Below are 144,179 nucleotides of genomic sequence, written 5' to 3'. Positions count from 1 at the left end.
GATTTTTAAAGAACTTTCCGTTGCCAATCACTTATTGATTCGAGAAAGAAAATTACAGGCGCGTCTTCGTAAACGCGGGAAAATTCTGGACCGGATGTTGTTTGGGAGAGAAAATAATGATTTTGACTGTCATCAGATGATGCTCCTTCAAATATTGATAAAATATAATCAATTAAAACTTACACTATTTCCTGCTCTTTGTTAAACGCAAAAATTTTATCTATCTCCCATAAACCGCTTGTCAAATTATTAATTGTACCATTCTCTTTGGTCTGAATAGAAAAGACAAAACTAATATGAAGAAAATGCATCAAAACAAACGAACAAGTAAACGAACGATCAAGTAAACAAACGATCAAGTAAACAAGCAATTAAGTAAACAAGCGATCAAATAAACAAACAGTCGAGTAAACAAACGATCAAGTAAACAAGCGATCAAGTAAACAAGCGATCAAATAAACAAACAGTCGAGTAGACAAACAGTCGAGTAGACAAACAGTCAAGTAAACAAGCAATCAAGTAAACAAGCGATCAAGTAAACAAACAGTCAAGTAAACAAACGATCAAGTAAACAAACAATCAAGTAAACAAACAATCAAGTAAACAAGCGATCAAGTAAACAAACAGTCAAGTAGACAAACAGTCAAGTAAACAAACGATCAAGTAAACAAACAGTCAAGTAAACAAACAATCAAGTAAACAACAATCAAGTAAGCAAACGAACAAATAAAAAAACGAAGAAGTAAACAAGTAAACGAAACGACCCCACCAACCAATCAACCGATTCACTCACTGCTTTATTCACGTAAAATACAATTCACAAGACGTAACGAACACTTACATTGACTTTTGCTAGGTGAATATATTTGCCATGATTTCCTTGCTCGAAGGGGTGTGGTGTAAGATAGTACGACCCGACTTTAGAGAACCAAGGACTGGGTTGCTGTCAATAAAAAAGAAAGGCATTCCATTGATTTAATCAAGCTGGAAAATTACGTGATAATCTTATGCATAAGCCTATACATCAGCCATTCCTAGGTCGAGTTGGGGCAGTGCATTTTTGGGGCTGTTTTAAGGACATATTTACAAGATGGCGTCTATTTCGTACTCAAAAGCAGCCCCAAAATGCACTGCAATACAAACTTGAACCAGTTGTTTCCTCGTACTAACCAAGTATGTGGAGGTATCCACCCAACCATTCTTCACCTCTTGCCTCCGATTCTGTATAACAAATCGAAAAAATAAAAACTAAATATTAATTTACTCTTTAGAAAGACCTCCCATGATGCATGTCTCCTCTCTTCTCCCCTTTGCAATTGCTAAATCTCTTGCCTTAATTTATGGTTTGTTCTGTTCTCTTGTCTTCTCTTCAATCCCTTCTCTCTTCCCCTCTCCTCTCCGATCTCCTCTCCGACCTTCTCTCCGATCTCCTCTCCGATCTCCTCTCCGATCTGCTCTCCGATCTGCTCTCCGATCTCCTCTCCGATCTCCTCTCCGATCTCCTCTCCGATCTCCTCTCCTCTCCGATCTCCTCTCCTCTCCGATCTCCTCTCCTCTCCGCAGTGTTCATGACAGACACATGAATATAAATACAACTCAAACAAAACAAAACAAATTCTCAAGAGACTAACACGTGGTCTGAAATGGAAAAACATTACATCCAAGAAGAAAAGGTCTATATAAACCCCTAGCGTCCCGAGAGGAAATGTTCTGGAGGGCAAATGGATGTTTTTGCATGAGAAAAGACGTCTTATTGTTTTGTCCCCCAGAACAATTTCTCTAGGAAATCAATGCAAGGGGTCTCTAAACTCCTAAACATACTATGCTATACACCTAATTGAAAAAACGTTGTCGGGTTCGAGAAGGTCATATCATCGAAGCTAAGACCGAAAAGGATTTTGGGTACTCCGAAATGTGTATTATATTTGCATATAGACATGTAAAAATGCACAGTAGAGCAAAGTCGGTCGACCTAGATTAACAACTGCCAAAGCCATGATGCATAAAATGTACACAGGAAGGGAAAACTGCAATACACACAAAATTAGCATAATCGTTTATCTTCCCATACTCCCCTTCGGTCTTAGCTTTGATGATATACCTTTTTTTTTTTTTTTAATTTTTAATTAGGTGTATACACACCTGATAGCCTGTCCCTGTATCCACATCATGTATAGTCATAACCGATACATTCTGAACTCTGTTGCTCCATCCAACAAGCACTTTGTCGTTGTTCAACCAAGCCATATTGGTAAAGTAGTGATCCCTAAAGATAAATAACTTTGATAAGCGCTTTTCAGTAATTCTTAATCTCGAGGTAAAAACGAAAGGAAGGAAGAAAGGAAATAAAGAGCGTAGAACTATCTTGCTACACAATAACACGAATTACCAAATATACAAATACTATTCTTCATTCTGAATAAATGTGTTTTCTAGCTATGTGTCATCGTACCGTAACAATAGGAGGCCATTTCAATGTCGTACCATGTACGCGCTGTAAAGACAGGATACCTTATGTTCCCCACTCTCAAGAAAACCATTCTTATGTAAAGCCATTTCAATGTTATGGCATGTCGTACCGTGTACGCGCTGTAAAGACATGCAGGATACCTTATGTTCCCCACTCTCAAGAAAACCATTCTTATGGGAAGCCATTTCAATGTTATGGCATGTCGTATCGTGTACGCGCTGTAAAGACAGGATACCTTATGTTCCCCACTCTCAAGAAAACCATTCTTATGTAAAGCCATTTCAATGTTATGGCATGTCGTACCGTGTACGCGCTGTAAAGACATGCAGGATACCTTATGTTCCCCACTCTCAAGAAAACCATTCTTATGGGAAGCCATTTCAATGTTATGGCATGCCGTACCGTGTACTCGCTGTAAGTCAGTACCGTATGTTCCCCACTCACGATCATACGAAAACCATTCTTTTGGGAAGCCATGTTTCCCACTCTAACGAAAACCGCTCAATAAACACGTTAACTAAACTTACACGTTGGCTAAATCGCTTGGCGGTGATAACGGTGTTGTTTTCGGTGTTACTGATGTATTTTGTGGTAATTTGTTTAAGTCAACCACCTTGACCTTGACCTTTGGGTTAGCATGTCCTGGTTTGGGGTATGCAATCTTCAGGACTTTAGTGTAGCCATCAGTGAACGGTCCATATTCTATGTATGAAAACCACTTCACATCAGTGTCGTCGAATTCCACATATCCCAGATACGAGTCGTCGGGCGAGAACCACATGGCATGCTTTGAGTAGTACACATCCTCTAGTCAAAGGACAAAGAAACTCAAATTAATGCTTGAATACTATTGCGATTAAGATCTGATAAACTCAGCTGTTACAGCGCTACGCGTGCTAATAGAGCTTTGAGCTTTGGCGTAATGTTTTCCCATTATATTCAAGGGCAGATTCAGGGTTTTTTTGAAGGGGGGGTCTCAGGGGTAAATTTTGTGGGCAAAGGAAACCCAGTCGCATTTTTACCACAGGAAGCCCATTTGACCTCAGGAATGACAGGGGGTTCGCGACCCCCCCGACCCTCCCCCTGGATCCGCCCTTGATATTTCAAACCACGTAGACGAACGTTAAGTAGAGGACGATATCTGAATGACTACCGATCTCTGATCTTACAGGCTGTTTGTACTTAGTAATAGAGACTTGTGTATTAAAAGATACGATAACGACTCGTTTACGACTTGAAAACTTTCCTTGAATTAAACCAATGACAGTTCTTGATGAGAGAGTAGCAACCACTAGCTAGTAAGGAGGGGGGAGGGGGGGGGGGGAGAGGATCTTTAAAAAGATATTGTCTCTCTTGGGTGGAGGGATCTTTAATCTGTCTGTTTAAAAAGATGCAACAAAAAGCGAAAAATAATGAGCGTTCCCCAGTATTAAAACATGAATACACACCTTCGTAAACCCAGTCCGATATACCATTAAAGATCTTATGTTTCTCGCCAGTATCAGTGATGGTACGAGTCTGGTTCTTGACTTCGGGTTTGTAATATATGTTGTTATTTTGCACAAATGCCTAAAACAAGTACACAACATTAGTAAACCTAAATATCATTTTCTTTTAAATTCGTAAAAAGCAAGTCAGGGGGATGGTACAAATGGGAGCAATCTGATTGGTTCCCTTAGACAGGGCTGAAAATCGAGTCAGCGGTTTTTGGTAAAATCGCGGGCTTATCTGCTTAGTATACAAAAATCCCAAAATCAGCTACAAAAGCGCAGAGGATAATTTCATTTCTCGGGTCTTTCTTGGTGTAGCAAGCTTCATTGTATTCTGGTTCAGGGTTTTTGCATTGCAGGGTGTTGTTTAGCTCCATTGTACTCGGCTATTGTAATTTGATTACCTTTGTTGCTCAGGTACCCTGCATATATGAACACCAAGAAAAAAACCATCTCTTAAAGGTTAATAAACCAATTCCTAAGGTTTGTAGAACTTTTAAAATCTTTGTGCTAAAAATACGCTTTTCCTTGAAAATCTCATCCAATTTTTGTGTGAGATCCGAAAGTTTCCAGCGGCCATGTTTGTTTTCTTGGGCAATTCGGCGCATGCGCGTACGCTTTACAACCCACTCGTTCCTTAACGGAGACGCAATCGTTGCCAAAAGTTGAAACGAATTCTACTTTTCGCAAAGATTGCTGCAACTTGTCTCACAACATTTTTTCAAATTGCACTGATACTAATAAAGAACATTAAAGATTTTACCAATGAATTGCCTTTGTTTCCCCATTTTGCCAGTTGAATCTGCTGCGTCTCGTCAGGTGGATCGATTTCCACTTGTTGTCTACGAAACGAAGAAACAAAACTTATGATTAGGAATCAATAGGGCCCAGGGGTATTGATCTGGCCTCAGCCTCGATTCATGGACTCGGCATCGCATGTGAGTAGAACAGCAAGAACTTAGAATCACCGTAAAAGCTTTGTGAAACGTTTTCCACTTACTCCAACGAAGGACTAACGTCCGAAACGTCAGTTTCACAAACCTTTTTACGGTGATTCAATTTATCTACAAGTTCCTGCTGTTTTATTCAGAAACACCGACGCAGTCCACGCTATCAACACATGTGAGTAGAATTTATTAGGGCACTTCCTTTGATTTGAGGATTTTTCTGGATCTCCGGTTTTTCTCCCTCCACAACATGACCCAACATGCTAAATTCGAATTAGATCTGTGAGTTAGCCGTGCCCTTGATCAGTCCTGGGGTTGTTTCAGGGTTTGATCCGTGAGTTAGCGATGCCCTGACTTAAGAAGAGATAACTAGCTAAAAACTAGTGTGAGCTTCTTCGGTGTTTCTAATGAAACAGTAATGATAAAAAGGTAAATTATACACCGTGAAAAGATGAAAAAACTTACTGACGTTTCGGACCGCTAGTCCTTATTGGGAGTAAAAAAACGCCCACGAAGGACTAGCGTCCGAAACATTAGTAAGTTTTTTCTTCTTTTCACGGTGTGTAATTTACCCTTTTATCATTACCGTACTCTGACTTAGATCAGCTCAGAGGTTGTTTCGGAGTTCGATAAAACGGATGACTTTGGTTTTAAAAACGGACAAATCAAGACTAGATGACAGGGCAGAAAAACGCGTTCTACTTTCGACGTTTATCCGTTAATAAGCTTTATATTTCATAAACAGGCTCTTTTGGGGCTGATTAACAAAATACCAAAATTTGGGGAAATTTAAGAAATGCGTATTTGAGATATAACGCCCTGAACGTTGGGAGAGATGATATTTTAATCAGCACAAAAACGAAGATTTTCGCTAATACCTCGAAGTAGGATTGCTCGAGGTTAGCAGAATTTTGTGAAACGCTTAAAGCACAAGAGACACGAATGAAACACCAAACGTTTTTTAGCATGAATGAGAGATAAAGAAAAAAATTGAGAAAGGTAGCAGCCTTGTCGTTTTTCTGCTCTGTCAGACTAGATAGGTCGGCTGAAGGTAAAGAACCTCCCCCTCCCCCTCCCTAGCTGCAGTTCAGAGAGACTTACTTCGTATCGATGTTGTATGCAACGTAGTCTGCGGTAAATGATTTCCTGTACAGCTAGAAATTAACCAATCATTGAATTGCAATTCAATATGTGATTAGGCTTCACGAGACAATCCCCAACACACCCATACATGTTAATATCATTATCATTAAAATTACAGCCAATGAGAATGAAGGAAAGCCGTTGATTATTCGGCGGTATTTACACTGTCCCATCCCATCAACCTTTGCGGTGTTTTAGATTTCTAACGAGCCTTCAAACAAGTACTAGTGAGGTTACTAAAAAAATACGAGTGGGATATTCCATAGTTTGAATATTTTATATTTTATTCTAAACCATTGTAACTACATTTGGGCTTGCAATGCCTGATGGGAAGGAACAGTGGAATAATGCCAAATATACAACAGATTTGCTGTATTCTGATTGGCTGTGTAGGATAAATGCTGGTAATATCGTCCCCTATCTACATAAGCTTCAGTTATTTTACCACAATTGTGACTTTTCTTGCTTTCTGATTGGTCTAGAGCCGGTGGAAATAGGAGGGCAAACCGATAAATTACATCAGCAAATCACGCGCGCGCTTGAAACCATTTTCAATTTCTTTTTACGTGGTATGTTCTCTTATTTACCTCTTGTTTCGTTACCTGGCTGTCACAATATGTTGTGGATTCCCTCGGTTACGCCTCATGAATTCATAACATTTTGACGGCTAGATGACAAAAATCAGCCTGGTAAATAAGAAAACATACCAAGAAAAGCTGTAGGACATTGGTTAAATGTACCTTCTTGTAGTTACATGCCAGCAACACCCATTGCTCGTCAGGTGACAACCAGTACGGTGAAGCACTCAGGTTTTGCTGAAAAGAAAAGTACGGAAGAATTCGTAACCTTGGGCGTAATGTTTTCACATTTCATACCACTTTTGGGCGCATCAATTTTCCATTTATACCATGTTTCACTCCTTTGATTATTAATTCTTGACTTTGGACGTAATGTTTTCCCATTTCAGACCACATGTCATTCCCTTGAGTTTTATTCCTTTTACTCTGTGCATGTCTTTCCCATTTCAGACCACGTGTCATTCCCTTGAGTATTATTCCTTTTACTTTGTGCATGTCTTTCCCATTTCAGACCACGTGTCATTCCCTTGAGAATTATTACTCTAGTACCGTAATGGTTTCTTATTACAGACCACGAGTCATTCACTTGAATATTATTCCTTACCTCAGAATGAAGAAGGAAGAAAAAAGGAAGGAAAGATAAAGCAAAAATGCCATTCTCTGATCGATTGCTTACCATGACGGTTGATGGAACAACCAATCTGGTTGTGTTGGTCGAGAGGTCGGTAACTGAAACATTATTCGCTTGGGAAAAAATGAATTTGGAATCTGAAAAAAAAAAAAGATTATTAGATTTTGATGGTATCAAAATGGCTGCCATTATGGAGATCTGAAATGGGCGATCTGAGACTAAACGGATTTTTTGTGCCTCATGTTTTCTGGCTAAAATACGAAAAATCACATTCCTAACTCAAAGATCACACTTCATATTCATATCCAAAAGCAAACTACGTTGTTTGGCTGTGGGCATATTCATTCAGGCCCCGTCCACACTATGTCGGATAAATTTGAATCCGAATTTTTATTTATTCGGTTAGGCCTATCGTCCACACTAGTCCGGGCGAATCCGGAACAATTCTTCACCGAAAACGAACTTTTTCGAATACGGTCTCCAGAGTGGAACAATTTGAAAACACCGGCTAGTAGTATTAGTGTGGACGGAGAACATTTCGTATCCGAATTTTTTCGAATACGATGACGTCATGATTGCCATGGGAACATGGCGGGAAGGCTAAAAATTTACCGCGGGCTCAATTTCAGCTTCGATGCGTATGCTCAGATGTACAATGAAGCGTTTTTGCCGCCTCTGATCGGACTAGTGTGGACGCAAAACATTTTATCCGTTTTCATGTGTGGACGGAAAACTTTTTTTTCGGTTTCGGTGTTAAAGTTGCGGATTCAAATTTATCCGGCATAGTGTGGACGGGGCCCTCAGTCTCAGATTTCAGTCTTCGGATCCCCGACAGACGACGTTTTTTGAAACAGGTTATATATGTGCCGTCATCGCCCACGTGTTGGTATAACGTTAACAAAACAATTCTATCGTTAGCTTTTCTTCAGACGACACGTGATTGCCGCTATGTTGCATTGGGATGTCATCATATCGGGCGCATACATCAACTTAGTTTCGGCTGTGAGCAGTAAGGAAAGTAGCCGGAGGAAGAGATAAAATGTTTGGAGGTTAGTCGGGATTCTCTTACGCCCTCCCCATGGGCAATCTTCGATACGTCAGTACCTAATATGAAAGTTCATTTTTAAGCATTCGCCTTGATTTTGTGCGGAATTATATCAAATCGATGTATTCCAGTTAATGTCTGCGGAATTTCAAAGTGTTTGTATTGTTAAAGTAGTTCATTCTTTTTACCGTTGGTATTTATGAATATTTTGATGCTGAAATGATGCTAACCCCGTGTAAGTGAGACTGTAAAAAAAGGTGATCGCCTCGATTTTTATGAATTCGATAAAGGTGGTCTAGGGTAGGTACTGACCTGATATCCATCTTACACTCGCATATCTGGGAGAGTATTTGTAGTCAAAAAGGTTATCAAACTGGAATCGTTGACGTTTTGAAGACGATGTGGGCGATGGTGATGGTTGTGGTTCTGTATAGAGAAAGTCAATATTCAAATATTATTAAAGTCGTAAGATGTAAGATAAATCCAGAGCTATACTTAGGGGCGAGGTAAAACAATGGTCCAAAATAGGGACCCGATTTTAAGAATTAAGGTGGTGGCTACTGGTACATACCCCCTCCCCCGTCAGAGACCTGTTCAAATGATCGATACTGGGGGTCTGTAGTGGCAATTTCTATACACAAATGTGTTTTTTAGCATACATGCAGACAGACAGTCCATTCATTTCTATGATTTGGCTTTTAGTTTTCGAGATATTTGGAGACAAAATCTAAGATTTCACTTCCAGAGGTGGTGGGTACCGGGTAACACCACCCCTCCCCCCTAAATCGGGTACCGTGAGCTAACAATTGTTTTGCCCTCATCCCTTATGTCATAAGTTATGAGTTATATAGAAATAAGAATCCGTGGCCACATGCATTTTGCATATTAATATCATTAGACACACTATGATTTTAAATCAAATTGCATTTGCTACGCTGTAAAAGGCGTCGACACGGCGGCTATCTTGGATCGCAAGACATTTTGGGGCGTCCAGGGGGCAAATAAAACTTTATTACAGTAATGACGTCGATTGATATTAACAGCTCACCACGAGAGAATACAACAAAAGATGAATAAGGATGGCACATCGATCACCTTTATCCATCAAAGAAATACGAACACACGAAACTCTAAATATTTTCCATCATCTTTTGTTTCGTTTTGCCCCCTGGCAAGATGGCGGCCGTATTGTCGTAGTTGTCCATTATGTGTTCAGTTCCATATCATTTAATTTCTGAGCATTTTACATTAATCTTTAATTTATTCCATAAACTACATTTATTAACTTTTTGTGTATAATTATGTTCAGTGAAACAGTGGCCTATGATTATTTAGCTATCATTAATAGATTTTGTAATCTGTCATGGAAATTTTATGTCGATCAATTAATGGAATAATTGATTCAAATATCCACGGGAATATTGTTGCGTGTGGTGACATTTTTATGGCTTTCCAGTGGAATGTGCACTTAACAATAAACGAGGTAAAAACAGACCAGCCCTCTCCTCTAAAATGTACAGACAGATCATAGCTATAATTTTGATAAAATATTTAAACGAGCGGCCGTTATACCATCGAATATATCTGGAATAAACTGTTACGAGACTGTTTTGTATTTTTCGAGGTAAAATATTAACCACAGCAGATCAATAATTTATACGCCACCTTGACCCCAGAAAGAAAATACTTTTAGTATTTGCAATTTTAATCAATAGAAATCCTAAATCTGTTCATGTTTAGTTCACTTCGATATTCAAATAAGCCATTGATTTAGCTTACTTATTGTCTTGAAAATAAATGATTGAGTAGGCATTAATGAAGCCTACAAATAAGTGTAATAATAACTTGTACACAAACTAAACGATGTAATTGCAATCCAACGCTTCATGCCACGCTAGTCTGTTGTCATCAGTCGTTCTAAAAGCTGTATCTGTTCGTGTTTTTTGCAAACACTTCTGTTATAGCGTGCAACTGAAGCAATTTCGCAGCATTATACGACCAAAAACGAAAGCAAATAGCTTGTTATTCTACAGTTCTTAACCATAGACCTCAATATTACACGGTTCATTACCTTTGGTTGATCGTCTCCAAGTGAGTACAACCGTTAAAAGCACAACACACACGGTCAAAACAACAAGCAGAAAGATGATTGCGAGAATAGTTCGTCTCACGTTAGTCACAGCCATTTTGAGGGAGTACGCTCAGGCGAAGAATAATCTTTTTAGATGCTAAGAGTAGATGAAATTCTGCTAGAAGAGGTGATAATTCATTCGTCCCTGCCACAGTCGAACATGTGCATCGGGTATCTAGGTCACGAGTAACAGGAGATGTTAACTGACCTATACTGACAACTCAGCTCAAGCTTATAATGCAAAAATGACCTTTTGAAATTACTCTATCCACAGATTATGTATCGCTAGTTACGCCCTGATTATCCTACATAATTCATAGTTTTAATGACAAATAGATTGAATAATTTCTTTTTGTTTTGCTAATGGTTTTACTAATGGCCATTCAGCGACCCTTCAAACACAGCATATATTTTTAAACTGTCGCATTCAGTTTAACCCCTTTACATTTTATCGATCACGAAATTTGATTGCATTTTTGGGTGAAAGTGGTAATGCGTGTTCCTTTAAAAATAAGCGGCTCGAAAAATTTGTTGAGCCAAAATAAAAACTATTTTTTTCTTCAATGTGTGATCCTGATCGTATGAGATCTAGTGTCAAAAAGTAAAGTAAAGTACCTATATTTAACGTCGGTAGTTCCTTTAAGTTGAAATTTAACTGCTATCAATGGAAGCCGACGGTGCGCACTTTAACCCCCTCTCTCCATCAGTTCTATGTTTCAAGAGTATTCAAAGCTGAAGCTACACGGCAGCTCACACTTGTTTTTAGCTAGTCATCTCTTCTTATGACAATATACTGAGATATTTGATCAAAAGGGGATGTGTGTGGGGGGGGGGGGGGACTAGTTACCCTTTTTACCACCCCTTGATACGCCCCTGGACAAGAGAGGATTAATGAATAAAGCTATCTAGCTATCTAGGAAAACAGCTAAAATTTAAAATTACCTGGGAGTTATTTCAAATCAGACAGTTTCTTCTCTGACATGCTGTGCAAACTGTTGAAAGGCGTCTCTAAGTCGTTAACGGTAACCAAACAACGCGCTGTTCAAACCAAGTCTTGTAACTCAGTACAACATTTCTATAAACTTGTCTTGTCCTTCAAAGCGCATACACATAACTAACTTTGTTTTACGAGCTATCTAACTTTTGCTGCTATAACTCAATTGAGACTTCAACAGTCTTCTTGCGACGTACGCATTCCATTCCACTCTACGCTTCCGCTAGGCTTCAAAAATCATCCTCGTTGCCATAGAGACACAGCATGTACTCCTTAATTACTCTAAGTATATCTTATAGTTTTTATACAAGTTCTTTAATATCTTTTTTTGTAACCTTAGATGATTTTGTAGGTCGCAAACTCTTCGCTGCCTGCCTCATAATATAGCAAACATGGCGGTATAACTTGAAACTTTGAAAACATTCCTAATAAGCCCGTCAGTTTCACAATTGCAGAAACGAGGATGAAGAAATAATCTATATTTAATACATCCATAAATAAAGAATAGTAATATTAAAGAAAGAACATCCGATCTTCTAAACTTTTTAGATTTAGATTCAGTGAGCAGTTTTCTTAATATAATTACAATTATATCAGAAGTTCTAAATATTATTGAAAGATTATTGAATGTTTAAACAAAACTCGGCGTACGCTTTCCCCATTGGTTCCTTATCATCTCGACTCAAACTTTTCCTGCAAGTCTAGTAAATCTAAAGATATTTCCTTGTCTCGTGGAGTGCCTTTGCTGGAAAGTTTATCGACAAAAGGCAAAACGTAAATACGAGGCAAAACGTAATACGAGGCAAAACGTAATACGAGGCAAAACGTAAATAAGAGCCAAGACTAATAGAGTATCATAGCTCTCAAATGAATTAGTACGTTTGATATCGAGAATATGAATGACGGCCTTTTTAACAGATCACAGACGAGAGCACGCGTGCTCTATGTATACAAAAACGTACTGTACCTTGGCTTGACTTGTCCGAATGTTTTTGTGTTACGAGTACGACTAGAATTACCACCACAGACGCCAGCACAAGCAAAGGCACAAATATAGTAAGAAGTTTCTTTCTTTGGGTCATCGCCATCTCGACAAGTTAATGGATGCTAGGCTAAGCCTGAGGGAAGAAAACTTTCAACGCTTGCTAGGTACGCCGTTGCGTTACAGTTCATTTATATAAGAATTTTTAAGGGCTAAACATTAAACAGATGTCAAAAGCTTGAGCGGAGTGAAAACAGAGACAAGAGAAATGTCATAGGTCTACGGATCGACAGATTTTGCAAATAATATTTAGCTTATTAGATTACAGATTCAGATTAACGAAATGGTAATGGTTTGGCGGATCCTGCAAATGCAGCGGATTACGGATTCAACCATTTTTCAGGAACGGATTTCTGTCTGTTATTGCACGTTATAGTTTGTTTTGAGGAAACTGTCAAGTGATTTGCAGATCCGAATTTGAGCAACTGTTTTTGTCGACTGAGAGATTCGTGTATTAATTTTTGCGGCCGCGATCAACAGATTTGCAAACCCTATACACCCCCATGCGGTTCATCACAAGAGCTCCTTTGCAGCCGTTCTTAGGGTCGTCACGCAACGTTGCGTGACGACCCTAAGAACGGCTGCAAAGGAGGCTAGACGGAACATTTATTACCTTTCAGTACCCATTAGCAAGATGGCTGCCGTATAGTCGAAGAAGTCCATTGTTTTAGGGTATTGTAAGGCTCTTTATAGATTTACGCCGTGTAATGAGTCTAGCACATCGATGACGCTCTACTGTTGACATTACATTCAGTGAAAATCAGTTTTATTCAGTGTTCTGATGCTACGTTCAGTGACTTGTAGTGCAATTTATGAGAATTAATTATCTTAGTTCAATGCGCATAGCACAGTAGTTATCTATCACACACTGATATAGTTATTCTAACACTACAGTAGATCAGTCGTAGTCGTAGTACGCGAGGCAGTAGCGTTCTCAACCTTCATATCGGCTGTAAAGAAAAATAAGAAGTATATTTTAGTTAATATAGATAGTAATCATGGCTTATAAATATAAACCTTACAATAACTATTTCAAGGGGGTGTTGTTGGAGCCAAAGGCGATGCGTAAGTCGACAAGCGATAGGCGATAAGCTATTCTTCGTTTGCAATAGACGTCATAGCCGCCATGTTGGAAGAATTTGACAAAAGATTTTTCAATTAATTCTTTTATTATAGGCAGGCAGGCAGGCAGGCAGGCAGGCAGGCAGGCAGGCAGGCAGGCAGGCAGGCAGGCAGGCAGGCAGGCAGGCAGGCAGGCAGGCAGGCAGGCAGGCAGGCAGGCAGGCAGGCAGGCAGGCAGGCAGGCAGGCAGGCAAATCAGTATGTACCCGGGCTTTTAGCTCCGACACCCTTCTTTGAAGTTGATGTATATATTTGAAGAGTGAAATTGGCCTTACACGTCCTTTATCAATGATTGTGACTTACCAACCAGTACTCCATCGTGTATGACACATGCAACACTTCTGCCCACCAGAACACTTTTTATCAAACATACTGATATGACGTTCTCCATGCTTGCAGGAAGATCTGCACTTTCGGGAGTAACTGCCTTCATGTTCACGACCAGAACCGCAGTCGGCTGGAAAAAAAGATGATGGCATTGATGTCAATCATATAAGTAAGTATTCCACTATGTTAATCTAGTTTCCTAAACCGTAATTTGTTTAGGAATTGAATTTCAAAGAAGCTAGTAACAAAACGCAACGGGTTGATCATTTTACGATGTTTCTGACTTATTGAATTGTGCACCGTACTTGAAACAAATAATCATCAAACAAAATAATTTCATCTCTCGCCTTGATCTAAAAAAAAATTATTGTGCCTAAACCCTACTCAGTTTTTTAAAAATAAAACCGGTTTCGTGCCTGAATAAAAATGCTACTATATGTGGAGAGGCAATCCATAAAGGAAAGCAAAGTTACAATAGAAGCAAAGATAAAAGAAAGAAAACGTTTTATGGAGAATTACGACTAAGTGCAAAATACAGAGGTACAGATTTTCAAGGAGTTTTACTCTTACTTGCTCGTTTGTCAAGCGAACCCTCGATGTGCAGAACCAAAGCCACGTGGAGGACGACAAGCGCCAAAATAATCTTGTGGATGCCGGCCATGTTAACTGAAAAGAAGGACAGACAAAGACATCTGTGTGTATAGGACAATCTAAGAAAGCAAGCAAGCAAGCAAGCAAGCAAGCAAACCTAAAGATAATAGGAAAGGGAGTGTCTAGCTCTAGATATGTAATAAATGTCTAATATATATGATAATATCCGGTACAATATCAAAGGTCAAAGTGATAGACATGATAGAAAGGGAGTTTCTGGCTAGATATGTAATAGATGTCTAATATATATGATAATATCGGATAATATCAAAGGGTAAAGCGGCAGAGATGTGAAAAAGGCCCTATTCTGAGAAGATATATTTATATCCTTTCGTTCGTCCGTTCCATTCTTCCTTCCCTTCCTCCTAGCTTCGATTGCATGGAGTATGGAGAATAGGAGTTGAATCTTCCAAGAAAAAGTCGCGAATTTTGCGTTTTAAATTGAATTAATTAGAAATAACGAGAAGGAGGGCGTAATTCATGTAAGTTTAAAAAAATCAAACTTGGACAAGAGAAGACTACTTCAAAGTCGCAGAATCAAATCTAACAATAATTGCACCAGTTCGTTTGCAAGTGAACAAAAACAGTTGTAAATCTTTCTGAACAAAAAGTAATTTTTCAAACATGATGTGCCCGTACCGCTCGGAACGAGCTACATAACAATAGATTGGTCATCCAAACAATAGCACTAAACCTAACCTTACAAAAGCGGTATTATACTTAGGGAGCAATGAAAATCCAGCTTTCGAGCGGTACTGGATTACTCGATGTGATGATCAAAAATTACTGAAGCACTCTTTTGGGTTAGATGCATATGAATGTTAGAACATCAGCTTTGGGAGATGATGGAGTACAATTTTAGAATCGTTGCATAGGTGAGCAGTCTGCAGAATGATTTCACCTGCGGATCGTAGTGCTTCTCTAAAAATTTCTCTCGGGTTTTCACAACCAGCCGTATGCAAACTTAACATTCTACCTAAACAATTTCAGAATTGTTGCATGGCTAAGCAGTCTGCAGAATGATTTCGCCTGCGAATCGTAGTGCTTCTCCGACTGAGAACTCCTCTCGGGTTTTCACAACCAGCCGTATGCAAACTTAACATTAACCTAAACGTATTGAAACCTAATTCATTTTCTTACCTTGCTGTTGATCGAAAAAGTGCTTGCCAAAGAATGACTATAAGGACTTTGCTGACGACCTAGATATATTACAAGGAATCTAAAAACGTATAATGTTTTCCATTTAATTTGTTGGCAGTCAATGATTGGTGGAAATAATCACGCGAAAAGTAAATAAGAACCTCATTGGCTACGAGATTCTGAGTAACATCTAAAATAAGCTGAAATATTATTTAAAATTAGCTGAAATAGCGAGACCCCTGGGCGCATGCGCGCATATATTTCAACTTGTTGAGTGCAATAGATTTTTTATGAGAATTAAAAGAAATGCTTGGCTTTTCCAGATTACAGAAAAATGTTCATAACTATGCTTTTGGTAGTCCAAGATATTGCTTTAAGAATAATAAACATATGATATTATTATTATTATTTTTAAGCTAGCAGCAGTAAGGGGGACTCGCGATCGATGCCGTATATTTGCGGGTTTAACCCGCGGAATTCCGAACGCGGGTACAGCAGATTTACGGGATTTCCCGCGGTGTGTCCTTACTGCTGCTGTGTTGGGTACCGCAAACGGAGGTTAAAATATTTGTCGGATATACGATGCATGAATGTAAAAAGTTCACCAATGATTTCTGTGCGATTTGCCTAAGATTCAAAGTTAATATACTCAAGCCCAAGGGTTTCTGGTGTTGTGGTAAAAAAAATGCAAATAGAAGACGACACGTCAGCACAGTGTTACGAGTGTGGTAAGAATATTCGTAATGCCGTACCAAATGCTACCAAAGAGCAATATTACGCCAATGGAGGTCGTACGAAGACCCCATACAAAAGAATAAAATACTTCCGAGACTGGATGAGTCATATCCAAGGTTATCGACCGGTATATTTAGACACCGAAGTAAAGAAGAAAATCGTAGACCACTTAGAAGAGCCAACCCCACAAAGTCTACGGAAGACATTGAAAAAATTAAAACTAGGGAAATATTACAAAGCTATTCCCTATCTTTTGTCTGAAATTACCGGTAAGTCTATTCCCGAGGTTTCTGATATGACAAAAGCCGAGTGGATGTTTTGTCGGCTGGATAAGGATATTCCTTATTACCCCGACGTAATTTACGAAATATTTTACAAAATTGACCCCAACCACCCCCTCTTGGGATGGATTCCAAGAAGATAGTGAATCTTATGGCATAAGATTACGCGTAATTTCCAGACTGTCGTTCGATATGTAAACAAAATCCTGTCACGCTCTTTTCAAAGCAGATGTTTACTGAGCAAGCTTTCTTTGAAGCTCTTCTTTCGCTTCTTGGTAGATCTTTTTGCGAGATTCCTCGGAAAGATCTTTTACGACTGTTTTTTTATTTCTTATGTCCGTCTTTAATTTCTCGTACTTTTCCTCTTCGGCCAGAATAAGCGAGAATTCTACGTTGTCTATCTTTCTGTCACGCAAAGCCTTTGAGACAAGGTCAGTGATCGTATTTACTTTAGCCCTTGACAGAGCTATTGTCGTGTCATGCTTGGATATTTTACCGGACAGTTGCTTCATAATGCCCGTAGCAACAGCCGAAATAATACCACAGGCTGCCCCAACGCCGGCCAAAGGAACTCCAACAATTATTCCCGGCCCAGTGAGTGAGGTAGCAACGCCAGTGCCCGTTAACACAACAGAAATGGATCCTGAAGTTATCGCAATCTTATGTAGCGTACTCCGGGCTCTGACGTACTTTTTTCGGACTTTTTCATAGTGTTTTGTTTGCCCTTCCAAGTAAGCCAGGATTAAATTTGCTTTATTCAAGCGGAAGTTCTCGGCGTTTAATTCGTTAGGTTCCTCCCTAGGTAAATCAGGATAAAGTGGAGGTGCTGATGGTATAACATCCATTATATATACTAATGTACGACGCCTTTGGGAATAACATAGAGGAGCAGCCACATAACAGCCACTGGAATTGGGAAGCATTTAAGAAATTGTATCCCAAAGCAGTAACCTCGAAGTTTGAAAGCAGATCTGACGGGATTTACTTCAAAGAGTATAATGACTTAGTTTACAGCAATAAGGATTTGGAGGAGGGATTGGAAAAGTTACACCCAAAAACACCCGTTCATAAGCCCGTTTATAAAGCACCTAATTTTCCAAGGAATCTATTAATGACCAAGGAAGATTACCCGTTTTACGATGCCGAAGGTGGTGTAAACAACTTTGAAAAATTGGTAACGCATTTAGAGATTTTAGTGGGTAAGCAATCATTTAACGTAATACTAAGAAATATCTATAAGAATACGATGTTGAAGCATACGTCAGGTAAAGAGTCCAGGGAATGGTTAGCAGGGCCCAACATGCGGTATTGGCCGCAGCAGTTAGACTTTGCTATTTGGGCTGCCACTAAAGGTTGTGGTGTTGCCGCGGACATGTTTCATATTTCATTTATGCGGTTTCACGTTGCCTTTACGGTAAGGAGGTTGTTGAAGGAGATTAACGTACCTTTACCGGGAGATGGGGCATTTGATCCAATGAATAACCGCTACGACTCCGCTGCCCTGGAAAGGTTAATTAATGAGTTCAAACCACAGCAAAAAGATTTTCGTTATAAGGAGGGTAAGACGCATGGGTTGGGTATAATTTACGTTTGGGGTGCCAATGGTGAGAAGCCAGCCGACTACGGGCATCAGGAATACCCAAGTGATGAGTTAGAGTTCGGTGATATGGGTGGTGATAAGGGCAATAATTCATTAATTACTAGGATTCAAACGAACTACCCCGGCACTTGGGATCCGTTCGTGTTAATGAAAGGAAAAGGTTTAAGGAATTTCGCTAGGATTAACCGCAGCATAGAGGCATTCGTGTACTGCATCCTGGGAGCGCAGGTAAATACCCGCAGCCCCATTGTTGGATCCCAAGGCGCTTCACAGGAAACGCAACAAGAATTCCTAACCCTGTTTGAGTCCGCAATAATAGAAAATGACATATCTAAATCGGTGCAGAGATATCAATTAGCAGTGCAGCAGTCTAAAGTGCGACTGGATTACGCTTTGTCGCCTGGTTGTTGGTTAATGCCAAGTAACTTGGTTATTAACACCAATTCCGTTGTGGGTTATAACAACAAGCTGCAGCGAGCTACTAAGGATATGAAGTTTGGGGTGAATGACGTGAACTCTGACATGACCAAGGGCATTACTCACTTCGTAGAGAAACCAAAAAAAGAGGTAGAAAAACCATTAAAAAAGGTGTACGTGCCGCCAAAGAAACCAGTAAAGAAGGTTACCGAGGAATATGACCATAACTTACTAAAAGCCGGGCTAGCAGCTGCAAGCATTGGTCTGAGCTATTATATATGGCGATGAACAACCCCTACGTAGCTGGAGTAGATTGTGTTTATACGACTTACACAGGCGAGAAAAAATATACCCTACCATCTTGGGTTGATGTCGCGGGTATGTCCGTGAATTTGAACTACTCGGGAAAGAAGTTAATCCTTTGTAGTATTTGCATTGGCACGAGCAGCCACGCCAACGTCGGCTTTAGGTTCCTGGATGACAATGGCGTACTGCAGCCTATGCGCGCGAAGACAAACAACAGGGAGCCTGTACATTTTTCCGTAGAACCAAATGCTAGTAGCGCCGAAAATCTATCAGTTTGGACTTTTTACATGGTGACCGATTGTCATGGGAAGGTAAAGCTGCAGATACGCGTAGATGATACGGGGAGTGTTTGCGTAAATAGTATAGAAAATCAGAGAGATGAAAGATATAACCACGCAACTATTAGCACTCTTACGGTAATGAGTCTATAGAAGGAAATTTATTTGCTGAAATATATGAATCCACACGCGAAGGAGGATTGGTTTCTTCATTATTTGAAGGAAAAGGTGTACTTACACAATGACGATTGGGTTGACACTGGATTGTGGGTGGAGGCTGGAGGTTTAGCATTGATTATATGTAATATTCACGTTAGCGTGAAGGAGGAATACGCCATTGGATTTAGAATCGTAGATGATAATAATTATCCATTACCACCTTACAGGAAAAAAAAGAATAAAAGAGATCCAGTTCATTTTTCATACGAACCAGGAGATACTCTAGATGACATAGCGTTAATAACTTTTCATATGATAGTTAATTGTCGATACGCAAAGCTTCAGATTAATACTTACGGAGAAAGCGGTTTTAATATTTACGTTTTGATAAATGCTGTTGCATCACAATCCGCTATACCGGGTGATTCTGCTTATAATCACAAGACCATTTCTACCATGACCGCCATACCTTTAGTTCCGCATTATCAAGGCGGCGCGAATACTATCTTTACTTATCCCCAGTCGAGGACGCCCAGGAGGACTGACGACGATAAGCCACCAGTAAAATACAAGGATAAGATTAGCCCTTCATCTTCTTCAGGAGTACCACCCCAATAGCTACTACGAGGATCCAAATGTTATTCCCCACGAACTTCAACAGTTCGCCGCCGGTCCTAAGTACCAAGGAAACAACCGAACCAAGCAGCCCAGGAAGACCGGCTGCCATCTTTTTTCCCAAGTCCGTCAGTCCACTACCTAATTTCTTTACGCCCGCGCCCGTAGCCTTAAGCGTGGATAGGATAACTCCTACTACGGTGCTAATAGCAACCGCAAATACCAGCGGCACGCCATACTTCACCAGAGCTCTTTTTATCTTTTCCTTGGCGGTAAGCCCTAATTCTCTTTCCAGGTTTTCCCTTTGCGCTTGTAATTCCGCAAGGCGTACCTCAAGGGCTTCTACTTCCTTCCTAGCAGCCTCCCTTTCCTCTTCGGAGCGAGTTTGGTCCGCAGCTACTTCCTGCTGCCGCTCTATTCGACCCTGCAGGTCTTCGATGGTCTCCTGAAGTCGTCTTATTTCCAGATCCTTTTCAGCCATTTGTGCTATGATACGCCTTTCCCTGGCGTGACTCTCCACTAATTCATTTCCTATGCGTACTAGCTGCTCATCCTTACCAGTCAAGCGGCTAAAGGCATTCTGAAAGTCCTTCACGGCAGTGGTCTTTTCATCTAACAACTTAGATATCCGCTGCCGAAAGTCGGCAACTTCGGCGGCATGACTTTCAACAGTAGCTTGGTTTCCCCTCATGAATTCGTCTTCCATTTCCTTAAATCTTTCTTCGAGGACGTCGTTTTCCAGCTCTAGATTCTGGAAAGACACCTTAAGAGCCGCCAAATCCTCACTTGCCCTTAAGAGGTCCTCGCGCTCCCTGGTGATTCGTTCTAAGTCGTTATTAACTGCCTCCGTTCGGTTAGTAATCTCGGCCAATTCTCGTTGCGCTTCCGCTAAATCATATGCAGAAGAGGCTTGCTCGGCAAGGCGTGCTGGTAAGGTCCGTATTTTATTTATCTTGGCCTCCAATTCCTGTTTTTGAGAGTTCAGCGTAGCAACTTCCTCTGTCTTGGTTTGGAGTGACTCACTTAGCGTTCCTACTTGCGCCCTTAATTCTTCGTATGTTCCATGGCCGCCTGCAAAGACCGGTAATTTAGCTTCCGCCTCAAAGATCTTACCGAAATCCAGTCGCATTTTCTCCCTAGTCAAGCCTCGCTGCGTGGTTAAGTTGGGTTCCCCTATGGCTTTTCTCAAGGTGGGGGGGGGGGGGGGGGGGGGGGATCTTAGGGTCACTAAAGTATATACCTCTTTCATCTCTAATTACGTAAACTTTAGAGCCGCTCCTAGAAAGTCTGCCTATGATAATTTCCTTACCCCATTCGTTGCTGTCGTCGAATTCCAGCTGGGCTTTGTTGTGATCCCAGTCCGGCAGCAGCTCCACCAGTCGGTCAAAGTCAGGAGCTTCGTCTTCCGACAAGGATTCATCTAAGCGCGCGGTAACCGATTCCGCCCAAGTTTGTGTAGGTGGCTCTGGTACTGGACCTAAGTCTTCCATTCGCAAGTATTCTGGAATGGGTTTGTGTGGATTTTTGCGCGTAAACATACTATTTAAGGCGGCCTTGAACCTCCTCCACCTTCTACCATACTTGTTTTCTAGGGCTGCGTCGTAAACCAGGGGGTCGGTATCCGCGCCTTTAGTCCATGCGTCGAATTCATCGTCGTTAATGTCTACTTGGCCTTCTTTGGTAAGGGGGTCAAAATCCGTTCCTTCTACTTCCATTATATATGATAAGCTCAAAGTTAAATCCCAACGTATTACCTAAGCAGGTTGGCGGGCTGAAAGCAGAACGCACCTTTCACCGGGTCACATTCACGCCATCCAGCGCAAAGCCAGGGGAGACGCTGTATGTAGGCGTTCCCCGTCTAACGGATAATTTGGTGTTGGTTCCCGGCACCTTGGCGTTAAGGTTTGACCTAGCAATACAGCCCAGCACCAAAGACAAGCGCTATACCGTCAATAACGTGGGCAGGAACCTCGTTTCTAAGATGAGAATCAAGTTCGCAGGGGAATCCCTTTTAGACTTAAATAGGTACGATTTGTACACCACGTATAAGGATCTGTGGCTAACAGCCTTCGACCGTGCACAAAAGATAGAGCAGGGAATTGGAAGCGTTATTCTTCGTAAGCTTCGCAGCGACACCAACCCGGCGCCTACGGACTCCAGTGGAGCAACCGCAGTAGCAGACGCAACAAGGGTAGTAACTGCGTACGGTACCAAATACGTTATCCCTTTGGACTTTGAAGTAATTACGAACCATGGTGTGTATTACCCCAGACAGTTATCCGAGTTACAGTTTGAAGTAACCTTGGCGGACACTACGAACGTCATTGGAGGCATGGACAGCGCAATTAGCGGGGCCGTGGATCCCTATTCTATCACTAATCTAGAATTACAGTACGAAACGGTATACAGCGAAGATTTAGCACGTAGCGCTGGCATGGAATACAGCTCCGGCAAGGCATTCCTTTACGACCACGTAGTGATGTATAAGACGTTTAGCTTCTTGGATAAGACGGACGAGGTTATCAACCAAAGCATTAACCTTCCCGAAGAAGTCTCACGGGGTTAATGTTGGTGTTTGCCAAACCCTACGAGGCCGGCAAGCGCGACTCCGAAGCCTTTCACGACCCCAACATTACTAACGTCGGCGTGAATATCAACGGGGTTCCAAACAAGGTTTACTCGCAGGGAATAAAGCCCGAAGACGTATACAGGGAGGCAAAGCGTAAGTTTGGCGACCAAATTAACCCCGAGGAATTCTTTAAGGATAAGTACGCGTTGTGGATCGATATGCGCACCATTAACGACGAAGACCTACATGGTCAGGGTTTACGTCTAGTAAATACGCAGGATGGCATAACATTGGAGATCAAACGCACCAAGAATGCTTCCGCGGGCAATGATGATAAGATAAACTGCTACGTCTTCGTCGTCTCAGACGCGCAGCTAAGCGTGGAAATGAATCAGCTAAAGAGTGTTGCATATTAAGGTTAAAATATTTCTTAGATATACAATGCTTCGCGTATTCGAAAACAACGACACCAAACTGCAATGCATAGTGCAAGGCGAAACTTTGTACTTCAAAGCAAAGGAGGTGGCTTTGGCGTTGGGCTATGAGCGCCCTAGAGATGCAATTAGAGCACACGTATCTGAGAAATACCAGAAAAGATGGGTTGATCTACAAGGGGCTACGAATCACCGCTCCTTTACTACGCAACCAAATGCCGTGTTTATATCCGAACCTGGTTTGTACGAACTGATATTTAGCTCCAAACTACCCAAAGCTGTGGAGTTTCGTGATTGGGTCTTTGAGGAAGTCCTACCCGCGCTGCGTAAGACGGGTAAATATGAAAGGCGCTTTGACGGCCCAAACAAGTTGGTATTCAAAATAGAAAATGAATTTGACCTGCATAAAAAGGTAGTGGACTACATCCGCAAGTTTTACCCCCAAATGCTCATAGCCCCTGGTCTAGGTGAACTGCAGGATTCGGACGGCAAGCGCATAAAGTGCTGGCAGAAAGGATATCAACGCGGTCAACCCGACTTAATGATCTTGAATGCGCATACACATTACTGTGGATTCTGCATAGAGCTAAAGACCCCAAAAGGCAACGGCAGGTTATCTGAAGATCAGCAACTGCTCTTACAGAGGTATGAAGAAAACGGCTATAAGGTGCTCGTAAGCAGCGACTACGACGAAATCTGCAGGGAGATCACTGCGTATGCTGAACACCTACGAATTCCCTGCAGGTGGTGTTGTAAGGTCTTTAAAACCAGTGAGACTTTGGCAACACACTTAAAGATATTTCATAGAATATATGGACAAGGATAAATTTAACGAGTTAAAGTTCATACAAACGCACTGGCGCGATTTGGTGGTGGGGGAGATTTACGAGATAAAGAATTATGTGGTCTTTGAAGACTTGGACCGCCTGCGTTTGGTCTTAAAGAATAAAAAAAGAACATACACCCTTTGGGCGCCCGATAGGATAAGGTACGCTATCGAAGGGCAGGACGTTACCCATGTTATGAGTCATGGTAAAAAGGATGGCAGGTGGGCATTTGACGTAGTCAAGTATGAGCCTGAGAGTCCTCTGCATTCGTAAGGACGTCTAATAGGGTCCGCTGCGCTTTAGGATCCGCCGAGCACCAATGACCAACGAAGGATCCTTCGAAAAATGCACTGCCGCAATGAAGGCAGGTGTAATTTTTACGCGGTTTGGGCGTCGCAATGCAATCGGCTGGTAGTTCACACGTAATACAGTCCATATATTGAAAGGGTGATTAGGAATCCTCCTAAGAAGGCGGCTGCGTAGGCTAGCATATACCTTTAAAAGGGGTTCCTATTATTCTTGTTGTTTTGTTAAATGTTGATGATACTTAACAAACAACAAGAAAAATAAGAATGGGATTCGAGACTCTTTGCACAAGTCGTACTTTACTACGACATCTCTTGACGAAAAAAGGTAGTGACGATCCGCTCTTCTTTTAAAAGGATGCCTTATTCATTATCCTGCAACCTCCTTTAAAAGGGGTTCCTATTATTCTTGTTGTTTTGTTAAATGTTGATGATACTTAACAAACAACAAGAAAAATAGGAATGGGATTTGAGACTCTTTGCACAAACCCTATCTTACTATTTTAGGTCCCTTTCTAACTTCTACGGGCTTTCCTTGCCATCTCGTTACTGGCATGCCAAGCATCAAAGCGATCTAAGTACTCTTTGAAGCCGCCTTGACCCTCATACAAACACTGCCAAATATGTTGACCGCTCCTTTGACAGCCGCAGCGCTCACAGTTGGCCTCCCAATATTCCCTATCTTCCCACCTTACGCCTTCTACGCGGTCAAACTCCGCAAACGTTTCGTCTATTTCTTTCTTCCTTTGCGTTAACTCTTTCGTGGTGTCTACCGGACAACATCGGGCGGCAACGTCACCGTGCTCCTCACATGCTACGCCCAGCAGATCGTAATTGCCGAGGCATCTGTGTCGGTGCCAGGCGTCGGTAACGTCCTCGTCGCAGCGCACGCATACATTCTTTAAACAAACCCTTTTATTACGATGGTACTCAAGCGCCTGCGCGCTGCTAAACTGCTTATCACAGTCTTCGCAAACGGTAACGTTGTTTACTTCCTTACTGCATACCCGTCTTTCGACGTGATATTACAATCTTTGCTTGCTGCTGAACTCCCTTTCACATTGCTCGCACTTCATTATAACTAAGTGTTATTTAAGCCTCATATGGGATACCGCATGAAGTCCTTAACGGACTCTTTTGCCCAACCGGCCATCGTCAAAAGCGCACCAAACCTTTCTGCGCGCTTCAGACCGCACATTTCATCGTACAATTCCTGCACGCGCTCCCGCAGCCGATCGATCTCCTCCCTTTGCATTTCTATGGTGTCTCTTTTATCTTTTGCGTCGCCGGCAATCCTTCTTACTGCGTCCACTGGGTCCATCGTATATATAATGGATCCGAATCATATTCCCTGCAATGCTCTCATAGTAGGACCCACCGGCTGCGGCAAAACGCAGTTCGTCGTGGAGCAGCTATTAGGACCCTTTAGATACCGTTTCGACTACATAGTGCTATTATGCCCCACCTATGTGAATAACCGCACCTGGGAAGGCATAGGAGTGAAAGATGACGACTTCTTCGTAGATATCTTAGACCCTAACGAGTTATCCAGCCATTTGAAGTTTTGGCACAAACAATTCCCCAAGGACACGCAAACACTCCTCATACTGGATGACATCGCCTGTGGGGACGACGTAAAAAGACGCACCTCCGAATTAGTGAAGCTCGCTTTCAGCGGCAGACATGACAATATCAGCGTTTGGTTGCTTTCCCAGCAGCTTACCAGCGTCTCTAAGCCCTTCAGGGAAAACATAGGCTCCCTGGTCGTATTTTATACTCCGAGCAAGTCTGACCTGGAAACCATCTTAAGCGACTACGGCGGTGAGATATCCAAGGAACAGTTACACGAATACATGCGGCATTTAAAAACGCACCAACATTCCAAGATGATCTTCTCTTTGAGGTTTCCCTACACGGTTGGAATCTATGATTCCTAATGTATATGGATATTGAGCAGCTCTTAGATGAAGTCCCCACACAGCTAGATGAAAGTAACCTCAAGGAACAACTTAACATCCTGGTGTCTTCGGGAAAGTGTAAAGAAATGATAGGCAAGGAACTTACCCATGAGCAAGTTAATAAGTTGTCGGAAGAGGAGGTTAAGAAGTTCCATAAGAGGTACGAGGCTGCCCTTGCAAGTAAGACCACGGACGCCGTAGCAGACTCCGCTATCCGACTTGCGACTAAATTGCTTGGACTTGCGCTGCCCATAGACGACGTGGAGCAACTGCGGAAGGACATAAGCGAGGACTATGTCATCGCCCAAGAACTTAAGATAACCTGCGGCTGGTTGTCTTTGAAGTGTGGTAAGTTAATGGCAGTCGCCTCTGTGGCTTTGCACGTAGCTCAGCACGTCGACTTGAAGGAGGTACTAGGTTCCTTCGGAACATCTTGGAAGGACTTCAAGAAGGACAGAGAAGTCGAAAAGGTCTTCCAGGCAGCACTTACTGAGGTACCTGATCAAGTCGCCTCAAGTACTTAGTCAAGTCGTTGTCAAGTACTTAGTCAAGTCATTCTCAAGTACTTACTTAAGTCATTCTCAAGTACTTAGTCAAGTCGTTGTCAAGTCACCTCAAGTACTTAGTCAGGTCATTCTCAAGTCATTCTCAAGTCACCTCAAGTACTTAGTCAAGTCGCCGTTAAGTCATTGCTAAGTCGTCATCAAGTTACTTGTCAAGTCCTTCAAGTCCCTTAATATAAGATGAGTGGCACCGAAGAACAACCACCCGTAGAAGATACCAAGATTACTAAGGCTAAATCTCCAGGCAGAGTTGCCGCGGGAAAGAAGCTCACAGAGATAAATAAAAAGAACAAAGCCAAAAAGGAAGAAAAGGTGGAGGAAGAGGAATCCTTTATTAATCCTGGGTACGTCATTGGCGCGATAGGAGTCGCTATAGCAGCAGGCAGCCTCTACTTACAATGGCGGGCAGCAAAAAAGGTAAAACCACCAACATATCACGCGCCCGTGCACGCACCTGTGGAACAGGCTGTTAGAAAAAGTAAGATCCCTGAAATGGAATAACCTTCTCGCTTTGTAATATAATGTCGACCGCGTTGTTGAAAACTGTTGAAGAAGCAGCTATCATTACTTCCATCGTTGCGGGTATTGGTTGGGTAGGTAAGAAAGTGCTCAAAGAAGGCTTTACTGAAGACCCAAGCAAGAGCTTCGCTAATTTTGCTAAGATGACCGCTGCCGTAGGCGGGGCTATCATGCTAAAGGATTACCTACGGAAGGAAAAGTACCTGCCGACGACGTAAGCTTTGCTTGCGTCTAATATAAATGGCTAGCGTGGTCGTAGGTGGAATTGTTGCAGCTTTAGCATTCACTGGAGCTAATTATGGTGGTCAGTATTTGGATAGATTAGTTAGAGGTGACAAAAGCGGAGAATTAACCGCTGAGAGGAAAAGGCATGATTTAGCGCTGGAGAAATATCAGCGAGACGTGGCAGCTTGGAATGAAAAAAGACAAGCTTACAGGGATTGGTTGGACAAGAACTACCAAGATAAAATGCAGGCAGACAAGAACTTCGAAAACACAGACTACGCCTTTAAGCTTTATGCGCAGGCGCACCCAGCGGCATCGATGGGATTGAGAAAGCCTCAGTTTAAGAATTACTATCAGCCTTCTAAGAAACAAAAAGACAATGAATTGGTCTTCGTAGGAGTCGCAGGGCTGGCGGGAGGCGTGGCCTTGGCGTATCTAATATAATGATCGTCTTTTTGGAAAGCGACAAGAATGACTTTACCACTTATTTGAATCCCCCCATCCGCGCGGAAAGGGTTCGGCTGGTTAGTTGCTCTTTGTACAATTCTTGGTATAATTTAATTAATGGCTTTGTCATCGGAACTTCCGGCACCAAACCAAAAATACCAGATTCCCATTACACCCCCATAACACTGGCTAAGGAGCTAGCAAAGCATGGATATACTCTTACCACAGGATTACTCCATGAAATGAAATTCAAGAAAAATAGTGGAAGCGCTAATTTGAAGGACAGTTCATTGGTAGAACTCCTAGGTCTTACTAGTACCACGATAAATAGCGGCAGTACATATGATGTGAAATGGAAAGTCGCATCCTCTTACGAAGTCTATTGCGATTTAGTCCATAGTTACAACAATGGAGAAAAGTCTTCTCTTATGTCCAAGTTTCTACCCAAAGGTAATCCATTTGACCCAGTAGAATACACTCCCATTTCTTTGAGCTATGACTTGTCTAATTTGGTAGAAAGCATAAACATCACCATTAAAGTGGACGGAGAGACGGTGGATTTCAATGGACGAAAGATCAATCTTGTTTTGGAATTCATATAATGGGCCGCGTAGAGGACAAACTTAAAAGGATTTACTATGGACCTGAAGGCTATTGGAGAGGAGCGTCGGCCATCAAGAAACTCGCGACCGCGGCCAGGGTATCAGAAGAAACGGCTAAGAACTGGCTAAGAAAACAAACCCTCTGGCAGGTTTATCTTCCCGTGCCCAAGTACATTCCCAGACCCAGCTTCACCGTAAATACCCCTAATGAAGTTCATCAGGCGGATTTGCTCTTCTTACCGCACGACAAGGTGAGAAGAAAGACCTATAGATACGCTTTGACCGTAGTTGATATCGCAAGCAGATACAAAGACGCCGAACCCATAACCAGCAAGGATTCTGGGGAAGTCGCAGAAGCCCTAGGTAGGATTTATAAGCGCGTTTTGAAATGGCCTAAGCTGCTGCAAGTGGATGCGGGGACAGAGTTCATGGGCGTGGTTACCAAAACCCTGAAAGACCACGACACCAAAATTAGGAGAGCCTGAAGCTGAGTACCACAGGGGTCAGAGCATCGTCGAGAGATTCAATAAGACCCTGGCTGAGCGTCTCTTTGGATACCAGTATTGGAAAGAGCTGGGAGATCCATCCAAACGCAACAGGGAATGGACTCAGCGGCTCCCCCAGGTCGTCGCGGCTTTGAACAACGAGGCGGCCAGGGCTACGGGAATAAAACCCAAGGATGCCATAAAAGAGAAACACGTGGAACACAAGTCCTACGTCAGAAGTTCGAGGGCGGTCGGACTGAAGGAAAAAAAGCTCCCCCGCGACATAGTGGTCAGATACCTCTATCAGCCGGGGGAACTCGAAGGTGGCAGTAAGAGAGCCACGGATCCTAACTGGTCTTTGGAAACGTATGAGATTTCAAAGTCTGTCACCAAGGAAGGGCAACCCGTGTTGTATTACCTAAATGGCCCAAGTCGCGGATTCGTCATGGAAGAGCTGCTCATAGTCCCCAAAGACTCAGAGTAGTGCTGCACCACGCGCCCGATTGCACTCTAGGCATGTCAACCTTACGTTACCTCTGCAATGGCCGCGTTTATTATTTATACGATCCACGGAGAACTGCTGATCGTCATTTGGGTCAAACCTCCATAGTAGAGGTATGTTACACTTTGCGCAGCGGGCGCCTTTCTTATAGACGTCGTCCACGCATAGGTCGAACGTCATATTTTTTTCTTCGTCGTGTCTTTTGTAACGAAGGAGTTTCTTGGCAATGTTCTCTTTGGCTACGTCCTCTGGCGTCTTATCGTAACGCAGTTGCGGCCCCCAGGCTCTTTTCAACTGCTTGGCATATTCTACGCGGCTTACGGCGGTGTAGATAAGGTTGCTCCAACACAGCCGCTGGTCTATGATCCATAAGGTTTCTTTTATAGTAAGCCCTTGCGCGCTGTGGACTGTCATGCAGTAACCCAAGCGCCAGTCCGGGTGGGAGGTTATTTTTTCCACCTTTTCCATGGGCACCCAGGCTTTGTCGTGCGTTACCGCATTTTGCAGTTGGATGTCGGTACCAGGTACCCAGACGTCTCTTTTTTGCATGCGGGTGTCGTGGGGTTTGTAGCAAACAGGTACGGGATGCGTAGGGAAGCGCTCTCGGTGTATATTTAGCAAATCCTTTTGTATGCGAGACTGTGCTGCGCGTTTGCTGCTTAGCACCAGATCCTTTGGATGCCATGAGTACAGGAAGTCTTCGTAAGACTTTGCTCGTACCCTCTTGCGCAGCGTCTTGCATTGCTCGGCGTCACTAAGGCCCCTTAATTCCGCCTTCAGGTTTCTTATTTGATCCTTACTGCGGTAGTCGGTGTTGATTTCCTCCGCATGGTCTACCATTTCTTTTAGCCATTCGTGGGGCATCTCTCCGGCTATTGGAGGAGGCTGGCATGGATCTCCGGCGAATATTACTTGGCACTTTCCGCGGAGGAAGTCTACGAACTCCTGCAGGATTTCTAAAGGAACGGTACAGATTTCGTCCCAAAGTATCACCGGAGGTATGTCGTGGATGGCTTCAGGTACCCACTTTTGGCCATTCCAGCGAAAGAAGCTGTGGTAGGTTTGTGCGTCGTGGCCCATACCGCAGAGTTCTCTTTCCAAACGGTGCGTTGGCGTTAGCACTTTTAAGGCCGGAAAGAGTTCTAACACACGCGTAGTCTTACCGCTGCCTCCCGTACCGTAAAGGTAAGAGAAGCGTTGGTAGGAAATGGGGTCCTTTACGGTTGGCATGGGCCTCATTGTGGGCATTACGACGCCCCAAGTATTTTCTCCGTGATATTCTACACGTTCTCTCCATGCTTTTATCTCCTCATCTTTAACGCGCCATTGACCACTTTCCGCCAACTCATCTTCGGTGTAGAATTCCTTCATCTTCTCTAACACTTCGGGCTTTACGTACAAGGAATCCGTAGCTACGCGCGGGATATCTTCTTTGTCAAACCGCAAGAGCATTGCAAGAAGGTTAATGTGCGCATAGGCTAATAATATTGCGGTCGATGGTCCTGGTAATAACACAGCGCATTCCATTTGTGTAGTTTATCATCTACGAGGTAATCCCATTTCTCCACGGATACCATCGTTCCTTGATCGTGGGCACGCTTGATGAGGAAGCTTAGCTCACCTTCGTCCGTTATTAGGCGTCGCTGCATGTGTTTTTCGCCTTCTTTTGCGCCCTGCGTGAATTTACCTATGACCACACGCGCCGTGGGGTTATGCTCCGGCAACCATTGCGTAAAGGCGCTGTGACAAAGTATGGCTTCATGTGCTGTGTATTTTAAAAGTTTGCGCTCTTCAAAGAACTTCAATAGGGGTATGGGTATCCATTCTTTCTCCTGCAGGTGCTTCCCGTACCACGCATAGATTATTGGATGTAAGTTTTTTGTAAATTTCCAGCTGGTTAACCGTACGAACCCCGTTGCTGGGGCGTCGTAGTGACCATCCAACGCAACACGAAAGAACTGTGAATCTGGATGTCCGTAACGGTCGTAATATTCCTTACAATCCCCTAGACCTTTAAAACTTGCGGGGTAACAATGTTTCATATCCAGCGACACGTATTCGTCTTCATCGTACTCCATGTTCCAAAGACCACCGTGACCATGCTCTACGCAAGCTTTAGCTATATCTTTGAACTCCTCCGGTGTGGATTTCCACCCGTTTCTTTTCTTTGCGGCTAAGAAGTCCAAACTGCGGGAGCTAAGCACTTCGTCGGAGAAGTCTTCCCCTAAGGTCTCACAGGCGCTTTGAATGCGCAGCTGTTCCACTTCAGAACGATACAAAGTGCCGTCTTGGGTGATGAATTGACTTCCCTCCGCGTCCATTAACCATATGGAATTCTCATGAACTAATTCTGTCAATGGTGACTTCTTATAGACCTTTGTTTTCTTCTTTTTAGGAAACCTTAACTCCCTCCACGCATGTGCGTTGTGCTGGTAAATTACGATAGGAGCACCCCGGCCCCCATACTTGTGCGTCCCAGAGTAGATAAAACCGTCGGTGATATCCTTGACGTGTATGCGCCTTTCTAACGCGGTTTCCAACTTCTTGATGTTTTCGATGGTTCCTCCGGTTTTACGAGTAGCATGCTCCCATTTCCTGATGGCTTCTCTTCTCTTTAAGGTTAATTTACCACCGCGGGAGGAATCTTCGAAGAACTCTCTAACCAGCTTCCCTACGCAGTTACCTGGATGGCGCATTGGTTTTAACTTTTTAACATCCGGCGTCTTTATCTTGTACGCACCGTAAATAACCACGGTAACCGGGTAAGCAACTTCGTAGAAGAGCATGTCTATTCCCTCAAGTGCTCCCGGTCGCGTGTCCTTGTTTAAAACAAACAGGTCCTTCCTGCCAGACGCCCGTATTGGATTCCTGCCCTTTTCTATTATCCACTCGCCGTCTAAATACTTTATAAACGTCAACTCCAAACGGTAGTCGCCTTCGGGCATCAAATTGATTATCCTTTCTGCTCTTTCCTCGTCCATCGTCTCGTCTGTATCTCCCTCCATAAATGTCGTGAAGGCAAAGTCGGCGTCTAAGCGGTCCAGCACCTGAGTTCTGAGCTTGCGCACAGTTTTATTTCTAATGCTTTTGATGGTATCCATCTATATATAAAGGATATTTTAACCTCCGTTTGCGGTACCCAACACAGCAGCAGTAAGGACACACCGCGGGAAATCCCGTAAATCTGCTGTACCCGCGTTCGGAATTCCGCGGGTTAAACCCGCAAATATACGGCATCGATCGCGAGTCCCCCTTACTGCTGCTAAGCTAGCAGTGAAATAATCTTACTTAACCCGTGAAGCAAAAATTATTCATATGCCTGACGGTCAAGATGGCGTGTTAAAACGCTCGCCTTAGTAGCCGTTGCGCGACGACACTAAGAACGGCTGCGGGCGATGTTTTCATCAAAGCTCCGGTTCCAACCAGAGGAGCCTGTAAGGTCGCCGTCTCCCATCGTTTTCTTAGAGAACGAATATGACTAAAACAACAAGCCAGAGTATTGGTCACCAAAGAAGAAACTTAGAGTATTGGTCACCAAGAAGCGATGTCGACAGTTAGGAATGTGCTGGATGTGCGTAAACATTCTATTACTTAAATCCATATTGAATCAGTATTATACAATTCAATCTATCACCGGTATGTAAATTGAATAAAAAAATTATCGTCATTTGCATTCAAACTTTAATATGAATTTTCTCGTTATTTATTTTTTGTTTCTACAACGTTATATATTTTATTGAATTCAAGCTTTGAAATTGAAATTGATATTTGACGATATTGGTGGCCGACCTGTATGGGTTTTTCAACGGCTCGCTTACAGATCGGCCTCTATTATTCGGTATATTGTTTTTAAAAATATTTATTTTTTAATACATTACAGGATAAGCATTACTGCTCGACAGAAGGGAACGAAAATTACATAATCAATCGAGAGATGCTCTCTCTAGTGTTACACACCAACCCCGCTCAGCTGGGAATCACACCCAATCCTCAAAACTACAACACTCTAAAATCTGTTTCTCTTGTTTTTACAACAAAACAAAGTAGTTCCCTTTATTTTTCTCTAGGTCACCACGGAAACGAAGACAGACGGTAATACGAGATTGGTTGTGTCTAGATGGGATACTCGCAGTCCTCCTTCACCAGTTACTCCTTGCACAAAAAAATGCGGCGAGATTACTACTAAGTGCTGATTATTCATATCCGTTTATCGAACTTTTCCAAAAAATCTTCACTGTTACCAATTGCAGACGTTATCAAAAACAAAAACTAGCGAAGCTAGCCTTTAAATGCCTAAATGGCCTTGCTCCAGACTCCCTCTCAAGTCTTCTAAAAACAACATAGCACTGTTACAATACCAGAGGCAAGGGCGGATCCAGGGGGAGGGTCGGGGGGGTCGCGACCCCCCTGTCATTCCTGAGGTAAAATGTTCTTCCTGTGGTAAAAATGCGACTGGGATTCCTTTGCCCACCAAAATTTACCCCCGAGACCCCCCCTTCAAAAAAACCCTGGATCCGCCCTTGAGAAGAGTATCTAATTTTAACTTAACTATCGCTAAGTCAAGGACTAATGCAGGCAAACGTAGATTCGCCCATTTAAGCTCACTGCTTTATTAGAACGATGTCACATAAGCGTTTTTAACATGCAAATATGTTTTGTCGAGTATTTAACATGCAAATTAGCTGTCAGCCTCGATAACTGAGGCAAGCGCACGCTAGCAGCTTTACGCCTCATTGACTGGGGTCCGATTCTCGATGAAAAAAGCACCCATGAGTTCAAATTTTTAATCTCAAATAAAAACGTTTGTGTACTTGAACGAGTTATATTGTTTTTATTCCGCTGAAGGTGTATATGTACTACAATTAGTAAACAGCTAAAGGTTCAAAGGTTTTTATTTATCATATTGATATTGATTTATATTCATATTAATTTATCATATCGACATGCACCGACACAAAATCAATTCTTGAGCAATATTTTACAGCTGGGATAGCTATAATCAGTGTTCTTTAATAACTACCATTAACAGTAGTAAACACATAAGCGAAAACCCCACTCACAATTAACTCTAAGGCTTAGCTGATTTTTCTATTTGACACTCGACTTTCGTGAATACGCTGCTCACTTTATCGAGGGATTCCATTGCTTTCTTGGACATAGTTGTGTGTGTGCTTCCTGGGCCTCTTTTGCCACTTCTGTAGCTTTCTTTGCCTTTTTTTGCTTTTCTCTTTCTTCTTCGTCTTCGGAAGAGGAGGGTATGAAGGTTGCCAGCTTCGACTTAAGTTTTCTTTGGGCCGGCGTGCGCTTAACTACATGACGCCCATCAGATAACGTGCCCGTAAATTCAACAGACTACTGGGAAACGGCGAATTAAAATAGAACAGGTTTTTAAAGAACTAAAAACATTTAAGGCCATAGGTGGCTTATGGAGGCATCCACGAGGGCTAATGCTTGTATATATTGAACTATGCGCTTTCTGGGCGGAAAGGCGTGTTAGACTTTGAAAGAATTTAACTAAAGCAATCATTGTAAATGATACCGGTTCTGTCAAAATCGTGTAGACTTTTCGAGAGAATTTAAAACAATCGTTGTAAATACCGACCGAACTCTTCAATCTAAATAACCCTTGAATTGTTAAACCATTAATTATTATACAAACGGATTAAACAGGGAGTTTTTCGAAGATGGCGTTTTTTCTTTTGAAAATTTGTTCTTTTCTAACAAAAATTTTTCATTTTCTATCATTTCTTTATTAATCTAAAAGTGAACTGTCACCATGCCAATGCCTTGGTTAGAAGGTGACAACTTAACCATCTGGACTGCGATTATCCCATCTAGACAACCTTTTCTCAATCACCTGGACTGCGAGTATCCCATCTAGACACCACCTTTTCTCAATCACCTGGACTGCGAGTATCCCATCTAGACACAACCTTTTCTCAATCACCTGGACTGCGAGTATCCCATCTAGACACAACCCTCTCTCAATCACCTGGACTGCGAGTATCCCATCTAGACACAACCCTCTCTCAATCACCTGGACTGCGAGTATCCCATCTAGACACAACCCTCTCTCAATCACCTGGACTGCGAGTATCCCATCTAGACACAACCTTTTCTCAATCACCTGGACTGCGAGTATCCCATCTAGACACAACCTTTTCTCAATAACCTGGACTGCGAGTATCCCATCTAGAGACAACCTTTTCTCAATCACCTGGACTGCGATTATCCCATTTAGACACAACCCTCTCTCAATCACCTGGACTGCGAGTATCCCATCTAGACACAACCTTTTCTCAATCACCTGGACTGCGATTATCCCATCTAGACAGAACCCTCTCTCAATCACCTGGACTGCGAGTATCCCATCTATACACAACCTTTTCTCAATCACCTGGACTGCGAGTATCCCATCTAGACACAACATACGAGATTCTTTGACAAGTTAATGACACGTGGTCGAAAATGAGGGAAAAGTACGCAACCTTCTCAATCACCTGGACTGCGAGTATCCCATCTAGACACAACCCTATATCAATCACCTGGACTGCGAGTATCCCATCTAGACACAACCTTTTCTGAATCACCTGGACTGCGAGTATCCCATCTAGACACAACCCTCTCTCAATCACCTGGACTGCGAGTATCCCAACTAGACACAACCCTCTCTCAATCACCTGGACTGCGAGTATCCCATCTAGACACAACCCTCTCTCAATCACCTGGACTGCGAGTATCCCATCTAGACACAACCTTTTCTCAATCACCTGGACTGCGAGTATCCCATCTAGACACAACCTTTTCTCAATCACCTGGACTGCGAGTATCCCATCTAGACACAACCTTTTCTCAATCACCTGGACTGCGAGTATCCCATCTAGACACAACCTTTTCTCAATCACCTGGACTGCGAGTATCCCATCTAGACACAACCTTTTCTCAATCACCTGGACTGCGAGTATCCCATCTAGACACAACCTTTTCTCAATCACCTGGACTGCGAGTATCCCATCTAGACACAACCCTCTCTCAATCACCTGGACTGCGAGTATCCCATCTAGACACAACCCTCTCTCAATCACCTGGACTGCGAGTATCCCATCTAGACACAACCTTTTCTCAATCACCTGGACTGTTAGTATCCCATCTAGACACAACCTTTTCTCAATCACCTGGACTGCGAGTATCCCATCTAGACACAACCCTCTCTCAATCACCTGCACTGCGAGTATCCCATCTAGACACAACCTTTTCTCAATCACCTGGACTGCGAGTATCCCATCTAGACACAACCTTTTCTCAATCACCTGGACTGCGAGTATCCCATCTAGACACAACCTTTTCTCAATCACCTGGACTGCGAGTATCCCATCTAGACACAGCCTTTTCTCAATCACCTGGACTGCGAGTATCCCATCTAGACACAACCCTCTCTCAATCACCTGGACTGCGAGTATCCCATCTAGACACAACCCTCTCTCAATCACCTGGACTGCGAGTATCCCATCGAGACACAACCCTCTCTCAATCACCTGGACTGCGAGTATCCCATCTAGACACAACCTTTTCTCAATCACCTGGACTGCGATTATCCCATTTAGACACAACCCTCTCTCAATCACCTGGACTGCGAGTATCCCATCTAGACACAACCTTTTCTCAATCACCTGGACTGCGATTATCCCATCTAGACACAACCCTCTCTCAATCACCTGGACTGCGAGTATCCCATCTAGACACAACCTTTTCTCAATCACCTGGACTGCGAGTATCCCATCTAGACACAACCCTCTCTCAATCACCTGGACTGCGAGTATCCCATCTAGACACAACCCTCTCTCAATCACCTGGACTGCGAGTATCCCATCTAGACACAACCCTCTCTCAATCACCTGGACTGTGAGTAACCCATCTAGACACAACTTTTTCTCAATCACCTGGACTGCGATTATCCCATTTAGACACAACCCTCTCTCAATCACCTGGACTGCGAGTATCCCATCTAGACACAACCCTCTCTCAATCACCTGGACTGCGAGTATCCCATCTAGACACAACCTTTTCTCAATCACCTGGACTGCGAGTATCCCATCTAGACACAACCTTTTCTCAATAACCTGGACTGCGAGTATCCCATCTAGACACAACCTTTTCTCAATCACCTGGACTGCGATTATCCCATTTAGACACAACCCTCTCTCAATCACCTGGACTGCGAGTATCCCATCTAGACACAACCTTTTCTCAATCACCTGGACTGCGATTATCCCATCTAGACAGAACCCTCTCTCAATCACCTGGACTGCGAGTATCCCATCTAGACACAACCTTTTCTCAATCACCTGGACTGCGAGTATCCCATCTAGACACAACATACGAGATTCTTTGACAAGTTAATGACACGTGGTCGAAAATGAGGGAAAAGTACGCAACCTTCTCAATCACCTGGACTGCGAGTATCCCATCTAGACACAACCCTCTTTCAATCACCTGGACTGCGAGTATCCTATCTAGACACAACCTTTTCTGAATCACCTGGACTGCGAGTATCCCATCTAGACACAACCCTCTCTCAATCACCTGGACTGCGAGTATCCCATCTAGACACAACCCTCTCTCAATCACCTGGACTGCGAGTATCCCATCTAGACACAACCCTCTCTCAATCACCTGGACTGCGAGTATCCCATCTAGACACAACCTTTTCTCAATCACCTGGACTGCGAGTATCCCATCTAGACACAACCTTTTCTCAATCACCTGGACTGCGAGTATCCCATCTAGACACAACCTTTTCTCAATCACCTGGACTGCGAGTATCCCATCTAGACACAACCTTTTCTCAATCACCTGGACTGCGAGTATCCCATCTAGACACAACCTTTTCTCAATCACCTGGACTGCGAGTATCCCATCTAGACACAACCTTTTCTCAATCACCTGGACTGCGAGTATCCCATCTAGACACAACCCTCTCTCAATCACCTGGACTGCGAGTATCCCATCTAGACACAACCCTCTCTCAATCACCTGGACTGCGAGTATCCCATCTAGACACAACCTTTTCTCAATCACCTGGACTGTTAGTATCCCATCTAGACACAACCTTTTCTCAATCACCTGGACTGCGAGTATCCCATCTAGACACAACCCTCTCTCAATCACCTGCACTGCGAGTATCCCATCTAGACACAACCTTTTCTCAATCACCTGGACTGCGAGTATCCCATCTAGACACAACCTTTTCTCAATCACCTGGACTGCGAGTATCCCATCTAGACACAACCTTTTCTCAATCACCTGGACTGCGAGTATCCCATCTAGACACAACCTTTTCTCAATCACCTGGACTGCGAGTATCCCATCTAGACACAACCCTCTCTCAATCACCTGGACTGCGAGTATCCCATCTAGACACAACCCTCTCTCAATCACCTGGACTGCGAGTATCCCATCGAGACACAACCCTCTCTCAATCACCTGGACTGCGAGTATCCCATCTAGACACAACCTTTTCTCAATCACCTGGACTGCGATTATCCCATTTAGACACAACCCTCTCTCAATCACCTGGACTGCGAGTATCCCATCTAGACACAACCTTTTCTCAATCACCTGGACTGCGATTATCCCATCTAGACACAACCCTCTCTCAATCACCTGGACTGCGAGTATCCCATCTAGACACAACCTTTTCTCAATCACCTGGACTGCGAGTATCCCATCTAGACACAACATACGAGATTCTTTGACAAGTTAATGACACGTGGTCGAAAATGAGGGAAAAGTATGCAACCTTCTCAATCACCTGGACTGCGAGTATCCCATCTAGACACAACCTTTTCTCAATCACCTGGACTGCGAGTATCCCATCTAGACACAACCTTTTCTCAATCACCTGGACTGCGAGTATCCCATCTAGACACCACCTTTTCTCAATCACCTGGACTGTTAGTATCCCATCTAGACACAACCTTTTCTGAATCACCTGGACTGCGAGTATCCCATCTAGACACAACCCTCTCTCAATCACCTGGACTGCGAGTATCCCATCTAGACACAACCTTTTCTCAATCACCTGGACTTCGAGTATCCCATCTAGACACAACCTTTTCTCAATCACCTGGACTGCGAGTATCCCATCTAGACACAACCTTTTCTCAATCACCTGGACTGTTAGTATCCCATCTAGACACAACCCTCTCTCAATCACCTGGACTGCGAGTATCCCATCTAGACACAACCCTCTTTCAATCACCTGGACTGCGAGTATCCCATCTAGACACAACCTTTTCTCAATCACCTGGACTGCGAGTATCCCATCTAGACACAACCCTCTCTCAATCACCTGGACTGCGAGTATCCCATCTAGACACAACCCTCTCTCAATCACCTGGACTGCGAGTATCCCATCTAGACACAACCTTTTCTCAATCACCTGGACTGCGAGTATCCCATCTAGACACAACCTTTTCTCAATCACCTGGACTGTTAGTATCCCATCTAGACACAACCCTCTCTCAATCACCTGGACTGCGAGTATCCCATCTAGACACAACCCTCTCTCAATCACCTGGACTGCGAGTATCCCATCTAGACACAACCTTTTCTCAATCACCTGGACTGCGAGTATCCCATCTAGACACAACCCTCTCTCAATCACCTGGACTGCGAGTATCCCATCCAGACACAACCCTCTCTCAATCACCTGGACTGCGAGTATCCCATCTAGACACAACCCTCTCTCAATCACCTGGACTGCGAGTATCCCATCTAGACACAACCTTTTCTCAATCACCTGGACTGCGAGTATCCCATCTAGACACAACCTTTTCTCAATCACCTGGACTGCGAGTATCCCATCTAGACACAACCTTTTCTCAATCACCTGGACTGCGAGTATCCCATCTAGACACAACCTTTTCTCAATCACCTGGACTGCGAGTATCCCATCTAGACACAACCCTCTCTCAATCACCTGGACTGCGAGTATCCCATCTAGACACAACCTTTTCTCAATCACCTGGACTGCGAGTATCCCATCTAGACACAACCTTTTCTCAATCACCTGGACTGCGAGTATCCCATCTAGACACAACCCTCTCTCAATCACCTGGACTGCGAGTATCCCATCTAGACACAACCCTCTCTCAATCACCTGGACTGCGAGTATCCCATCGAGACACAACCCTCTCTCAATCACCTGGACTGTGAGTATCCCATCTAGACACAACTTTTTCTCAATCACCTGGACTGCGATTATCCCATTTAGACACAACCCTCTCTCAATCACCTGGACTGCGAGTATCCCATCTAGACACAACCTTTTCTCAATCACCTGGACTGCGATTATCCCATCTAGACACAACCCTCTCTCAATCACCTGGACTGCGAGTATCCCATCTAGACACAACCTTTTCTCAATCACCTGGACTGCGAGTATCCCATCTAGACACAACATACGAGATTCTTTGACAAGTTAATGACACGTGGTCGAAAATGAGGGAAAAGTACGCAACCTTCTCAATCACCTGGACTGCGAGTATCCCATCTAGACACAACCTTTTCTCAATCACCTGGACTGCGAGTATCCCATCTAGACACAACCTTTTCTCAATCACCTGGACTGCGAATATCCCATCTAGACACAACCCTCTCTCAATCACCTGGACTGCGAGTATCCCATCTAGACACAACCTTTTCTGAATCACCTGGACTGCGAGTATCCCATCTAGACACAACCCTTTCTCAATCACCTGGACTGCGAGTATCCCATCTAGACACAACCCTCTCTCAATCACCTGGACTGCGAGTATCCCATCTAGACACAACCTTTTCTCAATCACCTGGACTGCGAGTATCCCATCTAGACACAACATACGAGATTCTTTGACAAGTTAATGACACGTGGTCGAAAGTGAGGGAAAAGTACGCCGTCATGTGACCATGTCACAACTTCATTTGTATTTGAAAAATATAGTCAAACCTCCGCAGTTACCCACAGAAAGAAGCCAAATGACCGCTCAACAGAGGGTGGGTGACTGCTTTAAAGAAGTTTGGACTTTACATATAATCAGCTTTGACATTAGCCATCAATATCTAAATGTCGGAATTATTATCCAAGTTTCTTACGACTTTGATTTAATGTTTAGGGACTGGTCTTAAAGTTTTTCTGGCCCAGTATAAAACGAGGTTGAAAAGATGAGCTTTGTGTTTGTTAGTCGGTCGTGTAACATTCGTAATCAGATGACGTATGACGAGCGACAAACGTTTAATTATCGGTCTGCTAACATCTTAGTGAGTGAGCGAGTGACACATTTGCATGTTCAGAATAACATATTCACAATAACTCGTTTCTACGCATCGTGTATACACAAGTTAAAAATGACCCACACCTGATGTATAGTTTTATAAACAGCTCACCCCTTTTAAGAAAATAAGCGTTTTACTTTGAACTATGGTTTGTTGAACAAGGTCATATAGTGAATATCCGGGAACTTCGATTTCTCTGAATTAGAATGCGGAAATTATTAACAGGAAATTGAATTCGTCTTCAGCTAAACCAGTTTTTATTACATAAGTTTCAAGATGTCTCATTCATGTCCAGGAGAACCTGGAGACTTAGTTGTTTTCCAAAGACAAGCAGGTTACAAACACTATGCTGTTAATGTCGGGAATGGAGAAATCGTCCACCTTTGTCCACGAGAGGGCTTTAATCAAAGCAGCGATGTCGTCGATGGCTTGTCAACGGCCTGTTTGTGCTGCCGGAGTTCTGAGATAGCAGGAGTCAGAAAAGAAAAGTTTGACGACTACGACAAAAAGAATTCAAGCACTAAAGTTTACGCTGAATCATCATGGCCAATCGCTAATCCGCTTCCAGCAGAAAAGATCGTTGAAAGAGCTCTGAAAGCATGGAAAGACAAAGAAAAAGGCTTTAATTTGCTATGGAATAACTGCGAAACGTTTGCTCGCTGGTGTCGATATGATATGAAGTGGAGCGATCAAAGTGCTGCCGGGGTAGGAGCTGGTGTCGGTGGTACGGTAGCAGGAACGATTGCAGTAATTGGAGAAGTGTCAGTACTGTCAGCCGTAGGGTTAATCGGTGGCATAGGGTTAGTGGCGGGAGCAGCTACAATAATAGGATTGCCAGCAGTAGCAGTAGCAGGAGGAGGTGGACTAGCAGCAGCAGCAGTAGGAGTACTGTTAAAAGGATTATTTAAAAAAAAAATCTAACTGAGATATAAATTTATTAGTGATAAAACATGTAAGAGATTTTGGAGTTATAATAAACTTTCACCAAATGAAACGTGAAAAACATAATTGAGATTTTTAGCGAAAAAATGTAATGGATACCGAGATACACATTTAACGTAAAACATGTAAGAGATTTTGGTGTAAAACATAAAATATATATGTTTACAAGATGGCGATGAAACTTGAACAGTGTCACTGTTATTTTTAGAATTCTGGAACTGTACTGGCCTCAACGGAAATTTGTTCAGGATTTTGTTGTCGTCACAGATGGTCTATGAGTTATTGAATTCGTTAGTTCTGAATATTGAATAAGGGAATTTCCCTACCATAACCACGGGCTGTGATTGGCTATTGTAGATAATTACTGACAATTCAGTTATTGAGGTAAATAATTGAAATCGATATCGATGTTCCATACAAATCACTGTACAGTTGTATTTTCGGCTTAGAGTGACCACAGTAAATCCGTGAAACTTTAGTAATACTAAATAGCACAATTTCATGCAAATTCCATTGTTTTCTATTGTTTAATTAGCACTATTTTGTACTATTTAGTAATTAGTGTTTCACGGATTAATTGTGGTCACTCTAATTTATAACTTTTTGAAAGTAAACCCAAACAGTGATTTGTATTGGGGAAATTATATATTCAAATGGCCATATCTCAGCTACTATGCAAGCGAAAATTAGTACTTATGTCGTCATCATTTGAGTACTCTATTTCTCACATTCGATAATTCTTTGTGCTATACAATTTTTAAGTTGTATTTAGTGCATTCTAAATGTGTTGGTTAAGGTATTTGCCCTGGGAAAATTTGTATCAAATTTAATTGAATTTTATTTGACATAATGTTAAATTAGTAGCCATATTATACATTTTTACAGATTTTTAAGGCGATTTTCCTTTGCCAAACTCTTTTTTTAAGCTGAAAGTTAGTAAATCTGACCGGAAGTGGAAATAACTTTGTAATATACGTTTGCCAAGGAAGGCAATTTTTCACTAAATTCGATAACTAACTGGTTAGGTTTCTTGACTCCTGCTATGCTTGCCTTTGTCGTGCTTCATTTCAATGAAGGACGCAATGGGGCAAAATTTCTAGAAATTTAATCTGATGAAAGAACCAATCAATGAACGTTTACTGGTTTCCATGGCAATTACTTCCCCACTACGCCACGTGGAGGCTACCGTTCATCGTAGCGGATTTTCCCACTCTGTATAAACCAACAGAGGGGTGTCCAATTGGGGTGTTGTGAAGCCGACAAATCACAAGCCTTAGTAGAATTTACATGCAAGCTAATAATAGCGTTACCAACTAACAGCGGCAAAGTAGTGCTTACTCCACAGCCAACCGACTCACACACTCGCAGCCGCACACACTGCTGTTAGTGTGCAAACGCAAAGCTTTATTTTATTTGCGCATTATTTTATTTTATTTATTTGTAATCGTGTAGAGCAGAGAACAACAGCAAGTCTCTTTACTGAAGGAACTCATCGGCTTCGCTACACGTGAAGTAACGACGTCATATCGAAATTTAGGAACGAAACAACTCGTCCTCAGCTAAACCAATTTGTCATTGTCTTTTGATTGTTTGTTTTTGTTTCCTTGCCTACCTTGCTCTCGTTGGTTTCTTTTGTCTTATTCTCATCATATAAACACTCCTTTCTACCACCTCTTTCTCTTTTCCTTTTTTCACGGTGTATAATTTACCCTTTTATCATTACTGTTTCATTAGAAACACCGACGCAGCTCACACTAGTTTTTAGCTAGTTATCTCTTCAATTTATCATTACACAAGTTTCAAGATGTCTCATTCATGTCCAGGATAACCTGGAGACTTGATTGTTTTCCAAAGACAAGCGGGTTACAAACACTATGCTGTTAATGTCGGCAATGGAGAAATGGTCCACCTTAGTCCACGAGAGGGCCATAATCAAACCAGTGATGTCGTCGATGGCATGTCAACGGCCTCTTTGTTGTGCCGGAGTTCTCAAGTAGCAGAAGGGAGAATAGATAAGTGTCACGACTACATCGATAATAACACCAGAGTTTACGCTGAATCATACTGGGCAATGGCTAATCCGCTTACGACTCAAGAAACCACTGAAAGAGCTCGAAGCAACGTTGGAGAAGTAGGCTATAATTTAATATGGAACAACTGCGAAACGTTTGCTCGCTGGTGTCGATATGATACGAATTGGAGCGATCAAAGTGCTGCCGGGGTAGCTGCTTTTTTCGGTGGCACGGTATTAGGAGCAGAACGAAGCCGGTTAACAACAAACGCTGGTGGTATAGCCTTTTTATGGGCTTTTTCAGTAATAGGAGTATTTCCAGCAATAGCAGTAGCAGTAGCAGGACTACTATTAGTATTAGGACTACAAATGGCAATAGGAGTGCTAGAAGTACCATGGGCCTATCTCAAACGACGCTTACGCTGAAAACCTTTCAAGGTCAGAGGAAAAGTCATTGAAATGTCTGGGTCCGGTTGTATACTGGATAAATTTGTTTTATAACAGCATCACTTGATAAGGATTTATCCATCGGATAGTGGTATCCACTCTTCGTGCAACCGGCTCCTGATGATTTTGTTAGTTCGTTTTTTTGTGTTTTTTTTTGTTGTCTTCTTCTGTTTTGTCATTTTAAAAGGCATATGGTAGACGAATAAGACATGGCCTTTATTATTTTTAATTTGAATTGAGTTATTGAATTTGTTAGTTCTGAATAGTGAATAAGGGAAATTCCCTACCATAACCACGGGCTGTGATATTCCATACAAATCACTGTATTTTCGGCTTAGTTTATAATTTTATGAACTAAACCCAAACAAACAGTAATTTAAGGGGAAATTATATATTCAAATGGCCATATCTCTGCTGCTATTTTGTAAACGTCTTTCTTGATTGCCTATCGAAATTGGGAACCAATTACAGTCAAACAAGCTCACGCGTTGACCCCTAGATTCGATTAATGAAATCATTAGTCAATTATTCCTTTTATACGTACGAACCGGAGTAATGCAATATTGCAATATTCAAATGAAAATTCAGTTCATTATTCGACTCGTGATGAAGAAGGTAAATCATCTAAATTACAGATACCTTCGAGCAGAAGTCTTTCTCTTATTTCATAAGCATACAAACTAGGTTTTGTAATTTCCATGGAGGATATCAGTAATTTTGTAGGGAACGCTCCCATCTTGAGCGAAATGGAGACACAGTTCCATGTCGTCGATAATGTTGAAGTATTTTCTGGACTCCCCAACTAGAAATTTTCAGTTGTCACGAAATTGCTTTATTGGACAAGCCGCTATTGCTGAGATGAACAATTTCCTGTCGAATAATATCAGGTAAAGGCTTTCCCGGCACATAAACACGGCCAAGACTATTTTTGGCCGCAATGTTTTCTTGGTCTTCCGGCTGTGTTAGCACTGATTAACCAATCAAAATGTCGTATATTGAATTTAAAGTTGATTGGAATTTTCATATCTTCGTTTTCGACGTTGTAGATTTCAACTGAATAATGAAATCAAAATTCGAAAATTCAAATCATTAATCGACTCTAGGGGTCAACGCGTGAGCTTGTTTGACTGTAACTGATGATACAGCGAAAATTAATTCTTATGACTTGATCACTTGAGTACTCTATTTCCCACATTTGATTACTCTTTGTGCTAAACAATTTTTAGGTTGTCTCAGTAGTGCATACTAAATGTGTTTGTTAAAGCACGGTTTAAAATAATATTAAGCATAAAGTATAGGTGCAACTTTTTAAAGTAAATTATTAAATTTCTGGTGATGCGTTCATCCACAGGTGCTAAATATATCATTTACTGAGGGGAAAAAAAAAAAAAAAAAAAGAATGGTCTAAAGACTAAGAATAGACCTCTCTACTTTTGTATTGGGCATAATTTTTCCACATCAGTTCAGACCATGTGTCATTCCCTAGATATCATTTATTTAGCGGTTGCACATGAGAAGATATGGATACGACTCAAACGACAAAGAATCTTATTCTCAAGGGAATGACACGTGGTCTGAAGTGGGGAAAAATTACGACCAAGGTAAAGAGGTCTATTAGTAGGTAAAATCTATGATACGCATATAAAAGAGATATCAGAGTTCTGAGTGGCATACGTACCTTCGTATATACTACTATTTTCTAGAACAGAGGCTTTGCACCATCACGTGATGGCAGCCATGACAGGAGGCACAACAATAGAATCTTTCAACCCTGGGAAACAGAATCTTTTCTCATCTAAATCAGATTAGATTAGATTCAACTGTTCCTGCCTCCTGTCATGGCTGCCATCACGTGATGGCGAAAAGCCTCAATACACACAAACCTTCACACGAACTTTGTCTTTATTAAAAAAATTACATTAAATGCAAACGAGTGGGACATTCCATGGTATGTCACGAGAAAGCATTGAATAACTATTGTATCCCACACTACTGAAAATATATCTAGGCCGCAATGCCTGATGGGAAGGAACAGTTGAGTACCACCGAAAATTAATGCGTCGGTCTTCCTGCATTCTCATTCCTGTATTTTCAATGGTGTGGGAAGAACGTTAATAGAACGGAATTCTCGACTTTCACGTCCCCATAATCCTTTGCGTCTTTGGGGGGTAACCATAGGGTAAAAACCCACTTATTTTGCTGAAGGCTGGTCAGACAATGTTGAAAATACTTTGTTTGGTATCCATAGATAAAATGAAGAAGTAAAAAAACAGAAAAAGATAGAAGCTTGAAGACGTTTAAGGTAAATTTTAAACAATTTTTCGTAAGTCCAAAACTCTTCATGATCTGTACACGCAAAAATAACTTGGAATAAACTGATAATCAGTATTGTACAGATAAAAGCAGGTATAGTATAAATTCAATTAAAAAATCTTTCAATTTGGGACAGTTTTTTTGATTGGTTACCCCCCAAAAACGCAAGGCATTATGGGGATGTGAAAGTCGAGAATAGTATTTTATTGTTCTAAGTTGAACGGTTATTCGTAATAATTGCTATGTATGTACCAGTAAAACTCGCCAACTTTTGCTCGCGAATAAATTTTGTTATCACTTGATATTAGTCTGATTTTCTACACTTGATGAAGAGTTTCAACAAAATTTCTAAAAAAAATAAACTGATGAAAGAACCAATCAATGAACGTTTACTGGTTTCCATGGCAATTACTTCCCCGCTACGCCACGTGGAGGCTACCGTTCATCGTAGCGGATTTTCCCACTCTGTATAAACCAACAGAGGGGTGTCCAATTGGGGTGTTGTGAAGCCGACAAATCACAAGCCTTAGTAGAATACAGGCAAGGTCATGTAGACTGCCTTAAGAACCAAACACTAAGTTTTCAGGGGATCATCGTCATTAGCTAATACTAGCGGTACCAACTAACAGCGGCAAGGTAGGGGTTACTCCACAACTAACCGACTCACACATTCAAAGGCGCACACTCACTCGTCGCACGCGCAATCGCAAAGCTTTATTTGTTTCTTTATTTTGTCATTTCTTTGTTTGCAACTGTCTGCCTGTCTAAGACCTTAACCCTAAAAAACCCAGTAGCCACCAAGCCAAGGGGAACTAGCAACTGCCTGATTATAACCATTCTAAACTGTCTAAAACCCAAAAAAACACATGCCTAGTGAAGCCGAAATGAAAACCAAAAAAGCCCTATTGAAGAAAAGGTAAGCATCCGAAGAACTTAAGTAAAAACCTAAAATCCTAGAATGGAAATATCCGGAAAAAAGCCTTAAAAAAAGCCGATAAAACAGTCGCATCATATCGAATCAAACCTAGTCCGAATGTAGCTGAATGTCATCGAAAGTCGAAGCCAAATTAATAAAAAATGCCTAAAATATTGAAAGAAAAGACCGAAAAAGCCGCAATACCATACTCTAGTAACCAAGGGTCTATTGCCAATATTAATAAATAACCACGGGGGCCTTACCTTGAATTTTTTGTCACGATCACCTCCCGAACTGTTAATTATGGCCAAAATCATTTGATAGTTTTAGATAACCGCTCAGATGGCAAGTCTCCTTATGCCCAGAAAAAAATAAAGTGATACAGACCGGTTTAACCACGTACATACTGTAGACTGGACGGTCATCGGTGGATGGGACAAGACATTGGACCAAGTACGTACAAAGATGAACAACCCCTTAGTGATGTTGGTATTCAATCTATAAGCCTATTGTCTCAGTTGCAATACATCTTGGATGCCTCAAGCTTTAAGGATAAGGACTTGAATGGTCGATCTTCTCTGTCTCTGCCGTGTTACTCTGAAATATATTTAAGGGAAGGAAATAAGAAAGGAGTGCAAAACAAAGAAAGGAATAAAAGGATAGAAAGAACGAAGTTTGAAAAGGAATGCCGATTCACATATTGTTCAAGATATAAAATGAAATTGCTTAAAAGAAGTGGAGAGAAAGAAAAAAAAAGAAAGAAAGAAAAGAAAAAGTAACGTTATAGCAAGAAAAAAATAAATGAGGAATAAGGAGTAGGAATAAACGGAAAGACAGAAAAATCGCCAGTTTGAAAAAAGGCTTCTCGATACAATATTCGCCCTTGGGTTAGTCGCCCTTCACAAAACGCAGTTTGGAAAAAATGAAGGTAATAGAGAAAAGGGAAGTAGTATAAAGATATGATAATGGAGAACGAAAGAACATAATTAATAGCGAACACACAACAAGAAGAAAAAAAAAGAGAAAAGGAAGGAAGGAATGAAAGTAGCCACATGAAGAAAATAACTCCTTCGCCAAATGTCATTTCTTACCTGGATTTTTTCGGTGGGGTCGTACCTCGTTGTAGACCATTGTTGATGTGAATTCTGATGCCAACTGTTATAGAGAAAATAACGCAATTTTATCAGCATAATTTACTAAGGATACACACAACGTTATTGACGTACCTTGTATTCATTGGAGCTACACATTCAGGCTTGATCGGTTTGAAGTGGAAGAATCTATGAGCGTGGCTGTGGGATTCAAAGAACGATGCTTTGATTATTTTAAGGGGCGTGTACTATAACCCCAAGATTTATTAAAAATTAAAATCCCGATTAACTTTTGGGGAATTGGGGGGGGGGGGGGGGGGGAATTACGCCGTACACAAAGCACATATTTTGAAATTCAGAGGTAAAAGAAAATGGAACAAAAGAAAAGTAAAATGGAGAAGAGTATTTGGATGAGTAGAACACGAAAAGAAAGGAAAAGAAAAAAAGGAACAAAGAAATAAAAGTATGACATAACAAAAGCGATAACTACCTGATCTTTTTGAAAGACGGTTGTATTCTTAGATAATTGGTCAACACCGGTCAACTGAAAATACAACTAACGAACTACATGCGAAGAGTAAAAGAAAAAGTATTCTAAAATTAAGTTTGGTGCAAATTCCGCACTCAAAATATATAGCAAGTTATAATATACATCAATAATAAAATAGAGCAAGCGTAAGATAGACTAAATATTTATATTATAATATATTCATAATATAGAATAATTTTAAAATATAAACAAATCAAAATATATAATAGTCATAATATATAAATCATAATATATAAATAATTCACAAGAAAATTATTGTACATAGCAAATTATAATATAACAATCATACTGATATATAGCAAAATCACAATATATAGCAAATGATCAATACAAAGCAAATAATTAATATAGAGCAACAACTAATCTAGAGCAAATCATGATATATAACAAATCATGACATATAACAAATCATGATATATAACAAATCATAATATATAAATTATAATATATAACAAATTATAAAATATAACAAAATATAATATATAGCAAATCATAATATATAACAAATTATGATATATAGCAAATCTTAATATATAGCAAAATATAATATATAACAAATCATAATATATAAATTAGAATATATAACAAATTAGAATATATAACAAAATATAATATAGCAAAATATAATATATAACAAATTATGATATATAGCAAATCATAATATATAACAAAATATAATATATAACAAATCATAATATATAAATTACAAATCCTACAAAGGAGCCATATTTCTTCAATTAAAACATAATGAATCTAAACTAAACTATCCAAGCCGTAATACTTTATTTTGGAGAAGCTGGAAAGATGATAAATAACCAAGATGACCTTATTTCTGCGAATGACAGCCAAACTGAGCGTAAGCGAGGAAGACCTAGAAAACCTGTCAATGAGAAGTCAACGATCACGCAAGTGGAACCGAGAAAACGAGGTCGACCTAAAGGATCCAAAAATAAAAACCCAAAGGAAAAGCAAGCTGCATCAAATAGACTAAATTCTTCAGCAGTTGATATCTCAATTTTACAAGAAAATTCTATAGAATACGAGAACGAAATTAAATATGTATCTAGTCAACCGAATCCATCAACGAATTTGAATATTACAAACATTAATCTTCTCCCAAGAGATAACGCTGAATGGATCGATAAGATCGATAAGAATACATGTACATCTATTTCAATTAGTGATTGTTCTTCTGAAAGCGTGAGTAAGCCTGGTAATCTTCCATTATATACAAACGTTAACAAACCAACTACAATCTGCTGGGGTAAAAATTTAGAAGGCGTGGAAATTAATATTCCTACCATGGCCATACTAGAAGCTTACAACGAAATAACAACTTGGAGGAGAAATGTCTTTTTAGTTCCTTATGGGAGAACTGGTAGAGATTTTATCGATCAAATAACTTTACACATAGATGATTGGAATGCGTGCTCTGACAAACGGCATATTGCCTTAAAAGCTGCCTTTGTTCTGTTGGCTGTGGGTCTCCAAAAGCCAAATAAAAAGTCTAAAGCTAAAGAAAACCAACGCATTCTGGCGAAACGTCTCGCACTCTGGAAGGTCGGTGAGCTCAATCAATTAATTCGCGAGGGGAGGATAATTCAAAGTCGCATGAAGAAACACAAGACCACATGTCCACCTGATCGATCAAAAGTCTTTGCAAAACTTGTGATGGAAGGACAAATTAACTCAGCATTGCGCTTCTTAAATGAATCAACAAACGGAGGCATATTACCACTTACAGATGACGTCATGACTCAACTCAAGGAGAAGCATCCTGAACCACAGCCAGCGAAATTGGGATCATTGCTATTCGGCCCAATTGATGATGAGATACCCGAGTCAATTTATAGTGAGATAGACGGTGATATGATCAGACAAGCAGCCCTGAGAACTAAAGGCTCGGGTGGCCCTTCAGGTATTGACGCTAATGGCTTCAGAAGAATTCTTGCCTGTAAGTCATTCAAGCAATCCTCCTCAAAGCTTTGTGAAGCACTAGCCACAATGACAAAGATCCTCTGTACAACATATGTAGATCCCACCACCATAGAGGCATTAGTTGCAAGTCGTTTGATACCGCTTGACAAAGGTGAAGGCAGCGTAAGACCCATTGGAGTTGGAGAGGTAATCAGAAGAATCATTGGAAAGTGCGTAATGAATGTGTCAAAGGATGACGTCATCGAGACCAGTGGCTCTCTCCAATTGTGTGCAGGCCAGAGATCAGGGAATGAAGCTGCAGTTCACGCAATGAATACTATCTTTGCTGCAGATAACACAGATGCCGTACTTCTTATTGATGCATCAAATGCTTTCAACTCACTAAACAGAGCTGCTGCTTTGCACAACATCAGAATCCTTTGCCCTATTATTGCAGTTTATGCCATCAACTCGTACAGACAGTCAGCAAGATTATTCATCACAGGCGGGAAAGAACTCGTGTCAGCTGAGGGAACAACACAAGGTGACCCACTGGCTATGGGTATGTACGCGTTGAGTATGCAGCCTCTTATTACAACATTGCAGGCTTTTTCTGACGCCAAGCAATGCTGGTTCGCTGATGACGCTAGTGGTGTAGGAAAAGCAGCGGATCTTAAAAAATGGTGGGACACTCTTAACCAGTACGGACCAGATCTTGGGTACTTCCCCAACGCAAAGAAGTGCTGGGTTATAGTAAAGCCACCAAAAGAAGAAATCGTCAGAGAAACTTTTAAGGATACACCCATTAATGTAACAGTGGAGGGGCACAAACATCTTGGTGCAGTTCTTGGTTCCAGATCGTTTCTAAACGAGTACGTCACGGAAAAGATTGACAACTGGGTGAACGAGATCACCAAATTAGCAGAATTTGCTCTATCACAGCCACAGGCCTGTTACGCTGCCTACACGTTTGGCTTAAAACATCGCTGGACGTACTTTCTTCGCACACTTCCAGATATCTCAGACCTACTGAAACCTTTAGAAGCTGCCATCTCCGACGTGTTTATACCCGCCATGACACAAAAAGATTGTGATGAAGATGATCGCAAGATTTTATCGCTACCGACACGATATGGAGGTATCGGTATTACTAACCCGTGTATTGACGCAAAGTATGAATTCTCATCGTCAGTCAAAGTAAGTGCCCCACTTGTGGAGAAGATTATCTCCCAGTCTCACGAGTTGCCAGATGAAATTGAAGTGAAAACAGCAAAGCAGAAATGTCACACTGAGAAAGAAAAAGCATCCAAAGATGCGTTTGAAAGCCTGAAGGAAAGTCTACCAAAGATTACAGCCAGATCCTTGGACTTAGCCGCAGAGAAAGGAGCATCAACCTGGTTAACTGTAATTCCTCTTAAGGAAATGGGATTCGACTTGAACAAGAGAGAATTTAGAGACGCTTTACGTCTCCGTTATAATTGGTCTTTCAGAGACATTCCATCAAAGTGTGTATGTGGTGAAGATTTCTCGGTCGATCACGCAATGATATGTATACGTGGTGGATTCGTAATTCAACGTCACAACGAATTACGCAATCTGGAGGCTGAGCTTCTTAGCACAGTATGCAACGACGTAGAGATTGAGCCCTTGTTACAATCAATCTCAGATGAGAAACTAAGCAAAGGAGCAAACAAAGCTGCAGACGCAAGACTTGACATCCATGCACGAGGTTTCTGGGAGAAGCAACGTTCTGCCTTTTTTGACGTAAGGGTTTGTCACCCAAATGCAGATACGTACAAAGATCTAGATCTACCCAAAATCTACAAGCTACATGAAAATGACAAGAAGCGGAAATACACCGAAAGAGTAAACGAAATCGAACATGGAACATTTACTCCCCTTGTCTTTTGTACAACAGGAGGTATGAGTAAAGAATGCAAAACATATCACAGCAGGCTTGCTGAACTGATAGCCCGAAAGAAAGGTGAAGAGTACCACAAAACAATGGCATGGATTAGGGCCAAGACTTGTTTCTCTCTGTTAAGATCTGCACTTGTATGTCTACGAGGCTCAAGGACTATAAAAAGAACTTATAATGATATAAACAACATAGACTTAGACATTCAGGTTGCTGAAAGCGCCATTTTATAAATTTAGATTTTTAGCTTATTAACGTAGATTTTTAGATAAAGATACATAGTTATATATTTAATATATATTTCAATTTTCCTTATTAGTCAGTTTTTCATCTTATAATTCCTTCTTCTTTGTAAGTATTATATATTAACATATTCATATTTAAATAATGGACAAATTCTATTCGTTTTTTACAATCTTGAAAAAATGTATAAATATTTAAAATTTATTAATTATTGATTAGAGATTATTGTTATTATTAATTATTGATTAAAGACTATATATCCTTATTTAAAAAAAAAAAAAAAACAAAAACAAATTATAATGATATAACAAAATATAATATATAGCAAAATATAATATAACAAATTATGATATATAGCAAATTATAATATATAGCAAAATATAATATATAACAAATCATAATATATAAATTAGAATATATAACAAATCATAATGTATAACAAAATATAATGTATAACAAAATATAATATATAAATCAAAATATATAGCAATGATATATAACAAATCAAAAGATATAGTAATAATAATAATAATAATAATAATAATAATTACAATTTATAAAGCGCTGCAGGGCTGCTCTAGGAGCTGTGATAGATGAAATACAAAATAATACAAAAATGATGATTACGATAATCAGAAAAATAATAAAGGTCACACATTAAAAGCTAATTTAAACAAATAAGTTTTCAAAGAAGTATTGAATGATGAAAAGCTTTCAGAGTTCGTAATTGAAGATGGAAAGGCATTCCAGAGTTCAGGTGCAGGATACGGAGAAAGAACGGTAACCATAAGATTTCAGTTGGTACTTTTTGTGTTCAAGAAGAAAAGCAGAAGAAGAACGTAGGCGTCTTGGTGGAGTATAACGAGAAATCATATCAGAAATGTAGGATGGAGCCAAGTCAGAAAGTGATTTGTACGTGATAAGCAGAATCTTGAATTTGATGCGCTCAGCTACAGGAAGCCAGTTAGGACAGGAGAAATGTGATCATATTTATGAGTGTACGTAATAAGGCGAGCAGCGGCATTCTGTACAGATTGGAGTTTAGAGATGAGATGAATGGGAAGACCAAAAAGAAGACAATTATGTTGGTCAATCTTGGATGTGACGAAAGTATGAATTAGGGTTTCAGCAGTTTTAGCAGACAGGAACTTTCTAATTTTAGCAATATTGCAAAGATGGTAGAACGCAGACTTACAAACAGAATTAACATGAGGAACCATAGACAACGTAGAGTCGAAGATGACACCAATGCTCCTAGCTGATTCAGAGGGTTTAATCCTGTCATCTCCAAAAAGCAAGGTTGGATGAGAATTTTTTTGGAATATGTTTGGGGTATATTAAAAGGAATTCAGTTTTATCTTTGTTTAGTTTAAGTTTATTTATCGTCATCCATTGATCAATGTCAGTTAAGCAGTTTTCGATTGTTCGGTTCATATCGCAGCATCATCATTGCACGTAAAAGGTATGTAGAGTTGAGCATCATCAGCATACAGATGGTAAGGCATGTTATGATTACATAGAATATCAGCCACAGGAGAGGTATAAAGAAGATACAGAATTGGACCAAGTACTGAACCTTGAGGAACACCACAATCCAAGTCAACGGAATCAGACGAGCCATTATCTAAGGAGACATACTGAGAACGGTCAGATAGATAAGACTCAAACCACTTGAGTACATTACCACACATACCAAGTTTAGAATTAAGTCGTTTTAACAAGATACCATGGTCAACAGTGTCAAAGACAGACCAAGTAGTAGAAGTACAACGCAATTTCGATTGTCAATGGCATGCAGAATATCATTTTGAACACGAACAAGAGCAGTTTCACAGCTATGGAGACATTTGTAGGCAGATTGGAAAGGTTCATGGAGATCCTTTATTGTCAAGTAGGTGTTAAGTTGTGTAGCAACAACCTTTTCAATCATCTTGGACACAGCTTTTAGATTTGAGATAGGACAATAATTTGCGAGAACTTCATGATTAAGGGATGATTTCTTGAGAAGTGGTTTTATAATAGCAACTTTTAATGAAGGAGGAACATAACCATTTTCAAGAGAGGAGTTAATAATCTTGCAGATGACAGGGAGCAGTAAGGTACCATAATGACCAATTAAAAGACTTGAAGGAAGAGGATCTAAACAGCAGGATTTCGATGACAGCTTCTTTGTGATTAGTAGTAATTCGTCACAGGTAGTTGGTTTGAAGGAATCTAAGCTACAGTTAAGTGTGGGATGATCAAGTTCAGAAAAACGATTTAGTTTTTTTAGAACCAAGAGAAGGCAGTTGATTGCGTATATTGAATATCTTCTTCTTGAAAAACTGTACAAAATATATATAACAAATAATATATATAACAAATCAAAACATATATAACAAATTATGATATATACCAAATCATAATGTATAACAAATCAAAATATATAACAAATTAAAATATAATACCAAATTGTAAAAAAGTAATCATAATATATAACTAATTATAATTTATAGCAATAATCATCAATACATAACAATCATAATATATAACAATTATAATATATAGCAAATCATAATAGCAATAACATAATATATAACCATCATAATATATATTAATCATAATATATAACAATTATAATATATAACAATAATAATATATAGCATCAAATCATGATATATAATAATCACCATAAAATAGTATAATATAATGTAATTAATAATAATCGTACAGTGCGCAAGTATTAATTATTGCTAATGGATTAATAATCTATTATGCATCGGAACTATATGATAATCTACTGTCAAATCGAATAGTCGTACAGTGCGCAAGTATTAATTATAGCTAATGGATTAATAATGCATCGGAACTCTATTATAATCTACTGTCAAATCGAATAGTCGTACAGTGCGTAAGTATTAATTAATGCTGATGGACTAATAATGTATCGGAACTATATGATAATCTACTGTCAAATCGAATAGTCGTACAGTATGCAAGTATTAATTAATGCTGATTGATCAATAATGTATCGGAACTATATGATAATCTACTGTCAAATCGAATAGTCGTACAGTGCGTAAGTATTAATTAATGCTGATGGACTAATAATGTATCGGAACTATATGATAATCTACTGTCAAATCGAATAGTCGTACAGTATGCAAGTATTAATTAATGCTGATTGATCAATAATGTATCGGAACTATATGATAATCTACTGTCAAATCGAATAGTCGTACAGTGCGCAAGTATTAATTAATGCTGATGGATTAATAATGTATCGGAACTATATGATAATCTACTGTCAAATCGAATAGTCGTACAGGGCGTAAGTATTAATTAATGCTGATGGATTAATAATGTATCGGAACCATATGATAATCTACTGTCAAATCGAATAGTCGTACAGTGCGCAAGTATTAATTAATGCTGATGGATTAATAATGTATCGGAACTATATGATAATCTACTGTCAAATCGAATAGTCGTACAGTGCGTAAGTATTAATTATTGCTGAATGGACTAATAATGTATCGGAACTATATGATAATCTACTGTCAAATCGAATAGTCGTACAGTATGCAAGTACTAATTAATGCTGATTGATCAATAATGTATCGGAACTATATGATAATCTACTGTCAAATCGAATAGTCGTACAGTGCGCAAGTATTAATTAATGCTGATGGATTAATAATGTATCGGAACTATATGATAATCTACTGTCAAATCGAATAGTCGTACAGGGCGTAAGTATTAATTAATGCTGATGGATTAATAATGTATCGGAACCATATGATAATCTACTGTCAAATCGAATAGTCGTACAGTGCGTAAGTATTAATTATTGTTAATGGATTAATAATCTATTATGTATCGGAACTATATGATAATCTACTGTCAAATCGAATAGTCGTACAGTGCGCAAGTATTAATTAATGCTGATGGATTAATAATGTATCGGAACCATATGATAATCTACTGTCAAATCGAATAGTCGTACAGTGCGTAAGTATTAATTAATGCTGATGGATTAACAATGTATCGGAACCATATGATAATCTACTGTCAAATCGAATAGTCGTACAGTGCGCAAGTATTAATTGTTGCTGATGGATTAATAATGTATCGGAACCATATGATAATCTACTGTCAAATCGAATAGTCGTACAGTGCGCAAGTATTAATTGTATGCTGATGGATTAATAATGTATCGGAACTATATGATAATCTACTGTCAAATCGAATAGTCGTACAGTGCGCAAGTATTAATTAATGCTGATGGATTAATAATGTATCGGAACTATATGATAATCTACTGTCAAATCGAATAGTCGTACAGTGCGCAAGTATTAATTGTTGCTGATGGATTAATAATGTATCGGAACTATATGATAATCTACTGTCAAATCGAATAGTCGTACAGTGCGCAAGTATTAATTATTGTTAATGGATTAATGATCTATTATGTATCGGAAATATATGATAATCTACTGTCAAATCGAATAGTCGTACAGTGCGCAAGTATTAATTAATGCTGATGGACTAATAATGTATCGGAACCATATGATAATCTACTGTCAAATCGAATAGTCGTACAGTGCGTAAGTATTAATTAATGCTGATGGATTAATAATGTATCGGAACCATATGATAATCTACTGTCAAATCGAATAATCGTACAGTGCGTAAGTATTAATTAATGCTGATGGACTAATAATGTATCGGAACCATATGATAATCTACTGTCAAATCGAATAGTCGTACAGTGCGTAAGTATTAATTATTGTTAATGGATTAATGATCTATTATGTATCGGAACTATATGATAATCTACTGTCAAATCGAATAGTCGTACAGTGCGCAAGTATTAATTAATGCTGATGGATTAATAATGTATCGGAACCATATGATAATCTACTGTCAAATCGAATAGTCGTACAGTGCGCAAGTATTAATTAATGCTGATGGATTAATAATGTATCGGAACCATATGATAATCTACTGTCAAATCGAATAGTCGTACAGTGCGTAAGTATTAATTATTGTTAATGGATTAATGATCTATTATGTATCGGAACTATATGATAATCTACTGTCAAATCGAATAGTCGTACAGTGCGCAAGTATTAATTAATGCTGATGGATTAATAATGTATCGGAACCATATGATAATCTACTGTCAAATCGAATAGTCGTACAGTGCGTAAGTATTAATTATTGTTAATGGATTAATGATCTATTATGTATCGGAACTATATGATAATCTACTGTCAAATCGAATAGTCGTACAGGGCGCAAGTATTAATTAATGCTGATGGATTAATATTTTATATTTCGGATAATCGATGTACTTACTATTTTTCTACATTGTTTACGATATAAGTAAAATCCTTATGAATTTATCTTACGAGATATATAGCTGTAACAAAAGAAAGAAAAACAAATATCTAGTAATTCTTCTAAATTATTTTCAATAGTTTTTAGTAGTTTCAAGGTTGAGGAAAAAACAGGATCGAGTTTGTATTACAGTGGATATGTGGGGCTGTTTTAGGAGATAAAATAGAAGCCATCTTCAAAATATGTTCGGCCTTAAAACAGCCCCAAAATAAACTGCAATGAAAACTCGCAAACATTTTTCCTCTCTACCTCGACGACTTTTGAGTTTTAATGTTCCATGTGAAAGTAATTTAAAATATGGCGTTAAACTTCTCCGAACTCAGTGCTTTGAAAATTCCTACTTCTCATACTACTTGTCCTTTCAAAACAAAATTGAGTGCATTGCAATACTTATTAGTGTTTATATCTAGTGTTTCTCTATACATTGTCAAAGAAGCAACCAAACTAAAACTCACAGAAGGGGATTATTCCTTCGCATTTTGAAGCGTGCACGATGTTTGCTCGTCGAGGGCTACGAATCGTTTGTGCAAATTTTCTCAGTTTTCCAAAACTTTTCAAAACGAATGTCCGAAGATAAGTTAAAAATATTATTGTTTTTACGAAGTGGTTTATTAATTGTAAGTTTTCTAGTCATTTTGAAGGTAAAATTATTATTTTTGCAAAAGAAAATAACCTTTCTTACTCACCTAACCGAAGTCCATGCAGCAAGTGTGCATCATTTGCATTTTGGCGCGCTTAAATATTTGAAAAGCCACGGTAAATGCCCACGAGATTTACTAGCCAATAGGAAAAGGTTTTACGGTGAAGGTGTAACAATCAGTCCAATGCGCGCACGTTTGCATCTTTCTTTCATAGCGTTTTTCCTTTGTAATAATTAGCCATTTGGATTAGTTCGATCAGACGTTATCAGTAATATATCGATCCGCGAAAACTAGACCTATGCTTTCCTATCTTTCCTGGCAAAGTTTACTGACAAGAACATTTACTGCACTTGGATCGTCATATGCCCACAAAGGACTAGTGGGTGGTGCCGTGAAGACTTCTGTGTACTATTGCACTATTTTGGTGATTCTGACAGAGAACATTGCGATATTTGATCTTGTTGCGTCACGCCGCAAGATCAAATTCACAAGTAGTGTGACATGCATAACGCAAAACTGTTTATTTAGTGGCCTAAAAAAGTACAGAACCTGCAAATATCGTCTTAAAAGTTAAACGAAATCATTTTTTCTGTGAACCATTCCACTTTCTTTTGACTAACATTACAACTAGGCCTCTGGCATGATACAAGCAACCCAGTGAACGCTTGTAGGGCGTCTTGTTCAAGCAAAGTTATTACACCTTTTGCTGTTCATTAACCGCAAAGGAATATTCATTCAAGCGAAAAAGCATTATCATTAGCGCGAAGAGGCACACAATAACGCGAACGGAGTTTCAAGAGCGCGATGGAACATTCATTAAGGAATTTAGCATAACATTGGACAATCATGAATATGTTTGTGCAGGTTCATTAGCGTTTTCGAAGTTTCATTAGCGCCTTTGTGCAATCAATAGACAAAACCACACATTCAATAACGGTTTTTGGACATTCATTAGCGCAATACATTATTACAGTACTTTACTTTTTACACGGGAATTGTAGGATTTTAGCTAGAAGGCAAGGCATTCCACTCGGAGAGCTAAGAAAAAGATTGCTTCTTAGAGCGACTACAAGAAACATAAATGTTATCACGCAACAAAAATGCATGCAGTGGTACAACCACATGCAAACCTATCTTCCCAGATGTATGAATAGAGAAGCAATTCAAGGATAAATACACTTCTTTCTTCAATACCTAACGCCATGTTTTCTTTGTAAAGAACGGTTATATTCATGGGTTGTAAAAAATGTAAAGAAAGCTAAAATCCTACAATTCCCGTGTAAAAAGTAAAGTAATAATGTATTGCGCTAATGAATGTCCAAAAACCGTTATTGAATGTGTGGTTTTGTCTATTGATTGCACAAAGGCGCTAATGAAACTTCGAAAACGCTAATGAACCTGCACAAACATATTCATGATTGTCCAATGTTATGCTAAATTCCTTAATGAATGTTCCATCGCGCTCTTGAAACTCCGTTCGCGTTATTGTGTGCCTCTTCGCGCTAATGATAATGCTTTTTCGCTTGAATGAATATTCCTTTGCGGTTAATGAACAGCAAAAGGTGTAGTCTATTAACTATGCTTCAAGTTAGTATTATGCAGCCTCGATTATGAAATAGTTTGTATTTATAAAAGCGATCTTTTTTACATATGGCCCCGTTTACTTTCAGCCAATCAGAGAAGACCTCTATATCCTGCAACAACTCATACCAGCTGCCTTCATCATCAAAAATAGAAATAATATTTGACCTTCAATAAAAGAAATAATATTTAAATAAAAGTTAAAGAAATAATATTTGACCTTCAATTAAAGAAATAATATTTAAATAAAAGTTAAAGAAATAATATTTGGCCTTCAATTAAACAAATATAAAAAATGCCATTACTCTGTAAAAGATATAGATTATTTGTAAATGAATTGAACAATAGCAAGCATCATTACTTATAAGAAAGCACGAATTATATGAATTCCTCCACGACGAAGGATGCTTTTAATGAATACAAAATTTGTTAAGTATTATGGATTTGATGAAAAATCTGTCATAAATATCCGTAACCTTTTCTTTTCGTAGACTATAGCTTGGCTGTAATTCGAGTAAGAAAGTTAGAGGTTAAGTACCAACGGTACATATGTTTTGTTATACGCTGAAAAACTTCAGCAGGAACCTTCAAGTTTAATTTTTACCAAGCGTCAGTCTGATTTTGAAAAGAAAATAACGTCAGAACAATCCTCGCTGAAGATGTCGCTGAATGAGTGCTTTTGACGCCGTTATTTGAAAAGATTTGGACAAGAACTTGAACAACACTTCGCGCGCGTTATTTCAGTGATTGTCCCCGGACAACAGGGTTCATAACTACAGATTTGAGTTCTTAAAAATACGTTTCTGTGGATGTAGAGTATCGAGAGGTCATCTAAAGGAAAAACTTTAGTTATTTGAAATCATTGAGGAAATCAGTTACGTTATACACACGGGATAGGATTTGTGGCGCAGTTAACTAATGTGAAGAGTCTAGTCCGCGTCCGATTCCATCTGATGGAGTTTGTAAAAATGAAACAATCTTTGGATGTCATTGAAGAGCAAAACATGGCAATGAAAGATAAGTCAGACGACGACAAAATGACTGCTAAAGAAGTTGGCCAAACTTGGAAGAAAAAATCTTACAAGTTAAGATTTAATACATCTACTTATGGATCTAATCCATTGGATAACAATCAATATAGCCAACATAAACGACAACTTCCGCTTCCAATCAACGAAAGAAGGCCTGGGATTCGTAAAACTAGTACTGAGAGTCATTGCTGGAAATTGGAATACAAACCGTATAATAAATACGAGGTGTTAGAAAAACTGAAGCAAGAGATATACGAAAAGAATGTTCAAAGAGAATTGGAACTTCAGATAAAAAGTAGGATCGGATTCAGGTCAGGGGATTCTAAAAGTGCGTCAATGATGCCCAGAATTGTTCCTGGCGTTACTTCAGTAAAATATTTTAAGAAAAGGGACGAAGTTCCGAAGGAATTGCATGCGGTGGATCATGAGCGGAAGGAAGATATCGAACAAGGTATTCTGGCTCCAGAAATAAAGGATATTAGAGTTACGTCAAGTACCAGAGTAAGAGCGAAAGCCATACCAAAAAAGAAGAATCGTGTCACGGTCGGAGGAATGTCAACAAATACTTATGAGTTGGCGCAAGGAGGGAATGAAGGAGTCACGACCGTTTTATCTCATCTTGAAAACCACGAGAACCAAGAGACTACAAAATCACAGCACAAACATACCGAGGAGACTTTAAAGGATATTGAAAAACGCATTGAGAAAAACCTTTGCATAGATGCGACCCATGCTTCGACAAGATCGGCCTGGGTCGACACCGTGGTCCGCCATCACCATCCTTCAGACACGAGAGTCCCAACCAATGAAATTTTGGAAAAATATTTTTCTTCCAACACATTCCCACCTTTGTCTGTAAGATCGAAACACGAAGACAAGGAACATGGGCAAGATTTTGACAACTCTACATCACCCTTGAAGTGTTGGACTAAACCCGAACAAACCACACCAACCGCGAAATCCGAAGACAATACCTTGACCAAGAAAAACCTAGCAGCCTGGAAAACAGAATGTAATGCCCTACGTACAAAAATCAAAGCATTTATTGAGAAACCAGTGCCTGAGATTTCCCCATCGAGTCTTTTGATTCACAGAAGATCGACAGTCGCAGATATATCGATGAGTGGGTTTTCCAAATCAGGTTCTACCAATGCGCATGCGCCGGCTCCTGATCGTAAAAAATCCATAGGCGTTGTCAACATACACACGTGTCCCAATGTAAACGTGTTTACAGACAGATCATGGATGTATCAGGATCGACGGGCTGAAAAGTGTCGTTATATACGCGCGCCACAGACTCCTATACCACCAATAACTGAGGTATTTCATCCCAACGAGAATTAATAGAATCCAAAAGCGCTCCAGCCGCGCACTTTTATATCTTATAATACACTCAACTAAATTACTCGATTCTAATTGGACAAGAGGAGTACAATTTAAAAAATCCTCAATTGTACTCAATTTTCCTCAATTTTGTTGAGTGTATTATTAACGAAAAAATCGCACAATTTTCTCGTACAAATTGGAATTTATAGATACTCGTGATGTTTTGAAAGTTCTCAAAAAACTTTCAAAACATCACTCGTACCTATAAATTCCGAATAAGCCTGAAGCGAGATGACGTTTTACCCCCGACTCTATACCATAATAGTTTTTAAAATTCTTTCACATTAAAATTTTTGATCCCTTAGAGAATACAGGAACAATAGTCATAATTAAAGGGGAAAAAAAAAACAATTTGAAAAGGAATATGGTCGGGTAAAACGTCATCTCGTTTCAGGCTTATTGTACTAGAGATTTCCTATACATACCAACCACAAAACTTCCCGCGCGAGGAGCGCGCGAAGGCACAATTTCAGGGGGTGGGTCTCTAAGTTAGTAGGTGCAAGGTAGCTATAAAGGAAAACTGAGAAGGCTTCAAGCACAACAAAGGAAAGGACATTAGTATAAGAGCTTGAGTAGAGATTTTATAGGGGCAGAATATTTAATGTCCAAATTAGTAGGAAAGTTACACTATTTTCAGTTAGTACGATCTATATTTTCCCAGCTCCTTCCATTGCTGAATAAAGTAATGACCTTTTAATATCGATAAGATTTAGTTGTCCATTTGGATTCCATTTTCGAAAATCTAAGCTTGTTTTTGAGCTCGAGACTGGTGTTTCTTCTCAACACCCTATGATAAACGTCCAATTTTAAAACAATCTATTCCTTTGTATTGTCATTTCTCCTTGAAAATATCCCTTTATTTTGAAATTTCATAAATCAATACTAACGTACTTGCAACAATACTTGCAATAGAACCAATTGTTTGTGCCTTAGACCAGTATTCCGCACGAGCTACAGATTCATAGTATTTTTCTTTCATAGAAACTTCTGTGATAGCATCTACATTTTTCTCCTCTAACGATATTTCATTACCAGACTGAGAGCCAATTTTTTTGTTAATAGTTTCAATTCCTAAATTAAGTTCTTCATAAATTTTCCTATTTTCTTCTTTAATTTCTTTAATTTCGCTCTGAAGATCGGTTGAGAAATCCGAGGTCGCAGAATCTGCTTTTCTCTCCACTCTTTCCCTTTCTGCCGCCAATTGAAGCTGAACAAGTTCTCTGAGTTGAGAAGTCAAGGTCTTAAGACTAATCCCTGATTCAATAGTACCAACATCTGAGCCAATTGACGCACTCAAAGCGTATGTATCAATTGCTTCTCTTACATCTTCTAATTTATCAGTGACCTCTTTGTTCTGTGCTGCAAACGCTTCTTTGAGTTCACTGCTGTTTGCTGCCAGTTTTGAGTCCTGGGATGTCAGGATATTGAGGAGTTCAGTAGTTTTTTCCATCAGTTCTTCTCCTGTTCCTTTCACAGAACTTTTGACTTCTTTTAGTCTCAGGTAATTGATTAGAGAAGAGCTGATAACACCTACAGATAGCAATAACAAATTCAGTCAAGAACTTCAAAAAGTATATTTAGGACTACATACAGTACAGCTTCCTTATGCAGATGTCCTTATCAAGGGCAGATCCGGGTGGGGGGGATCTGGATCTGCCATTGCTTTTGGGGGCTGGAAAGTGTTTTGTGCCTTCACATACAATCACAATTATGAATTTTTAAAAAAATTAACGCTATAATATGACAGCAAGTAAACCCAGACAGCCAAAGACCACGAACCAAAAGCCATATGCAAAATTTGAAGAAATTTCACCACAGAGTTTTTGATTTTATCAGTTTGAATATTAAAATTTTTTAGGACAAAATTTTCCTTTTGCAAATTCTATGTCATCCGACCTAGAGTGTGTGTGCGCTTGAAACTTTTAATTCCAAATCTCACCAATCCCAGGACATGTTAACACTGAGATACAGCCTGAGACAAGCTCTCTCAGGTGGGGGGGGGGGGGGGGGGGGTTAAACATACTAGTCCAAAATATAAACTTGTTTCATTATGCAATCACATCACCATGAATTACAAATATCTGAACACGTTTTCGATGACTTATTTGCATGGGCTCTAAGAGACACATGTATGGACCTTCAGTGTTCTGACCAGGAATTTCTTTCAGGGGGTCGAAGGACCCACCAATCCAAAATTTAGGGGCCATTCAGAAAACTGGATGGGCCATTTTTCAAAATCTTAAAACAAAGTTAAAGATAATAATGTTTTTTGCCAGTAACTCTGTTGCAAATCAACAACAATGTAAGACATACAGTTTTATTAGTAATGACAACTTAATAAACTTTCGCTGGGCAGCCATACTTGAGCCTTCAATAAACGAGGTCAGTTAATACAGACTAGTCCCAGACTTCTTGGCAAGTTGAATACAAGATGGCGGCTATGTTCGATTTGTGGCGTTTCATGTGGACTTTCACCTTGTTTATTGAAAATATAATGCGACTTTTATCATTTCGAAAGTAAATCTTTTAAAAGTATAAGGAAGCATTCTTTGGAAAATTCACGCGCCCTTGGGGGCGCATAGAGTTGACATTTGTGTGCCATTTCTGTTTTTTATGTGCGATTCCCGCAATGGCCTGGTAAGAACACTGGACCTTTCTCATGCAACAGTCAAGTCAACTGGAAAAAGAGGTTTTTCCTCATATAGGTTACATAGGGTTGAGGATATGTGGGGTAAAACAAAGGTATTTATTCTCATCAAAATAAACATGGTACTATGTGATATATTCAATTTGATGTCATCAAAGTCCATTATATTGATTTCCTTCCAGTCTTTACAGGACATTCGCACCAATTACGGTCAGACTGCATGTTCTATTGAGCTTTTGTTGAAAATTCCTATACCCCACCATAGACCTTTTCTGTCAATAAACAGTATACATTGTGGTCTAGATTCAGTACAAACAACACCATATAAGGCATGATGTTTGTACCTAAGCTAAACCACAATGCACCATGTTTTCTATCTCTAAAAAAGGTCTATGGAGAAACTTTGAAAAAAGTCCCATCCCCCTCGAATTTCCAATTTTCTTCAACAAACCTTGTAATTTTATTTTCCTCTGACCCCCCACCCCCTGGGAATTTCCAATTTACTCCATGCTGAGGTATGGATATTTTCTGGAATCACACATTAGATTATTTTTGCACAACTTACCAAGAGTAGCTCCAACCAGAGACCCAATAACAGACCAATGCTTTGTTCTTTCTGCTCTTTGTCTTTCTTTCTCATGCGACTCCCGAACTATCCCAGAAAGCAATGCGAAATGATCCCTCTCCTGACTCTCTAATTCAGCATGAGATGCCTTAAGTTTCTTCTCCTCTAAGAGTGTTTCATGCTCCTCTGTAGCCAGTGAAAGATAACGTTCATCGTCCCTTGACACACGATCAAGTCGTTTACGGACATCATTAAGATGAGCACGAACAAGTTCCAATTCTTTCTCAGCCTGTTGTACTTGTTTCCTCAAATCCATGAATCTATTTTCAGCTTCTCGAACTTTCGATTGTGCATTCCTTACCTCTGTTATCCCTAGCAAGTCATCAAAGGCACTAATAGAACCAGATATTTTATTTAGAGACGCTTTAGTTATCTTCTCACTTTTCTCCTGGATTGTAGAAGGAATTGCATTAAAAGTGTTCGACATCTTCTGGAGTAATTTTTTGGCTGTGTTGCCATTCTTTGGGCCTTCAGGATTAGATTTATCACTTGCATCTGCTATCAGCCTTTGGCCACTTCTTAAGGAATAGCGGTTTACAGAAAAGATAATATTTCTAGTCCTCACTCGTTGGAACATCAACATTTTAAATAAAAGACAAATTGGAACACTGTCACTTCTCATCCGCCATTTTGATTAGTCCTGAACGTGAGAGACTAGGACGCACACAGGAAACCCAATAAACAAAATAATGCTAGTTTGATTGACAGCAGGTGCTTTTTAGTTATTGGTTAGTTATTAAATATACATGTCATGAAATGACTTCTTGTGGGATGAAGTAAGACTTCTTGGCCAAGAGGAAAATTATTGGATGGAGGCAATGTCTATCAGTAACAGAGATAGGGGAGAATAATCACAGATACATGTAACTTCTTGATTTTTATTAGATTCACCTTCCTAGTTATTGCCTTATTCAGTTACTTTGCTCCATCTTTATATTCGTTTATGCAATTCTATTCTTAATTTTCACGTTTTATTATTCTATTTTTTCGTTTTTGCCATTTTACCATCTCCTCAAACCGAAACTCCATTCCTTAGACCTGCTACTCTTCAGTATTAGTTTCGTTAATCGCCCATGAGACCTTATGCATGAGGCAAATGTAACCCCTGCATGCCTGTCCCTGGAGTCTCGGGCTGGTGTTTCAATTGACTAGTGCATAACTGATTTATTATCAAGGTATACAAGGGAGTCAGACAGAATTTAGGCAACTTTCAACACCGGGGGGGTTACTACCACCCCAACTTGGGTAGGGGTGTACTGCCAGGACCTCAAAACCCTGACCCTATCCCAGACCTGAAATTTTGATTTTACATACCCTACCCCAGACTAAAACTAAGAATTGTACACCCTATCCCAGACTAAAAGACAGTTTTTCAATAGATTGCAATCAATATTTACTAATGTTTTTATTGTTTTTGTGCCGGCAGGAAGCGTAGCCTATTCGCCAGACAAAAATGACCAAATCGTTAACCCTATCCCAGACAAAATGTCAAAAAATGATACCCTACCCCAGACCCAAAAGCCCAAAAACCATACCCTATAGGGCGGCACATACCCGTATAGCACGGCACATACCCGTATAGCACGGCACATACCCGTATAGCAAATATAGGGGAGTACCCCCCCCCCCCCCCGGGCTTTCAACCCAGGCACTGTTCCAGATATAGGTGTCAGTTTATGTAGCCAAAAGATACCATGGATAAATGGCTCAATGGTAAAGCACTCTAGTCTTTGTTTTAGTGTTTTAAATCTGTGTACAAATAAAGTTTATTCATCTATCCATGCGACATAGTATGATTTCTTTGAAGATTGCCTCCAAATTGTATCTGACAGTATTGCTTAGCAAGACCTCTACAACCTTCACAAGGTAGAGCAGTTGACATTGATAGGATTTAAAATCTAGCATTTTTTTGCAAGTTAGTTAATTAAAAGACCTATTGTAAGGCAAGGGCAAAATGGATATGGTAATCAAGAGTAGGCCAGTTGTCTTAGATTACCAAAAATGGAGTTTGAAATAGCAGGGGTTCAAGATATTCTGGGCAGAAAGTTAGTGCCAAGTCCATAGTGAAATTCAACTTTCGATAAAATGTACAGGTAGTATAATTTCAGCCTGTATATAATTTCTCTCAAAATAATCGTCAGTGAACATAGGCTAGATAACAGTAAGCTTGAGATATACTGTGTTCAAGATAACAAAACTCGACTTTACTCCTTTCCAAGGGCGGATCCAGGGTGGGCAAAGGGGGTCTGAAGCCCCCCCCCCCCCCCCTTCAGCATGAAAAAATGATGCTTTTTTATATTGTTTTCCGTCGTGTTGACGGAATAAACTCAATTAGCCCCCCTCTAAACTCAATTATCCCCCCCTAAAATTTTGGCTGGATCCGCCCTTGCTTTCCTCCAATGACAAAAAGCCTTGATTCTATGTTTATCATCACCTTCAGTCACCTGTTGTCCAGGAATTTGATATAATGTATAGTAGCATTAGCATGCAATTAAAATGCACAATTTGTAATGTTTACTTAACAATTATTCGCTGAAGGCGAAGTGAATATTGGGGAATATTTACTGAGACATGAGTCTTCAAGCAGCGAGGTAAATATTCCCCGATATTCACTGAGGCTGAGGCAAATAATTGTTTTAATATAAATACACAGGAGATTCTTTCAAAAAGAGAAAAAAAAGAAAATATAAGACATTTTTTCCAGTAACAGCAACAAAGCGGCTGGCCACCATTTTGGATTATCGCTGGAGGTGATTACTGTGTGATAGCGTGAGTTTCTCAACCATTCAGTGTGCGAGATTTTCAATAATCTCCTGTGTATTTTTACTAAACTAACATAGTACCTGTATATATATATCGGCCAATATATCATACCACTAATACAAAGTAAAAATCTAATAATCTACTAAATGTTTAAAGGTAATCCCACTATATCTTTTGAATTAAAAACGTCATCCAAACCCCATTCTCATCTTACAGCATCAGCAACCCACTGCAAGTAATCTTGATTTCCATCCTGTATAGGTAAACTAATGACCTCGGGAACTTTATAAGGATGCATATTCTTGACAAATTGGACTACTTTTCCAACAAAGCTTATCTTTGTCTTTACTATCATTAATACTTCATTGTCTTCTTCAGTCTTTCCATCCCAAGAGTATATTGATATTACTTTAGGAATAATGTTCACACAAGCAGCGAGGTTTTTGCCCACAAGAGCATGAGACAGTTTTTTGGCTAATTCTTCTGTGGGACATGTAATTTGTAAGACCGTCAGTCCATCTTCTGAGGTAAATTTTGAACCACCTATGATAAGAGAGGGCAAAGAAATACTTCTGCTTCCAAAGAAAAAAAGCCAGTAAAAATACAAAGCAAGAACTTGTAGGACAAAGCATATAAAACATTTCTGTACGTTCTCCATTTACACTAATTGCTATTATAACCAGGCATTCCTCGGCATTCCTACTTTTAGCTTGGGTATAACTGTCGCAAAGTAATCGGCTTGATGTCGTTTGGTCATCAAAAACAAAATACCTATTGGCGGTCATTGGCGGTCAGAATTACAAGAAAACTGCTGAAAAATAATAATTAAAAAATATGCTTTTTATTTTTAACAATTTGCAAGAGAAAACATATAAAACATTTCAATGTTTTCCCTTTCTATCATTTACCAGGCCTTCGGTAGAACGTCGGATAGCAATCGGTTTGATGTCGTTTTGCCAATAAAAATCAAAATATCTAAGATGGCCGTCAGAGTTACAAGAAAATTGATGAAAACTCATTCATTTTATTTGCCTTCAGGCTCCAATATTTCAGTAAGAAATGATTTATATACTTTCCTAAGGCCTTTAGGGTCTTCTTGGTATCATATTAACGAAGTTCACGGGAGTTCAATAGCAAGATCAACGCGAAAAAATGGCAACGGCAAAAGCGAAGGAAATGGCAGCTTACATCAGTTTAGACGTGTTATGAAACAATTTGTGTCTGGCAGTAAAGACTTGGGATCAGATGTTAAGCGTTTAGTTGCGATTAGGAAAAAGCTCAGGGCTAGTGGAAAGGATTGGAATGCTCTTACTGTAGATGAAACTCTTCACCTACATCAGGTAAGATACGATTACTGATGCAACTTCTGTAAAGGGCTTGCCTAAACGGTAGTTAAACGTGAGATCATTTTCAGCTTATTACACAATCTTCCTTTTTTTGTACATCTTGTTTCATCTCATTACATTTTGAATTGAGAGATCTTATTTTTCAGGAAGGGAATTGACAGGCACGCAGATGCACGCGCGCAACAATTCAATAGTACATTAGATGCTTCTAATACAGCCACTATTTTATTATTGTCCATGCTATAATTCCCTAAATATATTTTTACTTTTTGCAATACTTCATGATTCATATTATATTGTGTCGCGCATTGGGATCATAATCACTTGATTTTGCACTTCATAAGTAATTATTTTATTTCTAATAATAATTGTTATTAGTAAAAATACGCAGGTGATTATAGAAAATCTTGCGCGCTGATTGGTCAAGAAACTCACACGATAATCACCTTGAGCGAAAATCCAAAATGGAGCCCAGCTGCTTTGTTGCTGTTACCGGAAAAAAATGCCTTTTATCTTCTTCTTTTTTGTTTTTTTGAAAGAATCACCTCTGTATTTTTACTAAAACAATTATTATTTGCCTCAGATTCAGTGATTATTGGGGAATATTTACCTCGCCGCTTGAAGACTCGTGTCTCGGTAAATATTCCCTGATAATCACTAATATTTAATAATTGTTAATTAGTTACTATTATTATTATTAAGTTATGATTACAATTTAAATTTAGATGAAAAGTGATTTGCTTAAGACACTGCCTGCAGTCTTCGTCTTCTGTATTCCTTTCATAGGATATGCTGCTCCACTTATTGCGTAAGTACCTGAGCAGCACTGGTGTTGCTCTAGTCAATGCAATGCCTTTCATTATATGCATTATGAAATCTCTTTTATAAATAATGCTATTATGTTGGTGCTGAATAAGGTTTATCTGAATTTTATAAAATATGTAAAAAACATGCTTACTGTGCTATACAGGTGCAGTTGTGAAGCATTTCAGAAGCATTCTGCTATACTTAGTGTTTCTCCTGAATTCATCTCTTGTGTTTTGCCAATACCTGAGTGTGTACTTTACCGCCATTTGCATTGCTATGTGGCCACCCCAGACAAAAATTGCAACATGCACTAAGCAATAGACTGCCGTCAATCAAACACATTGATGTCAACATCATTTACACGCGTGTGTGATTCAAAAGGCGCCAAAACTTGTCGATTGTTTACAAAGTATTATGAGCCACACTCACTGGGCCTATCTGGGCTGATCCAAACACATGTAAATGACATCAACCTGTTTGATTGATGGCAGTCTATTGCAAAGTGCATATCGCGATTTTTGTCTGGGGTGGCCACATAGCAATGCAAATGGTGGTAACTGCATTCAGCTCACCTGCATGTTTTCTTCAATTATATGCAAAATGCTTATTCATTCATCCATCCAACCTTATGTTCATCTGTCCATTCATTCGTTGGTTCATTCATTTATCTATCCAAACTGTTATTACGATATTATGTGTTTGTTACAGAAAGGAAAATGTTTTAAAATTTCAGCTTCATGTACCCCAAGCATTTATTGTCACACCACTACTGGCTCCCCAGTCAAGAAGAGAAGTTTATCAAACATGACGCAGCAAAAAGGAGAAGCCACTACTTACCATTAGTGAGAGAAGTGGGGAGGTACGCTCTACAAGAGAAGGGTAAAGAACCAGGCAAAGAATATGAAAAACTTTTTGATGTTTCTATAAAGGTGAGGACAAAAGGGCGCTATGGAGTATACATTTACTTTTAGCAAAAATGTAAAAAAAAAGAAAATCCATTTGCCAAAAATTACTTCACTCCCATGTCTGCAGTGATACTCTTGATCATGATAGCAACCACCATCACATCTCAAAATCTAGACTTGCTCCAAGCTGTCCTCTCTGAGACTCTCTGAGAGCAAAGCAAGTGAATTAAAAGCTAGCATCAAAGTCGTGAGAGGTTGACTTATTCCTCCCGATTACAGTTCATTCACCTGTGAGTTCATTCGCCCAGACTCAAGTCGCCTGGATTCATGGTTCGGTCGCCCGTAATGCATGGCTAAATCGCCCTGAGTTCATTACTTAAGGGAATTGTCACACCAGTAACTCAAACATAAAGTTATTTAGCCATTACGGTTTTGCACTAAAAATGGCATGCATTTAGACTGAAGTGTGTGCAAATTTAAATTTTGCACATTGATAAAGAGGGCAAGCATTGTTCAGACTTGTTTTTGGGTCACTAAAATTGTTGAGAAAGAAGTCAGCACATTTGATCCTCATGGTTGGGCTGCCTGGGCTATATTTATCGCGCAGTAAACTAATATGGAGATGAAGGACTTTAAGTAAGTCTGTAAACAGAATTAAACTATTGTTTTTGTCAATAATTTATTATAACTTTGCACTTTTAAAATGGCAGACTATAAACAAAGGCCATCCAACAAATGAGGAACTACTGAAATCATCTGATAAGTTTACTGAAGATAAACTTGGATTTAATGAGTTGCCCAAGTTCCACTTGGTAAGTTAATAAATCTTGGAGAAAAAAGCTTTGACTCCATGCCAGGCTCTTCTGTGGTGACCTAATCTTAAAAATGAAATCTGTTAAACTGTACTTACTAAGTTTATCAAGCACTAATGTACTAAATAGTACAAAACTAGTACAATATATCTTGTTTTTCTATTGTTTCATCAGTGCTATTTAGTACTAAATATTGCTAGTTATATGTTATTTGTTTATAGTGTTGCACTCTACAGAAATATTCTCCAATTCTGAAGCTATAAATAGTACTTATCAGTCCAGCTTATTCAATTTTTTGAACAGAAAAAATTAAGTCAAGCTTGGCTCATATTTCCATGGCTTCCAAGACGTCTGTTACGAGGAAACCTAAAAAGGCGCATAACAGCAATCCGCAAGGAAGATTTTGCCCTAAAACGAGAGGGTTTAGAAACTCTAGATGATCAAAAGATCCGCAGGGTGAGTGGTTTTGAGGATTAACTCGATTTTGAGTGACAAATAGTACTCTACATGAATTAGGGGTGAGGTCAAAACAACGGTCCAAAATAGGGACCCGATTTTATGAATTAAGGTGGTGAATACTGGTACATACCCCCTCCCGCCTCAGAGACCTGTTCAAATGCTCGATACTGGGGGTCTGTAGTGGCAATTTCTATGCACAAATAAGTTTTTGTTAGCATACATGCAGACAGACAGTCCATTCATTTCTGTGATTTGGCTTTTAGTTTTAGAGATATTTGGGGACTAAATTTAAGATTTCACTTAACACCATCCCTCCCCCCGAAACCAGGTCCTGTAAGATGACAATTCTTTTGTCCTTGTCCCTTAGTACAACTTCTATTGTAGACACTTTTTTTTGTCCCAGATATATGAATGCACTAGCCTTGAAAATACTCTTAAATGTATCCAGGCATCTAAAGCCTGGTTTTTACTAGCGACACAAGCATAAGACTCCATACAAACACAAGAAAAACGCTTGAGAAATGCAAGCACAAGCACAAAGATTAAAAAAGTTTGATGTCTTATGCTTGCACTTGTGCTTGAGCTGCTAGTGAAAACCAGGCTTAATGGTGACACCCTCTTTACAGAGGGTGGCAGACTTTGCAAAAGTCTATGTACCTGTTTATATTCCTGGTTTCCGGTATGTTTTACTGGTGCACAGTTGGTTATTGATGTAAACTGGACGTCTGCATAAAGTTTAATTTTCATGGAATACTTTTGATTTTGAAGTTGTGCCATCGTCGTGGTCTAGATGTTTCTAATTTGGACACAGAAGCATTAAAGAAATGGTTAATGGAATGGGTAGAGCTGTCGACCTCTGCCTCAGGTATAACATCATTTATTGTAATTAAAATTATCCACGGCTTGCCTTGAAGTTCTATGAGAGATCTTCTTGAACTTTTGTTGGAATAGTCTCCTGCACAGCAACTCACTTGACAACACTACTTATAGTCACTGTTCCAGAAGACTACTGTTGCATGCAATTGTGTTAAATTGAACCCCAGGAATGATCAGGAAAAAGGACATCAGGTTTCAGCTCGAAATATGTGACACGGGGGAAAGGCATGCGATTTAAGAGCCAATACTTTATATCCTGAAATAGCCTTTGGGCTTACTGTATACTAGAAACAACCTCTGGACTGATGTAAGTCAGGGCACAGCTTACTCACATATTGAACCCTGAAAAAACCTCTAGGCTGATGTAAGTCAAGGCAAGACTAACTCACATAACTTAGTGTGTTAGGTATTTGTGGAGGGAGGAAAACCGGAGAACCTGGGGAAAACCTAACAAACTTTACTCACATGTGAAGCTGAGCCTGCATGAGAATTGAGTCCGAGACCCCAGAGGTGAGAGGCAAGTGACACTTCTGCTATGCCACCTTTGATTCCCTTCATTGGGATTAGTATGGGGAAAGATGAGCTGGGTAGCAAGAGTTTGAGGTCCAATACCAAGAGGATATGCCAAACTTACAATTCCTCTTGGGTCAAGGAATTCATAATTTCTAGAACTTTTCAAGTAAAGATGTGTTCACAAAAATGTTCCATTTTTTTCAGGTCAAGGAGATTCGTTTTTAGCTCACATTGCAGTATACAAAACAATGAATTACCACAGGCATCCCGCAAGTCCAACCAGCCCTTCAAGCTGACAACTTCATTTTACTTACTTTATTACTGTACTAGTGGGGCTTCAACCCATCAACTGTGATTACCATTTCAATGTATTTTAATCAATATGTAAATATTCAGTGTTATAAAATGAATACAATTTATCATAAACTGTTATATATGTACAAACTGTCAAAGTACATTTTTCTTATACTCTGATTGGGCTAGAGGGTATCACGTGGACATGAACAAGTTTCAATGTTTCCCTGGCAATGGCTCTCAGCGGGCAACAATATGTTGTCAACTGGTAATAACAATGCTGAAACACGGCCACTCATACTGTATATATTACTTATAAAGTTCTAAACTAATGACAATTTTGTTTATAAATCAAAAACTTCTAAGAGTTTTGAACACAGACCATGCTTTTCCTAACTATAACTATTATTATCGGTATATAAAATATTAATATTGCATAATCTAATTCATTTGGGTACAATGAATTATTAATGAACATCGAGACTATGATTATTGACTACTCTAAAAATATATGTTTGTAAAATCTATAAAATGTAAATTTGAAACTAAAATTATGTGCTCAATCATGACTTGATCATGCTATGTTGCTAATAGTCCTTCTAACAGTCCAAACAGGTTTGGAATACAGTACAAGTTTTTCTATGAAAATAGTTTATATACAGTTTCCCTTGCAACCAGTGCATGTGATGCACCTTTGTTAAAAACCTGCACAGTTCTAGGGTGGCAAGTATAAAGATATATCTTCTTCTAAGACGACATCATACACACGATTTCCTCTTTGTTTTGATCCCATTTATGCTTTTGAACAACTTCGTAAACATCAATTAATAGTGATTTAAATTCCTTCTGGAAGATAAAGTCTTTCAAGAGATATTCCTTGAAGAGAGTTGTGCGTCCTGGTTCTGACACATGTTGATATGCGTTCCTCATGAAACGTAGTAGTTCTGCTACTGAAGTGGTGTTGTACTTGCGTCTCCCTGCCATCATCATCCTACTGTATATATATACCATAGTAGGACTTTGTTCTGACCATCGTACTGTTTGAAACTGGGCTTCCAACTGAGTCAATGCGAGATCTTTCTTGAAGTCACTTGTGCATTTTTGAAAGATTTCTGGTTGGTTTGCTGTGGCTTCCAGAAACTTCATTTTCTTTTGGTTAGACCAGAAGAAAGGATGGGCTAACACCTTCTCTGCATTAGGGCGCTGGTCTTTTTCGTCTTTCAACATTTGGTCAATGAGATGATCAACCTCCGGGGAAAGGGAGTTTTGAATATTCAAATTTTGGCTTAAAATGTTTTCAACAGTTTTATGCTCCACATAAAGACGATTTTCTTTAGTGCATTCCACATCTGTCGGTTCAAATGGATTCTTGGATGTCATCAGGTAGTGAAGTACGAGCCCTGCTGCAAATACATCAGACGCAGTGGAGAATTGGTCCAGACTTCTGTGTACTTCTGGAGCCATCCAGCATCTGGTACCACCATTGTACCCTATACTTGAGGAATCACTGTCTAGCATTTTACTTAAACCAAAGTCTGCAAGTTTTAGCATGAGTCTTGATGAAGAAACGAAGAGAATGTTTCTTGGTTTGATGTCTCTGTGGATAATGGTCTTATTCGACTGGTTGTGAAGGAAATGCAGGGTACTTATGATGTCGTAACAAACTTCAGTGAACTTGATGTTATGCATAAGGTTGGGTTGGTTTACTAATGTTTCCAGTGTTCCCTCCATCAGCTCCAACATGATGTAAACAACATTTTGTTTCACTACAACATCCAAATATTTAACTATATTGGGGCAACCACTAAGAACCAAAAGATATTTAACTTCTCGTTTATATTGACGGATTTGTCTTTGTGTGTGGCAATTTACTTTTTTAATGGCAACTTTTCTGCGATCTTTTGTGTTCTCCCCTGAATAAACACAAGTTCCAAAAGCACCAAAACCAATGGGTTTCTTACTATACTTATAAGACGACACCGTCGACATTTCCTCTTCTCCCTCATCCTCAGAACTCTGTGCCTTCAGTACTATTGGTCCACTTCTTTTTGTACTTGTCCCAATGTCTTCTTTGAGCTTTCTTTGCGCTGTTGGAGACAGCCTTGAAAGCTTTGATCTGCATGATGCTTTGGAATTCTCTTTTTCATCATCCTCTGAAGTACTCTTCTGAAATGTTGCATTCCTTTTTATCCCCATGTCTTCCATAACTGTACGAGGCCATGGCTTAAGAAATAGAAAATTTTTTTTATCGCCTTCTGAAGTAACGCGATATGGTGCAACGGACAAGCTACTTCGCACTTCGGACTTCTCTTCTACATCATCCTCCTTTGAAGTATCGGTTCTAAGGAATAAGCTTTTCTGTAATGTTTCATTTGTCTTTCTCATGTCTTTAGCAATTGCCCAACTGCATCGCCGCTTACGAAGTGGCATTTCGGACTTCTCTTCTTCATCCTCCTCCTCTGAAGTAAGGGCTCCATGGGATATGCTATTCAGTAATGGTCCATCTCGTTTTCTCATGTCTTTCGCATTTGCCGAACTGCGCCGCTTACGAAGTAGCATTTCGAACTTATCTTCTTCATCCTCCTCCTCTGAAGTAAGGGCTCCATGGGATATGCTATTCAGTAATGGTCCATCTCGTTTTCTCATGTCTTTCGCATTTGCCGAACTGCGCCACTTACGAAGTAGCATTTCGGACTTCTCTTCTTCATCCTCCTCCTCTGAAGTAAGGGCTCCATGGGATATGCAATTCAGTAATGGTCCATCTCGTTTTCTCATGTCTTTCGCATTTGCCGAACTGCGCCACTTACGAAGTAGCATTTCGGACTTCTCTTCTTCATCCTCCTCCTCTGAAGTAAGGGCTCCATGGGATATGCAATTCAGTAATGGTCCATCTCGTTTTCTCATGTCTTTCGCATTTGCCGAACTGCGCCACTTACGAAGTAGCATTTCGGACTTCTCTTCTTCATCCTCCTCCTCTGAAGTAAGGGCTCCATGGGATATGCTATTCAGTAATGGTCCATCTCGTTTTCTCATGTCTTTCGCATTTGCCGAACTGCGCCGCTTACGAAGTAGCATTTCGGACTTATCTTCTTCATCCTTCTCCTCTGAAGTAAGGGCTCCAAGGGATAAGCTTCTTCGTGACGTTTCAAAAAAAGTTTCCGCATTTCTTTTCATCTTTATCAATTTCCTCTTCTTCCTTAAGCTATTGAGCGTCGCTTACGAAGTGGGTTTTTCTCTGGAGTCACCTAAAGGAAAAACGTAAAACTGAGAACACCAAGGTCAAAAACGCACACTGGAACAACACCAACATGCTAATGAGTCAAACTCGTTTCCGTGGATACACGCTTCCGTCGGCCGTGGATAAGTTCAATTCAAAAGTTCAAATCGAAGTTAAAAGACAGTTTATTAGATTAGAATTAGAGAGTTAATTACATCCATTTTGAAATCACTGGTGAATTCTACCATCTGATTGGCTCCCAGCAGAGTGATTTAAAATTAAGTTTTAAGGTGGCTGCCTACCTTTGAACGTTCGAGTTTTAAAAAAAGTCTAATATTTTTAAAAAAAGTAGGCATTCACCTTAATGTCTTATTATTGCAGGAGATTTTAAAATGGATATAATTAAGTGGTAATTGAACTTCGTGTCGTGCAATCATTCTTTGGTCTGAAATCAAACTTGTGATTAACAAATTGCACTCCCGCCACGCGGTCTTGCAATTTTGTAATCATCACTCGTTGGATTTCAGACCAAATTGCACTCCACTCAGTTCAATTACCATTACGAAACGTTAGACAAGAAGAAAAAGAGCAACAGAGAAGTGGCTAGTTATGCTTAGGAAGCGCATATTGAAATGAAGAATTTGTTTTTCAATTGATCATCAGTTTTGTAATGTTTAGGTTATTTGAATAGACCTTTTATTTTAATGCTTTTGTCGAACATGTTGTCTTGTTCTGAATCAGTTTTGACCTTTGCATGTCAAAACCTGTGATCAAGAACTCTTAAGTAAAACAAAGAATTACATTTATTGATACATAAAGACATGGAAGTTCATTTCCCTCTAGTTTTTATCATTACCAGTAGAATAGATAACACAAGAGATAGAGACCACGATGCCGGTTGACTTAACAAATGTAAATAATGTAAGTAAATAAAATATTTTGCTGAATGAAAACATTAAGTCATAAGGGGGTTCAGTGAAACGTCTAACAGCCATACATTTTGCTTGGTAATATTCAACTTCTTTACAGTAAATTACGCCCTCTTGTTGCAAAAATTCCCAAAACTAAATGAAAGACAGATACATGCCAAATGTTTGATTGAAAGATTCAGTAATTTTCCACTGCCAGAAAATCAGGAAATCAGTATTTTTTCAAAGTCAGGAAGTCAGGAAATTCCGCGAGAAGTTCTGAAGAAATCCTTCTCAAAATTTCCTTAGACGTACGGCGAACATGAAATTACTGGTGTGAAGAACTCAATCTAACTTCTTTATTTCACTGATAATAAAACAACATGGCGTATCTCAACGCTGATCAAGACAACTCATTAATATGCCATGCGGTTGTGAAACCGCTGGCCACGCATACGTTCATGCTCAATCTATTACAACTGGGGGAGAAAAAAAATAACAAACAAACAAACAAAAAAAAAAAACATTTCTCCATCGAATCTGTGGCATCATTTCATTTCAATATGAGCTCCTTGCATTTAAGACGTTTGGGAAGGGTCCATTCGATAAACATGGCGGCTATAAAACGACATCAAGACAAGTAACATGACAAGAAATGTCATTGAGCACAGACAACCGGTTTATAAGTACATAACTCATAAGATTCACATAAGATTCATAGCTATTACGATTACTCGACCCGTACGTGTATAGGGGTAAAATTCCCTTGATGCAATCATAGCCGTTAGCCGTCGCTCCTTCGAGTAGCAACTTACGGTAATGCTTCTAAAAGTTTGGAAGGGGTTTACAAATAATAATATTTGTTATATATTTTGGCAATTCATTCGTTTTTTAGAACTAGAAAAAGTACTTAGAAATTTCGAGAAATGTGTCTAAGGTATTTATATTTTAATATTTTTCTCCGACAACGCTCTAGTAAGAAATAAAATTTTTGGTGCCTACTATTTCGACCACAATAGCGTGACTTACCTTTAGTTATCGGAGTCTTCAAAGAGCAGTTTCAGCGTTATTATGAAACCCTTTGGAAAGAAGAAAACACCTCTGGGATCAGGGAACTGTACGTGCTAAATGTATTAGAGAAATAGAAGTAAGTAACAATAAACTTTTCGAGGCTTCAATTGTGTTTCTTCGGTATTGGCAAAACCTTTTTCAAGAATTTCACCTTACCGAGTCTCCGAAAGAACGGAGGGGGGTTGGTAACGTTACCTTGCATATAGGGGCGCCTTGCATATAGGGGCGCCTTGCATATAGGGGCACTTTCCATAAAAGGCCATCGGTTGAATGATATATGATATGAATTGTATACTGCTGCAAACTAAAACATAGAACATATCGAATAAGGTTGTGTGAATGTAAAAGATTGAAAAAATCAAACTAAAACATGTACGATTTACAAGAGTCTATCCGTGTTTTGAGACCGGTTTTAGCGAGAGTGTTTAGCGATCACTGCCTGAATTAAAAGCACGTTAAATCTCGCAACAATCATGTATTCATGCAGGGGTTTATAAACATCTATTGACTACTAGTGCTGGTTGTATTACATGATTCATTTACAAGGATCTCTTTTATCAAATATAAGCCGAAAGCGCCATTACAGACATAAACTTCATAAACCAGTCACGTAAATATATCAGAGAAATGTTGAAAACCAAATTCGAAAAATTAACTTTACTGCCATGAAACAAACACCGTAGTGATCTACAGGATTAAGCGGTATCAATGTAAAAGTTTCAAGAGAAATTGATTCATTGTTGTAATCTAGGGGCGCCTACTTACGTTACCTTGCATATAGGGGCGCCTATTAACGTTACCTTGCATATAGGGGCGCCTACTTACGTTACCTTGCATATAGGGGCGCCTACTTACGTTACCTTGCATATAGGGGCGCCTATTAACGTTACCTTGCATATAGGGGCGCCTACTTACGTTACCTTGCATATAGGGGCGCCTACTTACGTTACCTTGCATATAGGGGCGCCTACTTACGTTACCTTGCATATAGGGGCGCCTACTTACGTTACCTTGCATATTGATGGTTTGCAAGCATTCCCAAGAGAGTCAAATTGTGGTGCCGTTATTACTGATCATGGGTATTTCGTGAAGCTGAATAATTAATATTTATAGTTCGTTTATTGAAACGTCAAGGCATCTTCCGCAAGCTGCATTCTTCAGGGTTTTTTCTCTCTTAGCAGAACTTTCATAGAGGCTCTGCCGCCTTGCAAAGGAACAGATTATTGTGGCGCCGGGTAGATTAGAGAGCAAGCAATTAGATTAGAAAGGAAGTAATTACAAACTACTGGACGTTTTTGTTTCATCACAGTGATTTGGAGTGAAAAGTAAATGCTTTGCTATATCTGCCTTTACCGTAAAAAACAATGAATTCCCAGATCAATATCCCTTTCCTTCTTGTTGCTCTTGTTGCGGTCTCTCGTGCGAGTTATAAACGTACGTCATATTGGGCGGCGGAAAACATTGAACGACTCAAATTAAGATCAAAAATTGTCAAATTCTTTTGTTTCAAAGTTGACGTTCACAAGATATATCCTGTTTCATGAGAGTAAGCGGTCTGAGCAACTGGTTAGGTAAACACACATAAATTAAATATCATAGGATTGTATCATTTTTGAGTTCAACGAAATAAAACCTCTTCGTTTACTGGGCAAACATTTCGTGGCGTTTTTATTAATTGATATTCTTCATAGATCTTTAAAAATAAAGCCGATACTCCCTTTATTACTTTGATTGCTTTTGCTTCGTTTCATTTGACTGCTTTTAAGAAAGTGCGTTACATATGTACACATCGGGCGTCCCATAAAGAATAAATAGAGGATAGGACATGGCCGCGCGGAGATACGAATTTTATCTTCGAGTGTTCAATTGAACGCAGCGAACGAGAGAGAAATCTAAATTAAACACGAGAAGATAAAATTCGTATCTCCGCGCGGCCATGTACTATCCTCTATTTATTACATAGATATCGTTGAAACTTAAATAAAACAAAAGCTCAAAAATTCTTTATTACTTTATTGTCAACAGCGACATCTTCACGTGTGAAAGATATGGTATTTTCCCCTGGTGGAAGATATCAAGCTTTAAACACTAGAGAAAACCTGGTATTTCATCGATATCTATATAATAAACCACATCTAATTACAGCTGATTTAGCCGTAAACTGATCTTACCAGGAGAAACCCTTTAAAGAGCAAAAAAAATTATAAAAAGTTCCAAAAGTCGGGTTCCCTGTTGTTACCTTGCATATAGGGGCGCCTTACTTACATTAATTTTTTGTTGTAAAACTACCTTTCTTTTTTTTTTTTCCATTTGTGATCAAAAATACAAAAAGAATTTATTGCTCCGCAAAAGAATAACAAAGACGACTATAGATGGCAAATAAATCTAATGATATACATGGCTGCTGGTCCCCTCTCACACACGGGATATTAATCTGAATATATTCAGAAGGGTATCATCAGGTACCACCTGACTCATTGTCGCCAGCGTTTAGTATTCATACAACTTTCTTTTTTTCTCTTTTTCCCAACATTTTTTCTTTTCTTGTTTTATCTTAAGGATTTCTTTCCATTAGAAATGCTTCTTGGTGATTTTCTGTGCAGGGGTTTACTCCCCTGATTCTAGGTGATTTTCTGTCCAGGGGTTTACTCCCCTGATTCTGGGTGATTTTCTGTCCAGGGGTTTACTCCCCTGATTCTGGGTGATTTTCTGTGCAGGGGTTCACTCCCCTGATTCTGGGTGATTATTACGATGGAACGGGATTGGATAGGTCGGATGCGTGACGAAGACTGATCCAAACAGAAGAGGAAGCGTTGATTTTTACTATTAGACTGGAATCGGAAGAGGAGGACTGGAACTGGCAAGAGAGGTGGAAGAAGAGGGAATTGCGCTGGCGAACATGATTTTCTGTGCAGGGGTTCACTCCCCTGATTCTGGGTGATTTTCTGTGCAGGGGTTTACTTCCCTGATTCTGGGTGATTTTCTGTCCAGGGGTTTACTCCCCTGATTCTGGGTGATTTTCTGTGCAGGGGTCCACTCCCCTGATTCTGGGTGATTTTCTGTGCAGGGGTTTACTCCCCTGATTCTAGGTGATTTTCTGTGCAGGGGTTTACTCCCCTGATTCTAGGTGATTTTCTGTGCAGGGGTTTACTCCCCTGATTCTGGGTGATTTTCTGTGCAGGGGTTTACTCCCCTGATTCTAGGTGATTTTCTGTGCAGGGGTTCACTCCCCTGATTCTGGGTGATTTTCTGTGCAGGGGTTCACTCCCCTGATTCTGGGTGATTTTCTGTGCAAGGTTCCCGATCACTGCTAATGTATGACGGATTCCGCATCAATTTCGAGATCACAAAAATGCTTTGGTAATTTATCCTTGTTTTTTTTTATGCATTCGACCATAGCTCTGCAAATGTTTTTGAATGGTTTTGCATGATGTCCATCACTTGTGTCTATTACATGTGCCATCTCATGTATAATAGTTTCAAAGAAATGCACATCACTTGGAATTTCTTCATGGAAAATAGCAATAAAGTAGTCGAGTTTCGGTTCTTTGGAGGTGATCCCTTTGTGCAAGCTGGTAATGCCGTACAAGCATTTTTGGGGGGTTTTACATATTTTCATGTAATCTTCCATCTTCATGCACCCTATGTAGGCTTCTGCATTTGGTTTTAGCCTTTCGCTTGGGTACATTTCCACTATCCGGGAATACACCTCTTGTGCTTGGAGGCTCTCTATTGGGTATTTCCTGGAAGCTTCGTACATGGCAATGAAATCCTTATGCTGGCGTTCTTTAGATTTATTCTTTTTGGCAATACAAGTACAGCATTCCCACTGGGGATTACGAAAATCACCTTTCAGTAGTATAGGGGATGGGGGTTCCAGCGCAACGACCACCGGAGGATTACCCGTCTAAAGTACCCCCCCTCGATTCGTACCGCTATTACCCGCATCCCGTGTTTATGTAAAATATGTTAGTCTATATATGGAGTGCGAAGATTGTAAGAGAACTTTTAAGAAAGAAGTGGACTTGAAGAAGCATTTGAAGATGAAGACGAAATGTATGAGCAGCTATGATTGTGGATGTGGTAAGAAGTTTGAGACTAAGGTTAAATTGTTTTGGCATTGTCAGGATTGTGAGTATGACTACGACGATCTGAAAAGGGTCTGGAATTAGGTATAAGATATTTCCTATTATATAGATGGAATCCCAAAGCAATTTCGAAACGGTATCAATACCCGGTAACGGTGAGATTGACGTTAGACAGTTTTGGCGTCAGTCAGAAAGGAAGGTCAAGAGAACGCTTCGAAAAGGCATAGAAGAATTAGGAGCCCTGAAAGCGAGTATAATGGTAGAAGTAAGTTTATCAAAAGATGAGGTAACGACGACAGCAATGCTGCGATCAAAGTCACTGGTGATATTAGAGTCCACGAATCTGGATAGGTCACTCAGCGAAGCCTTAGAAGCAATAATGGAGTCGCTGTCTAACTACACGAAAGAAGGATCAGGTTGGACAGTGGAGGAGGTAGAAGGTATGGAGGTTAGCATGGCAAGGTACGTACCAATACGAGGAGGAAGTTACGTGCCCCTACCAACGTGGGTAGAAAGGAAGAAAGCCATAGTCAACGTAAAAAATGATGACAACAGATGCTTTATGTGGGCAATACGATCCGCACTGTATCCAGTAGATAAGGATCCGTGTAGACCAAGTAAGTACCCAACAGACGATTTGGAGTGGGACGGTGTGGAGTTCCCAATGCAGCTGATAGACATACCGATATTTGAGCAGGAAAATGACCTAGCCATTAACGTTTACGGAGTCAGAGACCAAACGATAGTGCCACTAGTGTTGTCAAAGAGTAAAAGAGAACGAATACATCTCTTCTACCACGGCGGGCATTATTCGTGGGTCAAACATGTTAGCAGACTATTTTACAGACACACCAAACACAAAGGCAAGAAATACTTCTGCGATTGCTGCTTATTATCCTTTACCAGCGTTAAAGCTCTAAAGGATCACGACGAAATATGTCGCGGAGTCGAAGAAGTGGCGCAACGGATCCAGATGCCCACAGATAAGAACCTAGCGTACTCAGACCATCAAAAGCAGATGCAGGTGCCTTACGTGATATATGCAGACTTTGAAGCGTTGATAACTAAGGAAGAGCAGAAAAGTGGTGCCACGAATAAGGTGGGATTACATGAGATTTGCTCCTTTGGTTACATAGTAGTCAGATCAGACGGTAAGGCTAACCCCCCTGTAATTTACCGAGGCAAGAACGCAGCTAATAAGTTCCTAGAAGCATTGCGAGAAGAGGAGGGGGAGATAAGAGAACAATTAAGACGTCCAAAGAAGATGGAATTTACCAAAGAGAACCAGGAGGCTTTTACCAAGGCAAAGAAATGCCACATTTGCCAACATACGCTTCTTCAGTTTGGAAGACGGGCCAAGAAAGCGTGGGACGAAGATGGAAAGTATCTAGGAGAAGCTCATTTCAAATGCGGGAAGTATGCTAAGAAGGGTGAGAAGCCGGGAAAGCCCTCCACGCATTGCATTCACTGCCACAAAGCATTTGTTGAGGATTTCTATGTGGATAAGGTTAGAGATCACTGCCACATCACGGGTAAATACAGAGGAGCGGCTCATTGGAAATGCAACATAAACTTCAAAGTAGACCCAGAAATGGAAATACCCGTATTCTTTCACAATTTAAGGGGTTACGACAGTCACTTACTTTTACAAGGAACAGACGGCTCCGAAGTAAAGTGCATACCCAACAACAAAGAAAGGTACATGTCCGTAACTGTGGGTAAGCTGAAGTTCTTAGACTCGCAGCAGTTCATGGCGGACTCCTTAGCAAACTTGGTTAAATACAACACGGAGTTCCCCATTTCCAGTCAATACGGCGCGGAAAGGAAAGGAGTCTACCCATACGAATACATGGATTCCTGGGAGCGATTCGAAGAACCCCTACCACCCAAAGAGAGATTCTACAGCACCCTAAACGAGTCCGGTATAAAGGACGAGGAGTACCAGCATGCGTTAGATGTGTGGGAAAAGTACTCCTGTGAGAATATGGGAGAATACCACGACATCTACCTACGTTCAGACGTAGTGCTGCTCGCAGATGTTTTCCAAAGCTTTCGAAAGATGGCAATGGAATACTACGGGTTGGATCCAGCGAACTTCTACACGGCTCCTGGGCTTAGTTGGAGTGCGCTTCTAAAGAAGACAAACGCGCAACTGGATTTCCTAACGGAATACGATATGTACCGCTTCATGGAAGACGGTATTCGTGGCGGCGTATGCGGACCCAGTCGACGTTACGCCCGCGCAAACAACCCCTTAGTAGAGCACGACCCAGAGAAACCAACCACATACATTTACTACTTAGACGCAAACAACCTCTATGGTTGGGCAATGTCACAGTACCTACCTGTGAGAGACTTCGAATGGGATCCAGTGAAGCCGATAGACTTCTACATGCAGGTAGGAAAGGAGGAAGACAAGGGTTATGTTTTAGAAGTGGATCTGGAGTACCCAGAGCGCCTGCACGACGAACACAATGAGTTCCCCTTAGCACCAGAAGCGATAGAGATACCATTTAAGCAGCTGAGTCCGCTGCAGAGGGAAATGTGCCCTGGTTACAAACCGTACAGGAAACTAACTATGAACCTGATGGATAAGAAGAAGTATGTGGTGCATTACCGCAACCTGCAGTTCTATGTGCGCCACGGCTTACGCGTGAAGAAGATTCACCGCGTTTTGAAGTTCACGCAGGAACCATGGATGCGCTCCTACATTGACTTTAACACACAAAAGCGTACGCAGGCAAAGAATGACTTCGAAAAGAACCTGTTTAAACTAATGAACAATAGCGTATTTGGTAAGACAATGGAGAACATCCGCAAGCGCGTAAGCATAAAGATAGCCAGCACCAGAGAGGAAGCAGAAGCATACGTGTCACAGCCTGGATTCGTTAGATACGTAGAAATGTTAAACTTCTACGTGATTCACATGAAGAAAGCGAATTTATTCCTGAATAAACCCGTATACACGGGGTTTACAGTGTTAGACCTATCAAAGCTGCTCATGTATGAGTTTTACTACGACAAGCTAAAACCGAAATACGGTGATAAGTGCCGCCTCTTATACACCGACACCGATTCCTTGATACTAGAGGTGCAGACGGAAGACATTTACGAAGACTGTGTTTCCGACATCGATGAATACGACACCAGCGATTACCCACGCGACCACTTTCTTTACTCCCCTAAAAACAAGAAAGTAATCGGGAAAATGAAGGATGAGATGAAAGGAAAACCCATCGTGGAATACGTGGGCCTGAAACCCAAGATGTACAGCGTGCTAAAGCTGGACGGTGTAGAAAAGAAAGCTAAAGGCGTAAAAAAATACGTGGTTAAAAAAGACATTACGCACGAGTCCTACTTAAAGGTCCTGCGTACGCGCAAGGAACAGCGACATAAAATGAACAGCCTGCGCAGCTACGGTCATCAGATACATAACGTTACACAGGAGAAGGTGTCACTGTCTGCATTTGACGGTAAGCGATGGATGTGTGATGACGGAGTGCATACGATAGCATTCGGACATCACACGATAAGCAGTTCTTCCATGACGAACCCACGTGTGGGACCATCGTAAAGATAATACAAGATGGGCTGACCCTTCTTAGCTATTACGCTTCGGATCTGGTAAGTTTCCAAAGACCAATTAGGATCCGTAACTCTTTTGGATCCTCCTTCTAATTCACCCGGCTCATAGAGATATCGGACCGTGACATTACCTAATTTCTTTTCATGGGGGAAGACCGCCCTCGAACTTCTAACGTAGGACTTGTGTTCCACGTGTTTCTTTTTTATGGCATCCCTGGGTTTTATTCCCGTAGCCCTGGCCGCCTCGTTGTTCAAAGCCGCGACGACCTGGGGGAGCCTCTGAGTCCATTCCCTGTTGCGTTTGGAGGGATCTTCCAGCTCTTTCCAATACTGGTATCCAAAGAGACGCTCTGCCAGGGTCTTATTGAATCTTTCGACGATGCTCTGACCCCTGTGGTACTCAGCTTCGGCTCTCCTAATCTTAGTGTCGTGGTCTTTCAGGGTCTTGGTAACCACGCCCATGAACTCTGTCCCCGCATCCACTTGCAGCAGCTTAGGCCATTTCAAAACGCGCTTATAATCCTACCTAGGGCTTCTGCGACTTCCCCAGAATCCTTGCTGGTTATGGGTTCGGCGTCCTTGTATCTGCTTGCGATATCAACTACGGTCAAAGCGTATCTATAGGTCTTCTTTCTCACCTTGTCGTGCGGTAAGAAAAGCAAATCCGCCTGATGAACCTCGTTGGGGGTATTTACGGTGAAGCTGGGTCTGGGAATGTACTTAGGCACGGGAAGATAAACCTGCCAGAGGGTTTGTTTTTTCAACCAGTTCTTAGCTGTTTCGTCTGATACCCTGGCCGCGGTCGCGAGTTTCTTGATAGCTGACGCTCCTCTCCAATAGCCTTCCGGCCCATAGTAAATCCTTTTAAGTTTGTCCTCTACGCGGCCCATTATATGAATTCCAAAACAAGATTGATCTTACGTCCGTTAAAATCCACCGTCTTTCCGTCCACTTTAATGGTGATGTTTATGCTTTCTACCAAATTAGACAAGTCATAGCTCAAAGAAATGGGAGTGTATTCCACTGGGTCAAATGGATTACCTTGGGGCAGAAACTTGGACATAAGAGAAGACTTTTCTCCATTGTTGTAACTATGAACCAAGTCGCAATAGGCTTCGTAAGAGGATGCGACTTTCCATTTCACATCATATGTATTGCCGCTATTTATTGTGGTACTAGTAAGGCCCAGGAGTTCTACCAATGAACTGTCCTCTAAATTAGCGCTTCCACTATTTTTCTTGAATTTCATTTCATGGAGTAATCCTGTGGTAAGAGTATATCCATGCTTTGCTAGCTCCTTAGCCAGTGTTATAGGGGTGTAATGGGAATCTGGTATTTTTGGTTTGGTGCCGGAAGTTCCGATGACAAAGCCATTAATTAAATTATACCAAGAATTGTACAAAGAGCAACTAACCAACCTTACCTTACAGGCTTTGATGGGGGGATTCAGATAAGTGGTAAAGTTATTCTTGTCGCTTTCCAAAAAGACGATCATTATATTAGATACGCCAAGGCCACGCCTCCCACCAGCCCTGCGACTCCTACGAAGACCAACTCATTGTCTTTTTGTTTCTTAGAAGGCTGGTAGTAATTCTTAAACTGAGGCTTTCTTAACCTCGTTAATACCGCGGGGTGTGCTTGCGCATAAAGTTTAAAGGCGTAGTCTGTATTTTCGAAGTTCTTATCCGCCTGCATTTTGTCTTGGTAGTTCTTGTCCAACCAATCCCTGTAAGCTTGTCTTTTTTCATTCCAAGCTGCCACGTCCCGCTGATATTTCTCCAGCGCTAAATCGTGCCTTTTCCTCTCAGCGGCTAAGTCTCCGCTTTTGTCGCCTCTAACTAATCTATCCAAATACTGACCACCATAATTAGCTCCAGTGAATGCTAAAGCTGCAATAACTCCACCTACGACCACGCTAGCCATATATATTACACCGTAGGTAGGTACTTTTCCTTCCGTAGGTAATCCTTTACCATGATAGCCCCGCCCACGGCAGCGGTCATCTTAGCAAAATTAGCGAAGCTCTTGCTTGGGTCTTCAGTAAAGTCTTCTTTGAGCACTTTCTTACCTACCCAACCAATACCCGCAACGATGGAAGTAATGATAGCTGCTTCTTCAACAGTTTTCAACAACGCGGTTGACATTATATTACAAAGCGAGAAGGTTATTACTCCATTTCAGGGATCTTACTTTTTCTAACAGCCGGTTCCACAGGTGTGTAATATGTTGGTGGTTCTACCTTTTTCGTAGCCCACCATTGTAAGTAGAGGCTGCCTGCTGCTATAGCAACTCCCAAAGCGCCAATAACGTACCCAGGATTAATAAAGGATTCCTCTTCCTCCACCTTTTCTTCTTTTTTAGCTTTGTTCTTTTTATTCATCTCTGCGAGCTTCTTTCCCGCGGCAACTCTGCCTGGAGATTTAGCCTTGGTAATCTTCTGCTCCTCCTGAGGTTGCTCTGCCTTCGATTCTGGTTCACTCATTTATATCTAAGGACTTGAAGGACTTGATAAGTAACTTAAGACGACTTGACTAAGTACTTAAGGATGACTTAACTAGGTACTTGAGGCGACCTGGGTAATTCCCGCGAACGACTTGACTAAGTACTTGATAAGTCACTTGCAGGTACTTGACTAGGTACCTCAGCAAGTGCCGCCTTGAATACCCTTTCGACTTCTCTGTCCTTCTTGAAGTCCTTCCAAGACACCAGTACCTCCTTCAAGTCGACGTGCTGAGCTACGTGAAGTGCCGCAGAGGCGACTGCCATTAACTTACCGCACTTCAAAGACAACCACCCACAGGTTATCTTAAGTTCTTGGGATATGAAATAGTCATCTCTTATGTCCTTCTGTAGTTGCTCCACGTCGTCTATGGGCAGTGCAAGTCCAAGCAATTTAGTCGCAAGTCGGATAGCGGAGTCTGCTACGGCGTCCGTGGTCTTACTTGCGAGGGCAGCCTCGTACCTCTTATGGAACTTCTTGACTTCCTCTTCCGACAGCTTATTAACCTGCTCATGGGTAAGTTCCTTGCCTATCATTTCTTTACACTTCCCCGAAGACACAAGGATGTTAAGTTGTTCCTTAAGGTTACTTTCATCTAACTGTGTGGGGACTTCATCTATGAGCTGCTCAATCTCCATATACATTAGCGTCATAAGGAAACCTCAAAGAGAAGATCATCTTGGAATGTTGGTGCGTTTTTAGGTGCCGCATGTATTCGTATAACTGTTCCTTGGATATCTCACCGCCGTAGTCAGAAAGGATGGTTTCCAGGTCAGACTTGCTCGGCGTATAAAATACAACAAGTGAACCTATGTTTTCCCTGAAGGGCTTAGAGACGCTGGTAAGCTGCTGGGAAAGCAACCAAACGCTGATATTGTCGTGTCTGCGGCTGAAAGCGAGCTTCACTAATTCGGAGGTGCGTCTTTTTACGTCGTCCCCGCAGGCGATGTCGTCCAGTATAAGGAGGGTTTGCGTACTCGCTCGTCGAGCCTCGCGAGACGAGAATTGTTTGTGCCAGAACTTAAGATGGCTGGATAACTCGTTAGGATCCAGTATGTCCACAAAGAAGTCGTCGTCGTTCACTCCTATGCCCGTCCAGGTGCGGTTATTCACGTAGGTGGGGCATAATAGCACGATGTAGTCGAAGCGGTATCTAAAGGGTCCTAATAGCTGCTCCACGACGAACTGGGTCTTTCCGCAGCCGGTGGGTCCTACTATCAGAGCGTTACAAGGCATGTGATCTGGGTTCATATATAGATGGAACCAGTGGAAGCAATGCAAAGAATTGTCGCCGACGCAAAGGATAAAAAAGACACCATAGAAATGCAAAGGGAGGAGATAGACCGGTTAAAAGAGCGCGTGCAGGAATTGTACGATGAAATGTGCGGTCTGAAGCGTGCAGAACGGTTTGGTGCGCTGATAACGATAGCGACGTGGGCTAAGGAGTCCGTTAAGGACTTCATGCGATATCCCCTGTAGGATGTTAGGATATATGCTAGCCTACGCAGCCGCCTTTCTGGGAGGCATTCTAATCGCCCTTTCAATATATGGACTGTATTACTTGAGAACTACCTGCCGACTGCATTACCCCTCGTAAGCCGCGTAAAAAATACACCTGCCCTCATTGCGACAGGGTATTCTCCGAAGGATCCTTTGTGGGGCATTGGTGTCCCGCGGATCCTAAAGCGCAGCGGACTTTAGCAGACGCGCTTAACTACAAAGAGGAGATGGAGTGACTCTTCTTTCAATGTCAAACTTCCATCGGCCATTTACCTTACCATAGCTGCGTAAGTGGGTGAATTCCTCGCCCTGAATTACGTACCGCACGCAATCCGGCGCCCAAAGGGAATATTCCTTGCCTTCTAAGTCTTTGAGGACTAACCGTAAACGGTCGATGTCTTCGAAGACGACGTAATTTTTTATTTCGTATGCTTTACCGCAAACCAGGTCACGCCAGTGTATTTGGTTGACGATCATTATATCTATGAAATATTCTAAGGTGCGTCTTTAGCGTCTCGGGGCTTTTAAAGCGTTTTATACACAATTTACAAGGAATGCGAATGCCGTCCACGTAGTTATCTATGGCACGACAGACAACGTCGTAATCGTCGGACACCATGGTTCGGAAATTATTCATGTCGTACTGCGAAATTAAGTTAGACTGGTCTGCGGACAGGACGCCGTTTCCCTTGGGGGTCTTTAATTCTATGCAAAAGCCATTAAACTCCTTATGGGCGTTGGAGATTAGTAGATCTGGCTGACCGCGTTTGTACCCTTTCTTCCAACATGTTATGCGCTTGCTGGCGGAGTCCTGTAGTTCGCCTAAGCCGGGGGTTAGGATGACGTGGGGGTGAAACCGGCGTATGTAATCGACGACTTTGAAATGCAGGTCAGATTCATTCTCTATTTTGAAGACTTTCTTATTCGGGGTGTCAAACCGCCTTTCTATTTCATACTTACCTGTCTTTCTCAACGCAGGCAGGACATCTTCCAAGACCCAATCCTGGAATGTCTCTGCCGTTGGCATCTTAGAGCTAAATATTAGTTGATACAACCCAGATTCGGTTACGTACAGGGAATTAGGCTGTGAATACGAGGGGAGGCGATTCACCTCCACTCTAAGTTCGCTAAGCTTTACCTTATACTTTTCACGAACATGCACCTTAATTGCATCTTTTGGGCGTTCGTAACCCAACGCAGCCGCCACTTCCTTTGCTTTGAAGTATAGTTTATCGCCTTGCACTATGCATTGCAGTTTGGTTTCGTTGTTTTGGAATACGCGAAGCATCGTATATATACCATATTTTTTACGAAAAACGAATTAAGGTAATTTGTTTGATTTGCAGCCAGTACGTCTTTTTCATTTCAACTGCTCCTTTGGTAAAATACAGCTTAACGTAATGGTTTCCCGGAAAGTCTATGGTTGCCCATTGTTCTTGTTCAAAGGGAAAAAAGTGCTGCATATGTCGCTTTATGTCACGCAGCCACACCTTAACATGACAAAAATCAAAATCCGTTGTGGGTTGACTTACCGCTGTGGTTTGACTTTGACTAAGGATGTTCGTTACTGGTGCCGTTAGCACGGAAATGTGTGGTATGGACACCGTAACAATCGTTGTTTCTAGCTTGTTTACGTGGGGATTGGAAACTTCCATTATACTTTAGTAGGCAACGCTCTTTAGCTGATTCATTTCCACGCTCAGTTGCGCGTCGGACACGACGAAGACGTAGCAGTTTATCTTGTCGCCGTCGCCCGCACTGGTGTTCTTGGTGCGCTTGATCTCCAATGTTATGCCATCCTGCGTATTTACTAGACGTAAACCCTGACCATGTAGGTCTTCGTCGTTAATGGTGCGCATGTCAATCCATAACGCGTACTTATCATTAAAGAATTCCTCGGGACTTACCTGGTCACCAAACTTACGCTTTACTTCTCTGTACACGTCTGCAGGCTTTATTCCCTGCGAGTAGACCTTGTTTGGAACCCCGTTAATATTCACGCCGACGTTAGTAATGTTGGGGTTGTGAAAGGCTTCGGAGTCGCGCTTGCCGGCCTCGTAGGGCTTAGCAAACACCAACATTAACCCCGTGAGACTTCTTCGGGGGAGGTTAATGCTTTGGTTAATAACCTCATCCGTCTTATCCAGGAAGCTGAACGTCTTATACATCACCACGTGGTCGTAAAGGAATGCCTTGCCGGAGCTGTATTCCATGCCAGCGCTACGGGCCAGTTCTTCGCTGTACACCGTTTCGTACTGTAGCTCTAAGTTAGTGATAGAATAGGGATCCACGGCTCCACTAATTGCGCTGTCCATGCCTCCAATGACGTTCGTAGTGTCCGCCAAGGTTACTTCAAACTGTAACTCGGATAACTGTCTGGGGTAGTACGCACCATGGTTCGTAATCACTTCGAAATCCAAAGGGATAACGTACTTGCTACCATAGGCGGTCTTTACCCTCGTCGCGTCTGCTACTGCGGTTGCTCCGCTGGAGTCCGTAGGCGCGGGGTTGGTTTCACTGCGAAGCTTACGAAGAATAACGCTTCCAATTCCCTGCTCTATCTTTTGTGCACGGTCAAAGGCTGTTCGCCACAGATCCTTATACGTGGCGTACAAATCGTACCTATTCAAATCCAAGAGGGATTCCCCTGCGAACTTGATTCTCATCTTAGAGACGAGGTTCCTACCCACGTTATTGACGGTATAGCGCTTGTCCTTGGTGCTTGGTTGTATTGCTAGGTCAAACCTTAAAGCCAAGGTACCAGGAACCAATACTAGGTTATCCGTTAGACGGGGTACGCCTACGTACAGGGTTTCCCCTGGCTTAGCGCTGCTGGGGGTAAAGGTAACCCGGTGAAAGGTGCGTTCTGCTTTCAGTCCGCCAACCTGCTTAGGTAATACGTTGGGGTTTAACTTTGAGCTTATCATATATAATGGAAGTAGAAGGAACGGATTTTGATCCCACCACCGAAGAAGGTCAAGTCGACATTAACGACGAAGAATACGACGCATGGACTAAAGGCGCGGAAACCGACCCCCTAATCTACGACATGGCTCTAGAAAACACGTACGGTAGTAGGTGGAAAAGCTTCAAGGCAGCCTTGAATCGCATGTGGCACGAAAAGAACCCCGGTGAGTCCCCTCCTGAGTACATAGAACTTCGAAACATGGGTGAGCAGGGAGCAACCGCGCGGGAAACCGTAGAGTGGGCAACGCAAGAGCTACGAATGCGCTATTCCCACTTCGAGGCCGACGGCATAAGACTCACAGAACGCGGAAACAAAGTTCTCATAAGCGTCAGAGACATGAGATATCCCGACAAAGACCGCTGGACGAAACCACAGCTCCTTTTCGACGAAAATGGCTCGGTCAAGGTTAACGTGGCAAGATTAAGGGGCTTTCAAGAGGCAACCCGAAGCATGTTAGAAGGCTTGGAAGCATTGAACGCAAGGATTGCGCTAGAAAAACACGCCGAGGAACTACAAGAAACGTTAAAAGAAAAGGAAGCAAAGTACGAAAGACAAATACGGCAGCTAACCGATGCTCAAAAGAAAGAAATCAAGGGCAAGAACGAAGTCATACTGCAATTCAAGCGAGAAGCTGAAACGGCTTTAGACGAAAGAGACCGAGCCAGACACGCCTTCAATCTTGCTCTAAAAGACCTGGATATGAGCAAGGAAGAAGCTAAAAACTTGCATATCACCATAACCGGCTCTTTGGAGGAACGGCGGCAGTTGGTTGCCGAAATCAACACTAAAGAGGAGCAAATCCGGCAAAGAGATCAGGCCATCGAAGACCTGGAGGGGCAAATAGAGCGGCAGCAGGAAATAATTGCGGACCAGACTCGTACCGAAGAGGAAAGGGAGGCAGCCCAAAGGGAATCAGAAACCCTTCAGGTACGCCTTGCGGAATTACAGGCGCAAAAGGAAAACCTGGAAAAGGAGCTGGGGCTTACCACCAAGGAAAAGGTAAAAAGAGCCCTTTTGAAGTATGGCGTTCCACTGGCATTTGCGGTTGCTATTTCGAGCGTAGTAGGCGTGATCTTGTCCGCGCTTAAGGCTACAGGCGCGGGCGTAAAGAAATTAGGCAATGGGCTGACGGACTTGGGAAAAAAGATGGCAGCCGGCCTTCCTGGGCTGCTAGGTTCGGTTGTTTCCTTGGCACTTAGGGCCGGCGGAGAACTGCTAAAGTTCGTGGGGAATAACATTTGGATATTAGTCGTCGCTATTGGGGTGGTCCTCCTGAAGAAGATGAAGGGTTAATCTTATCCTTGTGTATTACTGGTGGCTTATCGTCGTCGGGTATCCGAGGCGTCCTCGACTGGGGATAAGTAAAGATAGTATTCGCGCCGCCTTGATAATGCGGAACTAGCGGCAGCACGCTCATGGTGCTAATGGGCTTATGATTCCAGACCGCGTTGGTGTTACCGGCATGGTTTATCATTATGTTACCATCGTTGGGGAGAATTTGCAGCTTGACATATTGACAATTGACTATCATATGAAAAGTAACCGGTGTTAAGTCTTCTCCACTCACTGCAGGAGGCTCCAACGAGAAATGAGCTGGGTTCCTATTATTATTCTTTATCCTGTAAGGCAGCAATGGGTGGTTATTCTCGTCAACGAGTCTAAACCCCGCGTTTGCACCTAATTTCGTGCTAATGCTAATGGTACACATTATTAATCCTAAACCCCCAACTTCAACCCACATTCCGATATCAGACCACCCGCCTCCTTCTTTATACTCCTTTTGATCTAAACAGTAAGCATGACGTGTTTCTTTTAAGTGTGGATTCATATAATTTAAGAATCACAAATTCTCACAGGCTAAGCACCGCAAGAGTGCTAATGGTCTTGTGATTATAAGGTTGATCCCTTTGGTCATATATACTATTCACGGTAGCCGTCCCGGTGTCATCTACACGTATTTGTAGCTTTACCTTTCCGTGACAATCGGCGATCATATGAAAAGTCCAAACCGATAAATTTTCAAAGCTGTTAGCGTTTGGTTCCGTGGAGAAATGCACAGGCTCCATGTTGTTCGTCTTCGCGCGCATAGGCTGCAGTATGCCATTGTCATCCAGGAACCTGAAGCCTACGTTGACGTGGCTGTCTGTACCAATGCAAATATTACAAAGGATTAACTTCTTTCCTGAGTAGTTCAAGTCTACAGACATGCCCGTGACATCAACCCAAGACGCCTGGGTGTATTTTTTCTCGCCTGTGTAAGTCGTATAGACACAATCTACTCCAGCTACGTAGGGGTTGTTCATTGCCATATATAATAGCTCAGACCAACACCCGCGACTGCTAGGCCGGCTTTTAATAAGTTATGGTCATATTCCTCGGTAACCTTCTTTACTGGTTTCTTTGGCGGCACGTACGCCTTTTTTAATGGTTTTTCTGTGTGCTCCTTTTTTGGTTTCTCTACGAAGTGAGTAATGCCCTTGGTCATGTCAGAGTTCACGTCATTCACCCCAAACTTCATATCCTTAGTAGCTCGCTGCAGCTTGTTGTTATAACCCACAACGGAATTGGTGTTAATAACTAAATTACTTGGCATTAACCAACAACCAGGCGACAAAGCGTAATCCAGTCGCACTTTAGACTGCTGCACCGCTAATTGATATCTCTGCACCGATTTAGATATGTCATTTTCTATTATTGCAGACTCAAATAAAGTTAGGAATTCTTGTTGCGTTTCCTGTGAAGCGCCTTGGGATCCAACAATGGGGTTGCGGGTATTTACCTGCGCTCCCAGGATGCAGTACACGAATGCTTCAATGCTACGGTTAATCCTGGCTAGGTTCCTTAAACCTTTTCCTTTCATTAACACGAACGGATCCCAAGTGCCGGGGTAGTTTGTTTGAATTCTAGTAATTAATGAATTATTACCCTTATCGCCGCCCATATCACCGAACTCTAACTCATTACTTGGGTATTCCTGATGCCCGTAGTCAGCCGGCTTCTCACCATTGGCACCCCAAACATAAACTATACCCAGCCGATGCGTCTTACCCTCCTTATACCGAAAATCTTTTTGCTGTGGTTTGAACTCATTAATTAACCTTTCCAGGGCTGCGGCGTCATATCGGTTATTCATTGGATTAAATGCCTTATCTCCCGGTAGGGGTACGTTAAGCTCCTTCAACAACCTCCTTACCGTAAAGGCAACGTGAAACCGCATAAATGAAATGTGAAACATGTCCGCGGCAACACCACAACCTTTAGTGGCAGCCCAAATAGCAAAGTCTAACTGCTGTGGCCAATACCGCATGTTGGGTCCTGCTAACCATTCCCTGGCCTCTTTACCTGATGTATGCTTCAACATCGTATTCTTATAGATATTTCTTAGTATTACGTTAAATGATTGTTTACCCACTGAAATCTTCAGGTGCGTTACCAGCTTTTCGAAGTTGTTTACACCACCTTCAGCATCGTAAAATGGGTAATCTTCCGTGGTTAACAATAAGTTTCTAGGAAAATAGAGTGCTTTATGCTCGGGGTTTGGTGGCCTTTCTTTATGAACGGGGTGTACGATCGTCAATTGCTGCACCTGATCACCTACTTGCTCCAGCTTTGAATGTTCCAAGTCTGCATTGCTGTACATCCTGGAGCCGTTATAGTAAATCCCATCGGGTCTTCTTTCAAACTTACTGGCGTCTGCGCGTGGAAACATCTTCCTAAAGGCCCTCCAGTTCCAGTAATCCCGATTATCGTGATGTGGCTGCTCCTCTACGTTATTTCCAAAAGCGTCGTACATTAGTATATATAATGGATGTTATACCATCAGCACCTCAGTTGTACCCAGATGTTCCCTATACTACACCTAACGAACTAAACGCCGAAAACTTTCGTCTGAATAAAGCGAACTTAATCTTGGCTTACTTGGAAGGACAAGCAAAACACTACGAAAAAGTCCGAAAAAAGTACGTCAGAGCCCGGAGTACGCTACATAAGATTGCGATAACCTCAGGATCCATGTCCGTGGCGTTAACAGGCACCGGCGTTGCTACTTCGCTTACTGGACCTGGAATAGTCGTTGGCGTTCCTTTGGCCGGCGTTGGGGCAGCCTGTGGTATTATCTCGGCTGTTGCTACGGGTATTATGAAACAGTTGTCAAGCAAAATATCCAAGCATGACACGACAATAGCTCTGTCAAGGGCTAAAGTAAATACGATCACTGACCTTGTCTCAAAGGCTTTGCGTGACAGAAAGATAGACGACGTAGAATTCTCGCTTATCTTAGCTGAAGAGGAAAAGTACGAGAAACTAAAGTCGGACATAAGGAATAAAAAAACAGTCGTAAAAGATCTTTCCGAGGAATCTCGCAAAAAGATCTACCAGGAGGCAAAAGAAGAGCTTCAAAGAAAGCTTGCTCAGTAAAGATTTGCTTTGAAAAGAGCGTGACGGGATTCTATTTACATATCGAACGCCGGCTGTCTGGTTCATATGCAGATTAGTTTCTCGCCGAGGTTGTTTACATTTCCAACTTACTTCGGCTTTTTATATTTGGTTCGGGTTTTGGTCGTGTGCTCGGGTTTTAATCGTGTGCTCGGAAAACGCTGGTTGTTATGAGGAAGAGGAATGTTGGTGTTGCTATGTGATGTCATCGCCTGGGAATCCATCCCAAGAGGGGGTGGTTGGGGTCGATTTCGTGAAATATTTCGTAGATTACGTCAGGGTAATAAGGAATATCCTTATCCAACCGACAAAACATCCACTCGGCCCTGCTCATATCAGAAATCTCGGGAATAGACTTACCGGTAATTTCAGACAAAAGATAAGGAATAGCTTTGTAATATTTCCCTAGCTTTAATTTTTTCAACGTTTTCCGTAGACTTTGTGGGGTTGGCTCTTCTAAATGGTCTATGATTTTCTTCTTTACTTCGTTGTCTAAATATATCGGTCGATAACCTTGGATATGACTCATCCAGTCCCTGAAGTATTTTATTCTCTTATATGGCGTTTTCTTACGACCTCCATTGGCATAATACTGCTCTTTGGTAGCATTTGGTACGGCATTACGAATATTCTTACCACACTCGTAACACTGTGCTGACGTGTCGTCTTCTATTTGCATTTTCTTACCACAACAAATATACTTATTTGGCTTAGTAAGTACAAACTTGGGTTTCAAGCACTTTACACAGAAATCATAAGCAAACTCTTTACAATCTTCGCACTCCATATATAGACTAACATATTTTACATAAACTCGGGATGCGGGTAATAGCGGTACGAATCGAGGGGGGGTACTTTAGACGGGTAATCCTCCGGTGGTCGTTGCGCTGGAACCCCCATCCCCTATACTACTCCTTTCTCACAACTGCAATGATACCACTTTTGACATGTTGCGCACATAATCATGTCTTCTCCATCATCTGGCATCACACAGTGGCAAAACACTTTGCAGTTCCATTCGTACAAGACCACGCTGTCTGTTTGATCGAAAGAGGCAACGGCTTCGACATAGCTGGTCATGTCTTTGGTTTCAAAAGCTCGAATTAGCTCTTTTCTCATGGAGTCTTGATGGTACGATGCACAAGAAGGATCTTTCCCCATGCATAACAATGCAGCGAAAGTAATTGCAAATAGGCCACAATCGTTTCCTCTTTTCTGTTGCTGAACGTCCTCAACTTGAAATGTCAGGCCCCAACGCGGCATAACTAGTTGGCAAGCTGCTTGTTCTACGCTTATCGGATAGCTAATCTTATCTTTCTTGACGTTAAGGGAAAGAAGGCTATCATACACACGCATTTCTAACTGAAAGCAATGAATATTGGATATCGTTATCCAATGATTTCCACGAACATTCAAAATTTGGATGTGATTTGCTTTTCCTGGTTCATACTCGAAACCACTTCCTTGGGCCAGCAAAACATCTTGGAGGCCACCAATCTCCGTTACCATTTCTTTCAATAAACGCATCGCCGCAAGAACTATCCGGTCATTTATCCACAGTCCGTCCTCAAGTATGACTCGATCTCTATTCTTAAGTCCAAGATTAAGATCCCAGTGCTTCTCCAGATACGATTGCCCGTTTCCTGTTGAGGACATTCCAGTTGTACCAGAGGGACTTGAAGACACGTTCGCTACTGTTGCCCGCGGCTTATCAGTAGAACTAGAAGGACTTTGAGGCACGCTTCCTATGGACGATGTTTCCTCTACATCCACCCTTTGTTTCTTGTCTGGCTTTTTTCCCTGATCCTCCTCTTCCTCAAGAAAGCTCCTTTTAAGGTGTTCTTGCTTCCCGTCATTTTGAACAATCTTTACGCACTTGTCTACCATAGCCCGACCATTTACATCTTTTTTTAATCCATGTTTGAATGACGATTGCAGTCCATCTTTTAGGCGCCGATTAATCTTTTCATTACGAATGTCTATGTTAGACCGAAAAAGGAAAATGTGATTGACCGGCTTCATATTGTTTAAATACCTGCTGTCATGGTTATAAGAAGAATGAAGCTGTTCGTCTCTCTGGGTATTAAGTTTGCCCTTCAACTCTTTAACAAACACTACTCTCCTTAAAATCTCTTCTTCCTTTTTCACATTTTTCTCGTGTAGCCGATCAAAGAGACACAAGTAGTGATCACTGCCAGATACAGGATGGACTTCTTTATTCTGGTCACTCGTGAATGAGTCGTCATTCTTTTCTTCTATTTCAAGCCATGGAAGTGAAACATCAAGCTTACCATCTTTAGCCAACTGTATGTTTTTTTCGTTTGGCTCAGCAACCATTCCATCATGGGGATAAAACAAGTCTGGCGTCCTGTTTTTGCTATGAGCCACAAGCATGTTTTCCATGTCGCTGACGACAATATTCGGCTTGTGGGCCATTGACAAGATGATATCGATATAATCTCGTGGACTTTCTGCACGTAGCACAAACTTTAATGCGTAAATAACTCCATGCGGGCATGTACCAGACACCCAACCACCCGAGCTCCCCCACAACTTGTTGAACGCTTTTTTAAACTTATCGTCGTTCTTGGCAATGGCATTCTTGATTTGTATTACTTGATCGAGTTTCGATCCTTTACTTTTACAACCGATAGAATGGGCAAAAGTTTGAACCTCTTTAAATGTCGAATTGTTAAGAAGTTCTATCAGTCGCTCTTCTGTAATCTCGCGGCAATCCTTTTCCAACTCTCCGTTGTGTCGCCCGACCTTTCGATGTTCTGTGTTGTACAGAAGTGCGCTTTTTCTGGATTCCTTTCCTATGTATGGTGCCCAGCACAAAATATTAGGTTTGACATCAAGAGCTGGTACTTTTTGCCCAGGAAAACCTCTTAACACCATATTCATTTCCACCCTCCACCAGAAGTCCTCTACGTCGACCAAATCAGCCTCATTCACGTCATATTCTTCAGGTAATTGGAGATCTGATACAGGACAGTCAAACGCAACCTTCTTGTTAAGGTCCATGATAATTGTCGTTGGATGGTAACCACACAGTGCGCAATTAAAATCATATGAATGCATACTTAGGCTATCAAAATGTAAGTATGCGTTCAATACAGTTTGAGAATTTAGGGTGGTGTGGAGTTGACTCTCCAATACATTGACCAAGCTTCCTATTGGCAAATGTTGCTGGAGACACTCGCGTAAAAACAAACACAGGTCAATGCTGATAATAAAAGTATCACTGAAATTATGCAAACCACTTTCATGCTCCTGGTACCTATAGCACACGTTACACTTTGGACATTTCTTAAAGTATGCTTCCACATTCTCTACCACTTTGCTCTTGGTAAGAATTCTAGCCTTGTTTGTTATCCGCATGGGCTTGGTAAGGGATTCTTGACAATAGTAGCAAGAAGTCTCCGTCGGTATTAGTTTCTTCAGCAAAACCGGTTTTGGCCCATCACTTTCGCTATTCTTCAACTCAATCCTCTTCTCTTTCAGAATGTAACTACACATTTTCGTCAACACTTCCGCTTCGCTTGGAGGATAAACTAATTCTTCATCGTTTATATCCATGTCTATATCTTTTTCCATTTGCGTCCTCTTTGTTTGCTCTTCAGGGCTACTTGCAACGCGGAAGCTGTCAAGCTGGTTCGTCTCCCTGAAGTACCACAAGCAAATCCGTTTGTGCTTGCAAGTGACCTTTCTTCGACAGCAACGGCAGTCGAGCGTTCCATTTAATAAATCAGCAGTCACAACAATCCTACCGAACCTGCTATAGTAGTTAATATTCCCATCATACACCGAGAAATGAATATACCTGTCCCCATCCATTACTGGAACAACACATTGTGCGTTGGCCTCTTGTGCTTTTTCCTGCAGCTCTCTCGACTCTGAAACCTTATCGTCTGAAAATATTCTGTATGCGCCGTCTGCAGAAAGATCGTTAAGGGCGTCCAGTGAGAGAGACATGTTTTTCGGAAAATAAGGGCTTTTGCCGACTTCTTGAACGTGGCGACATTCAGCTGTTGTCATCCCGCTTCGCCAAGCAACCCTCATGAAATCCATGCAGTCTGTAATTTCACAACGAACACCAGCCTTTTCGCCTTCCACGACCTTTTTAACATGTATTGGGTGCATTACACCACCCTTTGAGCTGTGCCTGACTAAAAAAAGCCCTTCTTTTTCGTGCACACATGTTGCCATTTGTGCGACTTGGTGGTCATGCACGTCTCTACAATGGCGACCTACACTTTTAGCGTGCATGGACTTTCCACAAATGGGACATGACTTCTTTCCAGTGACATTTCTTTTGACTTTGATTTTTTCCTCCTCATCCTCCTCTTCTATCACCTCATTTGCAGAATTTTCTTCTGCATCTTTCTGGCAGTTTGGGTCGGGGGTTCCCTCTAAATTATTTCCAAGCTCTGACTCGGGATTGTTTTGTTGTTTTGTCCCCGACTTCTCAGTTTCATGCGCTTTCAAATGCGACTTGAATGGACCTTGGTATGTCACCGTCAATTCACAAATTGGACAGTGATAATGCGATCTGTCGGTCGTCTCCTTCACATCATCGTGACTTAATTTGCATGAATAACATGTTTGACCATTATGCAAAACAGCACGTGACTCGTGACTTTGTAAAAAGTGGCGTTTGCAGTCGTAGGGTGTTTTACACGATTTTTTGCATAGCGTACAATGCTTGTGCTTTGAAGTTTGACCACATTCTATGGTTTCATCTTCCGAGCAAAGAGTAAAGAATAAATCGAAGTTTGGATGATGAGACATTTCTAACAGATCCAGTTTCCTATAGAATCGCAGCAAAAAAATAACAGGTACGGTCTTATGAATATATACATATACATATATAAGTACAATAAAGAGATGAAGGGATCAAAGTGCGAAAAACGTGGGCCATGGAAACCAAAACTATACCCATCGTTTTTGGGGCACTAGGCCTCATAAATCGGTGTCTAAAGAGGTGGACATGAATGTCAAGCAACCTTCCGAAAACATAAAATATGGCCGAAGTGCAAATCATCTCACTACTTGAAACTGCACATATCATTCGAAAAACCTTTATGATGACCTGACTTCATGTATTAGTATTTATTCTTACTCTCCCAAGGTCTAAGGGATGGACCCGGTGAGTTTAGAAATGTTGTAAGCAAAAGAAAGCATTAATAAAATGATAATGATGATAATAATAACAATAATAATAATAATAATAATAATAATAATAACAACAACAATATTGATAATAATAATAATACTATTAATAATAATAATAAAGCATCTCCATGTGTAAAAGTTTTTTGAAAATCTATATTTAGTTTCGCGCGCAAACCTGAGGTTTTAAGATTAGTTGAAAACAGTCAAGCAAAAATACGCCGAACTGAGAGAGCATCTGGCCGAAAAAAATAGGAGGTAAAAAGTGTTTTTTAATTTCTTTTTTATTAGTCTAAATCCTTAAATATTAAACTTGTTTAGTTTTTTTTTTTTTTTTTTTTTTTTTGTACTTGTTGATATTATGATTATATTTCTATTGCCTGTTGGGGACTTTGTAGAAGTCGAAAAGTTAGGATAAAACACCTGAAGATTGAGGCGAAGCAAAAAATCAAGATGCAACATATGAAATAACATTCTAGTTTTAATAGCCTTTCTAATTGATTCACCTTTTCTCGATGGACAATCCTTTTGCATAAAGTGACATACCCTATTATTGCAAGCTAAACATAATAAATAATTGTCAACCATCATTTCAGTGTCTTTTGTAGTTTTTTCGTCGGTGATAACAGTATTTTTTTCTGCAGTTCATTTCAGGTCGAATAGTTTGTTATCATTTGTGTTTGAAGACATTTTTCTCGTCGGGAAGTAAACATTTCTCATTACAACTCCGACCAATCAGGAATCGCATGCTATAAATAGACCAGGCTTGCGCGCGGAGCTAAACAAATAGATTTTAAATGATATCATTTTTTGTAATAGATAAAAACTAACATTGTAAACAAAAACAAAAAAATCGTACCATGTTAACCATGAAAAGGAAATATTTTTTAACCATTTTAGTATGGAAGCAGTAAAGCATTTTGATGTTCAAATCAGTTGGTTGATGATTACAGTAATAGGTGGAAAACAAACTTCATTGTATAAATGGACTATCAGGATAATTTTTTTCTTTATCGTTGAAGTTAAAAAGTGAGTGATCGCTTGTGCGGGAATCCCGAAATTGAATGACTCGTCTGCGGGACATCTCGGTCAGAACAAGAATACCTCTATTGTTAAATAAACCAAAACGGCGCCAACACTTGGAGAGTTTCACTAAAAAAAAACTTTTTCCCAACTTATTTCGCAACACTAGAAATATCATATTCTTTTTTACGTTAACCTAAGCTTTCCAGTGAACTCAATTTTGTTTGTGGGAAGTTATCTAGAACTGAATTAAATGAAAAGAATACATGTTAGTGGTACTCGAGGATATAAACAAACTTTGGCGGCATTCCGCTTCATGTCAGTTATCACCAAAAACGTTTTTCCGACTTACTTCGCAACACCAGAAATATCATATTTTTTTACGTGAACCTAAGCTTTCTAATAAAGTATACAACAGATAGTCGAATAAACTAATGATGACGATGATGACTGCTTACTGGCACCAGGTGTTTACACCTATTCTGATTCAGTACAAATCTTGTTTAATCACGTAAAGCGGTGAAAACTTGGTTCTTGAATCTCACTTTCAATTCGCTTTTTTCGATAATTAACAGATGTTTCGTGCATTAAGCAAACTCTGGCGAACTAACAAATACTTGAACAATATCCCAAGGGTGTCCCATTAAACTGTTATCACTGCATATCCATTTCGGAATCACTCAAGTCATGCGTGCATTATTGTGTCTTTTGCTTCATGAAGTTTCACGTTAAACTTGCCATTGTTGGATATTCAAACGTTACGAAACAAAACAAAATAAAGGACGTCCGAAAAGTTTACGTCTCGAAAAAACTAGTCTCTCATGCCGGCATCGTTGAATATACTGAATTTCTTTTATTGTAAATGGCAAGCGTTAAAAAAGGAAAATTGGTCTAGTATATATTTCTCAAAAATTGTTTATAATGATATCCGATTTCAATAGATTATATGCGATTTGAGAATATGATATGAAGTTAAAACAAATAGAGTGCATTCAGTCAAACTGTTGAAGTTAGTTACTATTTTAGCTGACGTCACCTAAATTTGAAACTACGAGTACACAGCTACCGAGATCACGTAAGCGTTAAAATTCGACTTCGCGAGATAATAAGTTCTGGAGTTCATTCATCTCAAGGTTGTAATCTGAATCACACGTACACATGTCTCATTAAAGATAAGTAACGCAAAAAGCAACAAAATATCGGGTGGATTTGCTCTTGCCGAACTATTTTCTTGCTGGCTTTTATCTCGATGGTGGCTTAGAAAACATCACTCACTTTACATCGTGAACGAAATTCGTTCTGAAAAGTAAGACCGTTGCAATAAAACCAAACACGCATTGATTCGTAATTAAAAACTTCCAATTTTAAACTTTTTTTTAAATGCATTTTTGCGAGTTCGTCAAATTATCTTACCAGCAAAGTTATGAAGAAAGTTTTTAAAACACTATTTACTGAATCGATGTCATTGGAATAAAGAGGACTGAGTTTACCTTAGTTATGTAGTAAATGTCTTAAGTTATATCTCAATAACAGTAATTGAAATCAATGGTATATACTTACAACCATCCATCTTGATTTCTTCAAAATCTTGTACTAGTGTTCTTGAAACCCAAATCCTTCACTGGACGTACCAAGCAACCAAATGACAGCATTGATTTTTTCGTCAAAATAGGGTACCTAGCGTAGAATTCTAATTGGCTACGAGAGAGGACTGATTTCCGGAAAACAGCTTAATTTGCATACGGGTAGACAGAGAAGGAGATAGATCTAAGGTGTTATAATATTGATTCCTTTGTTGTTGTTGTTGTATTTTTTTTTTTTGCTTTTTAGGTTTGACACTCATAGATTGATATACCGCCTCGTGCATCTAGGAAACGTTTACAAAGAACGGAACTTGTCGATGAGTTTCCGAGTTTTTGTTGCTGCTATGAACAGGCGTTATTGAAATGCGTAGGTTGTTTTAGTTAATAGCTTTTTTTTTCGATTTTTCCCCCGGTTGTCATGCGCATAAATAACTGGAGTTTTGCTTCCTCATCAACTATATGATCAGAATGTAGGGGGGAAATAGCGAGCAGGTAGCAGAATCAGGGCTGACAATACGGAGGCGGATAGTAAAAACAATAGATGTGAAAATTATTGTTTTCAAAAAAACAAAACATTTTTTTCCCCTGTTGTCCGCAAGGTGTGAGCGGTACCAATTGTCGGCAGGTCGGTCTTCTCTGTTAAAATTGTTAATTCTTTTGTAGATTTCGATGAATTCTTTGATCAGTCTTTATCTTGAGTCATTAATTCTTCAAACATTTTTAGCGGATATACTGACTGACAGCATCGAAAAGTGTAAAATTTGTTTTAAAAAATTGTTATCAAAAAAAAGAGTTCTTGTTATTTTGATGGCATCAAAACTGGCTGGAGTTAATAAATTTGCAAACTCTTTTCAGCACAGATAAGATAATTGAAATGTGAGATTATGGATAAAACGCGTTTCGGCTATAACTAGTAATAGCTTTCATCACAGTGATGATGAAGCGCGTATATGTAAACAAAGCGTGTGAAGAGGCAATGAAGCAATGAATGATGTAGGCTATCACTAGTCATAGCCAAAACGTCATGTTTTTAAACGTTCCACGCATGCTATCCGTAAACAAGAATTTGAAATATCATGTCTGAACGCGAAAACCTCAAAGAGACTACAGATAAGACAATCTGCAAAAATCTCTCAACTATTACTGGGTTGCGTAAAATGCCTTGTTTTTTTTTTTAAAAACTATGGTCTGCTCTACGAAATGGCAAATCTGTGCAAGATCACATATAAATGGATTTGAATGACGTGTTCATAGATTCATGAATCATACGCTGGCACAGCATGCGCGGCTGAGGCTGTGACTTTAGGCTCTCCTTAGTTAGAAGTAATATTAATGAGCGGTTAAACAATATTTCTAAGAATCCGCATTTTTTTGCAATTCACATATTTTGTTTTTATTTTATTCCGGTTCGGTATCCTAAAAAAACTTCCGTTCTGATTTGCTGTTTGAGCGGGCGGTATTTTTTTCAATATCTGCCCGCGCTCGTGGTCCGGTATTCTTTGCAGCTAAACAACAAAACAAAAAGATAACAAAAACAAGTAAAAAAACACGGGGGGGAAATTATTTGGCATTGCGTTTTCAATTATTGGAATCAATAATTATGTAGCTAGTGACCGCAAAAAAAAGTACCTTTTTATCTGCTTTTCGAATTTCCTTTAAAGGACTAAACTTGAGAAAAGATAGGAAATTTCATCACATCCATTCAAAAAAAACACTAAATAAAAAGGTACCTTTTCTAATCATTTGAATTTATTCTTACAATCTATAAAAAGTGTAGGATTATTGACGTTGTAAGAAAGAAAAAAAATTGTAAAAGCTGAATTTATTGTGATTTTTATATTCTAAATTCAGAATTTTACAAGAAAGTAGAATAGCCACAATCTATCACTGATTTTGTTGTCAGTGCAATTTTAGATGGAGCCTATTAACTAAGTAAAAATCTTTTAATAGTGACGTTAGTAACGCAATGCTGTTTTCTTCTGTTACAAAACCGCATCTGTCTAGTTTTACTAATCGAGTGTCATTCCACTTCACTGGTTAAAAGATATACGAAAGCGGTACATTTTTATGAAAATAAAACATTTAAAAGGTGTACACGTTTGAATAAATTTTATGTGAGAAAAATTAAGTGTTCGGAAGTACTGAAAGAAAGATACACAAAAAATGCTCTAAAGTGCCCCCTCCCAAATAACGGTACAAGCTCCAGATACCAGCACATTGGGCAACCCATACACGTTCCAGAAGTGTATGGTTTGTTTAAGAATTAAGCAGGGGCGTGCGGTATTAGCGTGAAATCGCGTTCCTTTTTTAATTTCAATTTGAATTTATTTCGAATCTTTTTCAAATTTGCTTTGAACGCGGAATATTACTTCTAATGAACCATTTTTTAATTATCGTGAGCTGTACGGAGAATGAGCTCGGCTGATAATATACTTGAAGCTGTCATGAAGTGGCTTATCGTGAATAAAAATCATAATTTCTGATGAACAATATTTAAAATGACACTATGAGCTCCAATATTTTGTTTATTTTTATTTTTTCGTCTTTGGTTAAAAGTTGTAAGTCAATAACAGTCACATTGGGATAAAAGAATATGCACATATCATTTTTGTAACCATCAAGATCGCTGCCTTTTCAGCGTATGGTAGACTAGTGTTGCCACTTGACTTGGTAAAAGGTATTCTGGAGTAGGCTTCGCGTGAGGGCAATTTCTATTTCATCTACTACATATCAAGCTGAAAAACAACGGATTTATGTCGTTATCAATGTATTGAACAGTGTTAACATATTAACTATCTTGTCAAACCAGGTTGTTTAATATTATACGTTTATTATCATATTATTATACAATTATTGATCATGATATCAACCCCGTGTTATAAAACGGTCGAGTACTTGAACATTTACGATAAAGATGTATAATAAAAATAGATTACATTATATGTACTATATTTTATAATATGGATTATTATCATCGATTGTAAAGCGCCTAGAACAATTATTGATATAGACGCTATACAAATAAAGCTTATTACTATGATATTATTATTATAGATTATCATGATTAGATATTACAGCCGGATTATGTTACGAGTGAAAGCGAAAATACAGCTAGCTTCACAAGTAAAATTGTCTGGCTGTAAGCAGTGTTGATAAATTATTCATTGTACGCGACGAAATAAATGAGAAAGAGTGCATGAATAACAACGATTTTTATTGCACACAAGCAGACTTGAAAGTTAGGACCTCAAGGAGATCAACAAAAACAAACTTACTCAAAAGAAGAAAAAAAAAAAGACGTTAAGAACATTCGTGTATTATCACTCTGTAATTCCTCTATGAAAATGTTCGTAAAACACGGGAAATGAGTGTGTGGTATGGTATATGCAAGGTAATAATAATAATAATAATAATAATAATAAAATAATAATAATAATAATAATATTTATTTATAAAGCGCAAATACAAATCTGTTCTAAGCGCTAGTAAACAAACGACAAAGACAACGACAAAATAAAATAATTTACAAAGAATATGCTAATTTGAAGAGATAAGTTTTAAGTTCAGTTTTGAATGAGGCAAGACTTGATGCATTTCGGAGAGATATTGGAAGTGAGTTCCAGAGTTCAGGAGCAGCCACAGAGAAGGAGCGATGACCATAAGATTTAAGATTATAAGAATGTGCTGATAGAAGAACTTGTGATGCAGAACGAAGATTACGGTTCGGTTTATACACTGAAATGAGTTCCCGGATATAGATAGGAGATTGGCCATGAAGAGCTTTAAAAGTAAGTAATAGGATTTTATATTTGATTCTAGATTCAATTGGTAGCCAATGCAGATTAACGAGGATAGGTGTAATGTGGTCATGTTTATGGGAAAGAGTGATTATTCTGGCAGCAGCATTCTGTACAGATTGTAGTTTATCTAAGAGTTTGTTTGGTAAGCCAAAGAGCAGAGAGTTACAGTTGTCGAGTTTGGAGGATATGAACGCGTGGACGAGAGTTTCAGTTGTTTTCAAAGAGATGTATTTTCTTATTTTAGCAATGTTTCTGAGATGATAAAAAGAAGACTTGCAAATATTATTCACATGACGAACCAAAGTAAGATGCGTATCAAATATGACACCAATGTTCCGAGCATGCATTGAGGGCATTATCACATCAGAACCAAATTGAAGAGAAGGAAGAGTTAACTGTGGGCTGTGCTTTGAAGAAAATAACAGGAATTCAGTTTTGCCTTTATTTAGTTTCAATTTATTTGTAGTCATCCAAGCATCAATATCAGATAGACAGTTTTCAATCAGATTCATGGAATCATTAAGGGACAAATCATCATTACAGGAGAAAGGAATATATAATTGAGTGTCATCAGCATAAAGGTGGAAAGACATTCTGTGTATTCGGAGGATATCAGCTACTGGAGAAGTATAAAGGAGATACAACAAAGGACCAAGTACAGAACCTTGAGGTACGCCACAATCAAGTTGAAGGGCTTCAGAAGAAAAATCATCAATGGAAACAAATTGAAAGCGATCAGTGAGGTAGGACTTAAACCATTGAAGAGCTATGCCAGAAATGCCAAATTTTGTATGGAGACGATCTAGAAGAATTTGATGATCAACTGTGTCAAATGCAGCAGATAGGTCCAAGAGTAGCATGGCAACACAAGAACGATTGTCAATGGAGTGGAGGATATCATTTTGTACTCGAAGAAGAGCAGTTTCACAGCTATGAAATGTTTTGTATGCAGACTGCAATGGTTCATGGAGATTGTTCAGAGACAGATAATCATTTAGCTGAAGGGAAACGACTTTTCCAATAATCTTGGAGATATTCTTTAAATTAGAGATAGGGCGATAATTTCCAAAAATTTCATGATCAAGAGATGGTTTTTTCAGTAACGGTTTTAAAACAGCAACTTTAAGAGAAGATGGAACAACACCAGTTTGAAGTGACAGGTTAACGATTTCACATATAGTAGGCAGTAATGCACCAAAATGTCCAAGTAGGAGACTTGCAGGAAAAGGATCAAGACTACAGGATTTAGATGACATCTTTTTCGCAATGGCTGATAATTCATCAATAGAGATAGGCGAAAATGAATCAATTTTACAATCCAGTTTAGGTGAATCCAGATAAGAGAAATCATTTGAAAGATGTGACGTAGGAACGAAGCCATTTCTGATGTTAACGATTTTGTTTTTAAAGAAGTAAACAAAATTGTTAGCTAGATCTGTGGATGAAGTTGAGGTTGGTAGTTTTTTCTCAGGTATACGGTGTAGCAATCGATCAATAGAACGGAATAGATCATTACTGTTAGAACCAGCATCAGTAATCAAATTAGAATAAAAATTCATTTTTGCATCAAAAATCAGTTTTTTAACAACATTACATTGATCAACATATAATTCACGGTCAACCTCTAATTTGGAACGTCGCCAACGTCTTTCTAGATTACGACGCTTTGTTTTATTAATTTGAATTTCGTCAGTATACCATGGAGCTCTTGGGCGAAGGGAGATGGATCGAGAACGTAAAGGAGCATGTTTATTTAAAATAGACGATAAAACAGAGTCATATTGAGTACACAAATCAGATAGTTGAGTAGCAGGACATTGATATAGTGCAGAGTTCATAATATCTTGTTGGAGACAATCAGCATCTATTGCACGAAGCTTGCGATAAGAAATGCTTTTTGATTGAAGTAGAGGCTTGTTTACAGATAACATACAATGAACAGCATAATGATCAGATAAAACAGGATCGTGTACAGTAAGGTTGGTCACAGATTTTTCATCAGATCTTGTAATGATTAGATCCAAAACGTGATTACTTTTATGTGTAGGTGAAACAGGATCAAGGACAGTCAGATTAAAACAATCGAGTAAATCCATAAAGCGATTAGCATTATTATCTTTAGTGTCATTGATGTGAAAGTTAAAATCTCCAGAAATTACCAGTTTGCCAGAAGATGTAACCAGTCGTTCCAAGAGAGTAGTGAAATCATCATTAAATAGCAAGCTATTTGAAGAGGGTGGACGATAAACAATAACAATACGATAAGTAGACGATTGATGATGAAGTAGCATTTCCATAAATTCAAAAGACGTGTGAGACATTGTTACATGATGATTGATTTTCAGGCTATTTTTATACATTATGCCAACACCTCCACCAGTACGATTTTGACGAGGAACATGACAAAACGAATAACCAGTAGGACAAATATCACGCACAATAAAATCAGAATTAGTATTTTTTAGCCAGGTTTCAGTTATAGCGAGAATATCGATGTCTCTTTCAACAACATAATCCTTAATTAAAAGAGATTTATTGTTTATTGAACGAGCATTTAAGAGACAAAATTTCATGTAGTTTGCAGTTGAGGTAGAAATTGAAGCAGGTTCAAGTGATGCAGGAATTTTAATGTTTGTTGTTGAAGCAGGTGATGATGAAATTGTAGAACGATCTGTACGATGACCACCTCGCTTGCCACGAAATCGAAAAAGCTTTAATTCCTTAAGAGCAGAGGAGCAGCAAGATGAAGGAGCTTTTGTATTACGGCGAAGTTCGAAAAGATTTGCTCTTGAGTATGTTATTAACGGCAGTTGACGGTTAAGATTTGAATTTCCAGCTGTGGAATCCAGGATTTCTTTATTGTAATTAAGGACCGATGTTCTGTTATGGCCATAAAAGACATGGGATAACACAGGTGTAGATGTTAAATGTTGTAAAGAAAGACGAGGCATATCCAATGAACGATGATAATTATTTGTGTGATGAACCATATGAAGTCGTTGAACCGTAGTCTTGAGGTCAGAGTTAAACGAAGAAGGGCCAGGATTACGATGAATATCCATAGAAATAGTAATATCAGTTGGAGGATCATGACCAGGAATAGATAATGAAGTATAACCATGCTTAGATATTTTTCCAACGGCAATACGAGACTTGTAGAAACCAGACTTGAGACGAAACGAAGTTAACTGACAAACATTCCAGGGAGATGAACTTGAAACCACTGAATTAATCACTAAACCAAAGTGCAGAGATTTACTTCTTTCAAGATCCAAATGACGATTAATGTTATAATTATCAATATAAGAAAAAGGGACTACATAACAGCGACAAACCATAAAAAACAATAACGTATATACAGACAAAGAATATGTGGCTGCCATGTTAGGCGCCGGAAGTAATCAGTAACGTAAGTAGGCGCCCCTATATGCAAGGTAACGTAAGTAGGCGCCCCTATATGCAAGGTAACGTAAGTAGGCGCCCCTATATGCCAGGTAACGTAAGTAGGCGCCCCTATATGCAAGGTAACGTTAATAGGCGCCCCTATATGCAAGGTAACGTAAGTAGGCGCCCCTATATGCCAGGTAACGTAAGTAGGCGCCCCTATATGCAAGGTAACGTAAGTAGGCGCCCCTATATGCAAGGTAACGTAAGTAGGCGCCCCTATATGCAAGGTAACGTAAGTAGGCGCCCCTATATGCAAGGTAACGTAAGTAGGCGCCCCTATATGCAAGGTAACGTAAGTAGGCGCCCCTATATGCAAGGTAACGTAAGTAGGCGCCCCTATATGCAAGGTAACGTAAGTAGGCGCCCCTATATGCAAGGTAACGTAAGTAGGCGCCCCTATATGCAAGGTAACGTTAATAGGCGCCCCTATATGCAAGGTAACGTAAGTAGGCGCCCCTATATGCAAGGTAACGTAAGTAGGCGCCCCTATATGCAAGGTAACGTAAGTAGGCGCCCCTATATGCAAGGTAACGTAAGTAGGCGCCCCTATATGCAAGGTAACGTAAGTAGGCGCCCCTATATGCAAGGTAACGTAAGTAGGCGCCCCTATATGCAAGGTAACGTAAGTAGGCGCCCCTATATGCAAGGTAACGTAAGTAGGCGCCCCTATATGCAAGGTAACGTAAGTAGGCGCCCCTATATGCAAGGTAACGTAAGTAGGCGCCCCTATATGCAAGGTAACGTAAGTAGGCGCCCCTATATGCAAGGTAACGTAAGTAGGCGCCCCTATATGCAAGGTAACGTAAGTAGGCGCCCCTATATGCAAGGTAACGTAAGTAGGCGCCCCTATATGCAAGGTAACGTAAGTAGGCGCCCCTATATGCAAGGTAACGTAAGTAGGCGCCCCTATATGCAAGGTAACGTAAGTAGGCGCCCCTATATGCAAGGTAACGTAAGTAGGCGCCCCTATATGCAAGGTAACGTAAGTAGGCGCCCCTATATGCAAGGTAACGTAAGTAGGCGCCCCTATATGCAAGGTAACGTAAGTAGGCGCCCCTATATGCAAGGTAACGTAAGTAGGCGCCCCTATATGCAAGGTAACGTAAGTAGGCGCCCCTATATGCAAGGTAACGTAAGTAGGCGCCCCTATATGCAAGGTAACGTAAGTAGGCGCCCCTATATGCAAGGTAACGTAAGTAGGCGCCCCTATATGCAAGGTAACGTTAATAGGCGCCCCTATATGCAAGGTAACGTAAGTAGGCGCCCCTATATGCAAGGTAACCTAAGTAGGCGCCCCTATATGCAAGGTAACGTAATTAGGCGCCCCTATATGCAAGGTAACGTTAATAGGCGCCCCTATATGCAAGGTAACGTAAGTAGGCGCCCCTATATGCAAGGTAACGTAAGTAGGCGCCCCTATATGCAAGGTAACGTTAATAGGCGCCCCTATATGCAAGGTAACGTAAGTAGGCGCCCCTATATGCAAGGTAACGTAAGTAGGCGCCCCTATATGCAAGGTAACGTTAGTAGGCGCCCCTATATGCAAGGTAACGTAAGTAGGCGCCCCTAGATTACAACAATGAATCAATTTCTCTTGAAACTTTTACATTGATACCGCTTAATCCTGTAGATCACTACGGTGTTTGTTTCATGGCAGTAAAGTTAATTTTTCGAATTTGGTTTTCAACATTTCTCTGATATATTTACGTGACTGGTTTATGAAGTTTATGTCTGTAATGGCGCTTTCGGCTTATATTTGATAAAAGAGATCCTTGTAAATGAATCATGTAATACAACCAGCACTAGTAGTCAATAGATGTTTATAAACCCCTGCATGAATACATGATTGTTGCGAGATTTAACGTGCTTTTAATTCAGGCAGTGATCGCTAAACACTCTCGCTAAAACCGGTCTCAAAACACGGATAGACTCTTGTAAATCGTACATGTTTTAGTTTGATTTTTTCAATCTTTTACATTCACACAACCTTATTCGATATGTTCTATGTTTTAGTTTGCAGCAGTATACAATTCATATCATATATCATTCAACCGATGGCCTTTTATGGAAAGTGCCCCTATATGCAAGGCGCCCCTATATGCAAGGCGCCCCTATATGCAAGGTAACGTTACCAACACTGCTGAAAGAACGGGAAGTTACTTGAGGTTAATCTCTTCAGTATTTCGAATCGATACAATTTCAGAATGAAATTTCAATTACTCTCACCTTTGTACAGTTTAACTTGAAGTAATACGTTTTAGCTGTATAATTAACAGGAGAAAAATCGATAAGATGCTACCTACAAAACTAGAAACGACCGATCAGAAATAATGGCCACCGACAAGAATGCCACATCCCTCTGACGTCATCCATTTCCATGACAGAGTTCTGCACAGGGAGCCCGGCTTTAGAATTCGTACATGAATAAATAAGTCAATAAAGTACTTTGGGTTTCCTGTGTTGAGATTGGGTAACTTGATAGCAGATTAATGTAAGTAACTCGAGAAGCAGCTTATAATTCAAATTTAACGTACTAGTGTAACGCACGCGGCGTGTGTTACACTGATACGTTGCGTTAATCTGCTACCAAGTTACTGGTTAGTACGATTACCGGAAATTCAACGTATCAGCGTCTTGTTTCAAATCTCAACACAGGAAATCCAAAGCACTTTATTGATTTATTTATTCATGTACAAATCCCAAAGCCGGGCTTCCTGTGAGTTCTGTATTGAATTTAGCATCTCGTAAACATAGCATTTGATTGCATTTCCGTTAAATGATATAGTTTTTCTAAAAGGGCCCTATTTTTGTATTTCCAAAGAAGATAATAATAATATACATAGGTATCAGTTTAGAAGCCAACTGTCAAGATTTAGACAAATTATACCGTCTTCGAAAAGAAGAGGACAAAGGTCCGCAAAAGTATAAAGGCATGCAAGTGAAAGACAAACACCGTTGGAAAAGCTCTCTTACCACGGATAAATTTTTCGACCAATCACTGTTCCAAATGGCTGCTCTCATGCTGTGAATGTCTAGAAGGATCGATAGAATAGTTATTAAGGTCACTCAACCAAAACAACGAGTCTTCTTTCATATTTCACAAGTAAAGCTCTATTTGGCAATACTATTTTACTGGTTTAGGTACATGTAAAAGCCCATGCAACAAACGATATATATCAAGGGAAATCATCATCATCTTCAGCCATTTCCTTAGCATATCCAAGCTCCAGTCTCATTGTTCCTGAGTCACAAAATTTCATCAACAGTAAGAATGCGTATTTTTTCCCCAGTTTGTTTCTTTAGCAACGGGCAGACATGCAAGGAAGACCTTTTCACCACCCATGCATTGCAAATTAAAGAAGGCAAGGTATTTTTTAATTTGGGAAAAGTTTGAGACAAGAGAGGATGAGTTACAGATGAGTTTCGCAGTTTTACACTAAGATCATCCTGTAGATCTCTAATTCTAGACTAAAAATAGTGTTGTATGCAATTGTGTTAAAATGAAACCCGCGGGTCAAAATCGAATAGATCCAGTTAGGGAATAACACGGGTCAAAATCGAATAGATCCAATTAGCGAATAACACGGGTCAAAATCGAATGGATTCAATTAGCGAATAACACGGGTCAAAATCGAATAGATCTAGTTGGCGAATAACACGGGTCAAAATCGAATGGAACCCGGAAATAGCCTCTGGGCTGATCTAAGCAAGTTAGGGCACGGCTAACTCCCAGATTCAACTTTGACACAACCTCTGGGCTGATCAAAGTTGGGGTACGGCTAACTCACAGATCAAACCAAACAACCTCTGGGCTAATCCTAGTCAAGGCAAGGCACGGCTAACTCACAGATCGAATCTAGTGGATTTTGCATAGGGAAGAAAACGAGAGAATTTGGAGAAAAAACCTTTTTTATCACAAAACCTAACAAACTCTATTCACATGTGAGGCTGAGCCTGCATGGAAATTGAACCCAAAACCCATGTATAATTTCTAGAACTTTTCAAGTAAAGATTTCTATATATGCAGGCAGTTTCTTTGAAGGTTGCGACTTGTATATGGAAAGGATGAGCTTTCTGGCCCTCATTCCATGATCGAATTGGAATTTATGAGTTGATTTTTGCGGAGGGAGGAAAACCGGAGAACCCGGAAAACCCTCGAAGCACAGGAGAGAACAAACAAACAACTCTACTCATATACAACACTGAACCCGGCGGGACTCGAACTCGGGTCGCATTGATGAGAGGCGAGCGCTCACACCGCTACGCCACCCGTGCTTCCCCAAAAAAATAAAAAATAAAGGCCTTCAGTGCCACAAGGCAGATCTTCAGATTATTTTTTGATTTCAGATGTACTTTAGAATACTAGTGAAGATAATTATAATAGTAATGGCAATGGAACTTATAATAAACGAAACTTCCTTTATAAAGGCGTGGACACATGGAACAATTTTGCATGCAACGTCGCAGAAGTAGAAGCAATTTCTAGTTTTGCTACGTTCCATGCTACATTGTACTATGACATCAAAAAAATCCATGCAACGTTGCAGGCGATGTCTCATCGTGTGTCCACACCTTAAGAGTTTTGAGACTATGAAAATTAATATATAAACTGTAACTATAACTACCGGTATTTAAATATTTTGTAAATTTGAAACAATAACGACATCACTAATTTTCCTTTCTGATTACCTTAAAGTCTTTTGTCGTGCTCTGATCTGTTGCTCCAAGTCGTTCTAACAGGATTGGAACCCAAAATGTACAAGATTATAATGCATTTTAAATAATATATACAGTTTCTCGTAAAACCAGTGACGTGGTTGAAGCGCGAACGCAAGTTAAAAAGTATACCACTAAAAATGTAGCAATAATCAAGCACTTGGTGTTCTTGATAATCAGTTTAGTTAACCATTGACACAGATATAAACCCCTTGACTGATAAACAACATCGTAAAGCTGAAAGTTGAATTTGTTTATATTTTGACCAAAGTATTTTGTTTACATCCTTCTTGTGTGAAATCCTTGAGACACTGACAGCTTCCCGCAAACAGCATAGCATAGTGTTTAAATTTCTTCTGCATAAGATATCGCATATTTTATTTCCTCTTTATTTTCGTGCCATTTATGCTTTCGAACAGTTTCGTAAACGGTGATAAATAAAGTTTTAAAATCGTTCAAGAAAACAAAGTCTCGCAACATGAATTTCTGGAAAAGAGGTGTGCGTCCTGGTACTGACACATGTTGATATGCATTCCTCATGAAACGTAGTAGTTCTGCTACTGAAGTAGTGTTGTACTTGCGACTCCATAAATTCATCTCACTGTATATATATACCATGGTAGGGCTTTGTTCTGACCAAGGTAATGTTTGGAACTGAGCTTCCAATATAGTTGACTCGAGATCTCTCTTGAAGTCATTTGCCCCATATTTATAGGTTTCCGGTTGATTTGCTGCGGCTTCCAGAAACTTCATTTTCTTCTGGTTCGACCAGAAGAAAGGATGGGCTAACACCTCATCAGCATTAGGGCGCTGCTCTTTGTCATGATTCACCATTTGGCCAATGAGGTGAAGAGCTTCTGGGGAAAGGCGATTGTCAGCATTCAAATTTTGATTAATAATGTTGTCAACAGTTTTATGCTCCACAAAAATGCGATTATCTTTAGTGGATTTGACATCTATTGGTGCAAATGGATGTCTGGATGTCATAAGAAAGTGAAGTACAAGCCCCGTGGCAAACACATCAGATGCAGTAGAGAACGTCTTTAGACTTTCGTGTACTTCTGGTGCCATCCAGCACCTGGTACCACCATTGTACCCTATGCTAGAGGAATCACTTCCAATCATCTTACTTAAACCAAAGTCGGCAAGTTTTAACTTGAGTCTTGGTGAAGAAACGTAAAGAATGTTTCTTGGTTTGATATCTCTATGAACGATCTTAACGTTGTGTAGGAATTGTAGTGCATTTATCATATCACGACTCAATTCAACGAAGTTGATTCCAGGGTTGGGCCGATTTACCAAGGCCTCTAGCGTTCCCTCCATTAGTTCTAGTACGATGTAAACAACATCTTTTCGTACTTCAACATCCAAATAGTTAACAACATTTGAACAATGTCTAAGGCGCAAAAGATATTCGATCTCTTTCTTATAATCGGAGCTTTGTTTTTTTGTATGAAAATGTTTTTTCTTAATGGCAACTTTTCTGCCATCTTTTGTGTTTACCCCTGAGTAAACACAAGTTCCTGGAGCACCGAAACCAATGGGTTCTTCCCTGAATTTATAACACGCCACCATGTTCTCTTTGTCTTCATCCTTATTCTCAGAAAGAGCGCTTCCATAATCTTGTGACTTTGCCTGGTGTATCTGTGCCCTGGATGTAGACGGCTGCGTAGGTGGTAATCCAGGAAACGTCACCATGGGTTCTTTTTCTGCATCCTCATTTTCAGAAAGAGCGCTTGCATAATCTTGTGACTTTGCCTGGTGTATCTGTGTCCTGAATGTAGACGGCTGCTTAGGTGGTAATCCAGGAAACGTCACCATGGGCTCTTTTTCTGCATCCTCATTTTCAGAAAGAGCGCTTCCACAATCTTGTGACTTTGCCTGGTGTATCCGTGCCCTGGATGTAGACGGCTGCGTAGGTGGTAATCCAGGAAACGTCACCATGGGCTCTTCTTCTGCACCCTCATTTTCAGAAAGAGCGCTTCCACAATCTTGTGACTTTGCCTGGTGTATCTGTGCCCTGGATGTAGACGGCTGCGTAGGTGGTAATCCAGGAAATGTCACCATGGGCTCTTCTTCTGCACCCTCATTTTCAGAAAGAGCGCTTGCATAATCTTGTGACTTTGCCTGGTGTATCCGTGCCCTGGATGTAGACGCCTCCACAGGTGATAATCCAGGAAACGCCACCATGGGCTCTTTTTCGTCATCGTCTTGCTTTATCTTTATTGACTCGTTTCTTTTTTTCCCTCTTCCAAAGAATTTTTCCAATCCAAGTGCCAGTCTTGAACTTTTTTTCTTCCCTATGTGGCCGTTTTGCATTTTATCCTCTTCCTCAGCTATGAAATCATCACAGCTTTTTGACCTTCCAACAGTTCCAACTGTTTTCTTTTGTTTTCTTTTTAACTGTCGTGGAAAGTGCTTCACGAACGCGCGAAATGGGTTTTTGGATTCCTGCTCTTCATTCTTACATTGAGTTAGGACACAATCGTAGCTTTTTGACTTTGATTTTTTTATCTTTAGATTAGAAAGCATTTTGAACTTTTCATTTTTATCCGGCTCACCTTCAGCATAAACGCAGGGTTGGCTTTCCGACTTCGCAATAACTGGCTTCTTTGTTTTTATCCCCATTTGAAAGCGTTTCATGAGGCTCAACCCACCACCCAACGGCTTTTTAAAAGTGTTTGACTCATCATCCTTCTCTCCAGAAAGCACACTGGTAATGCTTTTTGAACGTACGATTTGTTCATTTTGTTGTGGTTCCAAATTTTCTTTATCCTCATTCTTAAATGAGCCTTTCATTAACGGGGACTTACTAAACGGCATTTGGGAAGAATGTTTCTCTTCATCGTTTCTGGGCTGTCTGATTTGCTCTTCTACGTTAGGCGTTAACCCATTAAGTGGTAATTGGTAATTTCCTTTTTCATCTTTAGGATGAACGTCACATCCAAAGTTTTCTGACTCTGGCTGATTTCGTTTTGTTTCTGCTGGGAATTTTTCAGAAGAAACCTCATTACACAGCTTCAGCTTCAGCTTCTTATTCTGATCTGGAATATCCTAAAAGAAAACATGGAAAAAAAGAAAGTCGATCAAAATGCATTCCTTCGGCTCATTTTACATTTAGGAGCCAAGAAAGTATAGGCAGTCCCCCCCCCCTCCCCTCCCTCCTCCCCCCTCCGTGGCAACAAACTGTCGGCTTTTTAGAATTTATAGGTCATTTTCATTTGCTTTGCTAAAATTTACAGAATTAAAACGTAAAACGTATTGCGGGCGGTTTTTTATCTTATTTCGGCGATCCGGTTGCCCAAACAAAATGGTGGATTTTTAAGTTTACACTAGCGATTTTTTGCGGCGATTTTTGCTGCGATTTTTTTGCGATTTTGTCCATAATGAATAATGGTAAAGAATTTACTTGTAAAGTTTTTTTCAGGATACCAAGATTGTCCTAGACGAATGTCTCTTTTGAAGGATGAGACAAAAGATTTCATATTTACGAAAATTGCCACAAAAATCGCCATTGTAAACGGGGCTTTAGAATTTCGGACCCCCCCCCCCCCCTTGGAAAATCCTGGCTACGTCCCTGGGAGCAAAGCATTCAGAAAGCCTAATAAGACAACTGAGAGAGAGAGAGAAAAAAAAAAGAATTTCGGTTCAATGATACCTATCACTGTTTAACTTCTCATACTTACCAAACTTGATCTCGGGCTGCGTCTCTTTAATCTCAAGGGCCGCTGCATCTCTAACCTATTGTGCATATAATCATAAAAGCAAATACAAATAATGTTTTTTAAAGTAGTAGTCTAAACTGAAGCTATAGCAAAAGTGCTGGGGAAATTCAGTACATCCAAATCAAGACAAATATTCCAATGACCTCTATCAATAAGTTAACGGTTTTGAAGTAAACTCCATTTTTTCAAGGAAAGACATTTTTTTTGTTTGCCTTGATATCTAGTACCATGCATTAATATATAAAACGTTAGGTTTGACTACAAATAATGATCATTTTTCTCGGTGAGAGGTTTTGCAGCCTTTCTAGCGCAGCATATCCACGAATAAGTCCTACAATTACTATATAGCTCTATATATTTAGTACCAAATAAATTAGTAGTCTCGTCAGGCACATAATTATAAGCAGTGTTTGCACCCTGATTGAAAAGCAACTCGCAAGTTATTTTGTCTTGGCTTGTGTAGTTGTTCGATCAGATGGTTTTCTCTAGTTTTAATTCGAAGCAAGATGGCTCTACGTTTTTTTTGGTGACTGATGTTTGCAATGCGTCGGGGCCAAATTTACATTGTTCTTTTGAACGTCAAGAAAATGCCAGTGTCAAATCTAACTGCAACACTCGAAGTTAGGTCTCTTTAGACGTCGAAAAATCAATCCAAAATGCATGCGACTTCAAAACATGTTAGTCTTTCTTTGATTCTTAGCCGTTCTCTTCTTCATGCAACCCCAACCCTATTCGATTCCAGGTTTTAATTTCATTGATTACAAATGCAACGGATTGGATGTTTATTGATTAAGAATTTTATAAACGGAATACTGCAGACCGATTGTAAATACTGTATATATGCAAATGTGCCTTATTCAAATATCTTAGATCGCGAGTTCAAAGGATTAATAGTTTGATTTTTTATAGCTGCGACGACTTGCAATTGTTTTAGGAGTCTTTAACCGCTACCACAACGTGATAATTTTGTCAATTTCATGCACTCCAAAAATTAAGCTCGTATGTGATGGCAAAGCAAGCGTTCCTAGTCGCTTTTAAAGCCGACGACACCAGACCAAGAAGTCAATCGCTTTTGAAGATTCCACACGCAGACAAACCTGTTCCCCGGGCTTTAACAAACCTAAAGCTGTCGGTTTTCTAAATTATTGACCAAAAAGTGGGGGCTGAGCCCAGATTCCACGGACCTACTTGCGAAGCGAGCAAAAAAGCGCTTCTGGCGTGGTGAACGCCGTTTCTGTTTGTACAATTTCATTCTTAAAACCGAAAGTGAAACTAAAATTTCAAGTTCCTTTATTTCAAAGATTTCATAACTTCCAATAAAATACACAAATGTTACGTTTTCGGCTTTTACGATCAGCCATGTTGATCATCAGCAAAAAAAAAATCCCACTAAGATGGAGGCTTACCGCCAAGCAGACAGAAAAATTCTAATTTGAGAATCAAAAAATATCGTTTCTATTTGACGATAATTTATCATCCATTTATTTGGGGCCATTTAAGGCAACGCATGCTCCGTTAGAAGTTATATCTAACGCTGAAAATTACGAAAACAGAGTCAAGTCAGAGCTCCTTAAACAAAACTAAAGATGAAATGCCATCTTCAGTTTACCGCTTGGAAATTAACTCAAGGTACTAAACGTTCATAGTTCTCTGCATGCAACGCCCTGAAATATAACTCTTGTACGTCGGGAACCAAACGCTACTTACCTTAATTTAGTCCCTAAGCTATCAATTTCTTTGAAGAACTTGCAGAAGAGCTTTGTCAAGTCGTTACAATCGAAGGATAAGCAAGAACAAACTAGCAATATCAGTTTCGATTTTTTCCCCAAGAAACTTTGAATGAAAATTTTCGCAAGGAATATGATTACCGAGCGGGCAGAATCTCATAGCAAACAAGAGTTCTTGCTAGCTAGCAATCTGTCCAAACGAAAAATCACTCCCTTTCTTCGGGACTGCTCAAGTTTACACCATTTTAGAGTGTAAAGAAAGAAAGAGACTCCTAAACAACAAATATACGTAGGCCAACTTTAAATGCAAGACTCTCTCTTTGCTTCGTAGAAAATGTCGAATCGTTCTAAGCTGACGTCAGTGGACACGTCATGGTTGCCATAGCACTCAATGCTATTATTATCGCCAAATAGAAACAGACCCAGAATCACTAGCTTTAGACTACGACTAACGATATATTTTATTGTTTCACACAACATAAAATATAAAAATGTACAAAATATCGAGAGTGAAAAATATAGATTATTAATGAATACAATGGCCAGGCTCATTTTAAACAAATAAGAATTATAAAGGAGATATATTCGTAAGAATGGTATAGGTTACCTAGAGTAAGTAAAAAACTGATCGAGCTAGGTAACAAGTCATAGGTCTGAGAGATGTTAGGGAATGCCTGCATGTGCGTTCCATCTGCACTGTAATAAAAGGTGTCCCAAATAGTTAATTGTATGCACTGTGAATCTATTGACAACGATACTGAGGGAAGCAGTTGTAGTGTTGTGTCTTGTCTATCCTACTGATTGACACCCCTCCCCTCCCCTACTAAATCAATTATCAATGGTCCTTTAATACCAGTGTATGTTGTACAGTGTTGTGTCTTGTCTATCCTACTGATTGATACCTCTCCCCTCCCCTACTAAATCAATAATCACTGGTACTTTAATACCAGTGTATGTTGTACAGTGTTGTGTCTTGTCTATCCTACTGATTGATCTCTCTCCCCTCCCCTACTAAATCAATAATCACTGGTCCTTTAATACCAGTGTATGTTGTACAGTGTTGTGTCTTGTCTATCCTACTGATTGATACCTCTCCCCTCCCCTACTAAATCAATAATCACTGGTACTTTAATACCAGTGTATGTTGTACAGTGTTGTGTCTTGTTTATCCTACTGATTGATACCCCTCCCCTACTAAATCAATTATCAATGGTCCTCTAATACCAGTGGATGGTGTACAGTGTTGTGTCTTGTTTATCCTACTGATTGATACCCCTCCCCTCCCCTACTAAATCAATTATCAATGGTACTTTAATACCAGTGTATGTTGTACAGTGTTGTCTTGTTTATCCTGATTGACACCCCTCCCCTCCCCTACTAAATCAATTATCAATGGTCCTTTAACACCAGTGTACGTTGTGCAGTGTTGTGTCTTGTTTATCCTACTGATTGATACCCCTCCCCTCCCCTACTAAATTAATTATCAATGGTCCTTTAATACCAGTGTATGTTGTACAGTGTTGTGTCTTGTATATCCTACTGATTGATACCTCTCCCCTCCCCTACTAAATCAATAATCACTGGTACTTTAATACCAGTGTATGTTGTACAGTGTTGTGTCTTGCCTATCCTACTGATTGATCTCTCTCCCCTCCCCTACTAAATCAATAATCACTGGTCCTTTAATACCAGTGTATGTTGTACAGTGTTGTGTCTTGTCTATCCTACTGATTGATACCTCTCCCCTCCCCTACTAAATCAATAATCACTGGTACTTTAATACCAGTGTATGTTGTACAGTGTTGTGTCTTGTTTATCCTACTGATTGATACCCCTCCCCTACTAAATCAATTATCAATGGTCCTCTAATACCAGTGGATGGTGTACAGTGTTGTGTCTTGTTTATCCTACTGATTGATACCCCTCCCCTCCCCTACTAAATCAATTATCAATGGTACTTTAATACCAGTGTATGTTGTACAGTGTTGTCTTGTTTATCCTACTGATTGACACCCCTCCCCTCCCCTACTAAATCAATAATCACTGGTCCTTTAACACCAGTGTACGTTGTGCAGTGTTGTGTCTTGTTTATCCTACTGATTGACACCCCTCCCCTCCCCTATTAAATCAATAATCAATGGTCCTTTAATACCAGTGTATGTTGTACAGTGTTGTGTCTTGTACATCCTTTTGATTGATACCCCTCCCCTCCCCTATTAAATCAATTATCAATGGTACTTTAATACCAGTGTATGTTTTACAGTGTTTTGTCTTGTATATCCTACTGATTGACACCCCTCCCCTCCCCTACTAAATCAATTATCAATGGTACTTTAATACCAGTGGATGGTGTACAGTGTTGTGTCTTGTTTATCCTACTGATTGATACCCCTCCCCTCCCCTACTAAATCAATTATCAATGGTACTTTAATACCAGTGGATGGTGTACAGTGTTGTGTCTTGTTTATCCTACTGATTGATACCCCTCCCCTCCCCAACTAAATCAATTATCAATGGTCCTTTAATACCAGTGTATGTTGTACAGTGTTGTGTCTTGTTTATCCTACTGATTGATATGGCCCTTTAATACTTCCACCATCTATATCAATTACCAATGGTGTCTCATCGAGATCAGTATGTGTTTGACTTGCTGGTCTTCAAAGGTACTGTTGATTGTTGATTGTCTATTCTCTTTCTGAGGCAGCGACAGGCCAGCCAAGGATGGTAAGCACAACCATAACCTTATAAAAAGTAATTTAAGTCAGTAAAAATCAAGAGGGAGTGTTACTCAGTAAGAGCACGTGTGGCGAAACAGGGTGAAGGTGTACCTAACTAGATAAATGTAAATCCAACTGTAACTGAAGTTTTAGAAAAACGAAGGTCGGCCGGCACACAAGGGAATGATCATTGATTTGACTGATCATCACTGGAATTGACGTTAACTAGATTTTGGGGTTTTCAAAGCTGTCTTATGATCAAGTAGACTGATGGAGCGTTTACTTAGCACTTTGCATACGATTTTGCATCAATAAAAAACGTCATGGGCTAACACGTTGCAACAATGAAGGAAATCCGCCTAAAGACATGAGGTGCACATGTCGTATCAAACATTGTTGCCGACAGAGTTTTTTAGGCTAAGCATTCCACACCTGGCAATGAACGTCCCAAACACCCAAGGATGGCCATTGGTACAGACGAATGAGAAAATATTATGAATATCTATTTTACCTGGCAACTGTTCAATTCTTCATGACGTACTTGATTTCATCTCTGCTTTGATCCCATCCATGAGTGGATACAGCCTCGTACACTTCCATCACAAGATTGGGAAAACATTCCAAAAACACAAAGTCTTCGAGCAACATTTTTCTTATCGGTGTTGGTCGAGTGTCTTCGGAAACATGTGCATATGTATTTCTTATAAACCGTACTAGATCCACTGGAGAAGATGTAGAATAACTTCTAAATTTCTTTGTCTTTGTCATTTCGGCGTATATAGCAGGCATGTGCTTGTACTTTGAGTCATTCCAACAGCCATATTTGACTATGGTACGATGCTTCTTTTCAAAGTTTGTAGTCATAGGATAGGATATCCAACTGAGCCCAAATTCTTTCTGATTTCCAACAGCTCCAAGGAAATCGATCTTTTTCTTGCTTGAATAGCAAAACGGATGTTCCAATGCTTCTTCAGCAGTCGATCGCCCCTTTTCGTCACTTTCAAGCATCCATTTTATGAGGTGATTGGCTTCGGGCGAAATAGAGTTGTCCCATCCTTCCATGTTATTATGCATTATGTTAGCTTCGGTTTTGTTAGCTATTTGTGTTTCACTTTTATTGCGAACATCAGCTGGTGAAAATGGGTGTTTTTGTACTGACAAGATGAAGTGGAGAAGCAGTCCACATGAAAACATGTCAGAAGCCATGGAGTGATCTTTAGAACCTTCTAATACCTCAGGAGCAATCCAGCATCTGGTACCTGCGTTAGTACCATACACGGTAGTAGAAGTACTATCCATACGACGGCTGAGGCCAAAGTCGGCTATTTTCAAACATAGTTGATGGTGCGTTTTATAGAGAATGTTTTGAGGCTTGAGGTCCCTGTGCAGAAACTGATTTTTATGCAAAAATCTCAAGCCTTTGACGACATCTTGGCAAAGTTTAGGGCTTTCTCTGGCATCAAATGTAGAATCACTGAGATACTCTTCAAGATTTCCTTCCATCAATTCTAAAACTATGTACGAAAAGTTTTCGCTTTTAAAGAAATTCAAACAACTAACTACTTGCTCACAATAAGCAAGAGCGGCGAGACTTTCTATTTCTCTTTTGTCTTCTCGTCGCTGCATGCGCACATTTTCAATACGCTTAATGGCCACTTCTCTGCCGTCTTTATCATGTATTCCCACAAAGATATTGCCAAATGAGCCACTTCCTACGTGGTCTTTGTGGTAGTAATACTGCTCGATTATCTCATGCTCTTGTCTCCTGGAAACTTTGGCCAACTTGTCCTCATACCTTTTGGAAACTGAAGTCCATGTGATGAGCTGTGGAATCTCGTCAGTGTTAACTTTACTGGTCAAAAAGCGTTTCAGTGGAGGATACTTCATCGCAGCTTCCTTGCAAGCTTCATCATCCGCTGCTCTAAACCAGCGAAGGCGTTTTATGATTTCCAAATGGACTATGAAGAGCTCCTCATCTTCCTCAACTACCTCGTTTACAACTACTCTTCTCTTTTTCGGGCGCGATGGCTCATCATCATTAGAGCCTTCACCAACTTCAACTTCCATGGAAACTGCCATGTCTTGTTCTTCAACACTTAAGACATTGGCTTCCATTACATTTTTACAGCAAAATTGGAGAGCTGTTGCAGCAGAAATGGTCCTTTTCACTGACTTCAGAATATCTTGGACAAGACCTGTCTTCCAGTGCGTTCTTGTTGACTTGTCTTTACAGATGACATTCAAAAGAGAATTGGTTACTTCTTCGGACCGAACGTAATTCTCCTCGCACTCCACATCAACCAATGATTTAGCAAGAATAAAGTTATCTGAGGCAACCAGAATGCCCAAAACAGATTCGTCTTGCTTGTCAGCTATCAGAGGATCAAATCCCATTTCAAGAACATTCTTCCAAAATAGTTTGGGTTCTTCAGAGACATCCGGATAGAAACAATCTGGATTTTCAAGAAATAACTTATCCTTTGCTGCAACGAGGAGAGCTGATCGTCTTGATAAATCCATATCGTTTACATTTGCTCCAGCATTTATCAGCATCTTGATAGCAAACCAGGTTTTGCACAAATGCAAAGGAGTTTCGTCGTTGTGATTTCTAGCGTTCACTCTGGCTCCACATTTCAAAAGACTATCCAAGATGAGTTTTAGAATACTCTGGAAAGTGTGATCATCTGTAAGTTGAGTGGTGTAGTCTTGTGGTGATGCCAACGCTAGTGATGCCCAAAGGTGAAGTGGTGTGTTAAGATGGACATCAGATTTAATGACAGCTACTTTAGCAGATTCTGTATGTACAAACAACTGCAGAAGTTCGATCACATAATTCAGTACTTCCTGTCTTGCAGTCGTGTCATAAAGTTTAAGACTTCCTTGGAAGAGCTTCATCATAAAATGGAAAACAGCCTCTCCAGTTCTTGATGTCTCCTCGATATTGGATCCATTTTTTACTAGAAATCTGCAAACTTTCACTACGGTCTTTATTGGCGACTGCGAATCGTTTCCCGTTATTTGACTGAGGCAAAACAGAAGAGGTGTTTGATTTTCATGGTTTCTAGCATTAAATCGTACTTCAAACTTCTTCAATTGCTTACATAAGTCCATAACAGTTTCTTTGGAAGCACCCATCAATGGTGAACGAGCTGTGAGGTGCAGAGCAGTATTACCATCGGAGTCTGCACTGTCTGGATCCGCACCCAACTCAACTAGTAATTCAAGAGCTTTAGACGTTCCGCGGAAATCTTCCCTCAACACTGCCAAAAAACTTTCCATTTTCTTTGTTCTCTCCCACACATTGTAATCCACATTTTCCTTATATAAGCAAGATAATCCTTCAAAATTCCTGAGGTTGTAAGAGGATATTTCAATATTTGAACTGTTAAGGACTTCAGCAACATACTTTCTAAACATGATATTTATCATTGCCCGAGCGACACTTTCGCGTTTTATAATTCCTTGTTTTGTGAGCTTATCCAGGATTCCACCCTTGAAAGAATCATACATCCCTGTTTCAGATATATAGTTTTCAATAGCAAACGTTAAGATATCGACATTGCAATTGTCTTTCAAGCGAAGACATTTGATGCCTCCCTTTTCGAGAAGATACTCAATGGCTGCCTTTGAAGATCCCAAGTTAATGTAAAATAATGCAGTACGGCCATAAATGTCTTTGACAGTTAAAATGTCCTCATTGGCTTCAATAAGTGCGCGCACCACACCTTCACCGCGCCAAGTCATTTGGACAGCATAAAATAGTGCAGTTTTTCCATACTTGTCAGTTATACTGACATCAGCCCCAGCCTTAATCAATGCTCGCACTACACCTTCGTTGTTTTGTTGCTGGACAGCATAAAGCAAAGCAGTTTGGCCATCATTAATAATTGCGTTAACATTGACATCTGCAGCAATCAATGCTTTAACTACGTTTTCTGCGTTATTTCTTTGCTGGACGGCATGAAACAATGCAGTATAACCATATTTGTCAGTTGTGTTAACATCAGCTTGAGCATCAATCAGTGCACGAACCACATTTTCGTTGTCATTTTGTTGGACGGCATAAAGCAAAGCAGTTTGACCATCACTATCAGTGGCATGGACATCAGCACCAGCATTAATCAATACACGAACTAGGTTTACATTATTGGACTGTGCGGCATAGAGCAAAGCAGTTTTACCCGATTTGTCCCTATTGTTAACTTCAGCTCCCAAATCAATCAATACACGAGCTTTTTCGTCCTTTTCCTCGTCGATATCATAACGTACTTGAACGACATGAATTAAAATAGTTTGGTCATTCATATCAGTTACCTTGATGTCGGCGCCAGCATCAATCAGCATCTGAACCACATTTTTGTTGTAATAATGTTGCACGGCGTAGAACAAAATAGTTTTCCCATCACTAGAAGAAATGTTTACATCAGCACCAGCATCTATCAATGAACGAACAACACCTTCGTTGTTATATTTTTCAACAGCATAAAACAAAATAGTTTTCCCACCATCATAAATCAAGTTGACATCAGCACCAGCCTCAATCAATACACTGATGACTCCTTCGTTTCTGTCGTATTGAACGGCATCATACAAAGGGGTTTTGTTGTTACAGTCAGTTTTGTTAACATCAGCACCAGCTTCAATCATTGCACGGACAACACTTTCGCTACATTTTCGTTCGATTGCCCAAAGCAAAGCGGACTTGCCATCCTTGCTTATGTTGACCTTCGCCCCACGAGCAATCAATGCAAGAACCGTGCTTTCGTTGTCAGTGTTTCCTCTAGTTAAGGCATAAGAGAAAGCGGTACCACCATGTTTGTCAACTACATTGACTTTCGCACCGGCATCAATCAATGTATGTATCATACTCTCGTTGTTTCTCTCTAAGACGGCATTGAACAAAGCAGTTTGACCAGCATTATTGGTTATGTTGACGTCGGCACCAGCATTTATTAGGGCACGAACCACACCTTCATTGCTACTTAAGCTGACAGCGACAAACATTGCAGTTGAAGAGTTAACCACAGTTTGGTTAACATCAGCACCAGCTTCAATCAAGGCACGAACCACAGATTCGTTGTCGCATTGCTGTACAGCAAAATACAAAGCACTTTGTTGGGATTTATTTAGGACATTGACATCAGCACCAGCATCAATCAAAGAAAGGATCAAACTTTCAAAGTAATCTTTCCCGAGAGCATGAAGTAAGACATTATTGCCATCTTTGTCGGTTATGTTGACATCAGCACCACCTTCAATTAGTACTTGCACCACGCTTTCGCTGTTTTTTTGCTCCAGAGCATAAAACAATGCTGTCTTGCCATCTTTATCGGTAATGTTGACATTAACACGTGCATCAGTCAATGCTTGAACCACACGTTTGTTGTTCTTTTGCCTAACGGCATAAAACAAAGCAGTCTTGCCATCATTATCAGTAACGTTGACATCAGCACCTGCGTGAATCAATGTATCGACTACATTTTTATAATTACTTGAGTGGATGGCATGAAACAAAGCAGTTTTTCCATATTCATCAGCAATGTTGACATTAGCACCATCAACCAATTTAAGAATCACACTTTCATTGCACCTTTGTTGTATGGCATGAACCAAATTCCTTTCCTGGCTACTGCTGTCAGTTCTGCTGCTTGACATTGATCTGGAAACAAACAATGACCTTAATTTTTGTTCTGATTTTTATGATTTTCAAAGATCAATCACAGATAACCACGATAACCACGCAGAGCGAAAGAAGTGCTATTTCTTAATGATCGGGTAAAATGTCGAGGCTTTATTTCACGTTTCAATGATTTTATTGAAATTTTTGATGAATCCCCATACATTTCCTTATAACAAGACACCACAGAAACCAAGCTTGGGCTACCTGTGATATATTCTGCAATAACGATGTACTTTTAAGCACTTGTCATCGCCTTCCACGAGGGGGGGGGGGGGGGGGGGGGACCCCGGGCAAATGTGGGGACTTTGCTTTGAGACTAGAGGAAAGCTATCTGTATTTCCCCAGATATGGGTCAAGGTTCTTAGAAAATACCCCTATATTCCACCAGCCCCTGGGGCAAAATTGTTATGGAGTTGAAATAACAGATCACAAAAGTAACACAAAACAGTAGAGTGCACACACTAAATCCACAAAACAAACTGGAGACAACAAGAGGGAACTTTGCATGCGCATGCACGTATCCGCTGATGCATAACAAGGTGATTGCAGGCTACAGAGGTGGCCACTGACCCTTGACGTATGATTTTAGCCTTGTTTGAAACATGGCGAGGTCATTTAAATTGATATTTTTGGTGGTTACATTGTTTGTAAACGAATTTTATTGCTCTCACAAAACGTGTTCAGTATGTAAGCACTACGAGAACAAAGCAAAGTCAGCCACAAGTTTTAAAAGTGATTTCAAGCAGTGTTTTGGAATTGAAACAGCTAGCGAGCAACTGTTCTACGTGTAGAAGGGCGGTCGCCGAATTTCGAAAAAGCGGAAAAACTTTCCTCCTCGTAAGTAGTTTTTTATTTTTTCATAAATTTACCAAAAGTAGAATCTGCATATGTTTGATACAAAGCATGATCACCGAGTACGCACTTTGTTGCAGCTCGCTCAACGAAGGGAAAGGGGAAACCGAGAAAAAAAGCCTATGACGGGTGCGGGTGTGGCTCCTTCGACAATTTCAACCAGCACTCAAACCGAAGCTGTAGCAAACACTTTGGATATGAATGTAATGGGTGGCAAGTTAAAGACACGTGTTTTGGCCAGATCCTCCGTGGTCCTGGCGGCGAAACCATTCTCCCTCCTGGACGTTTTGAGGAAGTTTCACAACACATGAAAGGACTATCACAACGTAAGTCATATTTATTTCAGATCTTTCTTAATTCAAAATGCTGACCATTGACATATTCTATTTCAGGTTGCGACCTCCAGACAGAACTACAGCTATTGCGAACAAGACTATTTAATGAATTCACTGTGTCCAATAAACGGTTTTTATGCGTTATATTACTTGCAAAAAGTTTAATTTTTTTAGTATAAGCCGATTTTTTGCGGCATGAAACTTAAGATCATATGAAAACACTGTTATCGTACAATATAATTATGGCAAGCTAAGGGTGGAGATAGCGTATGGATTTTGAGAAATTTGAAAAAAAACAACATTTCTCTCTAACGTAATTTATGCAAGCAAAAAATGTGCACACAACATAGGCGGATAACTAATGAATATAAATACCCGATTTCTAAAATATCTTTCTTCCTTGGAGTTGAACAGCAATATTACCAAAGCCTTATAAAAAAATGGCAAAAGAATTTTGATTAGCCTGATGCTTCTCGTAAAAAGAAGATATAATTTATACAAAGGCTTCAAACTCCCCCCAAAAACAATGTAAATACACCTTGAAGCCGATTTTTCTCTCTAAAATAACCTGTATTTTTCGAATGAAGAAGTATTTCTGGTAATAAAAAACCAACACAGGAGGTGGAGATAGCGTCTAGTTTTAGAGTGATTGCTACTCGAACATTTACTAAAATTTGAACATGCAAGTGATTTGAAATAGAATAAGGATACTTTTTTATATATACAAAATGTCGATCACAGTTAGGGTTGGCCAAGATATTGTAATTATTAATAAACTCTTACTATGTGTATCCATACCTATACGATGTACCTCTGGCACTGAATATTTGAGAGCATTTTACTTGTGTTAAATATGGACAACGAAGGCAGCCATGACACTTTTGCAGTGTTTTCTTCGCGCTAAAAGGTCCATTCTGTCAAGAAAACTCATCTCTTTTTTCATCATATTAGTTGACTAGAAGGTATCTTATTTTATAATGTTTAAAGCACTGGTAAATTAGGTAAAAATATTAGATTAAATAGGTAAACAATGCAGTATTCTTGCTCATCTGGGTATGCACTCGTGTTCAGTCAAGCATTTCGGCGCGTGCGCATGCAAAATTCCCTCCTGTTACTGGAGACAAGATCTTAGTAACATGTATAGCAAATAGAGCATTTGATAATATCTTAACTTTCTGAAACTCTTACTGAAATACTAAATCAGCATCTGTCTCAAGCTTTCACTTGCTGCTACAGTCACAGCAACCTGACCTTCAGTGTCCGCCATTTTGTGCATGACTAGTTTTCAGTTTACGAGCGGCGTAGGTTAACACAGCAACCCCAATGCCATTAAATCGAAGTCAAAATAAAACTCAAACAAAAAACGATGTTTATACCTCCATTTGCTTTTTTAGACCTTTAGAGTCCAATACTTTATTGAAAACAGCTCTTTACAAAGAACTCTAATGCTTCCAGGGGGTTTCAGAACGTTTTATCTATCTACCACTATTCCCCCAGGTACTGCTATATGAGAGCACACAGCACGCATGCGCCCTCCGCATTTTATAAAAGAAAAAAAAACTTGCTGTGCTGTGTGGAGTTATAAAGCACTTGAGGATTGGCAGAACACTCGAACAGTGTCAAGAAGCAGGCACGTAGCAGGGGTAAAATTATTGGGGTGGGGGGGGGGGGGTGGGGTGGGGTGCTGGCTCGTTTGGCCACGCCCCATATGACCATATCCGCATGTCTTGTTTTATTTTTTCATCCTTTACACATGCCAACTATGTGAGCTTTTTTCGGAAAAACGAGTCGCCTCTATCAATTTTAAGATTATAATAGTGTTTGAAATTTAGCTGGACGTTTACTTAAAAAAAGGTGTGAAATTATTGGGGGGCCCAGGCCCCCCTCGGCCCCTCCCCCCGCTACAGGCCTGAGAAGCACTTTGCTAAAAATAAATGCACACAGCACATACTTAATTTCTTTTTTCTGCACTGAATTAAACTTTTTTGCACTGTATTACACTGCTCTAAGCCAATAAGAAATGAGTAATTTTTTTCATGCATGTTATTACTGCTTAAATTTAACCCCTCAATATTAAAAAAAAAACCTCGTTTTTTATGGGTCTTTAAAAGTGCCAATGATGGGATATCATTTACTAAACACTAAACACCAATTTGGTGTCACTCCATACATTTTTCAATATCTTTTTCCTCCTTTTGAGTAAACCGGTTCATATCGTTTGTGTTTGAAAGAGGTTGTTTGTTTTCTTCAATACAGACCTCATTGTTATCTGTATAGAACTATTAGCCATTCCAAGGTTGAGGGGAAAACTGGGTTGCATTGGCATTGCAGTGCATTTTGGGACTGTTTTAGGGGACATATTTCAAAGATGGTGTCTATTTTGTCCCCCAAAACAGCCCCACAATGCACTGCAATGCCAACTCCACTCAGTTTTTCCCTCAACCTCAGAATGGCTAATCTAGGAAATTACCGGCGTTTGCATTGCTACGTGGCCACCCCAGACAAAAATCGTGATGTGCACTTTGCAATAGACTGCTGTCAATCAAACACGTTGACGCCATTTACACGCGTGTGTGATTCAAAAGGCGCCAAAACTTCTATCCAAAACGCCTATCCAGTCCGATCCAAAAGCGTGTAAATGACGTCAACTTGTTTGATTGACGGCAGTCTATTGCAAAGTGCACGTCACGATTTTTGTCTGGGGTGGCCGCGTAGCAATGCAAACGCCGGTAATTGTGAAACACAAAGAAGCGAGGATGACACACTGATTTTTTTGTGAGCAAGAGTTGCATTGCTAGGGGAATGGCATCTTGACATGCATACTTCACCCTTATTTATAAAGAAAACGTTGGTTCTTTCTTGCTTTGGGTTTAATAAACCATTGCGCTAGCCTAACTGAATGATAGTAATGCTCCAAAATTGAAAAAATATATTTAGAAAATTAATCACATGCATTACTATCAAAGTTTCGAGCATTTGGTTTGCTGAGGATAGTGAGAAAACGCTATCAATTTCTTTAGTAAAAATTAGTATTTTATCAGGAAACTCATAGAGCAGGCTGTTTTGTCATAAATCCCCAGAACCAACCAATTATAAGCTCCTTCAGTTTTCTAGGCCAATGCAGCACAGACACAGGCGATGGCCTTTTATTATTTTAAATAGTAAATACCTGGTTTTAGCATTCAACAAACGATGTTTTTACTTGTTAAGACAGCTGTCCATCAGAGGAAGATGGCAGTGATTCTCTTTCAATTTCTTGGCCTGGCATTCTTTAAACTCTTCTACCTTTTTACTGAGCGAAGGAAGGAATTTAAATAGTGAATAAATCATAAAGTAATAAGTCATTAAGAGCGACTTTCTGTAAGAGTCGACCAAACTTCGGCACAAGTCAAAAAATCGAAATCGCTCATATTTTGTTTTTAGATAGCCCTTAGTGTAAAATAAATCGAGGTGTTGTTAGTTTTGAAAAAAAAATTTTTTTCCCCCACGAAATTTACGAAAATAGATTTCGTCCAAATGCAGGGGGAAAATGACCGACGAGGTCAAGGAATTTAGTACAAAAATAAGCGCATCCTACAGCTAAATTACTTAAAATTTTTTCGGTTGGTACTTTTTACCGAAGGAATAGGTATTCCTCTTGCTTTTCGTTGTATTTATTCTAGGATATTTGAAGATTTAAGATTCGAAATAATTTTTCTACCGTGTACACTTTTTCCAAAGTTTAAAAATGCAAATTAAGGCCTTAAAATACTGCTTATAAAAACTATGTGCAGAGATACCAAATTATTCAAAACCTACACCCAGAGGATTATCTAATGTATTTCTATCAGATTCAAAAGAAAAATCTCTGGGCAAATCATTTTTAGCTTTCCGTTGAGGTCTTTTTACGATCTCTATTTCGCGATATTTCAACCGTAAACAGCTTGTTGCGTTACCTCCACCGACGTGACTATAATTTTAATTGCAATCATTCCATCGCTGAATTTTGCTAAAACTAGGGGATCAAACCAAGAAAAAGACATCATAGTAATATCTAACACATTTCAATTGCGATATATTGACATATTTTATCACATACTTTTTTAACTCATTCTATTGCGTGACACAAAGCAAGCTTTGTCAGTGAACGGAACACGCATATTCCACACATACACATCATACGTACATATATATTCTGTATATATAAATGTTCATATAATTGATTCGATAAAATGCGTTACTAATCCTAATCATCTTTATGCAATATTATAAAAGTATTGATTTTTATTTATTTTGTTGTTGTTGTCATATAAGGCTGCGTTCATAATGTATGGCAGAGGGAGGGGGGCAGGTAGAAGTTTGAAATGTCCACAATAATTCTCAACATCCCCCTTAAAGTCATGCAAAAAAATACGATCCCCCCTAAGCAAGGCTTGTAGCTTCTTTCAAAAATTGTGCATCCCCCCTTTTTCCTACCAAAATTTTCCCAATTCCCCCTCAATTTCACCTGCCCCCCCCCCCCCCCCCCTTCATACATTATGAAAGCAGCCTAATTTAAGTTATTTACACGAGTGAATTTCACTGGTTGGCAATACGCACTATTTTTATGATGTTAATATATGTTAAATGTTTGGAAATGTTCTGCATCTAAATGAGGACAGTTCAGCTGTTTCAAAGTCACGCTGAAGATCTTGCGAAAGCATATATCAATCGCAAAAATGTGAGATTGGAGCCGGTTTAGTTCACATACTTTTTACCGACAAAGCATGCTTTGTGTCACGCAATAGAATGAGTTAAAAAAGTATGTGATAAAATATGTCAATATATCGCAATTGAAATGTGTTAGATATTACTATGATGTCTTTTTCTTGGTTTGATCCCCTAGTTTTAGCAAAATTCAGCGATGGAATGATTGCAATTAAAATTATAGTCACGTCGGTGGAGGTAACGCAACAAGCTGTTTACGGTTGAAATATCGCGAAATAGAGATCGTAAAAAGACCTCAACGGAAAGCTAAAAATGATTTGCCCAGAGATTTTTCTTTTGAATCTGATAGAAATACATTAGATAATCCTCTGGGTGTAGGTTTTGAATAATTTGGTATCTCTGCACATAGTTTTTATAAGCAGTATTTTAAGGCCTTAATTTGCATTTTTAAACTTTGGAAAAAGTGTACACGGTAGAAAAATTATTTCGAATCTTAAATCTTCAAATATCCTAGAATAAATACAACGAAAAGCAAGAGGAATACCTATTCCTTCGGTAAAAAGTACCAACCGAAAAATTTTTAAGTAGTTTAGCTGTAGGATGCGCTTATTTTTGAACTAAATTCCTTGACCTCGTCGGTCATTTTCCCCCTGCATTTGGGCGAAATCTATTTTTGTAAATTTCGTGGGGAAAAACTTTTTTTTTTCAAAACTAACAACACCTCGATTTATTTTACACTAAGGGCTATCTAAAAACAAAATATGAGCGAAATCGATTTTTTGAGTTGTGCCATGAAAATTCGATTTTGGTCGATCCTTACAGACAGTCGCTCTTAAACATTTATCAGTATCAGTGTCATTCCGCTATTTCCAACTATAAGTTGATCAGCAGGGACTATATAGTCTACACAGAGCCAAAGTTCTGATGTAGTAGTCCTTTTAGAACTTTTCTGTCTTGTGTAGATTTCTTAGCTTGGTGTTTATCAACATTAAGAAGTTGACTAATTTTGATCCATGGATCTCTAACATATTTAGCAGATGGAATTGCAAACAGCAACTGTTTCGTTAAATTTGAATTTGGTCTTCTACAAACATGTGCAATGTACTTCAAGTAGCGTATGTATATAAAATCACGAAGTGCCAGGGTTCCCACTATTCTCTCCAGGTCTAAGTTCCTATATTTAAAGGCAAACGTTTCTTCTCCATCACTATTCATTTTCCTTTCCCAGCCATTCCGTACCATTCTTCTTAGTAGACCAAACCAACAGGATTCAAGCTTTTTCAGTTCATCTTCATTTGGTAGTTCAGCCTCAGTACAGTAAGTAAGTCTGGATCTGATACAGGATTCCAAGAGTTTTCTGCGTGTATTCATAGATACTTTATGATCTGTAAGGACGTTCTTGAGCTCGTGGAATTTTCCTGTTGCACTTAATATTCTGTTATCGACAAAACTTTCCTTCTTACAAATATAATTTTGGGGTTAAATATCTTTATATAAGTGTCTAGTCATTCTAGTGCTTTCACACTAATTGGGGACACTTACATGGAAAAAGTGAAGAACGAAAGATAAATATATGACATATAGACACATGCTTTATGACGTACGTGATGGGTTTCCTGTGTTATATTGGGTTTCCTGTGTTGCAAAATGTCTTCCATGTAATGGCTTCCAAATGTTGCCAAGATATTTAATTAACACAAATAATTTTACAAGTTTAGAAGAGTATAATAGTTATTCTTGACGTGAACATCAGTATTATAAGTCTTACAATCTTGTCTCTTCAGTGAATGAGGCAATATGTTTTGTGATGATAACATCAAGCAAGAGAGAGAGGACATGAATGGAGAAGAAAAGTTGCGATTTTAGATTTTTGTTAAAAATATGTCAAACCCACATCCCTGGGACAACATAATTTGGAGTCAAATTAAGTCAAAATTCCCCATTCTAGGGCAATTTTATATCTCATCAAGTTTTTCATAATTAACATCAAACAAATAATATGCTGTGAAATAAAGCAACTCTATAAAATGACATCCCCACCCTAGGGGGTGCATAGCATATAAAAAACCCAAATTGCTTCAAACAAACGCTAATCAATTTTTGACCTTTTTAGCTTGAATATAGTAGTTAAATTATTTATCCTTTAAATGCCTTCTTAAAGTTTATTTAGTAAATTTTCCCCCCGGGTACTTATTGCTTGTGCTATTTTGTGAGTCTTCTTTTGAGTTCAAATCATCATGACAAATGCAAGAGCAATTGGCCGCGAACTCGACTCGCACTTACTCTTGTGAAAATTTGCTTAAATTTCAGTCTCTTTCTCATCTACTTCCGGTATGCGAAAGATTGATTATTGTACCACATTCTAGCAAATTTTGAGTTTGATCCAAGCCAATTTAGTGCTTGGAAAATCCACTTATTTCCTGATATTTTCCAAGTCTGTTAGCCATTTTATTTCTAGAATGACTCTTTCTATTGTTTTTCCCTGGACTAATAGGAATGCTCAAAAAATCGGTTACAGCCAAAGCCTCTCGTTTCTAGGTGCTGACCATGAGAAACATGAGTTCTGGGTACGAGATTGGCTCCAACATTTGCTTAGCTCATTTTTCAAATGCCCCACCAATCCCCACCCTGTCCCACGGTTTGGGACAGGGGGCTGGGGGTTTACTTTGACTAGTGCATAATAGAAACGATTTAAGAGAGTTTATAGGAAAAAAACACCAGCATTAATTTCAACAATATGAGCGCTGACAGTCATTTTCTGTTCTTAATTCAAAATCAGCGTCTCTACAAAAATTTATATCAGCAGACATTCATCAATGTATGCTGATACGTGAAAACGAAATAAGAAAAATACCTAATACATAGTATATATATATATATATACCTATAATATATTTGGAACCAAACACCCATGTACTCTTAAGTATAAGGTGCCAAATAAATTGTATTGTATTGTATAATAGCCGTGTGAATCAAAATTAAACAAAACTGTTCAATACTTAAAACCTATTCACAAACCACAAAAAGCTATTAAGCTTGAAAGCCTTATCACTCTATTATCATTTGCTCATTTGTAAGCGTTTGAGTCTTCTTTTTTTCTGAAGAGAAAAAATTCAACGCCATTAAGCTTATCGACGCTATTTTGGCGCCAAAATCTGAGGATTCCTTTCGCTTCCTCGAAGATTTTTATTTACAGTGTAAAAGAAACAAAAACTTCGCTATGAGCGAAGAAAATTGGGGGAAAAAGCAAAAAAAAAAAGTTACTTTTCATCTATCTTTCTTGATGCTTCTAGCTATTTCGTAGAGCAGTTTTCAGTTTTCTAAGAAATTTACCCAAGCAGCAGTTTCATTTTTCTCGAAGTTTTTAAAAAGCTTACACATGCTGATTTTCCGCACTGAAGGATAGCTTACTCACCTTATTTTAACTCTTGGTGATCGTTTGACATTCAATTTTCCCGGATAGAAAGAGATTGACTAACTTAGTTTAGTAATCTAGACACAGAAAACTAACCATGCCTTGCATGAGAGATCGTCCCTTCGAGCGACTCCTAGACTAAGACGGCTGCCACGTGTCATTGCATCACAGGATGCCCAACCAAGGTAAAAAGCTTTTGTAATTAAGTTGTGACGTATTTCCGCGTACAACTGCTCACACGAAAAAAACTAAATTGAAGCGAAAAATGTTCTCAATGATCTGCCTCCTATTTGAGACAATTAGAACAAATCCCGCCACGAAGAAAAAGAAAGAAAAATCTTATTGGAAACGCTTTTCGTTTTGGAGCCGGAAGTAGTTTTTCTAGTTTCTAGTTGACGTCCAAGGAATGTATGTACACCAATGGAAAATGAAAATTTCTCTTGAAGTACACCTGCTAAGCATTATTGAACATGGGAAAAGTAACTATAGTGGATTTAGTTTTGAAATGCCATTTTTTAATGTACCAAAGATGCAGTTATAGTCTTATTTTATTCACAGGTTTATTTCATACTAAGATTTCACTGGACACTGGTTTAGGTACATGTAACAGCCCATGTAACACACGATATATCAAGGGAAGTCATCATCATCTTCAGCCATTTCCTTAGCAAGCTCCATATCTTGCTTTTCTCTTTCTCTTTGTTCCTGAGTAATAAAGTTTCAGAAGCGGCATGAATGCATATTTTTACTGCCAGAGAGAG

The 144,179-nt window shown here is 40.0% G+C and overlaps 7 protein-coding genes and 1 long non-coding RNA gene across 9 annotated transcripts in view; 2 read left to right on the top strand and 6 right to left on the bottom strand.

Moving 5' to 3' along the window:
- The window catches only part of LOC116306934 (prolyl endopeptidase FAP), a 20,388-nt gene extending 7,411 nt beyond the window's left edge, over positions 1 to 12,977 (bottom strand). The window contains exons 1-12 of one of the 2 annotated variants that reach the window (XM_031717076.1): positions 12,397 to 12,977; positions 8,617 to 8,730; positions 7,305 to 7,396; positions 6,791 to 6,865; positions 6,009 to 6,061; positions 4,724 to 4,802; positions 3,919 to 4,039; positions 2,998 to 3,277; positions 2,143 to 2,266; positions 1,171 to 1,221; positions 842 to 943; positions 184 to 272 (exon numbers count right to left, since the gene is read on the bottom strand). In XM_031717076.1, the coding sequence (XP_031572936.1) occupies positions 184 to 272; positions 842 to 943; positions 1,171 to 1,221; positions 2,143 to 2,266; positions 2,998 to 3,277; positions 3,919 to 4,039; positions 4,724 to 4,802; positions 6,009 to 6,061; positions 6,791 to 6,865; positions 7,305 to 7,396; positions 8,617 to 8,730; positions 12,397 to 12,517 (1,301 nt within the window). In that variant the 5' untranslated portion in view covers positions 12,518 to 12,977. Of the gene's footprint in view, positions 1 to 183; positions 273 to 841; positions 944 to 1,170; positions 1,222 to 2,142; positions 2,267 to 2,997; positions 3,278 to 3,918; positions 4,040 to 4,723; positions 4,803 to 6,008; positions 6,062 to 6,790; positions 6,866 to 7,304; positions 7,397 to 8,616; positions 8,731 to 10,375; positions 10,624 to 12,396 lie in introns of those variants that run through there. The other variant, XM_031717077.1, reaches the window with a different exon arrangement.
- Positions 12,978 to 13,220: 243 nt separating this feature from the next.
- LOC116306945 (uncharacterized) lies at positions 13,221 to 15,762 on the bottom strand. Its single transcript, XR_016119238.1, has 4 exons — positions 15,712 to 15,762; positions 14,491 to 14,586; positions 13,897 to 14,050; positions 13,221 to 13,421 (listed from the first exon to the last, which is right to left on the bottom strand). It is a non-coding gene; the product is annotated as an uncharacterized LOC116306945 (long non-coding RNA).
- A 35,078-nt stretch (positions 15,763 to 50,840) lies between these two features.
- Positions 50,841 to 54,353, top strand: LOC148912406 (uncharacterized). Its single transcript, XM_089027428.1, has one exon. It carries the CDS (start codon positions 50,928 to 50,930, stop codon positions 54,189 to 54,191), a length of 3,264 nt encoding a protein of 1,087 aa, XP_088883554.1. The 5' UTR covers positions 50,841 to 50,927; the 3' UTR covers positions 54,192 to 54,353.
- A 10,547-nt stretch (positions 54,354 to 64,900) lies between these two features.
- LOC116304449 (uncharacterized) lies at positions 64,901 to 68,128 on the bottom strand. The gene is made up of 2 exons (XM_031714185.2): positions 67,435 to 68,128; positions 64,901 to 65,752 (listed from the first exon to the last, which is right to left on the bottom strand). The coding sequence occupies exons 1-2, from the start codon at positions 68,114 to 68,116 to the stop codon at positions 65,079 to 65,081; spliced, it is 1,356 nt and encodes a 451-aa protein (XP_031570045.1). The 5' UTR covers positions 68,117 to 68,128; the 3' UTR covers positions 64,901 to 65,078.
- A 3,110-nt stretch (positions 68,129 to 71,238) lies between these two features.
- Positions 71,239 to 76,419, top strand: LOC116304448 (LETM1 domain-containing protein 1). The gene is made up of 7 exons (XM_031714184.2): positions 71,239 to 71,597; positions 72,329 to 72,411; positions 73,144 to 73,339; positions 74,026 to 74,127; positions 74,431 to 74,583; positions 75,355 to 75,451; positions 76,180 to 76,419. Exons 1-7 carry the CDS (start codon positions 71,265 to 71,267, stop codon positions 76,269 to 76,271), a joined length of 1,056 nt encoding a protein of 351 aa, XP_031570044.1. The 5' UTR covers positions 71,239 to 71,264; the 3' UTR covers positions 76,272 to 76,419.
- Positions 76,331 to 118,215, bottom strand: LOC116304447 (uncharacterized). Its single transcript, XM_089027432.1, has 3 exons — positions 117,792 to 118,215; positions 81,424 to 81,518; positions 76,331 to 79,514 (listed from the first exon to the last, which is right to left on the bottom strand). The coding sequence occupies exon 3, from the start codon at positions 79,441 to 79,443 to the stop codon at positions 77,017 to 77,019; it is 2,427 nt and encodes an 808-aa protein (XP_088883558.1). The 5' UTR covers positions 79,444 to 79,514; positions 81,424 to 81,518; positions 117,792 to 118,215; the 3' UTR covers positions 76,331 to 77,016.
- Positions 118,216 to 119,456: 1,241 nt separating this feature from the next.
- LOC116304438 (uncharacterized) lies at positions 119,457 to 138,611 on the bottom strand. Its single transcript, XM_089027621.1, has 5 exons — positions 138,487 to 138,611; positions 128,975 to 134,109; positions 125,714 to 125,888; positions 123,968 to 124,022; positions 119,457 to 123,335 (listed from the first exon to the last, which is right to left on the bottom strand). The coding sequence occupies exons 2-5, from the start codon at positions 134,103 to 134,105 to the stop codon at positions 120,627 to 120,629; spliced, it is 8,070 nt and encodes a 2,689-aa protein (XP_088883747.1). The 5' UTR covers positions 134,106 to 134,109; positions 138,487 to 138,611; the 3' UTR covers positions 119,457 to 120,626.
- Positions 138,612 to 143,911: 5,300 nt separating this feature from the next.
- Positions 143,912 to 144,179, bottom strand: part of LOC116304446 (26S proteasome non-ATPase regulatory subunit 3) — an 11,047-nt gene continuing 10,779 nt past the window's right edge. The window contains exon 16 of the mRNA XM_089027433.1: positions 143,912 to 144,123. Coding sequence (XP_088883559.1) covers positions 144,049 to 144,123 — 75 coding nt within the window. The 3' untranslated portion in view covers positions 143,912 to 144,048. The remainder of the gene's footprint in view (positions 144,124 to 144,179) is intronic.

This window comes from Actinia tenebrosa, unplaced genomic scaffold (assembly GCF_029948245.1).
Source record: "Actinia tenebrosa isolate PJP-AT-01 unplaced genomic scaffold, QUT_ActTen_1.0 PGA_scaffold11__36_contigs__length_13525064, whole genome shotgun sequence".
In the NCBI taxonomy this organism is placed as follows: domain Eukaryota; kingdom Metazoa; phylum Cnidaria; class Anthozoa; order Actiniaria; family Actiniidae; genus Actinia; species Actinia tenebrosa.
The sequence above is the reverse complement of the archived record's forward strand: the minus strand, read 5'-3'. Positions and strand labels throughout refer to the sequence as shown.

Excerpts from the sequence above, each read along its gene's own strand:
- LOC116304448 (XM_031714184.2), top strand. The coding sequence starts at position 71,265 with ATGAAAACTCATTCATTTTATTTGCCTTCAGGCTCCAATATTTCAGTA. Across the intron at positions 71,598-72,328 it reads AAACTCTTCACCTACATCAG|ATGAAAAGTGATTTGCTTAA; the intron begins GTAAGATACGAT and ends ATTTAAATTTAG. Across the intron at positions 75,452-76,179 it reads GCTGTCGACCTCTGCCTCAG|GTCAAGGAGATTCGTTTTTA; the intron begins GTATAACATCAT and ends CATTTTTTTCAG.
- LOC148912406 (XM_089027428.1), top strand. The coding sequence starts at position 50,928 with ATGATAAATAACCAAGATGACCTTATTTCTGCGAATGACAGCCAAACT.
- LOC116304449 (XM_031714185.2), bottom strand. The coding sequence starts at position 68,116 with ATGAGAAGTGACAGTGTTCCAATTTGTCTTTTATTTAAAATGTTGATG. Across the intron at positions 65,753-67,434 it reads TCTGGTTGGAGCTACTCTTG|GTGTTATCAGCTCTTCTCTA; the intron begins GTAAGTTGTGCA and ends TGCTATCTGTAG.
- LOC116304438 (XM_089027621.1), bottom strand. The coding sequence starts at position 134,105 with ATGTCAAGCAGCAGAACTGACAGCAGTAGCCAGGAAAGGAATTTGGTT. Across the intron at positions 125,889-128,974 it reads CAAGTACGTCATGAAGAATT|ATTCTGCCCGCTCGGTAATC; the intron begins GAACAGTTGCCA and ends GTTTGCTATGAG. Across the intron at positions 123,336-123,967 it reads GCAGCCCGAGATCAAGTTTG|GATATTCCAGATCAGAATAA; the intron begins GTAAGTATGAGA and ends GTTTTCTTTTAG.
- LOC116304447 (XM_089027432.1), bottom strand. The coding sequence starts at position 79,443 with ATGAAAAGAAATGCGGAAACTTTTTTTGAAACGTCACGAAGAAGCTTA.